We start from the raw sequence: 144,179 nt of genomic DNA, 5'->3' as shown, positions 1-144,179 counted from the left end.
TCGCAAATGAGGGTTAGAGTTCAGTTTTTTTCGGCCTGGACCCGGCTCGTTTCTCGTTTTTCGTTTCTGTTTCTGAGTTTCAGCGTTTCTGAGTTTTCTGAGCCCAGGAGACCTCGACTTCGACTTCGACATCCACTTCGACTCTTCGAGCGAAAAGCGAGACTAATGGCGTTCCGCGGGCCTTATTGTTAGCAAATATTTGTGTTATAATGGCGCAAGGTTTAGCAGCTCCCAAGCGAAGGGGCTAATGATATGGGTGAACCCGTTTGTTCAGGGGGTTCAGTGGTAGGTTGTGGGATAAAACTGAAAATACGGAGTATATGCAGAAGAATTCGGGCCTTAGAAAAGCTTAAATATGTATTCCCTGGCATAAAAACCAATAACAAATAACCAATTTTAAACATTACAATTTAAAACACCATTTGTTTTTAGAAATTAATTTTAAATATAAAAAAGATGCAACGAATAATATCCTGTATAAAAATGGTAATTGTGAACAGAGTTAATTTATTTTAATTTAATATAATGAAATTACACGTGAAATCAGAGTCAACTACATGTATGAGCAATAAATATTACTCATACGAAGAGTAGTCATTGTTGAAAATCCCAGTTCATTTCATAGTACGTTTTTTTTCATTCCATTTAAATATATATTTTGGCCGAATATTACATTCTTTATTCTTATCCTTGTTTAAAATTTAAGTAAAATAATCAATTACAGATATATTTGTAATATTTGAGTATCCCATCAGTATAATCAAAGTTTTAAGAAATATATTTGTGATAGTATGTTGTTCTAATTTTAAAAACAGCATTGTATGTTAAAAACACTTATCCTAATTTGTTTACTTATTTATTAAATGATGGCTATAAATATTCTGTGGAATAAAAATTCAAAGGTTTTTAAAAAATGTGTCTTTTTATAGGAGGCAATAAATATTGCAATGGTAGATGCAAATTTAGCAATACTTTCCATCAATGAACACGGCTTAGTTTTGAGTTTTGGGTATCCTACTCAGTCATTCTCTTAACCCCATTTGACTCGAATGCGGTCGATGCTTATCGGCTGTTTGTGGCACGCATGCGTTAATTGTTGGCATGGGACAGCAGCAGAAACGCAACAGCAACGCAACAGCAACACAAAAAGCAAACACAAGCAAACCCAACCAGCAACTAGCAACATCAACAACCATTGGGGACAGCAACAACATCCTGCGCGTGCCCCCAAAACATACAATATATCAAAATCTAACACTGGCGCTGGATATCGCGTTCGCCTGATTGCGCCTGCCCATAAATCATTCCCGACTTGGGTCGCATTTGCTCTTTACTATATACTATGGTATACTATAGTATAGGTTGTGCTGGTATACCCGATTGTCGATTGCAATCATCCAAAAAGACAGCACGCACGCGCGTCTAAGGATAATAACCAGTGGGTTCAAAAAGTGGGTGCAAAGTGGGACGACCGGAAAATACAACTTCATTAGGGGTTTCGGGGAAAATCTGGCGGAAAATTCGCCAGCTAAAATGATTTACGCGAGGCGACAGGAGAACAAGTCTTTGCACTCATTTCAGCAATTTGACAATTAATCAATTGCCACAAAAGCAGCCACAATCGGGTATTAGTCAGCCATTGACTTTAGGGAAAAAGGGGAAAAACCGAAGCACCGACAAGGAAAATACCTCTAACTAAGGGTAAAATAAAATCAAAGGATGAAATATTTTTGTTTTCTTTATAAATATATTTTGTATATAAAAAGTCGAATAAAAATTTAAGTGAACTGAATAATGTCCGATTTCTCAATGTCTTGTTAAGTCTATTATGTTGTTTTTAACAGAAAGTTAACTTAAATTGTTAAGAAATAGAAATTTTAACTAAAAAATGTTCGCTAATTATGAGTTTTGAGTCAGATAAACTTTGACAAGATACCGAAAAAGTAAGTGTCTCCAAAAAAATAACTTAACTTAATGTAAAAATTTAACATTCCATTCAGAAATTGGCATTTTGTGGTTTTAATTATCACAAAAAGTGTCATAAAGTAGTCTGAAAACCGTAATACTCAACAATTCAAAGGGTAACCATTCGATCCGTCCAAAGTTGTCGCTTTTGAGGTCAAATGCTTGCCAAGATTTTTGCCTTTGCTATTTTTATGTTGGCTCCGTTGTTCCGCCGCCTCAGTTGTTCGGTTTTCCAGTTGTTCAATTGTTCAGTGGCTAAAGGCCTGGGTTTTTTTTCTTTAGTTTTACTTCGAGTTCAGGTTCAGAACGTGCGGGTGCTTTGGCCACATAAAAAATCGGCCGATCTATCTGGCCATCGATCGACTCAAATTGCCATGGGTTTATGTGTGTGTCGGCTAAGTGACATGTGACATATTGTCAACGCATTGCCTGACGATCATTTGCATAAATTCCGATTCCCATTCCGATTCCAGCTCGAAGCTCGAATTGCAGTTGAAACTGCAACAATTGTGTTGACAAACATTGTTGCTACACATGCAACGCGTCTCGAGCGGAGTGACAAAAATGTTGCCGGCTACAAAATGGCTAATTGTGTAAGCATGGTAAATGTTATTTTCGGTTTGCATATGTCGCCGACTAATCAGCAATTGTTGTTGCTGTCAGTCGTGCGGTGTGACGGCTAAAAATTCAAACAAAAAGCGTACACAAAACGCAACCAGCTTTAAATGGGAAAAGTATTAAGGCTTAACAGCTTTTTTCATAAAGAACAAATGGAAAAAATAAAACGTTTTTAAGAATTATTTAACACCTTAGAGTTGTTTCGAATAGAACAAGGTTTCCTAAATTCATTTAAAGGTGTTTTTCGAAATAAACAATGTATAAAGATCATTTACTAAAATCTGCTTGTTTAAATTGCGTAAATCCTTTAAATAAAATTGCCTTAAAAAATTACTTTATTAATTGTTTCAAATGATTCAACATTTTTTAAATTCATTATACATTCGTATTTAAAATATTGTTGTATTCCATTTAAATCTGTTAAGTTTATTTCTTTTCTTTTACCCATAAACATTTAAAAAATAAATGCAGCTTACAAGTCAGATAATTCCATATGAATGTGGCAAGGTGCAGGCGGTCAAAATGTTTTATATTAAATTTCGGTAAGTTATTAAAGCAACTAACCTCTGGAGACCCCAAGCACCAACATCCACAACACATGTTGCAGTCGTCTCGACAAAACACGAAAAAAAAAACTGAAGAAGTAGTTGAAAATGTTTTTTATGTTTGCTGCCAAATAAATTGTGGCTATTTATGTTTTTCGTTGTGTGTGAATAATTTAATTCCAATGGCCAAAACGTGACCAATTTGGTTTATTTACACGTATTGTGCATAAGTTGCATTCGTCTTAAGTTTTTGGGGGGCGTAGAAAAAGTGAGTTAAAAGTGATTTTAAAGCTTTCTCTCCTATTTTTGCAATATCTGCCCACGAAAATAGTTAATAAAGCCATTAACATGCCGCAAAAGGAGCACACGCACTGCAGGCAATCACCTGGACTTTATGTCTTTATCCAGTCGGAGGAGCCACCAACAAGCCACCCACCGAACCACTGCACTACACTGAAAAAAAGGGAAGTAACTCCAAGAATTTTATACTAAAATTTATTTTCGGTTTTTGATATAAAATGTATGTAATATAAATGTTCAAATCAATAGCCATTTATTTATTTTAAGTCTTTCAATTTTTTTATCAGTGTAACGTCTCTTAAATTGCGTTAACGTATTGGCAACAAATTACGAGGAACAACACCTTCTATGGGCGGTTGTTGTTTGTCGCATGTTGCACGTGCAGCAGCAACATCAGCGACAGCAACTATTGGAACTTTGGCGGAGGAGCGATACTGAATTTGCATTTTAAGTGAATTCTCTTCATTTGTATTTGGGCCGTTTCTTATTCGCTGCCGTCGCTCTTTGAACACGTGCCAATTAGCCGAAGCAATTTGGCCAAATTGCAATATGTTGTTAGCTGTTGGCGTTGCCAGTTGCACTCTTTATGAAGTTGTCTCCGAACAACCGATCGAGTTCTCCTCGAAATTTATGGCGTAAATTGGAAAAATAGAAGGGAAATGAAAGGAAATTAATTTTAAATTGTTTAGTTTGAGTGGATTTTTTTAGATTTACTTATTTAAATTTTATTTATTTTAAAATTTTGTATATCAACTGTTTGCTTATATATGTTTTATTTCTTTATTTAAACTATTTATTTTTTTTTAATTTCAAAAATAATGTCAAATGAACCTAGGCAATTCTTAATTATTTTAAAGAGTACTTAAATTGTGTTTATTTGATTAAATAGGTATATTTTATTTTTTTTAGTGTTTAAAAAAATTAAATTAAATTAAATTAGATTACTTGAAAATCCTTTGTCCAATTATACCCAAATCCACCTGTTTCTGGTATTGACAAATCTCGTGATCAGCTGAATTTCGTGATCTGTGATCCCCACTCCGTAATAAATATATATTTAAATTGATATTATGCTGGAAATAATTGTGCAACTTTGGGGTTAATATCGCGCAAAATCAATAAACTTTAATGCACGATCATTTGAGCGTTTTCCATTTCGATATTTCAATATTTCGATACCGCTGAGTGCAATTTGCACCGCTGTTTTCGGTGGTTCGTTGTCGTTTTTCGTTGTGAGTGTAAGTGTGAGTGTGCCACCCATCACCCACCGGCTGTTTCGGTGGGTTCAGTGGGTCAGCAGCATCACGTTCGCGACTCCAGAAATCCACAGGAACCAGTTGCAAGTTGCAAGTTGGCCGATTCGATTTCGTTTCAGTTTCGTTGGCAATTTCGCTATCGTTTAGGCTTAAAAAATAAAGAAAAAGGAGAAAAATCTGGAAAAGTTTGTGCATATCTGAGGCAATCAATCATTAGACGCAATCATGGGCCACATTAACTCGCCACTCTTGGCCATTTTACAATTTTTTTCTTTTTGGTCTTGAGATATTGAAAACTAATGCGACGCCCACTGGACACTCGAGACTCTATTGGCGGTTCGTTTATTTGGTGGTTCGGTGGTTCAGTGGCTCAGTGGCTCAATGCCTCGTTAGCGGGATTAGCAATTACCCAAAATGGCAGGCGCAGGAGGCAAAACGCAGACAGTTGAATTGTCAGTCATTTTGTCAGCCGCTTAATTGCAGCTGGCGATTCGAATAAAAGTGCAATTCAGTTACAAAAAAACTGCCAGCCAAAGCCAAACAATGACACTGAAACGTTGGCATGAGTCACAGTTTGAGCCACCGATGCAGTTGGTGGCAAAATGTGGCTATGTGGCTATGTGGCTATCAGGAAGCCAACGAACCTATCAGTGGCAACAGCTACTCGACTGCTGTCAGAGATCCGGCTGAAAAGCCAGCACTGAGCGAAAAAAAGGAAGCAGAAAATTATTAATTATTATTATTTAAACCATTTCTTTTAAAGAATCTTTAGAACTTTAGTTTAATGTTTATTTGCCTACTTTTGTAAAGATGTTTAAGCCTTGAAATAAATATTTTTTGAAAATAAAAGTTTTTTTTTTTAATCATTAGGTGTATATGTGAAAATAAATTTGCTTAGTTTTAAAATTGTTTTAATTATGAATTCGCAGGATTAAACTTTATTTCATGACCATTTTTCGCAGAGTGATGGAATGGCCGCTGTTGAGAGCCCGGATCACAGCGAAATCCTTGACATAATGACCCCTTTTAGCGCTGGCCGCGATAACAATGGAGCCGGGACAGTTGGACAGCCCGGAAAATGGCAAACGAGCTCGATCCGCTGGCCAGACAATGACGTCTAATTAGTTGGACCAAGCTCAGCAACCAGCAACGAGCAACCGGCAACCGGGGACAAGCAACCAGCAACATGCAACACGTGCAAGGGGCAGGAGAGTTGCTACTGTTTGCTACATGTTGCTGTTGTGCTCCTCGGATGTTGCTGCTGTGTGCAAAATGTAATTCAATCATGTGGCTATAAGCCTGCAACATGCGGCATTTGCAGCATGTAAGTTGCTTGCACAATCTAGGCAAAAACGCACGTTGCTCACCCCTCAGGGAGGTCAACATGCAACCAGCAACTTGCAACCGGCAACTTGCAACAAGCAACTCCTAACCAGCAACAACTTGCAGACACTTTCAATCGGAATAAAATGAAGAGAAAAAGGAGGATAGACTAGCTCCTCTGGGAATTTTAAATGCTTAAATGCCTGCCGGATTAACTGCTCATCCAAGTTTAATTTACTAGATTTTTTAAGTGCAGGAAATTCAAATTATTTGCTGATTGCCTGACCTCCTTTTTTTGGAGTAGCAAACTCGTTGGCATCTATCTCATGTAAATGAGCTGCATTTTTAACCTCATTAGTTGAAGAATGCATCTACGAAATAGATAGATAAATGTGAAATACTGAGCATAATCGCAACTTGGTCTTATTCCGCTTATTAGAAGCGTTAATTTATGGCAGTCTGCGGCTACACTCTCCTATTTTTCCTATTTTTTCCCATTTTTTCCATTCAAGCCAATCCAAAAGTTAAGGCTGCAGTCCACCCACACAATGCAGGCCCGAAAATGAAAATGTTCATTAGATTTGCAACGGTTTTCAGTGCAACATGTAATAAGTTTTGTCTCAATTTAATGCTCTCAAAGTTAAAAAGGGTGCTTGCAGTTTTTCAACCAGTTACTAAAATGTAAATAAAGCGAAAGAAACTATTATAATGATAAAATACTCAGATTATTATGTGGTTTTGAGCAAACGGACTTATTCAATTAAATAAAGTTATATGAAATGTTTGTCCCTTAAAAACTCACAAATTTCAAGGTTAAGTTCAATTTAAACAACTAGAGCTTGAATTTATTTCATAGGGCAACCAATGAAATTAAATAAAAGTCTAAAAAAAAATCCTATTGAAAATGTAGTAATATATTTAAATAGTTAATTTTTATCCATCCTTAAAGAGTATCTCTCAATCGACAGATACTCCACGCCTATTGTTGCTTCTCACCGCTTTTTTGGCCAACAGGCTCTGGCAAAGACAATGATTATGTGTCAATATGCAAAAGGCGATTTACACGCAAGTTAAAGCAACTAAATTGTATAATAAAAAACATTTTATTATTGTGCCAGCCGAGGCGGCAACTTCGCCAGCCGTCGGCCAAACAAATTGAGTGCCATGAAGGCAATAAATGGCTTGGCTTCGAGCTGAAAACCGGGTTCTAAACAAAAACGCACCTTAGTTGCAAGTTGGCAACGCACAATGGTTTTGTTGCAGGGGCAGAATGGGGGTCAGTGAGTCACTCACACTTGCAAAAAAAAAACAATAAACAAGAAATAAAAACCAGAAAACTGAGAACAGTATCTTGTGGGCTCGCAACAATTGTCACAGTTCTTTTTGTACTGCACTTTATGGGTCAACGTGGCGTATAATTAATACACTTGGGCAACTTCCATTTGCCATTAGATGGGCACACTGCAATTGCAGTAATAATTAGCATGACTTTTTGCCAATCCGTTGATAATTGTCATAACCTTGCCATCATTTCCTGACATTGATCGATTTGGTCAAGTGACGCGTTGTTTTTTAAGTTTCTTCTGCATATAATTGATTTTTGTTTTCAACTTATAATTTTTTTGTATTTTTTTTTGGGGAAGTCATGCCGCAAGGAAGTAAAATTTCTGACCTGATTGATTGGTAATTGCAATCGATTCGTTCGATCGATTCGAGAGCAGAAACAATCGCTGATCTGGTTCAAGGCAAGGATCTTAAAGTCTCCGCCAAAGGTGATTCATTTGGAGATCGGATCGCGAAATCTGACGTCAGCCAATTGTTTGATTTAATGCCACACTGCATTTGGTTCTCAGCGCCATGTGCAGTGAGCGAAAATTATTTTCATAAAAAAATCTGTAGCCATTTTAGTTCTTTTAATTAAATCGAAGTATAATAAACTAAATTAGCCCATATACTAGAATTTTAAACTGTACAGTTTGCTTTTCTTTCTAAACAACTCATCTGTATATACGCTAACTTTGTTAATTGGGTTCGATAAATAAAAAATTAATTTAAATACAAAACACTTAAGGGCTTAAACTTAATAAGTGTTAAGTTAATATACTTATTTTCAAAGTATATAAACTTTCAGTTCTAAAATGTAGTTTTACTGACTACCTGATAGTCGTATACAACAAATAATATAAGTGTATACTATAAATAATATAAGTGTCTGAAGCTTAATGTGTTTTAAAATTCGTCAAAATGAACTTGTACAATTTTCTAAAACTAGTCTTATAACCATTTCTGATAAAGCCATTAACTTTTAGATAATGTGATTTGGCATTTGTCAAAATAAAAATGTGAATGTAAATCATTTTTTTAAGTATATAACTGGTAGTTGTTAAATAAATTTGCATACTTTTTATTGACTACCTGATATCGGTATGTTTTATAGTTTTTTGTTAAGTGTTAAAGTGCAGTTTCTGCATTTGTGCCTGGGCTAGTAGCATTTGTCATTTGACCCAGAGAACACACACCTTAGCCAGCGATTTTGGCACCCACTCGCTGGCCAGAGATTCCCATGGCTTTTCTGATTTCTGTTTGCTGCAAATGAATGAATGACACTTCTGCAGCTCGGCTTCCGCTTGGTGGTTTGCTTTTGGCCAAACCTGACCAAATTTGGCCACAGATAAAACTGCTTTTGATGGCAGCTGATGATGGCGCCCGCGCATGCGTGCAAATCTTGGTAAGAAACTCAAACTGCGACTGCCTCATCATCATTTATTTTATTTTAATTGTGTTTTTGTCTTGTTTTGTCTGCCTTTTGGCCAGTGGAGCGGTTTGCTCATGTCGCTGTGCAGATTACAACAATCAAATAAATAAAACGGCTGCTGCTTGTTCTGCCATTTTTTTTTTCGTTATTATTTATTTGCTATTTTTTGCTGGGCAAATCTTTAATGAATCTCTGCGCAGGTCGTAGTAGTTTTCGTTGTTTTCGTAGTTTTTGCAGTTGCGTGTGGGCCTCAAATCGTTTTTATTGTTATTGTGCTTGTCGTGTAATTTAATTTATGAATTTGAGCCTGGGCCGCTGTGATTTTTCGGTTTCTTGTTGTTTTTTTTTGTATTGTTTGTGCCTTGTACTTTTTGTTGGCTGCATAATTTTCTAATGCTGACAAATGGGATTTGGATTTATGGCTTTTGTCGCCGGTTGCACGTAGGTGTTGTATGTGGCTGCTTGTTTGATTGAAGATGTTGCAAGCGGCGACCTCGAAATGAACATGCTGAAATTTGCAGTGGCAGTTGCACAATTGCACAATTGTTTGGGCACCGGCGAAAAGTGGAGCATTTATGGGTGAATGTGAATGCAAGCTGAGATTTTGAGCCTGTTCGCAAGTCGGTCACGCGGAAATTTAAGCTTGTGCAGAGAGAAAAATCATTGCAGATTTACATCAACTTGTAAATTAAAGGTTTTAAATAGTTTAGAATATAAATACAAAATAATTATTTAGTGAAACCATTTTCGTTTACAATTATATAATTACATAAGCACATAGTATTACTAGTTTATTAATAGTATAAAATGAAAAACTTTAATGTGTTGAATCAAAATATGTAATAACGTTCTCGAAAAAACATGCCAATATTATTAAAAAAAAAATTTTAATGGAACAAGTGATTTAAAATCATAATGCAACAATTCAAGTAGCAAAAATGCACTTAATTTTTAATTCCCCCATTTTCAATAGTTTTATCCAACATTATACTAAAATTGTTTTTTACAAATACTGAGTAAATAATTGACTAAGGAAACTGTGCTAAATTTTTATATTTTATAGTTTTACAATATTAAAAAAAAAGGTTTAATAAAGTTTTTTAACAACTACCTAATGGATGACTATTTAAGTAAGCATTTTTCCTCAGTTTAGTCACCTTTTCTCGCCGAATTTGCAAACAAATTACCATATTGTCGATGGCTATCAGACCAGGTCACATACTCAACGGCTATAACCCTTGCCAAAAAGCAAAAAGAACCAAAAAACCAAAAACCCCCCAACTCCGATTTACTTTGTGCCATTTTGCCGACTCCCGTTTGAAACCGTTCTAATCTAAACTCATTATAATTAAATAAGTCACGAGTTTTGAATTTTAATTTGGCTTTCTGGCACTGGTTGGCATTGCCCTGACAGACAAAATCAGCTACCAGTCAATGGCATGTTTTGCAGTTCCCTCTTTCGTTCGGCTGGCTTTGTTTTGCCACTTTTTTTCTGTATTATTTTGTTGTATTTTTTGGGCCAATTTTATCAGAATCGCACAAGCCAAGGTCTAAGCCAGAAACTTAATTATATTGCACAGACACGGCCAGTCGGCGGAATCTTAAAATTTGCACTTTAGGCCAGTCAGCCGGCAAGGCTCACAAATTACTTAAAGACAAAATGAGCCAAATTAGCAGACTCACTGTTTTCCCTGCATTTTGCTACTGATTTTGGATTTAAACTCGGATTTGGATTTCGATTTCTTTGGTTTGGGGTTTTGGTTTTGTTTTCGGTTTTCAGTTTCAGTTTCTATAGTGCTGAAGTCAAGGTCCCAGCGAAGGTGTTGAAATGCTGTTTGATTTACGACTGATGCTCTGAGCTTGGAAATTGCTTTGAAATTGGCCACAGCAAAAAAAAAAAAGAAGGAATGAGGTATAGTTAAAGAATTGGGCTCAGGCCAGTAGATTTTGCTTCTACCATTTTTTCTCTTTACTATTAAGTGGCAACCAGAGGTTGCTAGTTGCTGGCTGGCTGGCTGACTGCATTGTTGTGTCGATTTTGTGCGGCATTATGCAACTCACGACAATGACAATTCACGGCAGGACCTTTGACGACCTACAAGCGTGTTCCGACTGCTCCTCACACTTATTTTCATTTTCATTTTCAGCCAGGGCTTCGTTTTTATTTACGTCTTTTATTTATTTTTATATGAAGAAGCCAGTGACTTTGTTTATACCATTAAGTTCATGAATTCTTGAATACATGAAATCAAAATCAAACGAATGCATGATATAAAAACAGCAGAGGTACCAGACGTAATTAATTTAAATGTCTGGCAGCTCTGCTAGTATTATTAATTAAGCTGATTATTATTTTTTTTACCATGGCCAAAGCTTACAGGAAATTTATAAACAACAAAGCCGTGTGAAGACAAAAATAATAAATGACCTTCAAAAAGCCAGAAGAATTTAATTACAATTATTATAGCGAGTTAAATGGTTGCTTTCGTGGGTTAGAGAATACATAAAATGGATGTCTATTTATATTTTATGTTGACACGAAATAGCCATCGCATAAACATAGTAGGAGTCTTCAGTTGACTCCAGTTCGTATGACAAATCGATTTACATAGTGTGGGGGCTTTTTCATTAGGTTTGGCTCTTCGGAATCTGAACCAATTAGGTTCACAAATGTCAGACCGAGTAGGCTGTGACCCAAAGTTCTCAGCCTGAGTTGTCATTTGGTTTGAGTTCTGCTTCTTTATTCTGTTTGCAGCACACAAACGTGTTAACCAAATCCCAATCCCTGAAGTTCTAGACTCAAGATGGCCCACAACGGTTTCTGTTCCGATGAGCAAATCATAAAGTCCGCTTTAAAGAAGTACCAGATCCATCCGCACTTTGGTTTTACCCCACGGATGATGTATCTGGAGGAGTTCATGTACTATCTGGATGAGCACGTTCTGGAATGTTCAGCGGACGAGGTAGTCTTTTGGTCACTGCATAATTACAAAAGGCTCAAGAGCAGCGAAAAGGAGCGGTATAAGGACCTAGCCAACGAGGCCAACTCCCACATCTTAAAATGAACAACTAAGTTGAGAGTCGAAATTTAAAATTTTTAACTTTGCACCTCATTTTAAACGTAATATAACTGTCATGGCATACTATTTTATGTCTGTTTTATTTCTGTGGGGGATTAATAGTAATTTGGTAAGGTAATTATTAAAAAAAAATTGACACTCATATTCCATTAATATTGATTCAAACTAATAACGATTTTACCTAATTTAATATAAATATATAACATAGTGTATGGTCTATATAAGTCTAATGATAAAATGTATGCTCTCTTTAAACCAACTAAAATGTACTTAATTAAAACAGATTGACAATTTTAATTACAGCCATTTCTAGATTATTTTTAATATAGATAATATTGTAATAAAGAAGTTAAAAGATAAAATTAATGACATGTAGGTGCAGTGAAAGTGGACTAAGAGTTGCGATCACGAGCTAAACGCTAGCTCTGGATGTGATTGACACCTCGCCGATAAGTACCGGATCAGCTTTATATATGTATATATACATATATTTGTTTTCCCAAAGAGAGGGAGCCAACTGAGTGCGAGACGTGTTGGCCATGTCCAAAGTGTCGAGGTGTCCGCGGCCCTATTAAGAGCTGGCATTTGAAATGATTTATATAATGCGGCATTGGTGTCTGGTGATGCCAGACACCCGATAGACCCCCTATATGCCACAACCAGAACCTATGGAAACAATATACCATATAGTATGTACAATCCATTGTCCAGAGTTGGCCTGTCAACAGCAATTTGACATTTTCGTTGTCACTTTTTGGTGTGCCTGACATTTTACACACAACATAAATTAAAAATTCGTTAGAAATGGAGTGACGCGCGACATGATTGCGAATAAAATAAAGAAATCAAGAAATAAATATAAATAATATACTTGTATTTGCAGTGGCCACAATTAGCTGGCGAACAAATTGAGTTAAATTAAATGGATTCCTGGCATTTGTGTAGTAGCCGCAATCATTTCAACAATTTCAATACGATGACTTTTCCTCACACACAACACAACGCCACAATTAAAAATCGGTTTTGGCTGCTCCACAGCCGTCGGCTCTCTGAAATGCCTTAATAAAATGTTAATAACTTAATCAATATGCCATAAATATAGCCAACACCAGCAAAACTCTGCAAAAACAAAGGCTTTCAATGAGAGGCTCCTGCAACGGCAGGGTACAAAATTATAAAAATAAATTCTTGAAACTCGTTTGCTGCATGCGATTACGTCTGCGATCGCGATCGCATGAATTTCAAAATCAAAATCGTCGACACAGCTGTGACGAATCTTGGATCTTAAAGTCTTGAGGTCTGTGGTAAAAAAAGAGGGCGGCATGTGGCGTGGGGGGCGGGGCTGCGAGCAGAGCTGCAATTACCACCGCGCTGCTCGCTTTTCACTTTTCAATAGCCATGCCACTAATTTGACAGCCGGCGAGCAATCGCCATCACTCCTCCATTTAAAGTCGTAGCTCCAGCGCTATAGTTTCACATCCAACATCCAAGATCCAGATTCAGCACCCAAGAGCCCCTGACAAAGTGCCGTGGATAGCCATATACACATATGTTGATATAGCCCCGAAGATACCAACAAGGAGACCAAGAAAAAGCGGCAAAAGGGGAGGCCACCGTGGAGGAAATCAACAACCCCTTTGTCTAAATTATTTGTAATATTATAATTTATTAACAACCCTATTTAAATGTTGTAATCAAGTTTTTAAAAAATATAATTGGAAAAATTTGTATAGTGTTTCCTGCATGCTTCATATTAACAGCCGATTTTAAAAAAGGGTTTAACTAAACAATTTTTTATCATTTCTTAAATCATCTCCATCAAAATTTAGGTTTAATTTTTTATAATTTGGTGCTAATTTTCATAACTTTTTGATAAAAGAGTAAACAAATAAATAGTATAACAAAAGACAATATATTTCAAATGAGCTAAGTTATGAAGACATAAAATATCAAAGGATCTTAAAAGAAAGTAAATATATTTAGATAAATTAGGAACATTTTGGTGACTCAAGTACTTAAAAATTAAGTAAAAAAAAATTGGATGCTTAGTAAATTATTATTTATTTAATTATTTTCAGAAAATTCGTAATTCATCCCACTGTGCCCATGATGAATTCCTGGGGCTCTGTGACAAAGACAACTTCAACTGCGATTGCAACTGGGACTCGACAGCGACTCCTTCCATAAGCAACTGGAGTTGCTCCGATATTTTTCGCTCTAAGAGCACTCGCACTCTGTTGTACTGAAGTCTCGAGATAGACAGCTATCGATCAGCTGCACAGTTGGCAGCTGAGGCAGCTCAGCGGGCTTAATAATAAAAGCCCGCCACTTAGTTGGCTTTAATTTATGCAGTGAGCTCGGGGGAATGGGCATCCCCTCCCCCCCTCTCATATGGCCCCCATCGAATTTTTGCGGCTTAAGCTTTTGCGTTTTGAGATGCGTGCCAGAGATAAAAGTAATTTGCTTGATTTAATTTTAGTCGGCAGCACACGAGACAACCTACACATAGCATCCTGTTTGTCAGCTTCGCGTTGAGATCTTTTTTGTTCAGTTTTTCAGTTTTTTAGTTTTTAATTAGGCAACTGCAACTGCAGCAAATTTTTCAGCCAAGTTTTATGTTGCAAAATGTTTTGCAGCTCATGTAAGTGGCAAATGGCCCACCACCACCCCTCAAAAAAAAATCCTAAAAAATTACAAAAAAAAAATTATAAAAGAAAGAGAGCCAGCAGTGTTCAGGCCACTTCTAAAGTGGCTAATTGTGTTAGAGCATAATTTACACGTTGTGTTTTCGGTTGCCCCCAACAAGGTTTCTGGACATGTGCCTGCCACAAGCAGCAGCAACTGCAGCAGCAATTGCAGCGGCAACAACTGCAGCAGGAGCAACAGCAACAGCAACCACTTGAAATACTTGGCTGCTACAAGGCTCTCAGGCTAAAAACAACTTTTTTTTTTTGTTATTCAGCGTACAACATTAAGAGCTTCTTACTAAACGAATTCTGCTGGAGCACATGTTAGAAGGAAAATGGTACTTATAGAAAACAACAGGAAATTCGAATGAATATTATTGTGTTAATAAAAGGAAACGCCAAAACAAAACCAGGGTAAACTGATTGTGATCTACATGGGTTAAACATTTTCAAATTAATTATGCTTTGGAAAAAAAAAATACGACAACTTTCAGCATACACAGTTTAATTCACAGTACACTTAAAGAAAGTGAGTTAATAAAGAACAAATAGTTTAAACTGTAATTTACAAATTTCAGTTCCCTTGAAAATTAGGTCTTTTTTAATCAATCAATGGAAATCACTATTTAGACACCTATAAATATTTATATATATTTAAAAGACGCCAATTGGACATCCATATTTTCAATTTAGTGTTTCTTTGCATGAAATACGTGCCATTTCTTTTAAGGCCCATTATTTATAACAGGCAATTAGTATAAACTAATTTTAACAAAGTGAATATTATTTAATCATAAGTTGTAATGCCCTTGAAAATGATTTTCATTAAATAAAATTAAGTAGATAAGTAGATAACTAATAATCCAAATTATGACTTTTATATCTCCGTTATTGAAAAACAAGTTCCCCCCTTTTAAATCCCATTATTTTTGGCAAACTATGGCAATAGTCCCAGCACCTCTGACTCAGATCTGTCCAATTTTATGCCCTGATGTCTTCATATCGGAGATTCGACTACCGTGAGTCGATTTTCACGCAACTCGGACTTCGGAGCGTGGGAATTGACGCGCTATCGAGTGTCGCACACACGCAGCTGGGCCATTTGATTAAACGCCTCGTTTTATTCAATATTTAATATGTGAAATTATTGACAGTCGATTGGGCAATGCAAACAGAGACTGACATTCTGGTCGACGATATCTGCGCGGTCCGGTCAATATCAAAATTCAAATATCAATATTTACGCAGCAATTATGCAAATTAAGTTCAGCTCGGATCGGGCCGCAGTTTGGATCGCAAATGACGAAACGGCGTTGGCATCTCTGGTTGAGTTTTCATACCACAAAAAAAGGTGTCTTAATGTCGGGGTTTCAGTTTCATTTTTAGTTTTAGTTTTCCAGTCTTATCTACAAATGAGATTGCATTTGCCATGACGTTCGACTTAATTGTTCTAATTACATGCATTTCAGACTGCGTTTTATTGGCTCGTGGGAACATTAAAACATAAATGCGTATGCAACAGTCTGATATTTCTTTTAGTCGGTTTTTCCTTATGTATTTTTGGCGGCACACGCACAGCTTGACACCTGCTATAGCGAAAATAAAAAAAAAAATCTGCGGGCTTAGTATCTCGGATTTTGTGGCGCCAAGTTGACTTTTTTTCCATCTGACTAAGTCGTGTAATATGGCTAAAGAGCCTCTCTATAATTCACTCCTGGTTTTGGCCTTTTGTCTGCGACTTCCCGCTGTTGTCAACTCCTTAAATGTCAACCCAAGTTGTCTTTGGTCCACGGAGTGTCATCATCTCGTGACTATTGCAATTAAGTTTGAAACTTTCAATTTGTCAGCTTGGTAAAGCCAAAAGGGGTTCCCTGCCAAGTGGAATTATGATTAAGTTTAGTTTATGAGTTTATGTTAGTTCTAGGATCATTTTACAAAAGAAATTTTATACCAAATCTTATTTGTTCATCATGTTGTTTAGTGTTTTTGTTTAAAGGGATTTAAGCTCATACTAAATTGAATTTTTGCAACAACTAATATATTTTTATCGTCTAAGTAAATAAATGTTTGTGGAACGCCTATAGTTAATAAATCATCATAAAGTTTGTTATATAACTTGTTTGTAACATTTTGGATCAGAACGCATGGAGACTTAAAACTAACTGTTAACCAATAATAATAAAATAACAATAAAAACGGACTTAAACTGTAATTTTCTTAAACAAATTCTATTTTAGTTTAAAAAACTAACAAGAAACAAATTTAATTTTATCTGGTTTGTTATCCCAAGCCTTAATAAATATTATACTAATATAAAAACAGGTTTATTGCCCCCTTACATAAAAGCAATATATTACATGATTCTCTGGCAGAAGTCCTAATGAGCATAAAATTCTTACGTCAGTTACCTGCTTACTTGGGGTCATTATAAACCTTCATCTGAACATGAGAACAGCCGCTTAAAGTGTTCCTGATCATCTTACCCCAACTGCGATCCTTTTTAAACCGATCTTTACCCATCCTCCAGCGCTTTCGTAAGTGACAAATTTATGGCGCGTGTGTTGCAAACCACATAATTTGTCTGACTTTGACCCCCCAGCCAAGGATATTATACCTGTACCCACTTGCGAATCGGCGCGGATCGGTCATCGGATATAGCCCGAAAATCACGAAATTTATGCGCAACGCCCTCGCGCCAAATTAATGGATGCTTATTAATTTATAGCTATTTAAATGATCGCGAGGATCGCGGCATTCCAAGGCTCTCTTCTCTTTGGTTCTAATGAAGTCGGATCTGTCGCGTGTTTGCCTGGAAAGTGTATTTAATTTACACCTGAAACGAAAAACGAAAAACGAAAACCGAAAACTGAAAACCGAGAATCGAAAACTGAAAGCCCCAAAAGCGAACTTGAACCTTTTGCGGGCTGTGGCAAATAAATTAGCATCAGGGGGTGAGGTCGCCTGGCAAAAATTAAAACATTTTTCGCTGCTTATTTCTGCGTAGTGTTTGAAAAATGAAAGTGTTTGCTTTGCTTTTATTTTGCTGCGATCGCAGCTTGGGCCTGGAGCTTGTGGCATTGACTGGTCATAAATAAAGCCCAGCCAGCACTCGGTATCCAGCTCATCGATTCCCTGATCTCGCTGTGTGGTCAGTTTTTCAGTTTCTTCAGCCTTTCTATGACTAAGCCCGCACAGCTGGCAAAAAAGCTGGCAGAAAGCTGGCTAAACTGGCAACCAAATGGCCAACTGACTGGGGCCAAAAACCCAGCGATTGCATCGCTCTTTCTCCGCCGTTTGGAAATTACTATTATAGTTTTATGTGCTATTATTTGGGCATCACACAGCACAGCACAACAAAAGCAAACGCCAGCCCCCGCAGCGAATAAAGCCGCAGATCCCGAGACACACATGAAGCTGACCGAAGATCGAGGGTCGATCCAGCCGACTTTTGCATAATCGAAGCAAAGACTGTGAAAAATAACATATTGAAAAGTTAGGGACAAATTAAAAATTAAACAAATTGTTCCTTCTAACAATTTATAATTGTTAAATGTGTATACTGCTACTAACCCTTTGAATCAACATTAAATATAATAAATGCAGGCCTTGTGTACTTAAAATATTTTTTTAAAATAAAATAGTTTTTGATATCCTATGTCTATATTTTTTAAAAACTGGTGTTTTAATTCTGCCTATTTCCAAAACAAAAAACTGGTAATTAATGATAAGCTATTATGAACCCTTCTAATTTCTTAGAGTTTTTTTGAGTGCTCAAACATTGGCCAGCCGACAGCGGCATCTTGATTAGCATTCGCAGTCCGAGTCGCAAGTCCAAGTCGAAGTTGGCATCGATTTTTGGCCCGTGGGGTGGCGAGATTCTTTGGCGCCAAACGCAGGCAGATTGTCAGATTGTCAGATTGGCGGGACGGCATTTCTCCGAGTGTAACTGTTTCATATCTGCCATCTGTGAATATTTTTGCGTTGCAACATTTTCCTAAGCGGGCATGCAACCCAACGATTTTCCGCAAAGTTCTCACAATTAAAATGCCTTCTTGTCACCGAGTCGATGAGAATTCCTCAGGCGGCGCCTCTTCGCCTTTGAGGAATGTCAATGCCAAATATCTGGCTACAATCTGGGGTTATATTTATATATATCTATCCACCGATTTCTGGCGTGGGCGTAGCGTAGCCCAGCAGCTCGGAGTTTTGTCGTCGATTGTCGCCTCGTGTAAATGTCAGATTGGCAAATGCCAAGTGAAAACCAGTAGCTGCACTGTGACCAAGTCGACTGGAAATGTAACGACTCGAGAGCCAAAGGCCAATCCGGGTGGACAAGTCATTGGGATCGAAGTGGGTCTTAAGTGGAGTGGAGTAGGTAGTGCATTTTGGTGGTGCGACAGTCTAAGGACAAGTTCACAGTGGACAGGCAACATGAACATGTCCACTGGGTTGCAATTTAGGTTAATTTCGATTAAGATCAATTATTTTTTATTTGGGTTAAATTTTATTTAAGCTAACTTTTACCAATTAAAAAATCCCACTATAATAAAGCTTGTTTAGGGTCTACATTTAGTGACCATTTATTTTAAATAGTATTTTTTATGGTCATTATATTATCTTTTATAGAGGATTTCATCAGAATCGATGTGTCCTTTAAAATATTTTTTAAAGATTTTGAACGCATATTTACTTTTAGTAAAAGCTACTTTTTAGACTTTCTAGAACTTTTGTGTACTTCTCACTACTTTTTAACTACTATGCATGTATACATTTTTTGCTCGTATTTCCTTTAGTCTGTGGTCAGCAAAGGTTCCCTGAACTGCAAGCGGAAATGAAATGATCACACATGTGGCAGACACTCGCACACTTGGCCAGCCTCCGGCCACGCCCCCATTCTTCCCCCTTGCACAAACAGTACGCCCACGCCACGACCAAAATGCCATATTGCTATATAGTAATATAGAAATCTGAAAAGCGAGACCAAAGAGCATGGCCAAGATCAAGAGACAGAGCAGCGCAAATTATTTCTCACCATTTATCTGTAAAAATTCGCATATTAAATAAGCGTGCAACCCGAAATTATCACGGACCTGGCATCGGGCCTGTCTTTAGCTTTGGCTATAGCTTTGCAGCCATAGCCATAGCCATAGCCTTAACTTGGCCAAGACTCCGCACTCGATCGTAATCTGTAAGTGTGCGATGGAGCCGCAGCAGCATTTATTTGTTTTTTGCCCATACGCAAAGGATATGCCGAGTAACGCCTACTGAAGCGATAGGGTTAAGGGGGGGCCTTCGAGGGTTAAGAGGGGGTGAAAACCGGCGAGATGATGATGTCGACAACGATTGCGATTGCGCGCCTGGATTACAATAATTTAACATCATCATAATAAAACAATCAACGTAAGGCACTCGCAGCCAGGGAATTCTGCTGGCCGAAAAGGGTTCTGCTGGGTTCTGGTGGGCTCTGGGGGGTTAAGGCGGCACAGAGAGGGTTAAGAGGGGGTGTGAGTGTGTGCTTAAGTCGATACAAATCGCATATGCCAAAAGGATAAAGGCTGCACAATAAATTGAGAGGTCATTCTGCGCCATTTGCTGGCGCTTCGATACTGCGATACGATGCCAAGATGCGAGACTTTTGGCTGCGTTTTCTCCTGGCCGCCAAAGAATCCCAAGAGAATCCGCCACACTGAGAGAAAACTGATCTCAAAATTGAGAAAATGAACACCAATTTTAGTCCAAAGTTTGCCATACAACTTATCTTTGATAATTCCATCTTTGATAAGTCTATTTAAAGAAATAAACATTTTAAGCTTACAAACTATTTGTGTTTTATATTTTAACAGAATTACTCAATAATAATTAGATCAGAGATTGAAAAAAAATTTAAAAATTGTATTCGATTTTTTTTCAATCTCTGATCTCTAATATGTAATATATAGTTTTCTGAGATTTTCACCCGCTTGATATTAACCTTAGTAAAGTTATATATTTAAATGCTTAATTTAAAATAAATTCTTCATTGCTTATGCAAGGATTTGTATATGTATCTAAATATACGGTTTGACAAAAGGTTCTTGTTCAATTAAAAATAAATATATATTTGTATTGGTCACATAGTTTTTTCTTAATAAAAAAAGTAAAATAAAAATTCTTAAAAATGTTTTGGATTAAATCTTTCTATATGATATTAAAAACGTATTTTATTAACTTTCCTGCTCTCAAATGAGCAACCATTTTAATACGTTGCACTTTTAAAAATTATAAGTTCTCAAAAAACATTATTTTAATGTTCTTAAATACAAAACTTATCCTTTTTCCAGCCAAAAACATATCTTAGAACCCATGGTTATATTTTCCCCAGTGCCGAGTTTTCTTGGACTTGTGCCAAAGTAATTGATGTGCTCGCCTGACCTGTGGGAGTTTCCGAATCACAGATTATCTCCACCAGACAATGGTGAGCCTCACGTCGTCGCTTGGCTTTTTGTTTCTTCGGCTCGGCTCTTCCTTAAGCCCGCCAAAGTATTTGTGGTTGTTGTTGTTGTTGTTTTATATCTGAAGTCTACGCCCACCAGACATGCCAAAAAAAAATAAAATAAAAAAACAACAGATAGCAACAGAGACAGCAGAGTTTCCTTTGAAGCTCTTACGCTTTTAAGTTCTACTCGAAACCCCATTGATTAAATTAAAGCCATTTTGATATGCAAAGTATGCCACTTTTTTACAAGTCAACTACAAGTGGATTATTGGCGACATCGGCTGGGAAAAAGTCAGGGAAAACGGTTGAAGGAAAAACTAAGCTGAGCAAAAAGCCTAAGCCGACAAAAAAACTAAATCTAAATCGCCATATGCAAATCGGGTTTCGGTTGTGCAATCTCATCTGTCCCGCTCCCATGCTCCATTGCTTGACCTCGCCTCTGGGGTCTCTCCTTGTTGCATGTTGCAAGTTGCATATTGCAAGTTTCACAGTGCAAGTCGCAAGTTGCTGCTGGACGAAACCAAAAAAAAAGAAAATAAAACAAAATATATATATATATGTGTGAAAGGCTCTGGCCAAAAGTCTGACTTCGGCTAATTTGTCTGCGTTTTCCGTTGTCAGTTGTGGTTTTTTGCCATTTTTTTTTTTGCCTTCAGGTGCGTGGGTGCTAAATAAGTGCAGCAAATTATATGGAGACAAGTGCCAGAAGATTGGACGGCGGGGCTACGGGTTCCTCAGATGGCCGGAAATCGAGAAGAGGATGATATCCTGCGTGGGCGGAAGATCAATGTGTGTGGGGATTCTTAGAGGGCCTTAAATCGGTGCTTAATCTGCGACTATCAAGTCAACAATGCCAAAAAAGGAAGGAGGCTATAATTTTGCTCTGATGTAAGTTCTGGCAACGTTTGCTCTTTAACTTTTCAGGGTTACAGAATGGTTAGCTTTAAAATGTGTTCTTTTTAGATATTAGGATGATAAGCATTAATAAGAATATTAGTTAAACGATTGTTCTTAACTTTCTGATATGGTATTGATAAAATGTTAAAAACTACTGTTAGTCAATAAAAATTATAAAAAAAAGGAAGAAAGCTTACAAACATTTTTAGGATAACTTCCTTATACCGAACAATTTTGCACCTCCCCCCATGTAATTTATAACAAACCACTCTTATTCGCAGATGATCAGTGACTATAACGAAAACACTTCCCCCACGATATATCACCGGCGTAACCCTACTGACTCCATCTGAACATTCTCATCTCAGATCGCAGATTGCATCATTCCGCCCAATATAAATGTGAGGCTTGTCTTGCCTTTTAATACTGGAATTAACCTGGGGTCCGAAGTCATATTTCTAACCCGTTAATACGCCTATGACTTATATGGCCAACGAGCATATATCCGCCTGACAAAAACTGCTGGAAAAGACTGCAGGCGAAAAGCTCTGAACTCTGAAAAAGAAACCAACCTGCCAAGATGGCGAGTTGTGCCATTTGTGAATCGCTTCTGTGACTGCGAATGTGACTATGCCACCCACAAATATTTGACTTCTCACCTACAATAAATAAAACAATAAGCCGCCAACTTATTGTTGGTGTATGTGGTGTTCATACTGTTCACCTGGCCAGAAACAACAACAACAAAAACAAAAAAAGGCAAACATTACATATTCAATAAATTTCTTGTTTGTTTTAACAATATTTGAGATCTTTATCGCATATCGAAAAGCAATCCACACACAAACACAACCATTGTTGGTGTCTCGTTGCATTTGCATGCCAGTGGGTGAAACTAACAGCCACCAAACTAGCAACAACATGGCCAAGAAACGCTTGTCACGCTTGGCTAAAAATGGTAAAAATGACAAATGTTTCACAGCGACCAAAAAAGTGCAGCCGCAAACGGCAAAAAAGTTCAATTTCTTAGCCGCAGAACATGACAAGCATGAAACTATCGTAGCATTAAATAAAATATGTAAAATAATAACAAAGACACACAAGCACACACACACACACAGACACACACACAAGGAGGACAAAACAAAAGACTTAGGCAACGAACCTGCAGCCGAGAAAGACTTTTGGGGTACGAGTGGGTTAACAGTGCGGCCTGGAGTGGGTGAAGGGGGCCCGGGCCCGTTGAGGGGTTAAGCCAATGCGGGACATCGATTCAGCATCATTATTAGCAGCAATTTGCGTCTTTTATTGCCCGAAATTGTCCAGCGACCAATAATAATGCTAATACTTCTCATAATAATACACCGTTCGACCGACAAAAATTCGCGAACAGTGCTTTTTTCTGCGGTTTGTTTGCTTATTCCAGCCGCCAGCATTCAAAGTCCATTATTGAAAAGTCCCGGAAAAACTCCGAAAAATATTGATGTTAAAACAAACAAAGGGATGGTCCACGAAGTTTATGATACCCCTTATCTAATGAATGAGTTACTGTGGTATTTAAAAGGTATTTATTCAAATAAATACATTTTTTATTGGTTGTTTGTTTATGATTAAACTACTGTGGTATTTAAAAGGTATTTATGTAAATAGGTAAATTTGTTATTTGTTTTAGAAAAGATTAAAAATTAATAGGGAAGTTAATAAAAATTAATATGAAGCAGTTTTTTTTTAATACTTAAGAAAATTTAAAATTTTAAGAAAAAACATCGAAATAACTTAAATTAAATAAAGTATACTTTAAGTTATAAAAATTTTTACTTCTTATTTAGAACTTTTAAAAGAAGTAAGAAAATTAAATATAATATGTTCCAAGATGTTATTTTAACATTTATATGTTTTGGATTTAAGGACTAGACAAACTTCACTATCATGTTCAAAAGCACTTATTTGTATTTAAAGTAAAAGTTTTATTGCTCAACTTTATAATGTATACTTTTTACATTTCTCTTCGAGTTTTATTGGATACATATTATATTGATTTCTTTCGAGACCGCCTTTGTTTTGTAATTTTCAAATTCCGAAGCATACCCTTTGCCATAAAGGGTATTCCGGCATCAGCGCAGACGACGCCTGATAATTTAGCATACTTACGGCTCTGCGATTGCCTGCAATTTGTTTCGGGCACCACCTACTACTCGGTTCCTGCTCCAAAACCCCTTGCTTGGATGCTTGGATTCTCCATTCCGCCGGTGAGAGGTCGTATCTCCCCCGTCAGCCCCCCTGCAAAAAAAGGAACATCCCACCCCCTTTGGAGTCCCCGCTTCATGTGTGTGTGTTTTCTGGCCATAAAAATCAAAGTGGGCTGGCTGGCGATTTACTCATTTTTTTGTGCCCGTTGTTGATGTCTTCATTATAATTTCTATATGTTGATATGTGTACAAGGTTTCCACAACTTTTTTATTTAGATTTTTTTCTTTTTGTTTCTTTTTTGAAACAATTTCACTGGCCAAAGAGCGTGGGCCGCCCGAGTGGAAAATTGGTTAAGCCCAAATGCGAAGGGACCGCATCTCGGGGCGGTTTCTGGTTTTTAGATTGCCCAGCTAGCTCGGCATTTGTCTTCGCCAGCCGGGATTAAGACATTTTATTTTGGCAATTGGCCACAGTTTGCTCGGGTCAGGGATAGGTCGCCATATAATCACTCAACACTGGGAAAAAGTTTTTTAGGAACTTCAATGTAAGTAATAATATTAAGCTTAGAAGCAAATCATTTAAAGACTAATAAACTACAATTAGTAAACCTTTCATCAAGCTTATTAGTTTTCAATGAAACAATCTCGAGTGACTAAATTTATTCCTAGTTATAAACTATCCCCACCGATTATCCCCTTGGTTTTGTATGTCAACTTGGTTTCCGGTGTCCCCTTGTTTTTTTATTCAGCTTCTAAATCGACTGACCCATTATCCCATGTGTGAACCAGTATTCCCCAACCCCAAAAATCCGCCGTCTAATTATCAGCATTTGCTTAACAAGCTGCTCGTCTGCGGCGATAATGCAGAATGCTCTTGTTTTTGCCCCTGTTCTTCGGGGAGATGGCGCCTTCTTGAGATGGAAATTAAAGGCCGAAGAGTTGGCAGCAGGATGGAAAGATGGAGAGGGGTTTGGTTTAAAGAAGAAATAAACCGGCTGGGTAGAGTTTAAAAAGCAATCAACACGTGATTATAATGATGCGGCATGCCGGGGATCGTTTATGTGTGTGCTTAACCAGCTGGTTTCGGCTGCCCGTCTTACACATAATTGACAGTGGAAAAAAAGAAGCCAGGAGAGAGACGGGGCGGGGCAAGAAGGGGTTAAGGAGCACCAGTCGATTAGGGGACGCATTCATTGCATTTTAGTTGAGGCGACTTGTCGCTGACAGTAATTTGCCCAAGTGGAAAACTTGTTTTTGCTTCGGTTGCTCCCCAACCAAGTTGATAATTTAATTTGCATAGTGCCAATTTATGCTGCACTCGTGATGGACATGGGGCAGCCATGGGTTAAGCATGCCCCTCTCTCGTTGTCTCGTTGTCTCGTCTTAACCCCCCTCTACCGTCCTCGTTATCATATCATTTGCATCTACACTCGTGTTTATTTCTGCACCATTTGTGTTCGACGATCGTTATCTGCATCCGTTTAAAATGCTGCCATTTTTTAACCAGAGCGCGCTGCTCTTGTTCGACAATTTGTAGCAAGTGGTTACCATGTTCATGGGAATATGGTTTTGCATACCTGGATGTGGTACTATATGTATGGATAGTATGGATGGCATAGAGTCCCCAATAGACCAACGTACATGTGTTTGTTTATATTGCGGCTGCCGTTTGCTGTTTGCCCACCCAGTGTTCATTGATACTTTTACTATGTTTATGCTATGAATTTCATGAATTATTGAATACATGAATTCGAATTGCACGAAATAATATTAGCAGAGTTACCAGACGTATTAAATGAAGTAACAATTTAAATTACATGTCTGGCAGCTCTCCTAATGCTAGAAAAACTTATCAATAAAGCCGAGCGATGACAAAAATAATTAATGTTCTTTACTTTCACATCCGGCGTTGCCACCATATTTTTAGCAAGTTAAAGTGGTCAGATTTTATAGACAACTTTCGTGTGTAAGCGAATGCATGGTATGGTTTTTATACACACATGTATTTTCCAATCGTATGCACTCAGTATTTTACTCCTTTACATTTTTCCCCAGATCGGAAGGCCGAAAGCTGCCCCGTAAAATCTGGTGACACGCAACGGTTTTCTTCGCGGTGGCCACCACACTTTGATGACACTTTTTTAATTAGTCCCCGTCTTCTTCGGGGACTCCTGCCAAACAAACTGTCGTTTCTATAGCCTTTTCGAGACAGCCTGCAAGTGGCGAACATCGCGTGAGCGCTTTTCCCCATTTTTTTTCAGGTGTTGTCCGTGGGGCAATTAGTCATTTTCACGGAGGTTCTGCCACAGCGAATGATGATGAATGCAGCTGGAGGCGGATTTAGTAGTCCATCACTGGGTTTTATAGCTCTTTTTTAAAGAGTGCTTTCAAATCCGCAGCAAGATGAGTGAAAAAGGCTTTAAGGCTTTACTACTTTAATATCACACATTACAGTCTTAGTAAAAATAATTTTTATATTGCTTAAAAACAAACAAAAAGTAAATAATAACACAATAAAATTATAGAACAAAAAATAAACAAAATGTATTAAAATTAAATATTTAACAAGTCCGCCTAGTTTTAATATTTTGTTTGAAGTCTAATCAGTTGACAAATTCTTAAGTTTTAAAATTAATTAATTAAATTTATCCTAATTTTTCTCAATTCTTATTTTTAAAAAAGTTATTTTTTTAATGTGTTTCAATATTTTATCTGGTTTTCTAGCATTTTATACATATATGTAAAGGTTATTTATTCCAACTCCTTTAAATTCATCCATTGTGCTATAATTGATAATAATTTGTGCTAATCAAAGCAAAGTATATTCAAGCCTCATTTCATTTAATGTAGTAGGGGGCAAAGAAAAGATATTTCCCTCGACAAATTGTTTCGATGACATTCCCATCGCGTTCGCTGCCTAAGTCATTCGATTGGCCGCTGAAATTTATGAAATCTTGAATGGCAAGCGATTTATTTATTTAATGCATTTTTAATAAATTGCCAGCCAAAGCAAACAATTTAATTGCGCAGACAGAGTGGAGGGCCCTTCAGCTGCAAAACAAAGCACAGCAGACAAACGAGTTGGGGGGAATGCGTTTAATAAATCATAATAAATATTATGGCAATTGCAAATTATTCTGGACAATTCACGGTCACGGCATTTACAAAGGGGGGCCCAAAAGTAACATTTCAATGCGAATCGTGAACGGCTGCCCAAGAAACTGGCCGAGATTGCCAACTACTTGGAGCTGCTGGAAAAAATGGGCACAACAAACAATTGCTACTAAAACAATTGTTCTTTTCTTGTAGCTTTTAATGTCGAACAACATTTGCATGGCACTTGGCCGAGTGGTTCTGTTCTGGCCTCCTTGTTCTGGCCATTCTGTCCATTCTGTTCTGTTCTGGCCACTGCAATTGCCACTTTGATGGATTTATGAGCTATGATTGCCGATTTGAGTGCGCCTGCGCCTGCAACTCGTCAGAATTTTAGCCTTCGGCCTGCATTTAAATAATTAAAATGTCCAGTATTCTGTATTCTGTGTGCAAGTGGTAGAACCCACCTATATAGTGCAATCGAAAATCATTTGTCTGCGGTCAAAGCGCAGCGGGAAATTAATTAGTCGCTTTTGATAAATGAAAATTAAATTAGTCGCTTGTACTTTCCGTGCTCCCAGTGGGTGAGTGAGGAACTTGGTGAGTGGTGCGGATGGTGGTGCGAAAAGGTCAGACGAGCATGAGTGAGTGGTGCACAATAGTCGACTGAGTAGGAGATTAATGACGCCACCAGTGGATGTCATAATTTAAACTAATGAAAGGAGTGTGTGGCTTAAGCAATTAGTCAAATTTTAAGATGCCATTTGCCAAGAAACACATAGGTTTTAAATCTAGAGCTTATGTTAAAGACAGTTTATATAAAAGCCTTCATAATATTTAATTTTCTTGTGTTAAAAATATAATTATTTTATTTTAATTTATCATTTTGTTGACATATTAAATATTAAATTAATTATTCAAATTTATTATAATACGTTTTGCAATTTTTTATTTTCCCATAGAGGCTTTCTATAGGGTTTTATAGCCTTTACATTTAAATTTGTAATATAAATCTGCAAACATGATTTTTCATCACTGAAAATGTATTCCTTTTATATTGTATGTAGAAGTAAATTTGTTTTAAAAACACTGTTGTTAAAAAGCATGTGAAGTTTTATTTTTTAAAAGCCTCCTCTCAGGTAAAACTTTTCTTTTTAAGCCGAATATTTAGCCTGATATAAAAACAAATTTTTTACGCCATATACACCCAATGCGAAATCACTTTTCCTTTTCCCAGCTGGGTTACTCTGGCAGTTGGTCAGTCGCCCGTCCGGCTTTTTAATCAGATAAAAATGTTGTCTGCATTTCATTTTAGTAACCGCCGCCTTGTCAGCTTTTGCACTTGTCATTTGGCAGAGTCACAACCACTGGCACTGGCACATTGAGGCGGACCTGGTTGGAGCTGGCCAGCCACCTACAGGTCCACTCTAGACCAACTCCGATGGAGAGTCTGGCCCGTTTAAGGCATATCAAATGCATTCGAGTGTGTCTAACGAAGTCCGCAAATATTAGCGCTGAGTTTGTCAGATTTATGAGCAAATCTCCATGCTGACCGAGTCCGAGTTTGAGTTTGAGTCTCAAGTCCGAGTTGGCTTGCTTTTGGGCTGAGTTGAGGCCACAAGTTGGCCATAAGTGGAACACACTGCAGTTTGTCGCCCCCGCCATCGCTTTTCATGCGCTTTTCAAGCCAAACATTTGTAAAAAGGCGTGAAAATAATTCAGCGTCAAGTGACAGAAATGCCACACACATTGGCCCCGGGGGTTGGCTTTTCGGTGGGGGGCAGAAGGGTGGGGCTATATTTCTAAAGAGTTGCGGGTAATTGCTAGAGATGGGTGCCAAAGTGGTTAGACTATAAGGATGTTTCTTTAGAAACTATCTATTAAAAGGAAAATTTAATTATATTCCCCTGAAATGGGTTTTGAAATCAGCATCTTGCTTCCTTAATGTTTAAAAGTTTTTCTTATCTATTTTATTGTCAATATTAAAGATAGCTAAAACGTAAAATTTTATAAATATGATACGTATCTTATGAGCTTTATTTTATATAATATATATTTTTTATTAACTATGAATCCCTGAAATATGTTAAAACACTTTTAATTTTAGTGATAACAAAAAGTAAGAAACCTTGTTTGTTATATTTAATTTAAAGGTACTTATATATTTTAGTTCTTAAATATAATACAATAAAATCACAGACATTCCCATCTAATTGGACAACTATCGCTTTACAAACTATCTATTAAACTGCCATCTTTGGCAGCCCCGCTGGCGATGAATCATTGAGCAAAGCCGCAAAATTGCGGTCAGTGCGTGTGCGCAGCGAAATCGATTTGTGGAATGCAACTTGGATGCACTTGGATGTGGTTGTGGCAGACCTCCCGCTCCTTTAAAAGTTGAGGGAGCCATGCTAATAGCTGGGATTACATGAAAAGACAGTCTTTGCAAACCGCCCACGCGACACTTTCGCGGAACAGGGCAACATGTTGCATATTGCATATTGCACATTGCTTGTTGCATGTTGCATGTTGCTGGCGTGCGTTGTCAACGTTGCCAGCCGATCCGCCGATGGTCGATTGTCCGATAGACGATGACAATCGACAAGAAACATGGCCAAATGTCAACTGCTTACCAAATTTGGCCCGCAAATTGTGTCATAATTTGTTAAAAGCGCCACCTAGCGCTGCGAAATGGTAAGAGGCACTGAGAAAAATATGTGGTATCTAATTATGGCTTAACCTTTTTTTAAGTACGTGAAAACTAATTTTGTATTTAAATTCTGGGAAAAGAAATGACAATACACTAACGGAATTTATAAAATTTGTAAAAAACGTATAAGGCTTAATTTAATAATGTATGTTATTAACCTTATTCTCTATTCGATCAAATCATTTTAAATTCTCATAAATTAAGTTGTGCTAAGTTTTTCATATCAAAAGTTGGCAAATATAAATCAACCAATTTACTTTTAAGTTTTTGAATAAAATTCCTAATATTTCGATGACATGTTTTGTTTTCCAGAACTTGCTGAGAAAGTCTACAATTCATTACAGAAATTTAATATATTTTTGTGACATCACTTGTCTATTGACCAAATACAAGATGTGCAAATTCAAGGAGGGCTTTTGATCCTAATTTTTTTCCAAGTGGCGCTATCAAAACCCATAGCTAGGCCAGGCCGTAACCGAATTTATGGCTGCCAGGGGCCAATCCGAATCCGCGGACATCGACTAGCCAAATGGACAGCTCTCCGACTTGTCCAGACTTAGGCTTTTACATTCTGTCGGACAGTTGTTGTGCTGTGCCCGCCTTGGGGTCTCTTTTTCGGGACAGGAGCCACGAGAGGGTTAAGAGGGGCTGCCAAATCGTGCAGCGGGTCGTGACAAATTTAACCTAATGATCCGAAATTATTGCACCTTAATTGCCCGGTTCGGCGATGCCTGTCTACTATTCAGCGGCTGGCTAAATGGAAAATCGACGCGCAAATATTTAGAGAATTTTATTTATACTTTAAATAATTTTGTTTCGCCTTTCGCGCCCCTTCGGCCATTTCGAGTGGACTTTTGGCAGCGGACTTGAAGCCAAGTTAGCATTAGCAGGCAGTAAAAGTGATTTGTAGTTGCTGAAATGGCGGAGCTCTGAGCTCTGAGTTATTTGGCGGCATTTAGCGGCTCTTGTCGTTTCGGTAGTAACTGTTGACAGTTGAATGCTCGTCGCAGTCAGCCCCCAAACTCAAAGTGAAACCAAAAGTTAAAGCCGAAAACTCTGAAGTTGCATGTCAGCCATGGCGGTGAACAATTGGCGGCGTAGTTTTTCGCTTTTTTTGCTATTCGGCGTGTAAAAATTTACACGACCGGGGCAACAACACATTTTATGACCTTTTGCAGATTTGCCGCTTTGCTTTACTGCTTTTTACTGATACTGATAGCCAAAAAAACAAAAAAAAAACGGGAGGAAAATCCAAAAATGAAAATCCAAGCAGAACGTTTTTAGCCCGGCTGTCATGTTATGAAAACGCAGCTAGCCAAAAACAAAAAACAAACCGCACAAAAAACCAATAATCTAAACTGCGGGCTTGCATTTTGCCAATTGTTTTCATTTATTTTCGACTATTTTCGGCTATTTCTGCCGTTTGCTAAAGTTCACAATGGGTTGGGTCAAGGCACTAGAATCGCTGACCAGGTGCTTAATGCTGTGTGAATCGATTGGATCTCACATGGGGGTAACCCTAGAGATCGAAAAACGCTGGCCAAAAATCATGTAATCAGATCAATTAAGACTAATTGTAAACTCACAACCTTTTTCTGCCTTCAATTTTAAATAAATACAATTTTAATACATTTTAGTATATACAATTTTGTTTACTTCAATTAAATTTTTTATGATCATTGCAACTGACCAAGTTTCAAGTTTCTAAATATTAAATTAAATTTATGTTATAAAAATTTTAATTAAAAAATAACTAAAATTATAGTTTTGACAATCTAAATTAAGTTAAGCAATCAAAAACTTGAAATCTAACCATATATTATATAAACTCTGAAACAAAACAAATTTTTTTAAGCCACATTTTATTCAACATAGTTCGGTTACAATTTGTAATAATGAGTATAAGTTCATATTTTAGAGCTAGCGTTTTTTATACATTACAATACAGAATAAAACTTTAAGCCAAAGACCACAATTTGTTGATAATTTTAACCGACCATAAATTCACTCTTGTCAACTATCAATGTGCTTAAGTATTTGTACCAATTTGTAAATATAACAACTAATATTATATACCAAATTTATGTGACTACAGCGAAACTAGTTCAAGTAGCTCCTCATGATCTCCATTAAGCCGACTTAAATAAAGCCACAAAAATTAGATAAATTATCGCGTGTATTTAAATATGAAGTCGGGACCAACTGAAAGTGAAATTTATTGGTCATAAATAGCTAGACAAAATCGATTAGTTGCTTTGTGGGTGTGGTTACTGGCAGCCAAAGAAACCTGGGGCAACATTTCCACGAATCAGCTGCAGGTGCATAAATTAAAGTGCGAAAAATGCAATAATAATAATGATATGGGGGCACAGCGCGCATTCGAGACTCCGGAGCAGCTCTCATTATGCGGCGAACAGGAAGCCGAGCGTTGTACCAACTAAATGCTAACTAACATGCAATGGCTGGCTCACACATATATATATCTATATTTGTATATATAGAAACCGACACGTAATTGAATCAATGTACCGTCGAGTGTGTGGGAAAGTTCATTTGCAACGCCCCCACATCGGAGTTGCCGCATTTCAATTCTATTGTTGTGCTCTGCAAATTAAGGGGTGCATTCACTGGTCTGAATGTACAACAAAAAGGTGGGAAATTTAAGGAGTTAAATATAAAATTAAACGAAGTTAGAAAAATATTTTGATTGGATTTTTAAGAAGATTATTTTATATGAAGTAATACAAAATGTTTCTAAAGCAAGTAACAAAAAATATTATAAAGTTTGTAGAGAATAATATTGCAGGTATGTTAAAGCATTGAAGTATAAAAAATTGAAAACTGTAACCTTTATTTTTGAAATAGTAAAACTTAACTAAATTTAGATCTTATTCAGTTTCCGTATTAAGTACAATTTAACTTTAAAGAAACACTTTTGTTCTAATATTTTACAGTTTTATTGCTAACTTTAGAAATTTTAATAATACTTTGTTTTTAGCTTTTTAGAAAGTGTTCCTGAAAGAACATTATTTAAACTCGTCAAAGACTAAAAATGGTTAGATAAGTGAATGTGAATCGTTTATTTGTTTAATGTTTCCCAAATAGAGTGTTTATGTTTTATTTTAGCAAAGTGATTTGTAATAATTTATTTAAACATCCCCTAAAGCTTATTATCCCGCAAATATGGCCCAAGGAGCTGTGTTTTGCCAACTATGTCAATTGCCCATTACCAGTTTTAGTAGAGTATTTAAACTTTTATTGCCCCTTTGGAGCCAAAGACCCAGCGCTTTCAACCTATGCACCATTGAACTAAAAGCCGAGCGCTAACGAGGCAGCAACAACAAGTAAGCAAGTCATAAGCAAACAACAACAATTTGGCCACGGTAGTCAGGCATTGATATTGCAATTAATATGCAGTATGTATATGTATATATATATTTATGCGGATATAGCGTATGTATATCCATTAGCCGGGCTATTACCACAGTAAAGCAACATGTGTGTGGCATTTTTTATTTTGGCTAGCTGGCTTGCAAGTTTGTTGCCTGAGTCTTTTGTTTGGCGAATCAAACAAAAAAATCGTTGAGCTTGATTATTTGATTTAATTTAGATTCCCTTTTGGGTTGAGGGCCCCACAGTTGACAGTTTATCAGTTGGAAAATATTCTCCCTCCGGATTTTCCCCCTGTTTTTCACCATTTTCCAACGATTTCCCCCCTTCTGCTGTCAGCAAATGCTTTTTTGACGTCGCCCGTTGTCGATGCTGTGCAGCGATAAAGTTGTCAAAGCAATTTTTGGCTGGCTGGGTAAAATTTCCAGCTTTATAAGTGCCATATAGCCATATAGCCACACAGCTCTCCAGCTGCCTGCTTTTGGGCCTGTTGAATGTCTAATGTCGTGACTCGATTAATGAAATGTTGCAGCGGTGGAAAAATGCAATGAGAATTTTAAAAAAAAAGTTATATTATAAAAGCATTGACAGTCGCCTAATGGCCGTTTGTTGGCGCTTTGGTGTCAACATGGCCTGGGCCACGTTAATGGATTGGCTAATTAGATGTTTTGTGGGGGATGGAAATGAGAGCCATCTGGAATGTGATCATCCCAAGGGGTTCAGTCAAAAGTTGACAGGTCATTAGCTTTCCCCAAACCAAAACGTTGACAACTCATTAAAGATTCGCGAGTGGAGTGCATTAGATTAGCTTAATAATACAGCCATAACTATGGAGCCCCCATCAACATCTTCATAATAAAACAATCAACGCACAATCAACGCCGAGATCAAGTGACTCTCCATAGACAACAAAGCTTGGTGGATGGATGAACACTCAGGAAAAAACACAGGCATTTCATCAAGTTAACGAGTGAGAGAGGCAAACTTAAATATAAACAATATAATACTTGTCAGTAAAGTTAAATTACTCATTAAACTAAAGTATTTGGTTTCTTTCTCTCCCATAACAGTATAATATTTATGAGTTTCTCATATGACTATTTTACATATACTTCTGTAGCTGCTGCAAAATTAAATACTTTAACAGTTAGTAAATAGAAAAAATGATCGCAAGGAACCCATAAAGAAACGTAATTAAATACGCTTAGAAAGCAACATTTTATTAACAGGAACATAGCTGTTTTTGTTGTTTAATAAATAAAAGCGAGTATTACTTAGCAATTGAATCTCTTGAGTTTATATATTTTTGTATTGACTATCTATTCATCTCTTTTTACAAATTCCTCACAGCTTAGTAAATACGTTAAATTACCTGAAATATTGTATTTTATTCAAAACACTTTAAAGAATATTGTCCCGCATTTTTATTATTTTTATTATTTAAATTGTGTCAATAAACAATATATTAATTTTTCAGTGCACTTGCAGTCTCTGCAGCCGCATGTTCATCCTCTTCTGTTTGGTGTCTTGCTTAAAGTTGGCATTTCCTGGCATTATAAGCGTTAAATTGAGAGGTCAACAAAGTGCTGGATGGTGTTTACCAGTGTGTGTGTGTATCTCTGTGTTGGTTACCTATGTGTACCTGTGCATCTGTGTGTGCGTTTCCTGTCTAGATTCCCGGGCCTAAAATCGAAAATCTTTTGGGCCTGTGCCAAAGTAATTGATGTGCACGCTTGACCTGTGGGAGGGAACTTATTGCAGATAATCTGCAACGCAGACAATTGCCTCAATGAATTTTGTTTACAAGCCACCGCACTCTGAATAATCCACAGGCCTTTTTTTTTCATCGGGCCCATCCAAATGTGAAATGTGGCCCATTGTCTTCGTCAAATATTTATTACAGCATTTATTAAACGCTTTTCACAAATCGAGAGAAGAGAGAAGACACTTTGACAATGAAAGAAAACCGAAAATTCCACGCACCGCAAATTAGTCTCGACTGAGACAAAACAAAAAGCATCTTTGGAAATCGAAGTCAGATAAACGTGGGCGTTCTACAGATTTATGTTGAAAAGATACAGCTCAAAAAAAGAAGTCGTACAAAGGTTGGGATGGCATCTTTGGTCTTTGATCATTTATAGCTGCTATAAGGATGGTAGCCTCTGCTTTTGAAGCGAACCAAACGCATTTCAAAGTCAAACTTTTTGTAGTTCCTAACCATGAATGATCTAACGAGCGCTCATAAATATTTGATATAAAAAAAATTCAAATAAAATTGATACGCATCATTTGAAAACTCATCACCAGCAGCAGACTTTTGGATGGGAAAACAACATCTCGCGATCGGACAGTCTTCAGTCAGTCAGTCAGTTTGTTATGTTATTTTATGTCGGACCTCAGGCTTATTTGTTTTGCCGGTGGTTATGTATTTTGGGATTTGTTAATTAATTAGTCGGGGTTAATGGGCTGCCATTAATAAAAACGCTTATTTATGGCGCTAAAAATACAAAATGCTTGAGATCCAGAGACCCCACAAAAACTTTCTCCCCAAAAGATACGCGCCGCGTTGTATAACGCGAACTGAACTAAAACCGAAATATGAGGAGGCTCAGATTTCCAGATATGAATTATGGCAGGTATAGTATACGAGCCTCTGACACCCAGAAAAAGTCTTAATTAGCGTGTTGGCCCACTCGTTTTGGCCAGAAATCGCCTCCTTGGAGCGGCGAGCATTCACATTCACTTCGCCCAAGTTTGGCTATCTCTCTGTGAGCCGACTTGATAATGATGAAGGCCGAAATAGAAATGAACCAAATGCTGGTTAGGTTGGGTTTCCCATGATAACTCCTTTGGCTGTGGGCAATTGTCTTGCCAACAACCTGTCCGAGAACGGGCCAAAATGGAACCCACAGATCGGCAAAAGATATCTGGATAGGCGCATATACAGTCCAGAATGGCACAAATTTCATTTTCATTGTTCGCCGCTCATTTCTGGTTTTAATAATTTTAATTAGCGATCGCTTATCAACGATTATGTCAGTCGCCCGCCGGAGAGAACAACCCACACAGAAAGTTTCCCGCAGTTTGCAGGCAAGTTGCGTGCCTGGAATTGGATCTCTGGCATTTTCACACCAGGAATGGCTTGAACAACTTTGACTTGGGCTTCGTTTGCAGCTTCACACGGCAAAAAATAGATCGAAAGCTGGTCAGTCATGGGCTCTTACTCTTTTTGTACATTTTTAAAATTTATTCTAAGCATATAAAAAGAGTATTTACCAAATGGCACTAACTAATAAAATAAACAGTGATAAATATAGGTTAAATATTTATTAAGCTTGATTAAAAAAGATTTAAAGTTTGTAAATTAAACATATATAAGGATATGTTACTACAATATAATAGAAAATCTTTCTTTAAAAATAAAAATTGTTAAAAGTAAAAAAAATAAACTATTCCTATTATTGTTTTATATTTATTTGTTTTTCAAAATATAAGCGTTTCTAAAATAAACTAAAAACATGGTATTGTAATTGTTTGCATATTTAATTGGTTTTGTCTAATATGAAAAGTATAGACTTCATTTTTTTATATATAAAAATAAAAATAAAAGTGTAAAACATTTTGATTTAAATAGAAATGTTATCACCAGCCAAGAATATAATAAACTATATTAATTGGTAATTAAAATTCCTAATTATTTCTAAGTAATTTTATTTTGCAAAAATCAGGTAAAAGTTAACTTCTAGATGTGTTTATTTTTTTCCTGTGCACCTTTAACTCCATCTGTCAACTATTTTCCACGACACCAACGCATGTGGGCAGCATTTGATGTCGCTGGCTACTGACTTTAACCTCTTTCCCCTCCTTTTGCCCCTTATCATCACTTTTTTTCTGACCATAATGGAGTGTGACTAATTAATAAATTAATTTCGTTGTTGTCTCATTTGTAATTTCAATTTGTCTAATAGGATTTCATGTTTTGACCATTTTTGGTTGGCCCGCCGCAACATCTCTTCCACCAAAAGCGAGGTTTTATGTCTTTAGTTTAAGACTATTTAAGCCCCTCGATAAAGCTATTTGTACAATGCGCCTAATTAAGCGTGAAGTGACGGCTTTACAGGGTGTCAGATGTGGGCGCGAAATAAAGTCTTAAACAATGTTTTAAAGTCCCCATTTTTAGTTGAAGTGCCAGAAATGAGCGTGTGAACACATATTCATTTAAATAATACCCTAAAGAAGGTTTAACATTATTTAAATACCTGATTAGAAAACTAGTTGTGGTCTTTTGATTGATAAGCTACAAAGAAAGTAACATTTTTGAATAGCAAATATTCAGAAAATGTATAAAATAGTTTAAAAAAAAAATTTTAAAGTAAGTTTTTGTTTTATTTACACTGTTTTTAGATAGTTTATATATGAAAAAAAAATATATATTTTTAAATATTCTTTATTCGACTATTTCGGAATTCATTATAATATACTCAAAAAAAATTTTCAAGGCAAGTTTTTCTTTTATTTACTACCTGAACCCCCAAGTATTATTCAAATAGTCGCCAAAAAATTCTTCCTATCCAACTTTGTCGCACTTTATGTCTCTCGGTGAATAAAATTTATAGGAAAACAAAACGGGGACAAGAAACAGACAACAAACAACGACAGGCAGCCACTGGTGCAGACTTTCGAAACCAGAAGAGACAATCCCCGGCAATCGGGTCCTATATCTACATATACGATATGTCAAGTCGGAGGAGAACCGACGGCGACAGGCTGGGATATCGGGGATATATCATATCTGGCAATTTAAGCGTTTAATCACGCGTAGACATTTGGGCGAGATAAATCCAGAACAGAGAATAAAAGACAAGCAAGTACGAAAACTTTAAGAAATAAATAAAAAATACCCGCCATAAAAAGTAATTACAGGCACACGATGTAGGCAAAAACAAAAAAGAACCGAAAAACCAGAATATCAGGTCGGCAAAAGCTTAAAAAAAAAGAAAACAAAACAATTGCTGTGACAAATCTGCAATTTTTATTACCGTTGTGTTGCCTTTTGTTGGCCTGTTGTTCCTGTTGCCTGTCAGCCTGCAAAATGATCGAAGAGTCCCATATGAGAACGCGAAGCAATTGAGATTGATGGTTGCCTATATCTCGTGGCAAGGGGGCGGCAAACCCAGAGGGGGCGTGCCTGCCCGTCAGTCAGTCAACGCTCTTGTAGTTACTGTTGTTGTTGCCCCGTTTTCGCAGGGCCATTTTGCATTTGGCGCGACTTTTACATGAAAATTACAAACTACTGGCAACAGGCACGAGATTTTATTTCTTGCGTAGGTTGAACTGCGCTTTTTATTCATTTTTTTTTTTTGGGCAAAGGTGGAGGGGGAGGGGGGTGGCACATGCCAAAGCCAGCAAAATTTGTGTCGCCAATTGATGGTGGCACATGCATTGGATGCACTAGATGGAAAATAATACTTTTTTTGTCATTAATCATTTTAATTCCTCTATTTACATCATTAGTTTTTAGGAGTTTATAAAAAACTTAATTTAACAAATAATTTAATTTTATATTATATTTAAAAAGCCTAGAACAAGAAAGTTATAAGCAAAATAATTTTTTTTTAATTTAAACGTATGTAAAGAATTTTATATTTTTAAATTGATTAATTAAAAGCTACATTTTAAAAGTATTAACAAGACAAGGTTTTTCAGATTGTTTCTTTTCTTAAAACAGTCGATATCATCTTTAATTAAAATAGTTATTTCAGCGTTTAAAACCGAAGTCGTTATTAATCTGGAAAGCAGTATGGAATATCATTTTTGCAGTGTAAATAGCAGGCTTTGAATGACGCATGCAGCTCATGCCGAGCTCATGGAATTCATGATCAATGACTAGACACAGACACAAAACACCACACACAAAATGGAGCAAGTAAAAGACAGGGATAGAAAAACACAAATTAATGAACACTTTGGCTGACATTTTAAGGACAAGTTCGTCGTCGAATGAGGTTTTCTGCTTGGGGGAAAATGCGAGGGAAAAACGGAAAAATAGCGGGGCTACCTGAGGTTGATGCCTTATGCAATGGGACAGTGAGTGATTGGAAACGCGGCAATGCTAATGGTAATATAGTATCTGCTGTCCATTCGCATTGGAAGCGGCTTAAAGGATTGTGTGTATGGCAAACGGTTGCCGAAAGTTATCTTAAAGACAGGATTATGTGCTTGAAATGTATATAAAACCAGAGATAAAGATACAATCTGTGGCTTGGCAACTATACCACATAAACATCCTTGAGTTAGCTTTGATTGGATTTTCTTGCTTGTTTTCTCGGCGGGTTTTCCTGGCTATTTGCTGATCCCACTTCAGGGGCAACCCACTCACATTTGGCACAAGGACAGCCCGTTGAACTAGCTGCTAATTAACTGGCTAACCGGCCTGACTTTTTGCCTTTTGCGTTGGTGGCTTAAGGTCTCCAAGGGAGAGCTTGTATGTAATTCAATCAATGGCAAGACAACGGCAACAGCAACAGCAACAGCAACATTCAACATGCCACCGGCAACCAGCTAAAGTCATTGACAATTGGGGCCAAGACACAAGACAAGCGAGCGAAAACAGAGGACCACTACAAGGGTCACCTAATCAATGGGTCTACGCGATGTTGCAGCAACATGTTGCCGCTGTAACAGCAACTGCAATGGCTGTTGCAGTTGTCAATAGAAGCGATTTGGAATGGTTGCACATGTCCCCCTGGTGTATGTGTGTGTGTGTCACTGAGAAACGAGTGGGTGTTGCTGTTGAGTTGCTGCTATTGCGTGTTGCTGCTGCTAGTTGCTAGTTGCTGCACCACAGCAACAGCAAGTGTCAGCTGCATCGACAAAGGCAACAGCAACATTTTACCGGCAGTTAATGAGCTTATTTATTGATAGCACAGACAGCACAGCAGGTACAATAACTTATGACATATTTATGAAAGGAAATTGGAGTCAAAAGTTTTAAAGATAATTGGAATATTAATAACAAAGCTAAGCTAGACTTATATATTAATGTAAAACGCAAAAGAAATTGTTGCATTACTTAGAAATGTATCTACAAAGTTACAGAATTTTATATTAATGATTTTGGAAAGAAGTTGGTATATTATAATTAATTGTTGTTGCTAAGCATCCCCTACAGTAATTTAATTTAGATTGAATTGGAAAGCATTGTTTACAAAACAAGGTGAATGCGTACACACACGATAAGTTTTATTTATTACCTGAAGATAATAAATGCTGTTTTGATTAATTGCAAAAACAGTCTTTATTCAAAAAAGTTAATGCCAATAAAAAGACAAGAACAAACAGACAAAAGCTTACAACAGAATTTTCTTCAGTTACTATGATTTTCCATTACCCAATTTAACGATTTTTTAATTAAACAAAAACAAGGAAATAAAATGTAAAAGTCATATAAAATAAGAGAAAGACCAGAAAGACCTGAAAGGCCCATCACCAAAAGGCTAATTCTGAATCTTCCATTTACGATCAATTGCTGCCTGACTTAAATTGACAAGCTTTTGTGGCTTTGTGACTTCACTCACGATTCGATTTGGCCAATTCCTGCCATTTAACAATTTGGACGTTTATTTCTATGGGCCATAAATCAAAGCCGGACAAACGAAAGTAAAGTGTGCAATGTAATTACAAATTAAAAGCATTGGCAGCCAAATGGCTGGAACACATAAAAAAAAGGAAACAACTTTGTTGCAGCGGGGCAAAAACGGGCAAAAACTATTGGCGACATTGCGAGGCGATTTAATGAAAAGCGCGGCCATTGGGAAATGAATTTTGAAATTATATAAAATGGCTACAACAAAAATTAGAAAAAAAGCGAGGGGGAAAACAAATCAAAAACTGAAACGTTGAGAGGGAGTAAAAAGAAAATTAAAGTCACGGTTTCCAGCGTGTAAAGTGTGCGGCGGCTTGTTGATGTTGCTGCTGATGTTGCTGCTGTTGTTGTTGCTGTTGCATGTGCCAAAGCGACACTTGCAGTGGCAACAGCAACTGCAATAACAACAATCAGCCAAAAACAGTAGAATGTAAATGTCTTTCTGGTCAGGACTCGTTGTTATTTTGCGGCCGCTACAGTTGGTGCCACAAAATCCAAATTGCTTGGCAGCCATCGACAAACAACAAACAAAAGCAACGGGCCAGCAACCTGCAACCTGCGAGTTGCTAGTTGCAACTTGCTAGTTGCAACTGCCTCATCAATTGATTAAATTTGCAGCAGCACACAGATCGTCGTCGATGCCTTTCACTTAACAGTGCACGATTTTTATTTATTTAGATTTAGATTCAGCTCAGCTCAGCCCGTTGCAATCTCTCTTTCTATACGGTAATTTGTTTACCGCGAAAAATATCATTAAAATTGGACGTCATATGAAAATTTGTCTTGAAAACTGTATTATAAAATTATATGTTATATTTTTAGTTCAACAAAGATTTACTTAATCCAAATAGCTAGAGAATGTGCAAACAATAATATTCTGTAAATAATAAATCATTCTTTAAATAATTTAAACAGTTTTTAAAGTATTTCTAAGTATTTTGAAGGCGTTGAAATGGTTAAGTTTACATCATATATTTCAAAAACATCTATAAAACATATGGTTTTAATATTTTCTATCAATTATCACATTTGCAAACAAAACCAAATATAAGTATCTAAATTATATGTAAAACTGCCCAGCGTTAAACCAAATCATTTTTGTTTATATTATTAAAGCTAATCAAATTTCTGTGATTTTCGTACGCGAATCAGACCGATATAGTTTTCTATTTTTTTCCCATGCAATAAAACTTTTCCTACTATTTGCATGCCATTCAGATTTAAACAGAAAACGCATCGCAACGCAATTGAAATGTTTGGGTTAACGCTGCGGAAAATCTACAAACAATAAGCATGTTTTGTTTCTGGCCAAAAATGGCCAGAGCTTGGAGAGCAGGAGCATAGAGCATAGAGCCGAGATAAAATCTAGCCGGCATTTGTTAACCGCCTGGCCACCAACAAAGTCGTCGCCATTGTTGGCAAACGGCAGTCAGGTGTTGCTTTTATTGTTTTACAATCACCACCAAAACCGAGCCAGCAACAAAGGCGACGGAGAAGCCTCCTCATCGATATTGGCCAACTTTCACAAACAAATCTCGGCGCAAAGTCGAGCCATAAAAGCCACAAACACAACACAACACACAACACAATTCAAATAAAATGAAAATAGAATCAAATAAACATTTCTCTGCGAGCATGGCCAAAAGGAACAAAAGGCCACAGTGAAAAATGTATACAAATAAATAAGCAAAGAAAAAAAGTTGAGAAGAAAAACTGCAAACTGCAAACTGCAAGTCGGGTCATAAAGAAAGCCCAGGGATAAAACAGGAGACTTCCATGGAGTCGCGAACCTGGCCAGCAGGCAAAATGCAAATTTTTGTTCGCCTCCCGAAACAAAATAAAGCCCAAAAAGCAGGCAGGCTGACCCAAAACAATGGACATGACTGTGAGGCACATCGATGCTGAAGTGTTAACCGATTGGCTCGCGATACGCGAGGATTGATAGTGCTCGAAAATGTTGCTCGAGGACAACAGATACTGATATTTTCGAAAGAAAATGGATATCTTCATTACCCTTTGATCTCTGATTGTTTACAGTGGATTTTCGTAAACGTTTTTTGGGACTTTTCCTGGTTTTCCCACACAAAAACAAATGTGAACCTGGCTAATTGGCCGCTGGAGAGCTGGCTAAAATCTTTCCGCCGTTTGCCCCATTTCGAGAACCTGCAACGTGCTCCCCCAAAACAGCAGGATCATCATCTCCAGCTCTCCCATCAAATAAATCAGCAGCAAGACGCACATGTAAACACGTCGGCCTGTACACTGACAAATAATTTTTGATCTTAAAACGAGCAACAAGCAAACTGTATTAAAATAAAAAAAAACAAAGCAAGTTCATCCTAATGACTTAGTAAATAAATTATTATTACTTTCATTGTAAAACTCGAGAAATTTATAGCCATAGATTAACTATTTTATTTTTATAAATAAATTTCAAAATTAATGAAATCACTTACCCCTTTTTTCTTAATAAAGTGTCTTGATCTAAAATGTTATGTTTGTTAAGCCATGCAAGCTATAAGTATTTAAATGCACTTTTTCTTGTATTTTTGACACTTCGAAAAATAAAGCATACAAAACAAAACTGTAAAAGAGCGTTGTTATCTTATTAGGTCTTTTATTTCTTTCTTTGCAAGCAACAACAACTTGGTACATACATGCTTTACATCACATGCATATTTGTATGTATGTATTTACGAGAGTGCGTAAATCACACAAGCACACAAATATGTATGTTTGCCTTTTGGAGCACCCTTTGTAAAAATTGCAAAATCTATCCGTTTAAACGCTTAATTACGCACGGAATTTGTTGCGCAGCTCTTTATTCACATATTATTTCAATGAATATCACTTTTTTAACACTTTTCGTTGCCAAAATTAACAGAATTTTAGGTTATTCTTTAATTTAAATGCGAGTGCCACGTATGCTGTACTTTTCTTCAAAGTGCCAAAAGTAAACAATTAAAGCTCATTAAGCGGAGCTTTCGATCTAGGATTGCGGGAATGAAAGCTCTCTCTCAGGTTCTCGGCGTTCTCTTCTCTTTCTTGATCTTCTTCTTTTGATCGGGAAATTTAGACACAAACAAAACAATGATTTTATAAAATTCTTACTTCTTGGTAATTATTTAAATTATAAAATAAAACTTACTTAAGTTTTTTATTTTAAAATAATAAGTCTCACATAATAATAAAAATTTAATATTTTAATTTATATATTACATAAATTAGTAATTAGATCATTAATCAGTAAGGAATGTTTAGTTTATTACCATAACCATTAGTGACTGCGTTGAAATTTAAAAGGTTTCTATTAATTCTTCATTTCAAATTTTTGCTTTGGGAAAAGTTTTTTGGCTTAAATTTATAAAAATCAGCCTAAAAAAGTTTGTTCATGATCAAGTTCAAGTTTTAACAATCTACCCCTTTTTAATCTTTTTCAAGATTTTTCGAACCGTTGGCCGAATATATTAATTAGTTTTTTTTATGCAAATATTCAAAAACAAATACAAATATTTTCCTCCGTGTAGCCATATTCCATCGCAGCAGTCGGCCGGCACCAGTTGACGGTGTCCAATTTGCTTTTTTGGCCATCTCAGTTATCAGAGTGCGCGTTTTAATGAGTTCGAGTACGTTTTATGAGCGAAAAACTCTTGAGAAATCGGAGGAACCACACAACGCACCAAAGAGGAATGCACACAAAAATGTTAGAATCTCGCCGCGGCGATAAAACTTTCGCGAGTAATGTCGAGAAAAAGGCACAGGCACTCGAATCTCGACTCTCGAGTCTCGAGTCGACTCAAAAAAGATCTCCAGAGCTCATCATAATCAACTGGAATGGCGATGGTATGATGGTCTTATGATGATTGTGATTGGTGTCGCCTCACCTGAAGCATTTCACCATTTTTACTTGCTTTTTTTCCGTCTGGCACGTACGCAACAGCCTCGAGATGCAAAGATACAAAGGCACACACAAAAACCCCCAGAAATACGTGGCATGTGAAATATGTGCAGAATGGCTAAAAGGAAAACGGCGTGGAATTCATGAATGAATGTCATGTGTTCTGGCCAAAACGGAATTTGAATGAAATGGGTAAATGAAAGAAGGGAAATTCGCACAAGAGCTTAAGCGGATTTGACGGAAAATCTTTGGGAATAGGGGGAATAAACCGCCACTTCTCAAAAGTAGACAAAGGGGTTTTCCTATGGCTTCTAGAAGTTCGCAAAGCATATTTTTGGGCTGACATCTGCCAAACAGAAATTTAAATTCACTTTAACTTTTATTCCCCCCTTTAAAATGTGGGAGTTAAAGAATTTTCTTTTAGTTTATGGATATATTGATAGATTCAATAAAATACGTTTTGAAAAACTTTCTTGTAATCATTATTACACCAAAAAATTATAGAAATATATAAAAGCAACGATGGTTCATATTTTTTGTACTTGAATAAAAAATGCGAACACAATGAACACTAACACTGAAAGAAGTATGAAAAGTAAAAATAAATATCTGATTATTGAATTCAAATTTTTATATATAATATTTTAATTAATAAAATGCCATTAAATTGCATGATTTAATATTAAAGAGTTTAAATAAAAGTGGTAAATATTAGGTTTAAAAAGTTTCCATTTGAATTAAAGGCATTGAAAAAATTTTTAATATTTTGGATGAAAACGATAGCGAAAAATATTTAAATTTATTTTTTTTTTGAAACAGTGATTATGTTTCCTAAAATTGTTGTTCTTCTTTTTTACTTCCTAAAATGTTTGCCATTCCTTAAAAGTATAGCACTTGAGTGTTCACTCATAAAGTTATACTTATAAAATACCTTTTAAAGTCTTCATAGATAGCAAGCTTAGAACATTGTACATCAAACTCAATCTGTATCGTAAATACATAGCAATTCCAAAAATTCCAAAGTACAAGATGTCGAAAAGCGGTTCAGCATTAGAAGTCCCGATATTTGTAAAACTACAGAGTAGCGATGGCGTGCTTCATACAGTGGACATTCGATTGGCGCTACAATTTGCAGCCATTCGGGACATTGCAAAAGTAGAGAACGGGACGTATTCAAATGATGTTATTCCTCTGGCCAGAGTCGATTCCAAAACAATGGAATTTATAATAAAGTGGTATACATTTGTGCAGGATATCGGAGGTTGTGAACAGACTACGGGAATGCAGGTTCTCAAAGGACTCCTTAAGAATCAAAATGCCGAACCTCTGTTCCTTGTGCAACTCCTTTTGGCCTCAGATTATCTTGGGCTGGATATCTTTCTGGAGGCTGGAACCAAACTCCTTGCAAATGTCATCAATTCTTGTCAAAGTACCGAAGAAATCCGCAGACGTTTCAACGTAGAAACGGATCACTAAAATTAAAAAATATATAAAAAATCATAATCATAAAATACTTAAAATTTACCATATTGACAAATATTTTCCATAAGTAGAGACAGTCGATCCTAATATATCCTTTTTTTGTATTTCGTTTCAACTTAAAAAGCAATTATTCAAAATAAAAAAAATAATAATAATAATTATAATATCTTGTAAGTTCTGTTTTACCTTAATGATCCATTTTAATATTGTTTATCTCAGGAGATCCATTGCTGTTTAAATTTAAAATAACCTTTTTCCCCCACTTCTTTAAAAATCGATGGTTAACCCATGTTGTTTTGCATAGATAATACGTGATACCTTTTGTAAGTAATTAAATCTTTATTAAATCTCAATTTGTCGGTGATTATTATTCAATATTTTTCTGGTTTTTCTGTTGTTTGTGATCTCGGTTTTTTTTCCGTTTTTGCCAAAACTCTCGCTACGCTTATTCCGCTACTTTACTTAACTTGCATTACTCATACTCTTAACCCATTTCGCATTTGCAAATTTTCACAACTTTATCTGTGGTTTTTTTTCATACTTCGGCCTTGGCCCAAAAACTCATTTCTTCAATCGCTTTATGGTGTTCTTAGTTATTGCTATAGATCTTTTTTGTTTTTACTCGTTTTTATTTTCATTTTTTGGTTTCTGCAACTGCAGAAGTTGGCAAAGATGTGTCGAAAAATAGGGAGTATAGGGAAGAACCAATGGCAGAAGAACAAAACTGGTGGGGATCGAGGAGGAAAGGCCCTGCTGTATAATACGAAAGTCGGTTCTAGATAGCTGTAGCCTATCGACTATCGCCTATCGGACATCGCCTATCGAAAATCGCCTATCGCATATCGCATATATCGCGAGTGCTATCGGGGGAGATTCGAATGGGGTCGAAACCGACGATCTTCTGCTCTAATTCTCGTGTATCGTACACTATAAATCGCTCCATAGAAAAAGTGTAAACTATGCTATATCCCATATTGATAGAGTTGTATAGCTTCGGCTGCTTCATCTCATATAAATAGGTGTATACATAAATGAATATATACATATATATTCTGCCTTTTTGTATAGTCATTAAATATGTATAATTTATTTATTCCTTTTTTCATATATATTTGTTGTTTATATGTATATATGCAATTTATATTGCTTAACTTTGACAATGCAACGCTTTGAAGCAAGAGGCAGACATAGAGAGAGATTCAGATTCAGATTCGGATTGAAACGAAGAAGGACTGCTATATAGTTTCGATTTCGTGTCTTATTCAAAACCGAAAATATTACAATTCCCCCCTTTTTTCGATTAGAAGAATGAAACTTGCAAAGGAAGCACCACTGTACCATTTAACTAATGACCATGGGTTTTATGCCCCTTAATCGGGGGCTTTCGAAATAAGTGGCTTCGTTTAATTTATATGCTGTGTCTGTATCTGTATCTGTATCTTACTAAGTGTCCTTTGAAACGGAGTTCATTACGTTACGTTTTAGTTTTAGTTTAAGTTTTAGTTTAACTTTAGTTTTAGTTTTATATTTACTTTACGTCTTTTATGTTTAAATATTCACGAGCACGCGCGAGCATTTCAATTTGCATTTGCCTCAAAATTTACAATTTTCTGTTTTCTGTTTTGGTTTTTGTTTTTGGAATTTCTCCATATTTTCCTCTTGGTTAAGTTTACTATGTGGAATGCTTGAGTAAAAGTTTCAGTTTCCGCTTTTCCCTGCTTTTACAAAATAAATATTCATTATGATGTTGTTCCATCTGGTTCCGAACTCTGTACTCTCTGTCTAAAAAGTTGTAGGTTACGTGACTTACGTCTTAAGTTGTAATTTTTTCTTTTACTTTTTCTCCTCGCTAAAAAACTTCATTCTGGGTCCAACTTGCTTCAGTTTATTTTTCCTGATATTTTGTTGCCATTTATTATTAGAGTGTTTTATACTTTTGGGCTTTTTTTTTTGCCAGCTTGAGCATTCTTTTGTCAGCTTTTTTTTTGCGGGTTTTTGGGTTTCCTTCTATATCTCCACGATAAGTTTTAGAGTTCCATGCAAATATTCTTTGGCGATATGTATGTACATGTTAGAAGATACTCGAGAATTGAACAAAACAAACACAGACTGAAAATAAAAACGAAAACAACTAAATTATTTTTCGTAAACATGTCTTTCGAAAAATTAGAGTTTATTTTTCGGTATTATCGTAAATGTATCGTAGTTCTAAGTTTAATGTGTTGTGTTTTGTTTTTTTTTACGTTTAAGCTTTTTACAATAATGTTGTGTAAATGTAAAACATAATTTTTCGTATAGAATTTTGTTTGTATATTTCTGTGTTGTTTTTTTTAGTTGGCTTAATTCAAAAATTAAAAATGTATGGAAAGCAACAGTAAGTGTAAATTAATGCCTAAGCTTTAATGAATTTTTTTCAGCCATTTAGTTTTCATTAATGTAAATGTTTAATCGAATATCATTTAGTGTTTCTCCTTGTTGTTGTTTAATTGTTTATTTTTATATAATATAATACATAATTGCCTTAACTCAAAAAGCGACTTAACATTTCTACAAAAGACGAATTGATATTTTGATTTGCGTTGTGAAATTGGCTTGAATATCGAAAATAATTTTATTTACACACAATTAACAAATGGAGAAGGTGAAACATAAAGAACTTAAAATTAGAAAACCGAGCGGCATTTCTCGCTATGATCAACAGAAAACTATCAATTATGATGTATTGAATGTGGCTTTTTTTCCTATATTTTCCTCAATTTCTCACGTTTCATTCCTCTTTTTTTTTGTGTATTTTTTTTCGTTTTATTTTATTTTTCTTTTTATGCCTGGTTTGAAAGTTTTCTTATTTTTTGTTACTCTTAGTTTGTTGGCTTAATTTTTTGCTTTTAAATATTTGTTGACAATTTGATGCTGCATAAAATACAATTGTTGCTTGGGTTGCTGTTGCAATTTGCTGGAAAGTTGCTGCCATTGCAATCGTCATGGCCTATGGAATCTGCAAGAGAAAGTTTTGATTAGTTTTTTTTGTTTTTGTTTTTCAGTTTCGTGGCCAGCAAATAGAATTAAATGCGAGCAAGTTTAAATGGCGTGTGGCAGCCAGATCGCTTAACTCTTTAAGGATAAAGTGCAGTCGACCGAAATCCAAAAGCCATTACACTTGCTTCCCCCAGAAATAAAAAAAAACACTGCCAAAAACTGCAAGGGAAATGGAAATGAAAAAAAAAAACACCGAATCCTTTGTGACTGCATATCGCCAAAATACATTTGTAAGGGACTGCCCGACTGCCTCACTGCCTGACTAGCTGACTGCTGGCCAAAACTGCACGTGACACTTCACTGGCCATTGGCATTGGCAATTTTTTGCTTGGCTCACTTTTTGGCCATTCGATTTGGCCGCAAGGACACGCCCGCTACATAATTCAGGCCCCCGTACACTGGAATGTCTCAATTGCGAGATTGCTTTGGCCCCACAACGAACTACAGCCTCGCACTTTAACACACACCCACCCACCCACTGACGACCTCCAGCAACCACCCACGGGAGCAATTTGCAAAACCAGTTAGACTCGGTGGTTATCCATGCCCATCGAAGTGCGAAATACCCTGGCAACGTCAATTAGCTTATAGTTTAATTAATGCGATTGTCAGTCTTAAACTGCTAAACAGTATGAACAAGTTAAAATACTCAAAATAATCAAGACTTGACAGTCTTTTTAAAAGAACTCTAAGATTACCTTTCCTTGAGATGTTCCCTTAAAATGTAGGTTTTAACACAAGTAACATGACGTTTGAGAAACTGTTTAGCCTTTTGGCCAGACATCATACATATTATTAAAAATACTTTAAAACTTTCTTCCTTTAAAGCAGTTATGCCTGAATTTTGGATTAAATAGTTGGGTAAGATAGTCCTTAAACTTGTGAAATATGGAACTATTCACAACTATGTTCCCGTTAGCCTTATTAAAACAAAAACATAAGTGAATTTTGGCTGAGCAAGTTAAACAATTGTTGAGATAGCCCCAGACCTCAAATGAAATGAAATGAACAAAATTTCAGTGGTTCCAAATTAAAGTTATTTAAGTAAACCTAATTAAATGGAAAACTATTCTGATCTTTTTCACCTGACATTTTATTGAAGTAACTTATATATTCAAGTTCTATAAAGGGGTTCTGCCTTAACTTTGACTGAGAAATAAGGTTAAACAAGGGATTAGATATTTTAATACCTCTTAAATAGAATCAAAACTATTTCCACTGATACCTTAACACTAGATAGCCCCTTTGAAATGTAAAACTATTCTCTGACACCTTATAAAACAAACTTTCAGTGTTTCCTCCTGAATTTCTTTTGAGATATTAATCCAAACAAGGCCCTAGATAGCCGCATACCTCGTCAAATGCCGACTGCCCTCGTGGACGGCCATTTCGGAGGACTTGAACTCGTTCAGCTCCTTTCGAATTGCGGCCTTGTCCTTCGGCGTCAGTCTTGTCCACGGCTTGTCCGCCCTTCGATCGTAGTCGTGGGCCTGCGTGACCTCGATGTAGTCGTTGAACCGGATGATCTTCTTTTCCTTCAGCTCCTCGACGGTGGGCCGAAAGCTGAGTTTGCGCAACAGATACGACTTCTTCTCCTCCTTTTGCTTTTTCTCCTCGGCGGGTGATTGAGCTGCACAAAATCAAGTGAATAGCATTTAATAAAATTCCATTTTAAAGGTAATAGTAATGGAAAAGAAAATTATCAACCAAAATCCATAATTATTTAAGTTCAAGTTGCTTTGTTTTTAAAAGGTTTTAGCTTAACTTAAATCTGATTCTTTAATCTTTTTTACATTCCCATCAAACGAATTTTTAAAGAATTGATAAAGTTTATTTATTAAATTCATTAAAAGAGAATCAGATTCTTTGAAAATGATTCAATTTAATATGTTCCCAAACTCAAATTGGTTGGGAAACACCATTATATAAATCTGAACAACTTTAACATAAGCTGATTGTTCTTATTCATTTAAAAATATATATATTTATTTTCATTTCTACAAAATTTAAAGAATTTTAAGATCGTTTAGATTCCTTTAACAAATTCTAGATAAAACCTAATTTTATAAAACTAAATATTATTTTAAATTTCTACAAAATCCAGACGATTTTAAATGTTAAAACTTGGCATATGAGCTGATAGTACTAAGATTTTTCTGTTTCTCATAATAAATTCTAGATTTTAGTTGGATTTTCCCAACCTTGATTTCAACTCACTTTTCAAAATGTTGCGCTCGACCAGCTCCTCGGCCGTGGGTCTCATCGACAGGCGGCGGATGAGACGGGCTCCGATCGCCTCCTTGGACTCCTTGAGCTCGTTGTCGTTGACCTGGTGCAGGATGTTGCGGTTGATCAGGTCCTGCTTGTCCGGCCGCAGTTGCAGTTTGAGGGACAGCGACTCCTTGCGGGCCAACTTGGCCAGACGCGTATTGTCGTTGTCCTCGTCCCTGTAGACAATATGGCCATCGCTCTCGTCGCTGTCGCTGCTACTTTCGCGTATCACAAACGGTCGGGCGTTCTCCTTGTTTTCCACAGTGCACGGCAATTGGATGTTGAACATTTGCTGCCTGCTGTGGGTTAAGCATCAAAGGCGGTACACATATTAAGGCGTGTTAACCATTAAGTCATTAGCAGGCGCATTAAACACTACAAACAGACACATTAGCACAACAACCAAACCACAATAGTTACTACTGGCAACTATACAGGCATTGCCCATGCATTTCAGTCGTCCTTCCACCTCTGAGTCCTACACTGGTAAAAAAAAAATAGTATTTCCTATTTAATTTAAATGTATTTCGTTTTGCTTTTTATTTTTATTGCGGTTTTTAGTTATTTTAAATACGGATAATATTATTTTTAATTACTTTGACTATTTTCGGAATTTTAATTTAAACAAAAACCATAATAAACTTAAATAAAATGTATTAAAAACAAATAATCTTATATTTTGCACAATAGTTTAAATATTTTAATTTTAAATTATGCAGCTTACATTGTATTTAAATATAAAATATTTTAAATTCGGAAAAAAATAATATTTTATTAGACTATTCTCAGAATTGATTAATATATCTCAGTATTTTAGGTAAACCCATTCCTAATCTTATATTCAATTCAAATGTTTTCATATTAAATTATGCATTTCGTGTTTGTATTTATGAAATGTAAAATTCTATATCCAGATTTATATTATGTTGCAATTTATTTATTTGTGTTATTTCTCATTTATCGTGTCCCTCCTCTGAGTCCTAGTCTTAGTCCTTTCGTTTCTGCAATCTTGGCCAGGCAATCTGCCAGATTTTAGCCTGCTTCTAGTATTCACATGTGCATAAATATCCCCGCTGCATGTGTTAAATTTATTCATCCACGTGCACACACAGTTCTGGGTCTTTCTTTATCTCTTGCTACAGTTGCAGTTGAAATATTAGCGAGGATATAAGCACATTTAAGTACCTGATTTACATATTTAAACGCATTTAGATTGGATGGTTTTTCAGACTATTCATAACAAAGATAATGGCGCAACGAATTATTCTGTTTTTAAATTTATGACCAGTTGCAAAAATAATTGCATTATTTTTTTATGACTAGACCTACTAAATTACAATTTTAGAGAAACATTTTAAAAAACGCTTATTTCAATGTATCAAGTTAATCCTAATTTAATTCTTCAGAGTTTAATTTTCCAAGGTTATATAATATTTTAATGGATATGCAGTATTTTTATATTTCGTTAACCTTCAAAAATTTAAATAAATTGGTTGTATATTTAAGTCACATTTTCTATTATTCCATACACAACTGTATCTTGTCTATCTTTTTCCTGTTCTGTCCTTAAGTTTTGTCACCAACCCGAAAAAAAGAAGGAAAATGCTTTTTTCCACCTCTTTATTTTCCTTTGCTGCTGCGGCAGTTTGGTTTTCTCCCCCATTTTCTTTTCTTTTGGAAACGGCACGTGGAGTGCACATCTGGCAGCCCACACAGCCGTGCAAAATAATATGCAAAACACATGCATATATGTATGTACGTACACCCATGTGTTTGACTTTGTACTTAAAGCTGTCGGGGGTTTTACTATAGAAAAAGATTTAAAAAAAGCCCGCCTCGAATGCCATATCCTGTTTGGCTGCTTCCGTCGTACTTTCGGGGCGTTAATGCCAAACACGATTGGATAAAAACTGAACAAAGCCTGGGAGTTTGTTGTGGGGGCCGCGCGGCGGATGAGTGACGCAATACGCATTCTATATAGTTTTCCACCAACTGTCTCCGAGGAAAATAGAGTGAAAATGCCACACAGGAAGTCACTTTCTCTTCAGAAGATTTAAAGCATTTTACGGACTTTTAGGTGAGCCAATATTCTTTGGGTACATATTTTAGTAGGATTAAAAAAGGTTTTTTTAACTCTTAATTAGATTAAATAGTTTATAAATAAATTAGTATAAATTTGTACTTTTCCAGAAAATTTTCTTTTCTGTTTCTAAAAAGGTTTTATTAAACTCTTTATTATATTAAATAATTTATATAGGTTTAAGTTTACTTTTTAATTATCTTTCCTTTTAAATAATATTTATAGAGTCAATAGATAAAAAGCGTTTGAAAGTTTTATAAATATTTTTAAATTTGTTATTCTAAAACATTTTCGTTGTGCCATAACCTTTATGCCTTCCCATATCTTTCTTTCCTGACATATCTCCATCACATTGCAAGCGATTTAACCTCCATCAAAATGGCTTCAAAGTGCGACATACCCATAAATTGTGCCCACTCTTACGTTTTCCGATAGAAAGATAGATGTACAGATGGTTAGATATTGGAGGGCGCACAACAAGAAATCGCTTTTTAGCAGGCACGTTTCGCAGAGCTTCGGTTTCGCTTACGCTGTGCACTGCACCCCAGCTATTTTACATATTTTTCCTTTTTATTTGATTTTTGTGCGTTATAAAGTGCATAAATTGTTGGCCATATCAGTCATGTGAAAAACGAGAAGAGCGAAACACTCGAAAGCATTTGAGTGAGGCCTGTCTTTGTCCTCCACTCAATTTGAATTTCAATTTCAATTTCGATGCACTGGCGGCACAGGCACACTTCAAGTTTTCATTTCGCCTCTGGACAACTTAAAGGCAAAGTTTGCCTAATGAAAAAACTTGACCTACACCGCCGGAAATACCATTTTCTTTTAACTTTTTTTTTTTTGCATATTTCGAATGTGGGAAATATCAAATTAAAACTGGGAAGGCAAATTGTAATTTGAAACAAATTCTTGCTTGAAATGAAACATGCAGGACTCAGAGGGAAATACTACACAGACAGCAGTGGCAAAGAAAAGACAAAGAAAGTTTTTACGGAAAAAAAATCTACACTCAGTCGCACAGATATACACACATACAGACGTAATGGGGGTAATGAAGAAGACTCGAGTGTTGTGTTGTGAAAAAACAAAAAAGGAAAAACTCATAAGAGGCAAACAACGAAAATCGCTGCAAAAAAGTTAGTAATTTAATAAGAATACGGGTGTGTGGGTGATTGTTCGTGTTTGCGTGTGTACTCCAGTGTTGTAAAGTTGTAAAACTTTCAGTTTTTATTTACCCAAAAATAAAACAAAAACTTGTACAAAAATACAGACAGCCGAGTGTTTGAGTGCAGCACAAAGTGCAAGTATACATGAGCGCGTTTTTTGTTTCGTTTTGTGGGGGGATTATTTTTAAAAAGGACTGCGGGGAGTGTTATACAACAGAGTAGAAGTGTAGTGTTATATAACAACATTTAAAACATTTAAAAAGGGAGAGAGAGAGAGAAAGAGAGAGCAGTATGTGGGGGTGCACTAGAAGCATTTATTGTTTTGGGTTTTCATGATTTCACATTACAAATAAATTAGCTAAAAATTGTTTACCATAGTCTAATCCGTGGTCGAAGTATTGGCCTGATATTCGTTACATATTTTGTTGTTTTGGTTGAAATAGTAGTAGTAGTAGTAGTAGATATAGAAGTGGATGGGTTTTGTTGTTGTTCGACACGCACACACAAACGAATCGAATCGAAATTGTATATGAAATAGAACAAACACAGGTTTTCGGGGGCAGTCGGGGAAAAACGGAGAAGAGAACAAATTTTTTGTTATAGAAAACAGTTCGAGTAACAATAAAAACGGAACAAATAGTAGGTTTTTTTTGGGGGTATTAAATCTTTTGGTGAGCTTTTCTTCAGTAGTATAATAGGTAAAAAGTTGTGTTTATACACTAGAGAGACAAACGAAACTTATTCTGGGCAGATTAACAAACTTTAATTGGGTGTTTTAATAAAGAACTACCAAAAAACGTGGGGAAGTTTAGGGCGATTAAGGGTCGTGTTAAACAGAGTCAACAGGGAGTTAAGTAAAACGATACAAAATTATACTACTTTAAAATGGTATTTATGCTGTTTATGATTAATCATGGAAATTGGTCTTTTGACTATTTAACGGCAAAGGATTGATATTGATAAAAACATTTCTAGACAAAATAATGGTTTTTGTTTATTTTCTAGTGTTAAACAATTTCGTGATAATATTAAATGTTGACAACTGACAGTTGTTTGTTCGTGATAGTGGTAAGTGTTAACAACTGACAGCTTTGGGTTGCTTTTTATTAAATGTTGAACATTTTCTAGCGAAAAAACCAAATTTGAAGAATAATTGAAAGTGTTTTGAATTAAAAGCTGATACTTATATCGTAAAAGCCAATCTATAGCATTTTGAATTAAGCTTTATTTAAAGGTCTTTTAAAATTATTTAAAATTTTCCATGTTCAATCAAATAAACATCACTTAATACCTGTTATATTTGGTAATTCCTACTGGTACTCACTTGAGCGAATAGTTGTTGCCCGCTGCATCCTGCCGAATAACCAATGGACGCTGACTGGCGGACTGTTGGGCCGCTGCTGCAGCAGCTGCCGCCATCGAACCTATACCGCCGTTGCTATTTGCCATGGCCGCTGCCGATGCCGCGCTTCCCGCCCCATGATCCTGGGTGGGCGTGACTGGCGTGGAGGCGGAGGTGGGCATGGCCCCGCCCTTCTTCTTCAGCGCCGACTTGAGAGGAACTGCATTTGGTTTGGGCTCTTTGGCTGGAATTTCCTCGACGCGCTGCGTGTCCATCATGCGCACTTGATTGCCACCATACGGGGCATACTCGTCATCCGAGTCAAGCTCATCCTGATCCGGATCGTGATCTAATTAAGACACAAAAGATTTCAAATTAGTGAGCGTTGCAAAATAAAACCACGTAAAATGTATTTGGGTCGGGTTTGAGGGAATAGGGAGGGGACTAGCTATTGCGGTGTTGATTTTAAATTAATTTTTGTCAATAGATTATTTAAATATTTAAACATATATAAATATATATGTATATATATCGGTTATATATATATATAAATTTCTTCTATATCTAAATGCATGTAAAACTTTAAAAAAAAAAGTTTGGTTCATACAACTTTAATTGTCTAACTGGAGTTTCGACAGAAATATTTTTTACCTTTATGAATTTTAATCCATTGGGTAGACAAGATTTTCAATAAGATGAGTATTAAATTAATACCACAAAAGTATAAAAATAAAACTTAAGTGTTTTAAAAATAAGTTTGAAAATTTTCCCATATTATTTAGTATCGAATTAAAACTTATACTTTACAGTCAGTAGTTTATTTTCAAGACACACGTATTAAGACTAAACTTGCCAATTTCTGTTTTTTTTTTGTTGTACTAGTAATGAATTAATTCATTGTTATATCAACTTAATATCAACATCCCCAACTAGCATACATTATGAAGTGCGCGTTTTTGTTAATGAGCTGAGGGTTGGCTAATCTAGAAGGGAATTTGGTTGGTTTTCTCTATAGGAGGGGCTGGGTACGATTCGGGTGTGGGTGTGGGTCTGGGCTGGGAAATTACCATCGTAGTCGTAGTCCTGCTGGTAATCCTGATCGTTGACGGCACCGGGCCCATGAGGTCGTCCCGCGATGAGCGTGGGACTGGGAGTGGAGAACATCGGGGGCGGTGGGATCGGTCCGATCTCCGACAGCGGAATCGGCGGCTCTGGCAGTTCGCTGAGCATTACGCCCGGCGGCAATTTGCCACCCGGATAGGGGGGCGGAGTGCTGCCCGGCGGACCACCCACCATTTTTCCATCTTCGCCATCTGATTGAGATTATAGAAATTTTGTTCGCATTCGTTTTTCGAATTTCGTATTTTTGTAATTGTTTTGTTTCAGCGGAAAGAGAGAGGAGAGGTAGTAGAAAGATACAGATATAAAGAAAGATAGTCAGAAAAGAAAGTAAGTGAAAGCAGCTCTTCCTCGAGTCTAGCCAAATGTGTGTGTGAGAGAGTGTGTGCGTGGGTGAGTGACTGTTTGGGTGTGTGCGTGGTGGTTAAGTGTGGGTGGATATAGTTGGCGATAGAGAAAAGGAAACTGATAGATCGATCGTAAGGCTTACAGATCCAAAGTCATAAAAAAATAAAAGAGTCAAGATACCTATTTTATAGAATTACTCCTTAAAGTGTTGCTCAACACCATGATATTTTCGAAACTGTGTTTGCAGATTTAAAGGTAAATTTACTTATTTTATTAGTCAATTTTATTTTATTAAGAGTGTAAATAAGAGTAATTTTTTACTTTAAAAAAGTTTTTTTTTTGTATTTAAATGATTTGTTACCAAAATAATTTGTTACCAAAATAAATGAAACATTTTATGCTAAATTCAATGTCTTCTTTAAATTTAACTTTATTTAAACGTCTTTATTTTAAGTTAATTCAATATAATGCCAATATTTCATTTTATATACGTTTTTTATACCCTTGAAATTTTTTTTTTGCATTTAAACGATTTGTGAACAAAATTAAATTCAATACCATCTTTAAACTATATTTTATTTTATTTTATTTTATTTTTAATTAATGCTGTATTTTATTAAATTTGTTAATGGATAGTTGGTAATGTATTTCTCTTTTTCTTTCGTCTTTACTCTAGTTTAAAAATATATTGTTGTCTTTAATTTGAATTTTTGTTGACCAAGAGGCAAGTTAGAACAAATACTTAACTTAAACCAACTCAAGGTATTTCCTTTCTCAGTTTCCTTTGCCCCACCAGCCAACATCTTAGTTACTAATAATGTAAAAAAGCGTTTTCCAAGGACACTCCCATATATGGTACACTTACACATGTGCTCGTTGTGGTAGCAGATGTTGACCCCGCGACGGGTCAGCTTATTGGCGCCGGCGAGCGTGTTCGGTCGCTCCATCTTGCCACTCCCACTGCCGTCCGCCTGGTGAAGGCCACCACCGCCCCCGGGGGCGGGAGCATCGAGCCCTGGCAGGTGGGCTGCTCGATGTTGGGCGTGGATATTGTGCCATTGCCTCCGTGTTGTTGTTGTGCATCAGTCTTGTCTTTTCTTGGTTCTGCAAAATAAAACAAAGGATCAAATGAGTCAGGAGAAAACTAATTTATGTTTTAAAAGTATCCAAGAGAATCCACTTGGCAGCTTATATATACTGTAGGCATGTATATGTTTGTGCACTTGACAAGCTTTTACTTTAATTGTCGTGTGTGTGGTCGTCAGAGGCTTTTGGTCTTTGGGTTTTCCACCGCTTGGCGGCGAGTCCTTTGGCCAGTCGCAAAATTGGCTGGCGGGCAGCTGGTCATGCATCCACTTCACTGGCCACAAAGCTCTTCAATACACCGAGGGAAAATTAAACATTTGATTTCCTACAATATTCTTAATATTTTATTGTAATGTTTATAAAAGAGGTATTTAAATTATTAGGCAACTTTAGCAAAGAATTTTTTTTTTCATTTTTAAAATTCATTTTATGTTTACTTTAAAGAAAATAAAAATGTAAAAGGGAAGTTGTGAGCATAAATTTATTGTATACAGTATTTTTTGTAAAACATTACAATTATTTACTTTAAATTCTCACTCTTGAACTTAATTAATATTTATTTATAATTATTTATTCATAGAATTGTATAGTATTTCAAAGTTTTGAAGTCTAAATTACAATAATATTATCTAATTAACTTGTAAAACATATTACATTTTCAAAAGTATTTATTTCCTAAATAATGTATAAATAGAAAAACTCTCTTTTCTTTAAGTGCACTCATGTGCCTGCATTCTTTTTTCGCTTCTGTTCATTTTCTCCGTGCTCGAGTGTAATATATTTAATTGTTGTTAAAGGCTTAAGCGCTGCCAACTCGGCGGGGCCAAATTGCGGCAAGGACTTTGCTTTCCCCTCGGGTTGACATGGCGTATGCGCATTATTTCCTTGTTAAATTTAAGTGAAAGGTAGAAAGAAAAGAGAAAGATGTGGTGGGAGCAAAACAACAATCCCCAAAACGACCGGAAATTGCCCAAAGTCCCAAGTTTCTAGTACCACTTTATTTTTAGACATTATCCCAACGCCACCACAGAAACTGAACTGAAGAAAATATCTTTTTTTCGTACTATTAGCGAAAAGATCACGCAATTAAAATTCCAACCTTAATAGACAGGGACCCAGGGAAAATAAAGATCGCTTACAAAAGCAATTAAAGCGAAATTCCAAATACATTTCGCACTCGTTGATCGGTTGACAGACAGCCAAAAGAAGAGCCGTCGAAAATCCTGCGCAATTCCCACGCGAAAATATTATATTTATGGCCTAAACACAGAAATGAAAATATCGCTCACACGATTAATTGGCAGTTCGGCCAGCGAATTAATTTCAATTTTTCAACAAGTTGCGTGGCATAAACAAAAACCGCAGCAGTGAATAATTCATTGAATATTAAATGCAAATGTGCAAAGAAATATGCGGATTGCATACCAGTTGGGTTAATCGCACGTAAATATAAATATCAAAGCGGCTCTAAATACGCAGCACAAATTTCCCGGGGGCGTTCTATACTATATATGTATATACACAAAAGGCGTGGCAATCGTCAAACTATTCGAAACAGATACGAATTCCGCTGGCATTTTGCCAGCCTCCCAAAAAATTTGACGTGTTTGCCTAAATATGTTTTTAAACAAAGTATTTTTCTCGTTTCGTTTTTTGTTTGACGCGCTGAAGTAATGAAATTATTTTTTGCATCAAGTTCAAAACAGCAAAAGCAAAAATCTGATGCCTGTCAAGATAAAAAACCGCAAAGAAGAAAATGCCTTGACTTTGACATAGGTGAAAAAGTGGCTAAATATTTAACAGATTTATAACTATTGTATGGCAAATGCATTTTAAAACTTTCGATTTACATATTTATTGTATGACTTGATTTATGTCTAACAGAAAAGACCTTGACTTTGACATAGGTGAAAAACGTTTGTTTATTGCATACTAAATACCACGGTAATGTATACAAAATTAAAACTAATGTAAGCAAAATAAAACCAATTAAAATTCAATATCAATTATGCAAATGGAGATAAAATGTTCTGCCTCTTGGTCATTTATCAATTAGAGCTGACAGCCTGAAAACTTAATGCACAAAAAGAGGGCCTTTAAATAGGTGTATATCTTTGGGGCCTAATATCTGATGAAAGCCCACCCACACACACATTACTTTCTGATCTTTTTGGGTGTTCTGTGCACAGAACAAAAGCGCCAAATCAAGAGTCCTGTATAAATTATATTTAAAACATTTAACTAATGTGGGGTCATTTTTCTATTATAAGATATACAATACTATGTTCGAAGAAACAGGTTTTTTTTTACATTATGGAGCATCTTGATTTTAATGATAAAAGAAAAGCATTCTTTTAATGTTATTTTTGTATTACTTGTATGTCCAACAGCTATTATAAGACTGTTTTATAAATATTCTTCATATTACAAATTTATTTTTCTGTGCAGAAACCTTCAAATCCCCATCTGCGCCTTGTAATCATTCGGGGAAAGTCATCAAGTAAAGTTTTTCTCTCTGCTTTTCTGTCGTTCTCTAGTTCCCATTTCCATTCGAATATTTTCTCCTTATCAGAGATCTCTCGTTCTCTCTTGTCTGAGGAACAATGTGCACACTAATGACATTAATTAGGCAGAAAGTTTGGCCTCTAATTAGCAAACACACACAAAGGTACGGAACACGATGGGACCAAAACACAAACATGGCCAAAATCATTATCGCCTTCGTCCCGCGTCTTTCACCTAACACTTAAAACAAAACTCTAATCAATTATCCCAAGTCTGCAATTACAAATGAGCGAAATTTTAGGGGGGGATGTAGAGTAGAATGTCTCCTTTCGGTAGGTATTTAATGCATAAAGTGTTGGCTTAATTTCAGACAAGTTAAACATTTCGTTTACATTACTCTCTTACAGAATTAATTATTAAAAACTCATGTCAAATGTGATTCCGAAAACATTTCAAAGAGCTCTCCACACCAAGGTAAACTAAAGTTTACCTGCCCGATATGATTTCCTCGCACGCAACAACAAAGTTAAATTTTGGTGTGTGTGGGCGACAACAGTGACGTCACGCTGGATTTGGATTCATGTTAAACGTAATGCCACGATTTATTTATAATTCAGCCCTCACTTCGTGAAAATCGAATCAAATGCGAGGGGAAAATGCTAAGAGTGAACAATTCGTTATGCAGCCGCCAACTAATTGCGCGGCCACCCACACACAATCGCATAAAAGCAGGTACACTGGGAAAAAATAGTAGCTATTTTGAATATATTTGGAATACATTATAATTTTTGTATATAAAAGTAAAACTTCCAATATGTAAAAATATATTTAAGTATTTTTTAAGGTGTCTATAGCTTAATAAAATATTTGGAATGTATTATAACTTTTTTTTTTAAAGTTAAGCTTCCAGTATTGTAAAAAATATTTAAATAAATTTTAAGGTATCTGATAGTGTTAGGTAGTGTAAGAATAACATTACCTACTATTTCACTCAAAATTTTAAATAACATTACTATTTTACTATGTTTTAGTTACACATGTTGTCTAGGCATCTGACCAAGTTTAATAATGTCTGTTTTATGTATGCTTACTTTTCCCATTTGATAAGAAAATAATAAAAGTGCCTTTTTTTGCTGTCCTCCCTCTTTCAACAAATCAACGAGTTGGGAACGGGAGTCGAGAGCCCACTGTAACTGCAGGCAATGTGTGGATATTTGATAAATAAGCAATGAGCATTGTGTATTTGCGGTGGTCAAAAGGGGGGAGAAAAGCGAGGAAGAGTAGCCCTGGGAAAATGCTGCAAATTTCCATAGCTCATTTTCAGTTTTTGCATGAGGACATTTGGGGAATAAGCGAGAACATGTGAGGCGGGAAAACTCGGATATGCGGTCTTTCCTTAGAGATTGACAGGCCCAGAGAAAGCTTGACGTCACAAGGAAATCACATTACTCATACGCCAAGTGCACCAGTTGGGGAGGGTTAAGAATGGGGCTAAAGCGAATATCAGGCAACAACACGTGCATTTGACTTTAACCCTGGGTGAAATTTATACGCCACCCCCAAAAAAAACTGCATCTTGGCCTCCAAAAATCAGCTAGAAATTACAAAACTACATCACGTATACGACACGCTGCACGACAAACGACTTGGCAATTACAAGAATCTCACACCCCGCGCCACGTTTGCAGCGGCTGTGCAGGCATTAAATCAACACTCTGTCACAATACATTAAATTTAATTAATGCACCCACCTCGCTCTCGTTAGATCAATGGCAAGGCAAGTTAAATTAAAAGTGATTTAAATATTAAAGGGGATATTTTGAATACCAAAAATATAAATATATAAATTCGTCCTTATTAAAGAATTTTTAAGTTCGTTATTTTTTAAATTCTGAATACTTTCCATAATAGCAATACTTTTAAAACTTTTAAATCTTGATACATAAATGTATTTAATTAAAAAAAAGGGAATATCCACAAATGAAACCTTTAATATACACAAATAAAATCTAGAATATCGGAAACATTTAAAATATTAGAGAGGCTTATAAAACCAGTCTTAAATATTTGGTTTTATGTTGGTCTAGAAGTTAATGCTTATTCGTTTGTAATTTCGTATCAAATTCGTCTAAGCTTGTTACCTAGTTCTCGAGAAATTCCCCCACGAAATTGGACTTTTTGACATGTAAAGCTCTTTTGCAAGTACTCTTGTGTCTCTTAACTCGTCGCATTTCACCAGTTTCTATTTGCCATTCGTCTTTTCACAGTTTTTTGTGTTTGTCGGCGCGAAAAACATTTTCCACTCGAACAAGTGCACTTGACAATGTCAAATTTTATTGAATGTAAAGCACCAGACTGCGAAAAAGGGTTTGCATTGGCTTTGGCACATCTCTACGGAAGAACGAATTGTGAAGTTGAGCAAATAAACTATATGAAACTGGGGTTTTATGCCCTTTCACCTTAGCTTAGCGGTTGCTCCTTCTCTGAGTTCTATATAATGTATGTTTTCACACAGACTTCCATTAGCTAGCGTATAAATTTGAGGCACTTAGCCAAACCAGACACCCCGAAAAAGTATCTACGACCTTTGGCCTTTTCTTCGCTGCGTTGTTTACTTTCAATATTCAACTCACGAATAAAAAATAACGAAATACCGAGCATACCGCAGGCAGCATTAGCACCCTGCGGTCATTGACGACACATTGGCCCACAATTCGCTGGCCGAGATTGAAATGCGTTTGGCATTTAACAGGTTAATGCAAAAATAAACACATCAAACAGCAGGCTGAAAAAGGCTGAAAGGCAGAATCAAAATACCTGGGCGCAAACAATTAAAAGTTTTACGATCCAAAGTGAACAAAACAATGCAGCAGGCAGCGCCAAATTAAAAGGCGATTAAAAATAAATTAAGTTTACCCCTGCAAATTGTTAAAAGCCAAATGGCAAACGCAGCGGGACGAGATGTAACATTTAAGTTAAATAATGTTTAAGTTTTTCACTCTGCACCATCGCCCACATTCAATTTTCGAATGCCTCCCATTGAAATGTATACAAAGGTGAAGGTCGAATGCCAGAAAAACATAAGCATCAGTCAGTCCTCTTGAAATGTTCTTTATTTTTTTATTTGCTTCCCCATTAACGAAATTTCTTAGCCAAAGATTTGTCATCGCAGTGAGAAAATTCTTTGAGTGGCGAGAAAAATCAAATTCGGGGTGACGATTGATGGTCAATTCAAGTGGATGGAATCCGACAATATGCTATCGGTTTTAGAGGATGCTTAGAAACAGAAAAATCTATTTATTTTCATTAGACTTATTTGTATAAATATAGATTTTAAATTTTGTGTAAATTAAATTTGTTGAAATTTAAATTTATAATTATTAGCTAGAAATGGTAAATAAAGAATTTCCTAGTTAAAGATAAATTTGATAAATTTTGTATTTATGTTTTTTTTTAAAGGTAAGCATCGACAAAAAATTTGTATCGATACTTTATAGGAAAAATTCATAGTAATATACAATGATTAACAATTTTCAGAATTTGCTTGCATAAAAAACTTTAAAAAAACATTAAATCCACCAATTCAAAAATGTAATAAAGAACTAGGTTTGTAAGCTTGTTTTTTTCCAAATTATTATAAATTTGATTTATTTTTCTTAATTTATTATTTATTTTAGGAATGACTAACCAAAGACATAATTATTATCAATTTTCACAATTTCCTCGCATTAAGTATGCCAAACTCTAAAATTTTCAATTAAAAGTTGAATTTTGTGCAAATGGCGACCAAAGTCAGTTTGTATACTATATATTCCAATTAAATGGAATGGCCGTTTTTCGGTGAGGACTTTTGCAATGCCCAGCCCATGCTTCTAATTGGAATTCTGTGTTTTTTTCACCCACAATTTCTCCGCTTTCTCCGGCGTTTTATGCCATTTGGCGTTGCCTACTTTTCTGGGCGCAGCTATAACATTTACACCGCAATGGCGCGTGTTTGGTGTTCGTGTGTATGTATGTGTGTGGGTGTGGGAGGTTGGAAAAGTGGGCGTGGCAAAAGGGGGAGCCTGTTCATGTGTCGAGTGTGCGGCTCGTAAAGTTGCCAGTTTTTCCGCCCCGCACTTGTTGTAGTCTTTGATTATGTTGGAAAACCGCAGTTCAAGTTGCCACCGACCTTTTCACATTTGCAGTTTCGAACTTGGTTCGCCAACTTTGGCATAACTTTTTTTTTCACCCCGACTTCGAACTGGCACGTTGTTGATTTTTATTTTTATGGCATTATTTTGTTCTCTCGACCAATTCTTTATGCGGGCTGTGCTGTCGAAACTGTTTTTCATCAACTTTCGGGAGGCTTTTCCTTGCTTTTCCCTTTACTTTCTCTCTTTGTAGGTCGTTTCCGAGTTCAAGAAAAATTAAATGTTATTTATGCTTTTCTCGTTTTGTATGCTGCCAGAGCCTCGTTTTTTACGATATGCAACAATTTCTTCTTCGGGTTCCCCATAAATCAGGCAAAAAAAAAGAGAGATTTACGCACCTACCATTGTCCGACCTTTTAAATGAGTTTATTTAATACTCTCTAGGCTGTTTGGCTCTCCATTGCTCATTTGTTTTCATTTTTATACACAATATTTATATTTATTTGCTATCCCTGCATAACTGAGTGCTGATTTCATCTATCGAATTAAGAAAGTAGAAGCTAAATTTGTTGCTGCCGCCCCATAAATCTGTTGCGTTATATAGCCTAAAAATATATGTATATAACAAATAGCAGATTGAAAAATACAAATTCGCCCCACAAAATATATAGGAATTTAAGAGAGAGACAATGCGACATTAATTTTTGCGGCACCACATAAAACAAAATACCAGAGACAAGTTCTATGGGGCAAATCAAAGAAAATGGTATATATGATATGGAAATGAAAATGAACTGCAGCGAGCGTCAACTGTCATTAAGTCTTAATGTATAACGATCATCACCATTTGCGTCTTAGCTGAAGAATATTTGACACTTGGTTGTCAAGTGTGGGCCAAAACTCAATTAAGTGATTTTCTTTGATAAATAATTCCGTTTTCCATTCCAAGACCAAAAAATAAGGTTTTTATTTGTTGTTACTATGGTGAAATTAAGTGCTTTACCTTGAATCTATTTTAAGATTAAATTCTTTGATTTCTAGTTTGATTTTGCCTCTATATTGCTTTTTGAGATTTTACAAATTTACTTGATAAAAAAATATATATTTTGTTGGTTAAATTGTAATCGATATTTTATTAAGATAGCACAGCAATTTATGGCTCACATTAAACATTTTTAATTAAGAAATAACGTTAATTAGCTTTTTGAAGGCAGGTAAATTTATTAGACATAAAAACATCTATTAAACTATCTACCAAGTAAATGGTTTTTTTCCAAACCATTTATTACCCCACTCCTTAGCGATTTTCCATTTTTTTCTTACCACACAACTAGTAAATCAACTTGTCGCTTGTCAACAAGTGACAACATTTAAATTTAACTCATTTATCAAGCACATCTGCGACCGAACCCTAAGAGGTTTTCCCAGATTTATCTAGTAAATAGCCGGGATTACACACTCAACTCGGCACAATCACCTGTCATGGGTCGAACACCTCCACTTCAGAAAAGAAAACTTCCATCAAAGAAAACTTCTAGACTTAACAAGCTCGGCAAAAGAAAAGTGAATGAAAATATGGCAGAGTTAAGAGATGGAAACTCATCAAATTGGATTTGTTGTCTGGGGCAACCAATCCAAAATCCACAGCCACTCGTTCAAGCCGATTTTCTGGGACTCAATAGTCTTGGGTTTAAATTTAATGAAAGCCCCTAAACGGCTCAGGCGTTGTAAAGGGGAAAAAAGACAAGGCACATTAACGAGCTGGCAGAGGCAAAGGCAGCCCTAGGGCTTAAATGCCTGGCCTAGGTCTTTTTTACCATTTTTGGCAAGAATTCTTGAGAGGCTCTGGTTGCACTGATAAAAAATGGAGTAGCTAAACTAATTATCTGGCTATTGAACGTAAAAGTGTATATTTCATATTTAAATTAAATTCGAAAACATACAATTATATAAAATGCACTTAATATTTTGTTTGTACTATTCATTAATGTTTTAAATAATATTAGCAGAGAGGTGTGCAATTAGGTCTCACCTTAATTTACATCTCTGGCAGCTTTGATGGTATTATCATATTAGCTGAATAATATATTTACCATCGCCAAAGCGGAATTTAAAACTCATTAATTAGAAAACAGTGTGAAAACAAAAATAATAAATGACCTTTAAAGAGCGAGAGGAATTTAATTTAAATTGTTAAAATTTACGCCCGGCGTTGCCACCTTGTTTATAGCGAGTTAAGTTGGATGCGACTCACCATAACATTATATTTAAATTTAGAATGGTTTAAATTCGGAGAAAATAATATATTAAGAAGAAACAAATGATCCATATTAAAAAAAATTTTAAATTTAATGTTAGTATGAAATAATTGGATTTACTAAGCTTTGTTTACCAGTGTTGTTTGGGAGAGGAGTTTTTGGGGGTTGCTTTTTGGAGGTTACAGAACACGTGGTGCGATTTGAGTAACAGTAAACGTCACTTTAACACTGCCAAACGAGTTTCCCTGGCCGTGGGCCATATTTGCGGACTAAAACACAAACCCACACCCACACTTCAAGGCAAACAGCCCCCAAAAGCTTTTCACACCCAATTGCTGGAACAACAAAATAACACACAGCCTCAGCTGCCGCTGCTGCTGCTGCAGGGGAAAACGCTTAGAAAATGGCCAGGAAAAGCGTCCTACAATGTATATGTGTCTCCATTTCGCCTCGTTTTCCCTTTCGCAAAACTCACAGATATGAGTTTTCGCAGTGTGTTTGTGTTTCGTACGTGCTTTGAGCTATTTTTTGTTATGCTTAACACATACTCCGAGTTATGATTACATTCTTCGCTCGGAAAGACAAACTCGTGTGTTAAAAGCTATTTTCTACAGTCAAGATTCGGTGCATAGTACATAATAGTAATAAAATTAAATTGGCTTTGTTTTATTTGTGGTTCTTGTAATTATCTTAATTTTTTAAATTTGTTTTTTTATAGTATTGTTATTTATTTTGTTTAAGCTATGAAAAGGTTTATAAATCAAAAACAGTTCTTGTATTTATTTAAAAAAGAAAAAAAATTTATTCAATAGGGTTATAAATCTTGAGAACATAATAATAACAATTATTTTAGATATGCTTTAAAATTTAATCTCTCATAAGAACCTAAAAACTTTAGACTTATTGTGGTGCGCCTGTATCTTTTTTACCCCAGACTTTATCGAAACTGAGCAGACAAATTGCTTGGATAAAAATGTTTTAGACAAGCTTCTTCTAGCCAATAAGCTTTGTTTCTACGTATTTAGGTTATTTCATTATGTTTCACAGTTTTCCGTTTTCCGGTAACAAGTTTTTCGAGGAATTTCGCTTGTGGCAAGATTTCCTGTCGTTTAGTTTTCCCCCTTCCCATTATGCTAAGAACATGGTTCAATGGGCGTCGCCTTCAATCAATAGCTGAAGGTCACACAAGGAGCTGTGTTTCCCTTTTATTTATATTAGAAAAAAGACGAGAAGGAAAATGATAAGTGTCCTGTTGGGCACATTAATCATACGCCATGTGTTGCGCCTGTCGCAGAGCAATTAGTTTCAGCATTTACGGCTTGAATTATGCATAGGATGGCCTGCCATGCCCTGCAGACTATATCGCGGCAGCTTGGGCAGTAAATTGCTTTAATTGACAGCGGAAGTGCCCCAAAATAAAACGTAACGTTAGAGTCTTGCAATAAATTAGCCATCACTTTTGGCCAAAAACAGCAGCAGCAGCAGCGGATGCCTGCAAGGTCATCATAATGATGATGATTTCGTGTTTGTTTTGCTTCGCTTGGACGTGGCGAAAAAGAAATCTGTTGACAAGAACTTGGGTGGAATTTTCGACCAAAACGACATAATTAAAAAGAAATAATTTAATGCCATTTCTTTGGGGCGCGGCGCTTCCAGAGAAGTGAAAGTAATAAACATAAATTTAAGCCCCGGGGCAGCCCAAGGATTTCAAAATTCTCTAGGGCAAGCTGCTGACTGCCATGATTGATGGCAGAAAGTGGAAATATACAAAGGCTTTGTCTTATGTAACTCAAGGAGTATTTGGCATCCGAATTGTCATCAGCTGATACCATCGAGAAATTAATGAAGCCCCACGAAATATGATTGATTGTTATGGGTTTAGAAAGGGACTATTGTTGATCAACAGTGCTCATTAAGAAAATTATATTATTATAATGTATATTATAAAAACAAAGCTTTAAATTGTCCAAATTCTAGAATGGTTTTAAGGAATTCCTTTATGGGAACGCAATAATTCTTTATGTTTACAAAGAATATTATAAAAAGAATTGAGATCAAAGTTCTGGTCATAAATTATGTGTTTTTCTTAATCCTCAACATCCAAAATAAACTTTTTAAGACTGCATAAAATCTATTTTTTATTGTTTTTTATATAATATATCAACGCCTTTAAATGATGGTTTGAAGGAATTACATATTGTCTTTTTTATGGGAATGCTATACTTATACTTAATTCCTAAACTTGAAATAGAAAATTATAAAAAGAATTAAGAAGAAAATTCTGGACTTAATTTATGTATTTTTCTAAGTCCTCAACATCTAAAAAAACGTTTTAAGGCTGAAAGAAATCTATTTATTATATTATATAACACATCAACGCACTTTAGGAATATATATACAATATTAAAATATATATTTTTATATTTTACCGACATTTACTTGTATTTTTTTATACCCCCACTGTTGCTTATTTATTTAGAGTCGTTTGGCGTAGGAAAATCGCAACAACATATTTATTCTAGCTGTTCGGAATTCAAGCTAGCGAAATAAAACATATGAATTATGTCCGCACATTAAAGAGACAACATCGAAAAAATATATATGAAAAGAAAATCAGCCGCGAAGAGAGACAACATTTTTCAATGGTGTCAAAGAATTCTGATTTCTGGCGAGGATTTTCACCGAAATGAATCACTAAAATACGACAATCGCAAATAAATTCCCGCTCAATGAGTCAATGTGTCACATGCACATCCCCGCAATTATAATATATTCATTAAGTTCGCAACACAAAATTAACATTTTATAAATATAAATAAGAGAGTGCTGCAGTCCCGAAATAGAACACATATAGATATATATTAAGAGAGAAAAATCGTATACAGTTCATTAACATGTAAAGACTGCAACAAATTGCCAACACATTTCGCCTTGCCGAAGGTGAAGTTCATTAAAATTCCGCGTCACTCAAAAAGTATAAAACAAAAAATGCCGAAAAACTCAGCGCCAGCGATTGGGTGAAGCTCGGAAAAATAGTGTTTCCCACTTTGTTTTTTCGGACATTTCTGTGGCTAGGGAGCATCCTCATCATTATCTTTATTTTTATCTTCATCAGAAGAACCAACATCATCATCATTGGCTTAGGCATTAGCTTTACCATTAGCTTTACTATGTGCACTGATAATGATAAAATGAAATAGTAAAAATGGATATCTGACTATTAAATTCAAAATGTTATGTTTAAATAAAATATCAAATCTTGATTTAATGTTAAAATATTTTAATGCATAATTGATTTAAATGCATTTTATTTCAGTTAAATATGGCTTATATTTAAATTAAATTTTCAGAAATTGAAATACAACTTGAAAGAAGTCGAAATAATATCATTTTTAATTTTTTTTTTTTATATATTTAAAAAACTAAAAATCGGAATAGATGAAAATCAGAGAGAAAACTATATAAATTGAGTACAAAATATTTGGATTTACTATGCTTTTTTTTACCAGTGTGCGGACAACGGCTGGAAATTTGTTTGTCCCGCTCTTGGATTGTTTGTTTTCCTTAGCTGACTGATGGTGGGGCGTCATCTCGCTTGATGACGTCCACCACAGTTTCCACCATTTCCCCGCTCTTTCCACCCACAATTTTCCGCCCGCTTTCGACCTAATCTGTATTTTGTTAGCCTGACGCTGCAAATGTGCGGAAATGCTGCGTCCCACAGACATCATTTGGGATTGGAGATTTATCTTCTGTGAGCCAAAGTAAATTTTGATTGGTAAATAAATAGGGGGAAAATGAATTTGATTGGAATTTCGACAGCGATTGCGAGATAAATAAATTTTGTAAAAGTGGCTATTGGGAAACTACACAAAGTTGTGACTACATTTTAGATGGTTTCAGAAAATGGACATAGGCATTTTAAATATAAATATATAGAAGAACAAATTCAAATCAAATGAAAATTTAAAAAAATCTGAGTTGAACTTAAACTATTTTTATCTGACAAGCTAATTAATGAACTAAAAATGAATTTTTGCATACAAATTGTATACCATTTAAAAATGCTAACAATTTACACAGAATAAATTTCAAGAGATGGCAAATTGCGAATTTTGTAAAAGTGGCTACTGTGAATTAATAATATCTGAATCACATCAACATTGTGAACTTAATTGCGCAAAAGTATTTTTTGTACAAAATTTAATACCATTAAAAAAGCTTTTCATTTTTTTCTGCATAATTTCTTGCACAAAATTAATTTCCAAAGCAACCAAATGTACTTTTGTATGTTAAATAAAATCCCACGCACGCATTTCCCATTCATTCAAGAAATAAAGCAATTTTCCCTGCCCATATGCCAAATACACCAACCACCTTGATCACGCAATCACAACATAATCTGGCAGGCTAATGTGTTCTTATCGCCACTCGGAGTAAATTACAATGATGTGATGGAAGGAAAACCTTTCCACAGTTAAGCAAAGTGTAATCAAGGCACAATCAATCAAATGGGAAAAGAAATAATACCTGAGTAGGATTTTACTCCCTCTTTCTTTCCTTTGAACTAATTGAATTCCGAGAATTTGCTGCGGACCAAGTTTGATAACAGCTTAATTACTTGATAACCTCAGGACACCGACATGCTGGCTCTTCTGTGGATTTATGTAATTAGTTTGTTCGAGATACTTTCCACTGATGCCAGCACATGCATAACACAAATTACCATAAATCAAAGGAAAGTGGGAGCGGAGGGGAGGGGGGGAAGATGATGATGAGCGGTTAGTTAACCACCGATGAGAAGCAACTTTCTGGCCAAAAGTCAGTGCTTGACAGTCATTAGTCATATAAAGGCAAGTGTGTGGCTCTGGTTCTGCCTTGATACTGATGTGGGTCCGGATGATAATGATGACAGCCAACAGCCAACAGCGGGAGCAGAAAAAATTTAAAAAGCCAGATAGTCAGGGTCCTCGTTTTGGCCCGTGACCCCCCACATCAAGATCAAGGACAGCCCAAAATCAAAGCCGCAAAAAGCGAAAAACCGAGGCAACTGCATTTTATTGCGGCTTTATCTTTGGCCTTGACAGGATTCGTCCTAGACGACGGCAAAAAAAATCCTATGAAAATTAAACGCTTCAGTTCTATATTTTTAACAAATGTAATTCATAAAAAAATTCAATGCAAAATGTACTTTTTAAATATATCTTGTTTCAAGACAGAACAATGATGATTTCATAAATTTAAAAATAAAAACTAAGCATTATTTTAATTAAATTACTTTTTAACACGAAGTATTATTAAACATATTAAACACATTTTAAACGATTTCTGATGATAGATACACACATTAATAACTGATAATAGTAAGTGACTTATATTGATGGTGTTATAAAAGAATTACTTCCAGATAAAAGGCAATATAAAAATTTTATTTTCAGCCTTTTTAATTTGTTTTCCCCCAGTGCAAAAACGCACAAAGAAAGTGAATATTATGCAACAAGAGAGTGAAGCCGCAGAACCACGACTGAAATAAAACCCACTGAAAGCGAACAAAATAATAAAATAAACGAAATCTGTAAAAGGCCTTCCTGCGCTATGCTTTATTTATTTTTTTTTTTTATTATCTAAAGGCCTATCCTTGGGCTTCCCTTTGTATTTTAGCTTTTTGGTTGGAATGGGTAGAGCAAAAGGGTTAATTAAAGTTGAGCTACGCCCACGTGTCCAAGGTGAGCAATAAATTTTATGGTCCCTCCTTCCACGCTTTTCATCTTTTTCCGGCCGCCATGATTTCGGCCGGGTTTTCCGACTTTGTCAAAGTCCAAAGCTGAAAACCAGCTTCAGTTAGTTTCTCTCGAACTTTTCGTTCTACGAAATAAGTATGTATTGCGCAACATATTCTCTTTGTTATTTACCAATATTTATTTCACTTGTTGTTCTTCCTTAAGCGGCTTTTACACACAAAATCCTTTTGGACAACTTTGAAGTGGCTCTGAACAAGCAAAGGAAAAAAAGGACAATAGTAAAGTGGGTCCCAACTTGAAATTGTTGGGCCATACAATAACAAGGCTATGAAAACCTAGAGTAAGTCCAAAGGAAGTCGGAATTGAGTGGCAGGAAATTACAATTTTGACTAGTGGTGGGAGAAAGCAAGCAAACCTAAGTCTAAGTCTACTATTCAAACTTTTAAAAAGCTCAATATCAAAAAACTAGATCAAAAACAAAGATTGGTCAATTAAAGTTCACATTCCGATGTCTAATAGTTAATAAATGAAATATTTATAGACAACACGATTTAAAATCACGCATCTCTAATGGCCAACCAAACAGAGTCTAGTAAGGGCGTTTGCATTAAAATAAATTACAGAAAGCAGGACGAGAAAGAGGATATTCTGTGTAGTGCCAAGTCATCAGGAGCGGAGGAAATTCTTCAGCAAGGAAGTCCTTAATTTGTTTGCTTCCACCCACTTCAACGGAGGGGGGTCCCTTTCCGCCTTTCCTCCTTTCCGTTTTCCACTTTTCCTTTCCGCATTTTTTTTGCCCCTCCACAGCAAATTTTCATTTGAATTTTTAATTTTCGCCACGCCCACATTCTGGGACACTTCAGGCATTAGTGTTTGACACGGGGTATGGGTATCCATGGGTATCCTGCACATTACTCGCAGCCAGGATATGATTCTCTGGCATATATTTAAGTGAGTGTGCAAACTTTGCCCAGCCAGCATTACATAACACACAGGGCGGGCAAACATTTTGCAAATTTTCAACGCAAATTGTTGAAGGCATGTGCCTGTGCTCGTGGCTCTAAAAAAATCAAGGAAAAGCGGTGCGGCGCGGCCCAAAACAACCACGCCTCATGAATTTTCCTCCCGCATTTGGTTTTTCGTGGAGCCACTGAAAATTTTATGCAAGAGCGAAAAAACACAGACAACAAACACCAACAACAAAATTGCAGTGAAGCGTGGAAAACCTTCACTCAACGTTAGTTAATAAAATTTTCCGAGGCATGTGCAGCAACAAAAGGAACAACAGCGCCGAAGCTATTAGCTGACTTTTATTTCATTTTATTTATATAGTAGGCAAGTGCAAACACATTTCAGCTCGTCTGTTCGTAATGGTAGGGAGTTGATTTTAATTTAAAGATTAGCATTGAATTATTTAACAAGCCTGACAGCAACAGGAGCAAAAAATTTGAATTATGTGGCATAGAAAATTATGTGGCAGATGGGTAAAAATAGGGGGCCAAAAAAAACATTGATAAATGCGAAGAAAATTAGCGGATGGTAAATGGTAAGGTCGTGAGTTCGGTTCGTTTGCTTGATTGTTTGCACACACTTGTTGCAGCCTTTGTTTTTTTTGTTTCCATTTCTTAATAGAAGAAAATATGTAAAGTTAGGTTCCAGAAATGTGCGAGGAGTTCTAGATAAACAGCAAATTGGCAAATGGTTTAGAAGTTGTTTAAGTTGAGGAATAATTTGCTGGGTTTTATAAAAAGGCGAGCAGTGAGAATGGAATTTAAGGGAAATTATTAGATATTATTAAATAGTTTTCAACAACATTCGCGCCAAGCATTATTTATTAGCTTGTAGGAGTTTTTCTAAAAACCATTTCCCTATTTTTGTACTTAATCAAGTGATTACAAACTTATCAATTTGTTTTACATTTGAAGGATTTCTTTGGTTTTCACCTCTAAAACCTACCAGTTCTACCCAAAAAAGACCTTCAATATTTATGTTTAATTTACCAACAATTGCAAATCAAAATCTCCTTGGATTGGCCAACAGAAATAAAGCGCTAAAAACCCGCAAATCGTTAAACGAAACGAACTGAAATGAAACGTCACAGCCAAGAGAATAGTAAACACACAGTCGCATGCCAAACACACTCACACACAAACACACAATTTCTCCACACACGCACACACACTTTCTTCATAGCCATACACAGCCTAACATACCAATGTGTGCACATATGGAAAGGCAAACAACAATACAAGCAGCGAAGTACGGCAAATTCACGAAACCAGAACGCGACAATTGCGCTTTGTGTTTGCGGAAAAGCGGGCAGGGGGCGGAAAAAAGAGATGTGGAATAAGGGGTGGTAGGTGGCTGAAAAGGGGGCGTGGACTGCTGATGATGGCAGGCGGTTGTCCTTCAACAAAGTTGACCTTGCACTTGCCACTTGCTGCCGGCTCAGTTCTCCTGCGCCGGATGTTGATTCTCGCATCTCTTTTTCCCCGCTTTCATTTCCCCCCATTTTCCACTTTCTCCCCGTTTATCTCTGCCGCCATTTCCCCATTTTTTGTGGTGTGCAAGGACGCGGCAGGAGCTGATAAACACACACACACACACACACACACACACATACCAACACACGCTTCACTGCGCCCACGTGCCGCATTGGAAAGTGCGTGAAAGTTGCCCCTCCGCTGTCACCACCCACTTTCACCGGACCCCAAAATGATTTTTAATTACATATTTTGCGGAATGCAGCAAACAAACCAATTTGGCGTGCATTTTTTGTTTGGGTTTGCTATTGGCCAAAAGCCAAACACAAATTGTTATGTAAAACAGTAAAGTTTACACAAAAAAATGTACAAAACAATGCAAATATAAAACCCTTTTATATATAATATAATAAAATATTTTTTTAAAATATTATAATTTAAATTTTTTTTTCATTTTCGTTTTTATAATGCTTTTAGTTTGGCAGTTTAAATATATTTATTTTGAAAATTGGGGTTTTTGGGAAATAATTAATAAAATTAGCAATAAATATTTCAAGTAAATTTTTAGCTTTTCTTTGTTTTAATAATATTAATAAAAAAGAGAAATTTAAAATTAAATTATGATTTTATTTTTAAAGTTTTTCTCTGTGTATCATGGCAAACAAAAAGCGAGAGCCTAAAAATGGCAATTTAAATGCTGAGCCAAATAAGTATGCAACATTTTGCATTTGTTTGTTTTCATTTTTGCGCCGGCCAGAATGTAATTTCCATTGAAATTGTTTAGCAAATAGTTGCAGTAGTAGTGTTTGCTGCAGATATTCCACATGAAATAGCTTCGCCCACTGCGAATGGCAGCAAATCATAAATAAGCTCACTTTACTTCGCTGCTGCTGCTGCTGCTGATGCCAGAGCAGCAAACAATTTTATTAGATTACTTGCGCTTGACATTTTCTGCATTTTCTTGTTTATCTCAGTTGTGACTGAGAAACGCTGGCAGTTTTTCATTTTCTCGTTAAGGGGAAAACTTCTTTCGATAGTTGTCCGCACTTTGTCGTGACAGATAATTGATTACGCTGCCGCATTTCAAATTGATAGCAGTTTGCGACACTTTTTGATTGATTATAAGGATTATACGAGTAGTGTATTGAAACAAAGAGAAAGATTTGTTCAAGTTTACCCACAGATTTGTATTCGCTTTACCACCTCGAAACTCACCTGCAAATAAATAGAAAAAATTAAACAGTTAGTTAAGAGAATTTAAGTTTAATAAAGCCTTAAAACTACCCTGGTTTGTAATTATACAATTAAATTTTAATCGAGACCATTTAAGCAATTAATTTAATCGCTGCAAGCTCCACAATATCGGCTTATTTTTATTAAAAGCTCTCCAGTTGGCCACAAAGCAAACTTGATGCCTCACTTAATCGGGTTTGTATAATATGGAAGCCAGACGACAGACATCCAGTCAAATCAGGCCAAAAACTGTCAACCAAGCAGCTTAGCTGCTTAGCTGTTTAGCTGCCTGCCACCCACAAATCGTCACCTCGTTTTAGGGCCAAATCACAAAAAGTTTCAACAAGTCACGCATTCAATTAAAAGCTTCTGCTTGCCAGTATTATTCACACATAATGCCACACTGGTAAATAAAACGAAATAACTCCAAATATTTTGTACAACAATTATAAATATATTTTCAGATATTTGCCTTCATTTTCATTTTTAGTTTTAGATAATAGTTTTAAATAATCAGAAAAAGGCTTCTTAATATTTATTTTAAGTATTCCCTTTTTTTCATCAGTGCACACATTTTACCCAACCCAAACCAACTCAACTCAACCCACATCTCTTGATAACTCTGCATTAATGTTTGCGGATTATAACACGCCAAGGCCTAAGAAAAAAGAGTTAAAATAAGTGAAAATAAAAAGCAGCTCTCGCATTTATGCATTTAATTATTAACTTGCTCCCTTTCACGTAATGCTCTCGCAGGATAATGCAAAAGTTTTCCCCACTTGGGCCGAAAGTTGCAGGCCACATTAGCAATCGCCTCGAGCACTTTTCCAGGCTGCAATTTCTTCGGAAACCTTGAGATGTTCTCTCGGTTTCACTTTCTTTGGCTGAACTATAGTACAACATGTGGGATGAAATTTCGCCTCTTGTAAGTGCCCAAAAGTTGGACAACTTTCAATTAATTGCCAATTAATTTCGACTTGAAAACTTGGTCTGGTCACTGTTCAATTCTAAAGAGAAACTTTACCCCTATTAATGGTGTGAAAATTCATTAAATAGAATGTTTCGAGGGTCGATACTTGAAGTAAGTTGAAATTGTAGGTGTTTTAAATACAACCTAAATGTTAAAATTGCTTTAACCGTTTGACCAATTTAAAAATTAACAGCAGTCATTATATTCAGTTTATTTTGCTTAAGTTTGCTTTAGTATATATGCAAGGAAAAGGATTTATTTGCTTATTTTACTTTTTTACCTATTTCTCTTTTTTTTGAGTTGCTTTAAATATTCCTTTTTATAGTTTAAATTACTTTGTGTAAAAGAATTCTAGGGAAGTTTATGCAAGAGGATAACTTGAAATTGGATTTCATTAACATTTAAGTTTAAATGCAAAGAAAAAGTCTTTTTTAACTTTTGCCTGGTTTCTTTGTATTTAAGTTATAGTTATAACACAAATAACTTTGTGTAAAAAGGGTTTCTAGTGAAATTTATGTAAAAGGATAACATTAAGATGAAATTATTTTTGTAATATGCCAGAAAATCGTCTCTTAATTATCAGAAAAAGCTTACTTTGAATTCTTGTAAGCTAGCAGTTTGAGAAGCATACAAAATATGGAATTGTGAGCTGAATTTTCTTTGAGCTCGTGAATTTTCCCAGTAACGTACTCCCTTTACATGCCGCCCACCTTTGCCTTCGTTCCATTTAAATCAAGCTCCATCATTTATATGCTAGAAAATTACAAAAGTTTTCGCCCATGCCAACAAACTTGCTTTCCCAGACTTTTCTGACCTCCTGTCGTCATTGCAAAAAGCATCTAGATTTTCACTGGCCATGGCGCAAATAGTTTGTTAGTTTAAATGCAAAATCGAAATATTTTAATAATGTAATGAATACCTCGAATATGGACTAACTGAATCGAATGACTGACTGAATGGGAGCAAGCAAAGCAGCAGGCAAGGCAAAACTACTATAGAACCTTGACTGCAAGTCCGATTTATTGCTTGAAAATTGTTTATTTTGATTGAATATTTCATAACATGCAGGTGAAGAGATGGAGAAAGCAGCTTTGCCGCTTTGCCAAATGGCAAAGCATTTTCCATTTTCCACCCCATCCATTATGAAAGCACTGCTTTGCGGAATTAGATTTTGTGGCAGCATCTTACGGGCAAACTCGAGAATCGAGAGTCGAGAGCACGAAAATTTGGCAAACTCATGCCAAAGTGTGGTAATTGCCAACACACACGTGTTGGCACAAGACTTGCGAAGCAAAATTTCCAAATGACCTTATGCAACTCATTGGGCAAACAGAAATGATCTAACTCATGTCTGGAATTTGCACAGTAAAGTTATGAGAGCACTGAGAAAAAAGGCTTTAAATTAAAAAGTTGTCTAGAATTATCTGCTTATTAATTCATTTTAAAAACACATTTCTAAAGTCAAAAACTAGTTTCCCAGTGCACAGAAAATTATTTTCTGGAACGTACACGAAACGTACAATTTTTATTATGAGCAAATTGTGCACACAAATCGATCAAACTCGAAGCGACAATTCTCGCCAAAGCGGGAGATGGAATGGAACCTCCTACACCAATATACAATTCTCGTTTTTCATCTTCCTTCAGGGCAACTTTTGCCCCTCTCAATATGCAATTCCTGGGCTGCCAGCGAATGCAATCAAATTCGAAGAAGGACGAAAGAGGGGAATTTCGTTCCCGCGGGCGGCAATTGCATTGAAACTTATTTTTATTGACACTTTCTTGGGCCGCCGCTCCCGCAAAAGCAGAAGTTCAACATTTGCATATCGACCTCAATGGCCCTATTGAGTATCATTCGAAAAAGGGAGCCACAGACCCACAAACACACACTCGGATAAATCAGTCTGGGAATAATGGGGTTCGTTACTCGCAGAATCAGGCAAATATATGCGTGGAGGGACAAGTGGGTGTTAATGTTTGCCTCGGAGAAACGTTGATTGGTAATAAGTTTAAGGTCAGAAGATTTCTGTGTGTGTAAGGAATTAATGAGGTTCAGCGAAAACGTTTTTATTTTGTCAGACATGTAAGTAATTTATTTGTAATTATCGTATTTAAATGTGCCAGACTTGCTATTTAATAATATGTACATATTAAATTTATGAATAATAATAAATATTTAAATTATATATAAATATTTTTGTAAGCCTATTTAACATGGTTTAAATGAAAGCCCTTATAAATGTATTTAATTTACATGCTTTTTACGTAATCATGTTAAAATTGATTAAATGATTATGGCTTAGTATTGTTTATTAACTCAGTAATATGAATTATTAAAGCACTCTGTTACTAGTTGTTAAATCAAAAATAATTAAAAGTCATGTTAACACCCATTTAAAATTTAAAACTTTTTTTTACAAATAAATTCTTAAAGCCACTATTAAGGGCCCTCCATAAACTATAGAATGCAGCTCTTCCTGATCGACACTTTAAGCTTATTGTCTCCCCGACAAAATTGACACAAAAAGCGCACAGCTTCTCGTTGGCCATAAAAACTTTTCAATAAAGTTGCAGGCTTAAACCTAATCGCTCCACCGCCCAGAAAACCACCCACTTTCGGACCCTGGAATTTATTCCGTCCGATGGACGAACGCAGCTGCAATTCGGTGGTGCCTCTTTATTGCTGACCACGCCCATCATTCTCAAACACACTCACACTTGTCCAAGCCACCGCCCACTTTCACATATAGCACACTTTATTACCGCCACCATAAAACGATGCCAATGTCCAAGGAAATATTTCATCGCAGACGTTGAGTGGGTTTGGGAATTGAAGACGATCCTTATTTGTGACCACCGACAGCAGAGAGAGAAAATGCAGTAGGAACAATTTTTACGAGGGAGTCGCAAGAGTAAGTTCTAAGTTTTTGAGTTTCATATACGTGTTCCCCAAAAAAAAAAACTTTAAATAAAAAAAACCATAAAAAGTACCAAGACATTTTTGCTTGTTTTAATGAACCGTATTTTCGCAAAATAATACATCTTACTTTATTTAATTATATGATAAACTTTAACTTTTAAATAGAAAATAAATAATAGAGGTGGGGATATAAACATAAAATTGTTTATGAGCATACCCATTTTGGTACTTTTTTTTTTTTGTGGATGAGCAGTTAGAATACTTTATTATCTAAAACCAACATTTATTGTATAAAAATGCAAGCTTCAAACAAAAATATATTTTCAAAAGTAACACTTGGACTTACTATTTGGTAAATATACTAGATTTTAATTTGGTATTGTTTATAGGTTTCCTAATAAAATTCCTATTTTTGCGAGTGTTGTGTGGCTCACCTAAACTTCTCTTGACCGTGGCACGTGGCTTGTTGGAGCCGCTGTTCAACGTGACCGCAATGGTGGCCGTTGTTCTCGGTTTCTGCGGACCCAGGGGCTTGGCAACTACTACGGGAAATGGCTTCTGCTGGCGCATCAGGTTCGGTTTCAGGCTCTGCTGCAGATGGTTCTGGCTCTGGTTTCGCAGCTGACTATGGCTGTGGCTGTGGGTGTGGGTCTGCGTCTGAGTTTGGGTCTCCTGGCTACTTGTGGCACTCGTAGGCAATGCCGATGTGGAGACCGAAGTGCTGGACCTTCTGTAGCCCTCGGTGAGGAAAGCAGGCGGTGGTGTGATGGGCGGTGCCGGAATGCACATGTGCTCATCCACCGGCGAACTGGCCGCCGTACTGGGTGCCGTGATGCATTCCCGAATCCTCAGACCACCGGGCTTCAGTTGATTGCTGCTGGAACTACAACTGGGGACATTTGTTGTGGGTGGCGTTGTGGTCTCATTGCAGTAGAGCTCCAAGTGGTGCTTATCGCACCGCCGCCGTCGGCGGATATTCGGTGCTATGGTCTTCATTTTGGCGCCATTTGGAGATCCATTGGGATAGCCATTGACCTGTTGGTTGATGGACGGTACACCGTCCTTCGAATTCAACCGGATGTAGTGGACTCGGAATATCCGCAAAGGTTGCTGCTGTTGCTGTTGTTGCAGCTGCTGTTGCTTTTGCTGCTGATGCTGCTGCAAGTACTCCTTGTAGGTTTGCCGTCGCTGCTGCGGCAGCTGTTGCTGCAGCAGTTGCTGATGATGTTGCTGCTGCTGTTGCAGTGGTTGGTGTTGCTCCTGTTGCAGTATCTGTTGCTGCTGCTGTTGTTGCTGTTGCGGTTGCTGGTATTGCAGCATTTGTCTGAGCAAATGAGGATGATTTATTTTTAATTTTCTCCTCTTTTGTGTGATTTTGATTTTAATTGATTTTTCTTTTTATAATTTTTTTACTATTTTAAATAGTAGTATTTGTGGCCTATTTCAGCTTAATTATAATCAAAGTAAGGAAGTTCTTCCTTTCTTGTAGTTTTCATTTAATTTGATTATTTTTTAAAATATTGTTTTTTCCTTTGCTCTTTATGGGACTTTGATTTTAATTATTGTATTATATAATTTTAATTTCAGCTTCTATTTGCTCAAAGTTTGTTACTTTTATTCAAACTTCCTCTTGAATTGTTATCAATTGATTTGATTTGTTATTTGATAAATGTTTTTATCTCTGATCTTTGTGGGATTTTGATTTTTCAATGCAGTATTTGGTTTATTTCCATGTAGTTACTATTTTTAAACTAGTATTTCTGTTTATTCTGCTCAATGTTTGCTACTTCCTCTGTTATTGTTCTCAATTGATTTTATTTATTAAAATATTGTTGTCTCCAACACGCATATATATGTCATATATATATATTCATAGAAAATAGTAACTTTTTTATATATATTTTATAAGTTCATATATATATGTTGCATAAATTCATATATTTAAATATTTAATGTGTCACATACATATATATATATTTCTCTGTTTTAAAATGGAAGCTTTCAATTGCGGCGTTTTGTAACTTTGTTTGCTTTAATTTGTATAGTGTTGCTGTCTTTGTTGGTTTTGGTTTTTGGCTTTTGTAATTAACAAATATTTACTTAGTTGACATTGGTTGAGCAGTTGGTTAAATGTTTAATTCTTTTGTCACATTCGATTCAATTTGAAGCCTTTATATATATATATACGTTGCTTATAGGTTTATGGGTTTAAAATACGTTCACATTAAATGTTAGTTTTGAAAGCCTCTTTAACGCTTGTCTTTTTTTCTGTCTGTATATTGATTTAAATATATTTTTGTGTGTAGATATAGTTTAGTTTATGGTTTATTCTTTTGTAAACAACAACCGACCCGTGTAGTTGATTTTTATTTGATGCTTTTGTTAACCGTTTAATTATATGGATTTTTGAAATCGTAGTATGTTTGAGTTTGAGTTTGATTCAGGAAACACAATATTTTGGTTTTAGTAACTGCCGTTTAAGTTTCTGTTTCTGCTTTTCTGAAAAATTCACATAGATTATGAGCTATTCTTTTTCTGTTTCCTCGACTTCTGAGTGTTTCTGTCACGCCCATCGGAATTGCTAATCAAACAAATGACTCGGGAGGTTTATCCACCCATCTTCTATACACACTTTGTGGTATTATGTAAATGTTGGTTTGAAAAAAAAGGAAAGCCAAAAATTAATGGCATGGCTGCTGGATGAATGGGTGGCAAAAAAAAAAGTTGCCACTGATGCCGAATATTGAGGCATTGACGTGGCATATTGATAGCACTCGAACGTGACTGAAATATCGGAAATGTTTCGCAATTAAGAGCCGGGACACAAAAACAAAAATAAAAGGAGATGGAAACGAAACGGCAAGAGCAAATAATGTAATTTTGATGTTATTTGCGGTTTGATGGGAATTCAATTATGAGAAACCGTCCATATGTTTTTCCCCCGTGGGGAAAATGCAGAAAACAGTCAAACAGCAAAACAGCGAGACAAATGAGGCTTGCAAGCCAAAAGAAATGTCCTGTCATCGCAGCACTTGTCCTGCTGGAGCCAAAAAAATCGCTCTTGTCTGCGAAACGACAGCGAATGAGTGAAAGTGAAAGTGAAATTCAACTCAAGTTGCCAGCGTAATAAGCCAATCAATTCAGTGTCGGATGAACTGCTTCATTAATTTCACTTGCACCCAGAGATCCAAGATCCAAAAAGAGAAAATGGAAGAATTATGGTAGGACCACTCGCACATGGCACAAAAGTCACGTAAGCCCGAAGGTTGGGGAAAAGAGGAAAATTCGGAGGGGCAGCAGCAGCAGCAGCTCAGCAAATAAGCCTGCTTAGCTTCTTTTCCCCCACTTTTTTCCCTCAAGGATACTTCAGCAAATGGCATCCATATCGATGGCCATTTGCTTCAGTTAACCCAGCTGGTCCGCCTTCGCCATCCGAGGGTATTATTATTTATGTATCGTGCAGATACACGGGTCAAATTTCGCTCTCAGGTGCGTATTTTCTTGTTATGAAAAAATACACAAAATGTACACTGTTAAAAAAAGCCTTTATAAAATATGGAAATCGAAAAACCCTAAGAGCCCATTAAGAACAGTTTGAAGTCGTCTTAATGATTCAATGGCATTTTCAAAACATTTAAACGATTACATTTTTAAATCAGCTTTCGTACCTAAAATAACTTTTCTGTTCTAAAAACTATTTATTTGTAAACGACATTTCTTCCACAAATTTTTAAAATGTATAAAACGCGTTTTAAAGGCTAGCAAAATATTCTAACAGTTTGTAAATTTACAAATTTATTTGTCTTGTGTACGAAGAAAAGCCCGAAAAAACAGCGAACAGCCAAGTTGAGTTTAAGGCCAGTAAATTATAATTTGAGTGGCCGGCCACTGGATAATGATAAAGTTGGTTTACAACCATTTTCCACTCCAATTTGCTTTTAGCCTCCTGTCATCTTATCCCTCGATCTGATTATCTACCCGACTCACTCTAATTGCTAAACTTTTCCCATCTATGGAAATTCTCATGTGAATTGAGTGGTTTCTGCTGCCGCCTTTTGTTTTGTTTATTTTGGCCTCAATCGAATTGAAATTTTCGGTAATTTACTTTTCCTAGTTGCAAATAAAACTTATAATAGCTATTTCCAATGGGCGTGGCTGGTTGAGTGTGTGTGTGTTTGTGTGGAGGTTGATTCTCAAACATTTGTTCAAGTTTCGGTTCTATGTTGGATTAAATATTAGCTTTCTTTATGGCAATTTATTTGTGTTTTAGGTATTTTTGCTGATGCGATTAGAATTGAAAGTGGAGAAGCAATAAAAGCTTCAATTTGTAGTAATTTATACAATTAATTTGGATAGCAGTCGGATAGTAATTGGCAAAATTTTGATTTCTAAATGGATAGGAATTTAATTTATTTAATTTTATCCTTATGAGTTAAGAAAAATACAATTTATTAAATTTGCAATAACTTAGCTATTCTTTATCATTTAGACAAACGATCTTTTTTTTAGACCCTAAAAACATTTTAATTCACTGTATTTTTATTTTACCAAAATGAAAGAAAATAAAAAAATTCACATTTTATTTATTTACTTGTAAAAATTCATTACAATATTAATATGTGAACGAATGCCAACTTTTACATTACAAATAATAAAAATGCACTTTATTTGCACACACAATTGCCAAACAAAATACTAAAATCACCAGCTTGTTTTCATATTACATTTACAATCATTTTTATGTTTTCCCTCAATTTATTCTTACAATATTACGATTTTTTCAAGCACACACAAAAATTGCAATATTCGAATATGTTTCTGTTGATTATTTTGTAGCCGCTAGCGCTTTTATATTGCGAATAAATTCGTTAAATAAAATGCATTTCGCACACGCACATTTGAATGCACATAAACATTTAGTGCCAACAATAACAAGAGTTAACAATATAACACCTTGACTTTGTATTTTGTATTTGGCATTGGGAATTTGCCTCCGTGCCAAAGTCAATGCACTTTTTGTTTAATTATCAAAATTAATGGTTCCACTTAGTGCTCAAATCGCTATATGTATGTATTCTTGTGTATGTCCACAATATTTTCAATTTCATTCACGGCCAAAAATATTTATTTATGATTTTGTTGTTTTCGATTTTTATACTCTTAGCACATATAAACGGCGCGCATAAATTGCCAAAAAGCATAACCGAAAATTTGAAATTAACTTCGCGCGCACACACAGAACCAAAACACTTTAACAGCTCATAAAAGAAGAATTTCCAAAATGGCAGAACATAAAGATTACCCAAAAATAACCGAAAAGGTTCAAGGAAAATAGGGAAAAACTCAAAAGACGCGTTAATTATCCGCCTCGTATCACATCACAATTTGTTTGGCTTTTGTATTGATAAGCATTTATTATTTGTGTGTCTTTTGTTGTTTTGGCGCTTTGTGAGAGATTTTTTGAGATTTGGGGATTGCTAATTTTGGAATATTATTTTGTGTTCCGACGGGCTCGAGAATTGCCAACAAACTGATGGCCCACGGAAGCCGTTCAAATGTTTTTCATGACATCTCGCAGCGCCGCGCGAAAAGCGACGAGCGACGAGCAGCGACACCAGAACCACACAAAAGTCGTCGTCGTCGCAACACAACCACCCAAGAATTTCGAGAATCGAGCATCGAGCACCGAGCGTGGAGCGTGAAGCCACCGGAGGAGCAGCATCACATCACCCAACTGATAAGCGGCGCAGAGAGAGCTTTTCTTGGTGGTTGAACCTTCCAAACCCACCATCTAGAACTCTCTTAGCTGGCCAAAAGAGTTCTAGCCACGTTGCCCTGCCAGTAAGCCACATTATGCCACATTATTGCAATACTGGGAAAAAAAATTAGTGTTATAGCCAAACATTTTGTTATTTTAAATATGATATCGATATTTATTTTAATATCTGAACATGTAATTCCAACCAAACCCACATTTAACTTAAACAAAATGCTTTTCAAACAAATAGAAACTATTTTAAATCTTATATTTTTTACCTTTATCAAAATATTTTAAAATTAAATCATACAATTTAATATGCATTGTACTTAATTTTGCGATTTAATATTTAATTTAAATATAATATAAAAGATTTTGAATTCAGATATTTAGTTTTAATATTCCAATTTTTGTATCAGTGCACATACCTTTTAACTGCAAACCTTTTTTCACTACATAATTTAACCGCTGCGACAAAGTTTGGTTGTAAAAACTGTCGTCTTATCTCATTGTTTTCAAGGCTTTAATTCAAAATGAAATGGTTATGGAATTAAGAAGTTCGGTAACTATTCTGATCATATATGTAATTTTAGAGACCACTTAAACAATTTTTAAAGCACTTTCAAAATGGGTTAAGCAAATCATGCTAAGAATGCTAAACTTTTGTCCAACTTTGTAACTACATTTGGCTAAGACAAATTAGAGGTTAAGGAAATGTTGTACAATTTTCATAGAATTTAAGAGAAAGCATAAAACTAGTGAAATGTATTTTTATAAAAAAAAACAATGCTAAAAAAAACATTGTTCATAAACATTTTTTTCAAAAGGTTAAAGAAGTCATGAAACTGGTCAAAAACATATAAAAAAAATGAAATAATAAATAAATAAATAAATAATTAAATAAACAAATAAATTAATAAATAAATAAACAAATAAATAAAAAAATAAATAAATAAATACATGAATAAAGAAATATATAAAGAAATAAATAAATAAACAAATTTTATTGCTTGTCTGATTAGCTAGAATTCATTTCCTAAGCAAAAATGAGCATCACTGAGCATCGAAAGAGCAGGAAAAGCTATGGGATTTTCTCTTGGTCAGGAAAAGCTTTTGCCAACTCTTGCTGCGTTTTCTCTTTACCGCTCTCATTGGCCATTATTTTTCGGAAGAGTGTGCGTGTGTGTTTTGTTTATGCCATGTTTGTTGGCCCGGCTCGCCAAAGCCTATTGTCCTGTCCACTCCCCAAATTTCCCCAGCCTTTGCTCGATTTACCCCCTGCCTTGCCTCTTCACCGATTTGCCCCTTCATTAATGCACGCCCACAGTCTGATTGAAATCATCAGCCAGGAGTTTTGCGGCTAGCCAGCGAGAGGAATATGGAAAATGGAAAATGCAGAAGGTGAGGGGTTGGATTTTCGTGTGCGTCAATGCAATGGCCATGGTCAGGGCCATATATATTATATTTATGCTGGTGTTTGCCTGTTGCACATGCAACCGAAAGGAGAAACCATAAACCATAAACCGTAAACCAAATAATATAACCCATTTTCCATATTAAGTTTCCGGGATCTCCATCCAAACTCAATGAAAGAGGCAAACAATGGGAACATGAATTTAATCAACATGGAGCGTGGTTGGATTTCTATAGAACGAAAACAAGTTGATGAATTATTGTAATTAAGCGGGAGAAAGGCAAAATAGAGTGGGAAAAGAGGCTGTAGCTAAATTAATGCCGAATGGCATGTGGCAGACAAGCAGCAAATTAAAAGAGTCCAAGTCATTAGCAGGCAACGGGATATAGACTAAGCTATAGGGTATCTAAATGAAACATAGTCACTATCGTTAGTCAAACGCCTATAAAATCCTAAATTAACTGAGATTGAAATATATGTAGTTCCTACCTTCAACTAAAAGACATTATTATCAAAAATTAAAGAAAAATGTTTATGGCACAAGAAAAATTGAATAAACTGAAATAATATTGTATAAATACTAAATCTTCTATAACAAGATTTAAATTAAATTGAAATATAAATACTACTATCTATCAAAACTGGATTATGCTAAGATTGAAATATAGTTACTATCTTCAATTTAAAACAACTATCCTTTAATTAAAAGACATTATTATCTAAACTCGATTAGGCTAAAATAATAAACTTTAGATAAAGATGAAAACTAAATTTAATAAAATGGAACTTAAGAAGAAAATAATATAACGTATACGTATTTATAAGCATACGCATTTGACTCCTTTAAATTTTTAAATAATTGCTACCAACAGGTGCATTTAATTCGATAGACTCCAGAGCAACTCAACAATGAAACTATGATAGTTGGGGGAGAAGTGTCGCCGAGCTACTATAACTTTTGCGTTGATGAGCAAACACTTCAAAGTCATAACTCGATGGCAATGTTTGTCGTCCCGCCCTTCTCGTTTCCGACCGCGTCCTTGGCCGTGTCCTTCTGCCCCGTGTCCCTGTCCTTTTGGTCCTTCGCTCAGAATCACCATCAATGCCAGGCAGCATAATTGTCATCTGGCTACGAGGAAACCCACAATAGTGACACGCCGAAAAGGAAGTGTGCGCCTTTGCGCACAAGGTTAAACATCGGGATCGCGTCTAAATATAAACCAGTGGCACACAGCGATTTGAATTGAAATTCCCACAATCTCCAGGGCAAGACCGAAAGCTAATCAAGGCCAGGAAAACATTGGAGCTGCCCTCAGGGAAAATCCGACTTCATTTCGAATGCGCAACAAGGGAAAATCTTCGTCTCTTACCAAAAATATATAGAGACATAAGCAAAAACCAATGCCAAGTAGTTGGTATAGAAAACACAAGTTTACACAATTTTATGGATGCTACAACGAATATATAGAAGCTATAGCAGCTGAGATATGTGAGACAAGCACGCAACGAATGCCAAAACACGCAGAAAGAGACGGGTGGAGATTGCAGAGAAAGAGACAGCCAGATGAAACAAAGAAAGGGACAGGGAAAAACTATGGCGGCGGTGGCGAACATCCTTCCGCTTTGTTCTTCTCGATTGACAAGGGAAATAAGGGGGAAAAACGGATAAAAGAAGGCCAAAAAGAAAACACACAACAAACAACAGATAGCTCTGGTGAAGAATCACAAAAAGGACGGCTGCCAGCATTGAGCGAAATGCCAAGGAAAATGAAAAATAAATACCCAAAAATGCAATTGAAATTTTTCGGACACAAACAAAAATAAAACAAAGACAACAAGGATAAACAAAAAAAAACAACAAGGATAAACAACAGTAGAGAAAATAACATACGCTTTTACACTTTTCTCAAGTGTTTAATACTCATTAAGAAAATGGTAGAAAGCTGCATATAAGGAGTTTTTAGAAAAATTAATTATTAATAATATTATATAAATATAAGAAATAAACATTAAAAAAAAAATTGCAACAATTTTGTATTTTTTTACATTAGTTTGTTGTTTTTAGTTATTATATTTTTATAATTGAATATCAGAATGTCTAATATTTTTATGTTTCTTCAATTTCATAATTCATGTGTAAATTAAAATTTTTTAATTTTTTCAATGGAAATTTTTTTTTAACATTGTTAAGAGATTTTCCTCTTAAATTAGTCAAGGCAGCTGTTTAATATTATTTTCTGCACCTCGATTGTGCTACAAATTTTTATATTTTGTACATTTTTTTATATGCCAATTGCCGAAATGATAGTAAATAATAAAGCAACAAAGGACAAATAGCTGGAGCAACACAGCAGAAACTGCTTACATAATCACAAAAATACATAGTCAGAGCCTCCGAAAGAGAGAGCATGACACGGTTGGAAAGAGAGAGAGAGCATGAGGGAGCCTTGGAGCCTGTGAACTTGGCTTTCAATGTTGTGTGCGACTTGAACTTGAATTCGCTGCTTTTCGCCGACAAAAACGGCACGTGCTGGGAAAATGGGAAAACCGGAAAGCTTTTGGCTCTCTTAAAATTTTCGCACGGCTCTCTTACGCAAAAGGAAAACTTTTCCTTTTGCATTAAATATGCCAGTGACGCAAGTTATCAAAAATTTATCAGCTAAAAGAGAAGAGCAACAGGAATAACAATGATGTGCCATGTCCTCTAAAAAGAAAAACTATTTCGGCTTATATTTTAGATTTTTTTTTTGAGGATGCAAACAGGTTGTTTGCTTGGCAGACAAAGGACCTCTATATTAGAGTAGTTTCCAGTTTGATTTTTTTGGGTTGAAAGAAAGGACGAGAAAATTGGCCAAATTAAATTTTAATAATTAAATGCACACAAAGACGAGGGCACGTGCAAAATTTGCATGCGAAATTCGGTTAAGAACTCAGCTCAGCGAGCGCACATGCCGTTGCATAAATAAAATCGCTTTAATGCGACGCCCACACACAACACAACTCAACACACACACACACACACCAAACACACACTGAAAATGACAATGACAGGGATGAATCTCGAGTCCTGGATGTTCCCGCCAGGCAGTGTCAACTTTGATTGAACGGACAGGACGACGAGAAAGGAATCCCGCCTCGATTGAGAGGACTTTCGCCCCTGAAAAGCATTTGCATAAGACTCCGCTCCGGGAGGACTTACACAATGGTCAAGGGCAGCGGGGGAAAGGCTGAAAAGCGGATTGGAAAGTCGTCGGCAAAGGAAAATCATGTAAATCGCAAAGGACTAAATTGATGCAGGCAAAATAGTCGTTAGGGGGGGGACAAAACGAGGAGAGCTCTTCACCAAAATCGATACAAATTATTTTGAAATATTTTTTTTTGTAATTGGACGAAACGATTCAATTTGTTTGACAAAGGAGAAATTACTTTGGCATATGTAATTTGAAGAATTGAATACTAAATCTACACCAAAATAAAAGTGAGTTAATTTTTATTTAGCTTTTAAGGACTTCAGTATAGAAACGTAAGTAAATTTGCCGAAAATAATTCTGACGGACATAACCTAAATAATTTTTTTTTTTAATGTCATTATAAGAAACTCTAAGGAGATGATATTTAAGATTCAAATTTAAAGGAACAGGAACTAATGTTTCTTTAATTGTACCATGATTTTTTAAATATTTAAACATATTAACATTCATATATTTTGATCTATATTTTATTAATAAACAATAACTTCCGTATGATAATAAATTGACAAGCAAAATATGGAAATACATTTATTACAACTCCTATCTTGTATGGCTTTGAAATCAAGCGCATATTTTACGAATTTCGCTATACATAATTTTACACAAGCAAATTCAATTTGCATTCCTTTAAACCACAACAAATTGTCCCATATCATGGGCGAGTGAACATGTTCGTTCCTTATTGCCGGAATTCCCCACGAAACAAACTTATCCCTGGAGATCTGGGAAAAATTTTGGCAAAAGGGGGAAAGAAGGAAGAGCTTAGATAAACTACAGAATCCTTGGGACTACTTCGCTCCGTCGCACGTAATTCATTTTTATGAGATGCCACAACTTGTTGGCTCTGGACAGTTTGGTTTTAGCCAACTTAACGAAAACAAATGATAATCATTTTCATTCTCATTTTCCACCCGCAAAATGCAGATAGCCCAAAAACAAGTCGGCAACTTGGCTTCGGCTTCGGCCAAATAGATAAATAGAAAGTCCTTCTCATGGCCAAGGTTGTCTACCTTTTTTTTTTTTTGTTTTTATTTTTTTGGCTGAGAGCCAAATTGCTGCGACTTGGTTGCAGGAAAACCAAACCGCGAACAAAGGACGGACAAAAGCAAAAAATCACAGAGGAAGTCCTGCAGACGGGACAGCAACAATAAATATTGTCGACTGCAGACAAGTCCAAGGAAAAGCTCATAATTAACTTGGCCAACATGTCGAAGTTGAGTGAGCAGCTTAAATTGAAATCGTTTCTCCACAAATAAAAAAAATACATAAATCAAGCAGAGAAAAAACAAGAGCCTACACTGAAAACAAATTTCATTCACTGTGAAATTAAAAAAAATAAAATGGGAAAATTTGAGAATGTATAAACACCATAGCTTAAACAAATGGTGTGGCACAACCAACTTAACTTGCTACAAACATGGTGGCAAGGCCGGCCGTAAAACTAACTAGATGAGTATTACATGAACACTACGAAAGCATCATTATAAAACTTAACTCACCGGTAATTAAACAAAAAAGTTAAGTATTAATTTTAAAACTTATACTTTAATACTGTGTGTAGTTTATTTTCAAGACAAACTTATTAAAGTTAAAATGTATTTTTTTTTTTTTTGGGTACAATAAAAAACGGAAAATTGTTGCACAAAAATGCGTTGTAATTGCCGAAATCAAATGGCCGTAATTTACGTTGACAAGGACACAGCTACGCTTTTATATATGCAAATCTCCTGGCCCAGGACGAAAACCGAGTACATGTGTGTGTGTTTGGGTGCGTTTGTGTGTAGGTGGACAGTTGAGGAAGCTGCTGCTGCTGCTTCTGTTGCTGGCCAAAAATGTTCCATATTAGAATTATGCAAATGAGACAGTCAACATCGATGCAGGCTTCTGGTAAAGTGAAGGAAATGGAAATGGAATGGGTTCGCCTTAATGTCCTTGGAGCATTTCTACCACATCCGAACGGAGTTTGTCGAGCAACAAAATACAATGGCAGGCAATTTGAGACACAAGCTTAAACTGTTCGAAATGTTTAATTTGAAGCAATTTCATTTCAAGTTTGCAACAAAAACTTCTCCTCGACCACTGTCCACACATGCAGACGTGATGGGCTTTGGAAAAACGTTTTTCGCATGTTGCTAATGGTAATAACATGCGCCTTAAAAAGTGTTAATTTACTTTAAACTTGTTCTCACAACTTTTTTGTAAAACTAAACGGAGAAAGCATTGAATATTGATTTTTTTGTAGAAGAAGTAAAGAAGTTAAAGTTTCCAAGCCAGAAGAAATTAAGGAAAAATGTTAACCGTAGCTCAAATTGTATAAGTTAAACTAGAAAAATCCATTTTTTTCATTTAACAATTGGCAATTGATGATATTGTTGTATTATTTTAAATTAACATTGTCCTAAAGTTGTTTCTATAAAATTTTATATAAAATTGTTTGAACCAGAAACATTGTTGTACTATGTTTAATAAACATTAACATAAACATCTATAGAAGTTTTTATTATACAGTTTTTTGTTATATTTGTAGAATCATGAAATCCTCTTTATATGAAGTAGAAAATAAAATGTATTTAAAAATATAAATAAAACCGAAAAGCAATCATTAAATTCCTTTGGTCCCCTGAAAAACTAAGAGCTATTTTCAGAGCCTCCCCACGCAAACTGTGGAGCTCTCAAATTCCCCAAATTAGTTGCCGCTAAATCGAACTACTCAAATTGAGAGTAATGTGACACATTAAGCGAATCCAATTGAATTTTCCTCGAAACTGTTGCCCGGAAAAGCCATTCTGGAATGTCTTTGATCAGCGGCTCATCAACCGGCAAAAAAAAATTAAGGGAAATAAAAAATAATAATGCCAGGACAAGCCGCCGCCGCATACGGAATACTTTAAAAGGAACGCTGAAGGTTCCTCCGCTCAGAGATATTTATGTATAAATTTTTTTCTCATTTTTTTTGGGAAGGTGAAGGACACGGCATCGCATGTCCTTGCGTTCAGTGGCTCTTTGTGTAAAATATATAGAGCAGATATCCGCTTTTCCACCGCTTTTTCTCCGTAAATCAACAGAGCTGGAGGAAAATCACTTAGGACCATGACGCGCTGCCCTGATAAGATGGCGGTTTTAAAATTAATGGAGACGTTTGCCTTGCTCAATGTTTTTCTTGTCCCCAGATGGCTATTAAAATGTGTGCGCTGCTACTAGATTTTACTCTACGCTTAGATTGCAGTTTTTATCGCCAGATTTTTGATAATGGATGGCTTAAGTTCGATTTTATGAGCTTCTCTGTCTTCCATTTCAATTGATTGAACATGATTTGTGATAACTGAGAGAAGACCATAAAAATTACACTTTATTCAACACAATGTATGCCTCTTAAGCAAAAGCTTTTTGTACAAGCTTTTCTAGAGGAAGTGCTTCATAGCTGATTTCCTCACTTTTAAAAGCTTTCGTTGAGCTTTTCCCTGTTAGTTAGCAGTCTAACAACAGATTCTGTTAGCTAAGTTTTTGAATTTTTAAATTTAAACGTTTACAAACTTACGCTATAGAATGTAGGGACACCATTTTCTTGGGAAAACTCACCTGCAACGAAAGAAAGAAGAATTTTATTATTCAAAAGTTGACAAGTGGTTTGAGAAAAATCAATACAGAAAAGCGTACGTTAAGGTGCACTTAAGAAAAGTTCTCACACTCACACAAATTCACTGAAAGAAAATAATACTAAGCCAGATAATAAAATTAAATGGATCGTCTTGAGGTTGTTTCTAATTAGTTAAATTTATCTTTCTAAGATTTTAAAATGTTTTCTTATGTAAAAAGTGCGTTGTTAAAAATATTAATATTTCTTAATATTACAATTTTATTACAAGTCTTGAACATTCAAAATTTACTAATTTTTTACTATGGTCACTATTTAATTATTCAAATGGTCTTATACAAAGTTTCTATTCTTAACGAGATATATATTATGGTATATTTTATTTAAAACTATGATTTTTATAAATAACAAAGTGATTTAAAAACTTTTCTTTGCTTTAAATTGTATTTCTTCAGATCTAAAAAACAATTTTAATATATGTATAAACATATTTTGTACAGTTTACATACAAGGAAAGACATTTTTCTGTATCTTTTTGTTGCCGTTCAGTAGTCATCAAGTGGCACCCCAGGCGATGAATTGCGAACAAGCCGGGAGACGATGAAAAAGGGACTCAGCAGACCACTTAACCTTGATGATCGGCACACTCCAGCTAAGCCCCACCCATCGCCCATTAGCCACCCACTCTTTTCCCTTTTTTTCACTCATTTATTTCGACTCAGTTACAATTCAAGTCATCAAGATTAATGCGGCCCTGTCGCTCGCACGTTGTCACCGAGATGAATCACAACAAATTTGCCCACACGGCGTATGGGTAACATTTAACTTAATTAAATCTCTGGCTACCGAAGATAGTTGGACCATAGGCGAAAGACCATAAAATAGATCAGCTCCAAGAAACTGATGAGAGAGCAGCCAATGCAAATGCCCAGAACACCACCAATGTTTGCTAGTGTGGTTTAAATAAATATTAATTTAATTTAATTGCATAGAATGTTTTTAAATGTTAAATAAACTCACAAAGCACTTGATACCAATGATAGAGTATATTAGTTTTGTACAGCTGGCGATGTGGTGTTTTTAATTTAACATTCAATTCACTTCTCCAAGGATGCAAATTGTCTATGACTTGTTTCTTAAGTCTATAAAACAATTGGTTGCACATCGGCAAACATTGCGGACACTGAGCTGGTGACCAGTTTTCTGTATGTTTATTAAAATTAAATAATTTTAAAGAGTTATGAAATGAACAACTCACTCTCCACCAACTGCAAACAATTTATATTCTCCAGAGTACAATGCAGTTTAAAGTTTTCCTCGCTCAACCCAAACGGATATGGCACACACTGGCAATTAATTAAGGTGGCTTTTATTCTACACTCGTTAAGGCACTTTTCCCTACTTTCGCCCTCTTGAGAAAAATAACAACCTCGCTTTTCTATAGCATACGCTCTTAATTGAGGATTTCCCTGAAGTTCCATAACTTCTACTTGTACAGCTGCCATTTCACCAGGGTTAATGCTTATTCTACCCAGCCAACTTGGTATATGTAAACTAAAGCCAGGGAAATTATCGTTTAAGGGATATGCATCTTCTTGTGAGGAATCTAGAAAAAGGGAAAGTTCTCCCGTGATATTTGCCTTATTTAAAACACAACAATTGCCTTGATTAGTAGCTTTTAATATAAATAACTCTGAACAATTGGCAGAGATTTTTTGAAGTTTACATTTTATTATTAACGTTTCGCAGGCGGGTGATAAATTTATCAAAAGAGAGGTAATATTTTTTATATCCAGTAAATTATATTGAGAAACCTCCTCTGAGTCAACAGACAAAGAATCAAAATAACCAGAAAGCAATGACAATTCCTTTAACAAATATTCCTTGGATTTATTATTGCCATTATCTATATTCTGTACATAGTTTGCAATTTTTCTGCCACTAAACCTATAGCCACTGCATATTCTTAACTCGGGCAAATACATTTCATCTTCCGCTACTTTTAATTCCGAGAGATCTGTAACAGTTGAGTAGCTGAGAAATTCCAGAATCATTTCGAACACGGCATAACCAGCCAAAACTATGCCAAAACTAATAAACAAAAACCAGAAGATTCTCTGAACTCGGCGTTTTCTGATAAAGTAAAGCAGACCGAAACCGTTGAGACTTGTTTTTCGAAAATATTCCACAGCGGTTCTTTTGAAAGCAGTCACAATTCGAGACATTTTGGAGGCACTAAAGTGTACTTCGTTGTCTGCAGGATATTTTATAGCCCCTTCAGCTGGGTAATTATGGTATTGAAATACCCGATTAACCAGTGAAGATAGAACTTCAGTCAAATAAATAATGTCAAATTATATTTTATTCAACAAGTTGGGGGCGTGGCGAAGTAGACATTAATGGAAATGGTACATGTCGAGTATTGTAAGTCGAAACATGCAACGACTGTCAACTTTAATTTACCACGAAAGTGCTGCAAGATACACAAAACACACACACAGTTACATGCAAACACAGACACACACCCATACATGCAAATCGAAAATATCACGCTAATGCGAGGGGTTGCATATTAATGGGTTTTTGGTAGGAAAATACCCTTCTCTAAACAAAAGTATGAATAGAAAACGTAATTCTCAGTAAAGCTCTTTAAATGTTTACTTGATGATTTGCAGTACGTTTCATTTAAATTATTTTCGATGCGGAGTGTAAGTCGTTTGAATTAAGTTATTGAAATATTTTAAAACCTATAATTATCTCTATAGGAATGACCCACAATTAAAAAAACAATAATATTAGATTATATTATTAAATAATTAAGAAAGTCGTATCATGTAACCGAAAATAAATTTAAAAACAATCTTAACAAAATGAAAAACTCGAAATATAACACACATTTAAGCAATAACATAAAAAATAATATAAGTTCTAACAAGCCAGCAGTAAGAATGATAGTTCACCCAATTAAACCGAAAATAAAACTTTGGATAAGCTTTTGTTGCACGAAAAACCCCCTTAAAGTGCAGCAATAAATGTTCCAAAATCTTTACTACATAATCCTATTCCAGCTTAAATCTCTGGCACTTGTTGGCAAAACCGAGAATAAAACTAATCAAGAACGTGTATATACTTTTGCTGCCCCAAAGCGAGAAACTAGCTTCTAATCTTCCCTGCTTTCTCTTTCCCCCTTCAGTACATCTATCTCTTTCATAACCCCCGTAAACCCCTCTCTTTCATTACCTCAAATATAAACTCCTCTCTTTCCAACCACAATAAACCAACTGGGCAAACAAGTTGAAGAGCTAAAACGCAATCCGAACAAACAACATCTGTGGGATAAAACTAAATAAAAGTGAACAACAAATTCCAATAAGAAGCACACAGACTGTCACACACACACACACACACACACACACATGAGAGATGCAAAACAAGAAGAAGAAGCATACACACAACCCACACACAATAATTTCCGGTTCAATTAAACGCTTGTTTATTTATTTATTTATACGTAGCTTCTACGGGTGTTTTCACTTCCAGATGAGAGGGACGAACAACTGAAGGGGAGGTGGTAGTACGTTGTGTTTTCGATTTAATTGTGGGGGCATAGACTTGGAAGAGGAAGAAGAGAAATTCCACTAATTTGCTTATGAATGAACTTGGCCCACAGAATCCAGCAAAGCAAAATAAAAATGTGGCACAAATGTCAAAGATGAAAAGATTGGCATTTAAAAAGTTATTGATGTTTATCCTTAAAAATGATATGCAAAACGAATAAGTTTTTAAAAATCAACTAAACTCAAATCAAATTTTAATTAAATGTAGTGTATCATTGCTAATCTTAAATCAAAACTGTATTCGAATATTTGTAAAATACTCGTAACACTGAATGCTTAAAATGTTTTTAAAAATGTAAGCTAAATACTAAATACTGAAAATACTTTACTTTAAGCTAGACACTCTTAAAGGTAGTTAATAAATTTGTGCACCTGTTATAGCTAAGAAAACACCTTGAGAATTGATAATTTTGTCAAGAAACTTGCTACCTTAGAATGGAGTAGCAAAGTGGTTAAAGGCGAATGCCAGTGGCGGAATTTATGTAGCCGTTAAAACGGGGAAATTGCTAAAGGGAAGGGGGAGTGGAAACTGAAGAAGAAAGGTGGTGGTGATTTCGAAGGAATGAAGACAAGGGCAACTAACCGCAAAATGATTGCATACTTTAATGGGCCAAGCACTTAGGCAGCCTCCTTTCACCGCTTTCCCCGCTTTCTCCGCTCTCACTCCGTTTACCCAGTTTCTCTACGGTTGTCTCGATTTCCTTGCTTCCGCTGTGAAATTGCATCAGTAAAAATAGCGCAAAAATTGAATAAAACTAACTAGGAAGAGAAAAAGTGGGCGGCAAATGGGCGTGTGCAACGCATAAATGTGAAAGGTTAGGACTTGCAATGCGTGTCAGGAATGCAAGAGAGCCAGAAGAGAGTGGAGAAAGGAGAAGAAAGGGTAAGAGAAAGCGGTCAAAGAAAGGGTTAAGTGCTTACTCATACTTTGTGGCTTATGGAATGCAAAAGCAAGGAAAATGGGGCTTAGAACCAGCAAAAGGAGGCTGCTAAGTGCCCAAAGGCATTCTCTGGACTCGCAAGTCGCAGAAAATGTCTCAAACGAGATGGTTGAAGAACGCTAACCATTCACAAGGAATTTCAAATTCAAGGTGTTAAAAATAAAGTATAAATACACCCAAAAAAAAAAAAAATTTATTAACACAAAAATTTTAAAAGAGAAAAACTTATTGACAACACCTTTTAAATTATAATAACTATAATTTTTTTTATGTTTTCTTTCAAACCCGATGCAATTTAAATTAATAAGAGGGCAATTTTTTATTTAGTAAAATTATAGTATCTTGAAATACTTTCTATTATACCGGTATATTTGGTTCAAAGGTTAACATTCAATTAAGTTTAACCTCAAAGCAGCAAACGATAAACCGATAAAATAAAGTGCAGTCAAGGCTGAGCTTGACTGACAATCAGGACAAACTGAAAAAACCACAAGGTAAGCAAAGAATGCACTTCACCTTTAAACAAATCAAGCCACCACTTCGTACACATTATATATGTACCTTACATATTCCAATCTAAACAGATAAACAAACTCAAGGATCCAGCCGAAAAAAATTCCACAAACATTCAGCCAAAAGCGAAAACAACAAGGAAAGTGCAAAAGGCAACATAAAAATCACATTGCACTCAAAAAGGCTATCGAGTAATTTACACACACAGAGACACGAACAAAGGCAGGACGAAAATATAAAAATAAATATACTGTAGCCCATAAAAACCATGAAAAGTCGCGAAAAGCCCAAAAACACAGTAGAAAATCATCATGTCATGAGTTGCACACCAAAAAAAAAAAAAAAACAATGTTCAATTTGCTATAAAAAATGTTACAAACTGCTGTTAAATTAATGTTAAGAAGGAAAACATAACAGAGAGAGAGATGTTAAGATGGAAAAGTTAACAGTGAGAGAGAAAATAAGGATAAAAGAGCGCGCAGGATGCAGAGCGCAGGCTCTCATTTCCGTTTTAGTGACGTCGTCTAGGTGACGTTGCATAGAAAAATGCGAAAATGCGTGTGCAGTAGGATGCGAGAAAAACCGAAAAGAGCGTTACAAAATAGAAAAAGCCCTAAGCTGTAAATCTTTTTTTCTTCTCAGGTTTTCTCGCCTAATGAGCGGAAGGAAAAACCGAACGAGTGAGGTGGGAAAGTAGTGGCTTATAAAAGATAGACGATTGACAATTGAAAATCATTCAGTGGAATGGGGATCGACTGGAGGAAAAAATAGTGCTGTCAACTTTCATCCATCTTATAAAATTTTTTTTAAAAATATATAAAATATATTTTACATTTTAGCTTAAAAGATTCTCAAACAATTGTTATTGCAAAAATTAATTTCCTGAGTATGTATTCAACCTTCCATGCCTTATGTACTCCATTCGAATTCTCAGCGATTTATTTTTTAGTAGTTGTGATATTAAATATTAATATTATTAATAATAATATTATTTGTTTCTCTAGCTTATTTTGAATATAATGACCTTTATAGTCAGGTTATTAGAAAGGGTATCTATAAACCTGGCTATATCATAACTTCAATAAAAATATCTTTTGAAATTAATTTAAATAAATTTATTTTCTGTGTATTCACACGCGTTTTCAACACTTGTTTTTTTCCTACCTTTGAAACAAGCACAACCCATGATGTAGCCCATCATCAGCGTGGCTTTGATGTCGCCCTTCAAGCTGATTCGCTTGTCTCTCAATTAAATCCTTATCCTTCACACTTTTTTTGAAGTTGTTGAAGTTGTTGTTATTGGTGATTTTGTTGGTGTTTTGGTTGTTGATGTTGAGGTTGAGGTTCGAGTCTTAGAAAATTGAACGACATCGGGAAATGTGAAGTTGAAAATGGCAGTTATGGGAATATAAACTTAATCTTTCGCTGCTCCGCTGCTCACTGTCTTTTCGGCCATGTATTATTTAACACGCAATCTGGGTTTATGGGACCTTAGCGTCCGGACCTTATCACTCTTAACGGTTAGCGGGAATTTATGCAATAAGCCCCATGAAACTTTTATTTATTATTAAACACCGTTCATCACACACACACTTCAACTTTGATTTACACTTGACTTTATCACATATGTTTTGGGTTCTTGATTGGTGTTGTTGTTGTTGTTGTTGTTGTTGTTGTTGTTGTTGTTGTTGTTGTCTATTACTAATAAAGCCTTTCAATTTGATTTCGCTTTTTTTTTCTTTTATTGATTATCACTTAAAATTGGTTTTTGTTTCTTATGTTGCGTTGTGCTCTTTTTTTAGTCGTCTTGCCTCTCTGATTGCTTTTCCCTTTTTGGCTTTCGATTTTGCGGAATTATCTTTGTGCGATGATTGTGGAAAATTTGCTCATTCTCGATGATTTCACTCGTTGGCTGTTTTATATCTCCTCTTTCATTCAATTGTGCGCTTGCATTTTGTAATTTATTTTACTTGATTGTGCAGTTGGTGTAATTTGTGTTTGTTGAATTTTAATTTATAATATCACAAAAGAGAATCTCTGACACGCCAGCAGGAACCAATTAAAATGGTTATTAATAATTATGTGAAATTAATTATAAACATTTAAGGAAGCTGTAGACGCTTTTTGTGCTTGAATTTCGGTTGGGTGACTATATATTTTTGGGGTTGATAAATTGGTTGATGACTTTATGATAAAACCGACGGATAGACAAGGGCATTTACTCGTAGAGTGTATTTATAGCAGGGAGGATCAGAATGCGTCAAAGTTCTCGAGTTTAAATTGGTTATTAAGCCCCCAATAAATTAAATGTCATTGATTTCTAAAGATTAATTAAAATCTTATTTGTCGAGCATTGTTAAAAATAATTTGTATTAAAGACAAAATTTGTATTTGGTTAAACTATTCGCTTTATTGAATAATTTCTCTAAACTAAGGCAATATAAAATCTTCAAATTTGGTTGTCCTATCAACCGTGAACAAAAGCACTTCCTAATCTTTTTACAAAATACAAAAATCATTTTACGCAATCAACGTTGGGACGTCAAAAACACTCATGACCACTTTACACATGGTTTAAATTTCAGTGGCAACTTTAAAATGGCAAATGCTGCCCACTTGAAAGCCACTGGCCTGAATTGTAGCCATATTTGCTTAAACAAGCAGCCCATTGTCCATAAATAAGCGGCAGACACAAACAAAAACACTACCAGCGAAACTGTCAGTGGCCCAAATTGATAAAGATTATCCGAAAGCGAATGCGACAGGCACGGGCCGATATACAATATATAAAATATATATATATATAAAAAAAAGACAGAGGGAGGGGAAAAATTGTGACTGCATTGATCAAAAATCCACCCACAAAAATTCCAATTTAAACTGGAGGCTTTATTCAATGGAACGATGATTCTGGGAATAAATAAGAACCGCGAGAAAAGGCAGCCTCAAAAAAGAGAAATGAAATGAAATACCGGAAGTTGCAGTGAGACAAATTTCTCGCCAGCCAATTGTTCATAATTAAACACAAGCACACATAGCGAAACAAACATGGGAAATCAACGAACGAACGACCACATCAAGTATACGCCACCATAAAAGTGAATTTTTGCGCGCGAGAATTATAATTGATGGCGCCCACATTCTGTACCAATATCTCTTCCATATCTCTCCCCCTCCCCCGCCTTCCCCCCATTACCTCCCATTCCTTGTTTTTTTTTCGCACAGTGTGGATTTTATGGCCCCGGCTGGAGGTCAGTAGCACATGCTTTCGTATCCAGAGGTGAAACGATTCGGGGATTGAGGGGCAAGACATTGACATTGTCATCATTCGACTTTTATGGCGCCTTTAAAAATGTATCTCGAAATTGTTGCCTTCGCTGGAGCGAAGATGGCAAAATGCGAGTTGAGTATCAAGTGGAGGATGTGAAATTTTAAGATGGAAAACGAATTTTAAACACCCTGAACTTAGGTCGAATTTGTTTATGTTCAACTTTATAAGCAGCTACCAATCAATTACAAAAATAAGTGCAAGTTCAAAAGAACAGTGTAAAGTATTTGACAATAACATTTAAAATATGATATTAAAGTTTAATTTAATTAATAAAATCTACGTTAATAATAGATTTTAAGCAGCTTTTAAGGAGTACTTAAATAAATACTTTAAAAATGTATTAAGACTGATAATGTAGTGGCAAGTCGAGAAAGTGGAACACAAAGTTTTAAGCACATCTAACTAGAGTCAAACTTTTGTATTCGGCATCTGCCAATCAATCAATAAAATATTAGCAATTTTAAAAGAGCAGATAAAAGGTATTCCAGAATATCATATGACCTTTTCGTTTAATTTAGTTGAGCAAATCCAAGTTAATAATAGACAAATGTATTTAACGCAGCCTTTAAAGGATTAAAAACTAAATAAATAAACTGGACCTACATCACGAACTTCTTAAAGCAAAAAATATATACATGAATGAGAGAACCAACCACAAACACATTCATTAATAACCCCTATCTTTGCTTATCAAATTTTCCACCATTTTTCAAATTAACCTCCACATTCAGAAATGTTAAGCACTCCCCAGACCAACAATAGGGTATGAATGTGAAATGAAAAATGAAAAAATGAAAGATTGTTGTGAGCTGTTCAGTTTGTTTTTCGCCCATTTGCTCTTTGGCTCTGGCTTTTGGCAATATGTTTACACTGGGGGGAATGCGAAAACAATAAATCGGAAAAACGGCGAAAAGAATTTCCTAATTAATGGGCTGAGGGTCGAAATACTTGTATACATATATATCCAGAGAAATATAAATTTGAACAACAAATTAGTAAGTAGATCGACACACCACCCACAAAAGCCCTAAAATAATGGAGAAGCTAACCCTGTTGAGCCATTTGCATGTGTGTCGGCTCGCGAACAGGAACCGGATATCCAAATGTCGGAATTACGAGCGTCGGACATGCAACCAAAAAAAAAAAAATTATATATATATAGGTATGAAAATGGGAGTGGTCTCACGTCTCTATTTGGTCACCCCGATTGGACTATTGACTTGCCCACCCCACCAAACTCTGTGTTTTCCTTTTTTCTGGATTTTAATTATCTAAATTAAATTCGCTTACAAACAAAACAGGGCTGTGAATGAAAATCGATTTAGCGCGGGCGACTTTGCACATTAATTTCCATTATAATAGATAGATATTTGTCCGTCCGCTGGGAGGGTAAACAAATTGGAACGAATTCATTCATCAGGTGACCTCAACTAATGAGCCGGTTAGCCAAAACAAATAAAACAAGAAATACATAGCAGGTGTAGAGCCAAAAAAATGGAATAAAACCGCGGGGGAAATTATATTAACATTGTTCGCTTTAAATTATTAAATACAAATTGTAATACAAAAAACATTTGGCCTACTTTTATATTTTCTTGATTGATTTATTTCAACAATTTTATTCAATTAGTGGTTTTATTTAAAAATAGACTTAATTTATAATGGTCTGATTCATATAACTATTTGATTCAAATAATGAATTGATTCATAAACTGATTGAATGCAAATAATGATTTGATTGAGTTAATGATTTGATTCAAGCTGCTGGTTTGATTCTAAGAATGATTTAATTCAAAAAATATAATATCATGTAAATAGTGTTTTAAATCAAAGAATGACTGAAATAAAGCAGTTGTTTGATAAAAATAAAATGATTTAATTAAAATAACGTATTTTTAAATTTTTGATTAATTACTACTTTCAAATAATTTTTAATTTGTATTCATTTACTGAATATTAATGCTAATATTTTTTATTGTTTATAGATTTGATGGTTTTTGAATAAACTGTAAGTTCTCCAAGTACCTGGAAGTCTCGTTTAAGCAATCTATAACTTATCAATTATAAACACCCTTGATGACTAAGTACACCCAACCTTCGAGAAAAAGAAGCGAGAATAACATTCCTATAAAATGCTAAGATTACGAGAGTTGTCGAGACAGTAGAAATCTCCACACACTCCCATTGGCTCCAACTAGTTGCATTATCAGGCTGACTCAATTAGGTGTTGTGTACTCTATATATATAGAAGATATATTATATACACACATGTATTTCTTATCTCCAGCAATGCGGTTTTAATAAGATTTCATTTTGGGGAAGAGCCGAAACAAGAGGAGAATCTTTTTTAGATTAGAATGCGGAGATTGGTGGGAAATACGATATGGGAATGGCAAAAGTAAATATTGTATAATAAATTATATATGGCTGGAAAAATAAATATTTTATCATAAATTATTTATCTGTTTTTAGCCAACATTGTATCATAAATTGTAAATATTTTTCATCCTCAAGTGGTATCACTTCCTTTTGTTTGCATTAAGCAAATATTTAATTTGATGTACGACAGATTTATTTTGGATATTTGTGAAACATTTTTATGCTCTAGAAAGTAATTAGAAGAATTTAAATGTAAACTCCAGTTGCTAAATTAATTATTATAATATTATAGATGTGAAGTCTAGTTGTTAAATTTATAATAATAAAGCAGTTGAAGTTTGAAAAGTTTTTACTTTACAAAGAATTCAAAACACATTTGTTATAATAATTGAAAATAAGATAAGGCAAATATACATGTACATATCTTCCTTTGTTGGTTCGATATCTCTTTTGCTGGCAGTTCAATATACTCTTATCTATTTAAGCAAACTTTCGTTTTTCTTTCAGTGGTCATTTACTCTAAGCACTTGGCCATAAAAACGAAACTAATGGCCATAACTCACTTAGGCATAAGCTCCCAGCGGGAATGGAAAACGAGAGCAACAGGATGGGTGTTCACTGTACGGCGCACTCTCATTACAAAGTGCGTGACCTATCCCAACAATGACTGCAAAGTGCTTTCCTCAGCGGGAAAGGCTATCAATTTGATGACAGAAACAAAGTCGAAGAACTTGAACTCAAGAGATGATTCATCAGTGCATAATTATGTGTATAGAAACAGGAGAAATAAATAAAAATAATAATCGAAAACGGCTATCTATCAGTCAAATGATTTTAAAATAGCAATACTCACACACTTGCAGAACTTTTTACACAGACAAACACACACACATATGCACAGCAGGAATGCAATGGGAAAATAAACAGGAAAAAGGTGGTCGACCTCGGAAGGGGAAAAAAAAAAACGTTGCAACATTTATCAGAGCAGGAAATTCGCATACAAAATGGATTATAAAAATATAACAAAATACAGATATATATAAAAGGTATGCTCATTAAATATTTTCAAGTATAATTGCAATAAATTTTGAAATGAAAGTTTATAAAAACAATGCAAAACAATGAGCAGGGAGAGAAAAAAAAAGGATATACCCAGAGAGCGGTTAGAAAGCAAAACAAAGGGAGAGAAGGCGAAAAGAGAGCAAAGAGAATGCAGAGTGAAGGCAGAGAAAAGGCACAGAAAAGGATAAAGCGAGAAGTGCAGAGAAATAGAGAAGGAGAGAGGGAGAGAGCCGCCCAATGGCAGGCAATACTTTTCGCAGCCGTCAACGCTGCGTATGCGTAATGTGAGCGAACAGTCAACCGAAAGTGGAATGGCGGAAAATTAAAGTTTGCTGCACGCCCCTGTCTGCCGCCCCTATATTTTTACACCCCCCTTTTTTTGGGCGGCGCTGCGAGGGTTTCCCAACCCCCTTTGTCCCCCTTTTTTCGACAGCTCCAACGACTTCCTGACGTGCAGGCGAGCGCAATTTATGGCGTGGCAATGCGTATGGCTGAGGCAAAAGGGGGCTTAAAATGAAAAGGGGGTCCCATAAGGAAACACCCTGTTAATAAAACAGGGGTGCCCATTCAGAGGGTTTCACAGGGTGTTGCCTGTAATATGAACATAAATATTCATCATTAAATGACTTCTTTTTGTGTGGAGTCCCCAAAAAATATATACATTTTGTATATTATTTTAAAAAAAGACAAATTTACCATTTCTATTTAGTTTCTTAAAAAAAAGGGATACATTTTTCATAAAAAAAAAAACTTTTCGAGCTATCATGATTCTAAAACCTTATAAACAGGGGGTTTATTAAATTTATAAATTTAAATCTTATCCTTTGAGTATCTTTTATTAAAAAGTAAATAAGGCATATGTAGGGATCACCATGTTTTCACAGACATACCTAAATTGAAATGTAAATGTATGTTTTGGTATGTAGAAAACGGGGAAAAAGTGGGCGGCAGAAGTTCAACCGTGTTTAATTTGCCTTCTTCACTTTTCCTCTCTTTTTAGCCCTAATGCACTCGCATGTTGCATTTACACAAAAATTTCCTTTTTGTATTTTTTCCTTTTTGGAACAAAAATATTTTTGTTTCGCTTTTGTGGGTTCTGTTCGTCGGCGAAACGAAGGAAAATACAAGAGCCGAAATGTTTTCCTTTTGTTTTTTTTTTGCCGCTGCTAGTTCATTTGGTTTGTTATTTGTTTTCTGATTTTGCGGGTGACGCTGACGAAGCGTTTTCCCCCTCTAGCCGAATTTTCTTTTATTTTTGTTGCTTTTGCTCAGTCAATTTAAATTGCATTTATTCAAATTTCTATGATGACAAGGCTTGCGGTTTGAAAAGAATGCAATGACTTTGAAGGGGAACTCTAAGCGGTGGTTTTTATGGGTAAATTGAAAAGGAATTTTGGCAGATCTGGAAATCGCTTTTGAAACTATTATAAATGTAAGACTGTCATTTTAAAACATTAAAAGTAGTTTTTAGATGAAATAACAGCTTAGCTTCAAGTGTTTGCCACTTCATCGTTTTATGAAACCTCGATTATAACTTTGGAGATAAGAAAAATGCTGTAGAAACTGGTTTACGTCTATAAAAATGTGACTTATTGGGGCTTTTAGTATTTGTAGCGATTAAAAAACATATTTTTACCAGCTCAAACAAACATTAAATACTTTTAAGCTGACTTTCCATAACCAGATCTCCTCGAATTTAACTGTGGAAATATGGAAATTCTATTATGAACCGGTTTGGGTCTATCAAAATATGACTAATTGTGTAATAAATATTTGGAACGCCTAAAAAACATACTAATGACTAAGAAACTTTCGATTATTTTTAGTTTTGATAAACAGCTGAAAATATTTAAAAGCTAAATAATTTAGAGACTAACTTTGGAGGTACGAAATTTATTTTAAAAGACTATCAAGATTGAAGATTAGCTTTTAATATTACAATTTTATGGGAACCTTTGTAAAATTAAAAGTGTAAACTTTTCTAATAACATATGTCGTTCAAAAATTAACAATTATTTAGTTTAGAAGATAACACTTTTTTAATAATAAAAATACAATTTTAAACACTTTTGCAACTAGTAAAGTTACTTTTTCAAAATGAAGATAACACTTTAAACCCTTTTGCCGTATTTTTTACTCCCATTTTCCAAAACTTTGTAGCTAATGGCATTCATAAGCAATTTCTATTTCAATGGACACTTGATTTTCAGATCTAGACATTCCAATATGCGACTGATTAATAACTGCAGTGTTTTATGGGCGGTAGTAGTTTACGATTACTTCCTCGTCGGCGTTTGTTTACCCTCGATTGGGGGATTTGTGAATTGTGGTATTGGGGAACCCAGAAACCTGAGAGAACCGGCGTATCACCCATGTGACTCCCAAAATAAAAGCACAAAAAGCGAAAGGGAGCGAAGAGGGGAGTCGAAATATTTAACTGCAATTACTTTTGCGTACTGTTATTAACCACTAACACTATTATTATGCATTATGTTATGTACACGGGGGTAAATTACGTATTATTTATAAAGCACTTAATTCGCATAGTGCTGCAGTAATATCTAATAATTTCCTATACCGATTAGCTTGAGTTTTCGGCACGTTTTTTGGTGTTATTGTTTTATTGTTTTATTATTTTATAATTTAATTTTTTTACGGACGCGACGAGAACGCGTTATAATGTTAACTGGATGAGAACTGAATTTCCAATCAGAAATGCTAACACACAATCGTTGTATCTTAACAGGTTTGAGAGAGAGAAAGAGAGAGCAAAAGCGTACAGAGCAAGAGAGCGGATTGGAATCGGGTTTCCTATAAAAATGCCCCACAAAAAAAAGAGAGAGCAACGAAGAGAGGAGATGAAAAACGGGGGAGCTTGCTCTTAGCACCGAAATATAAAATAAACAAAAGCGCAAAACGTGCGCAGACTGTGCGAAAGAGAGGGCAGGAGAGATATAACCGTATGCCGGTTGCAGCTTCTCAATGGGTGCGAATGAAAGGGGTGGATCCGGCCAGAAAGAGAGGACCCCATCCAAATGCAAACGGCAATAAAAAGCTCCAAAGTTAAATCAACTAGGCAGTACCATGAAAATTTAATAGTCATCAAAAAAATAAAGCAAACTGGACGATAAGTGTACGTAGCTGTGCTAATTATCAGAAGAATATAAAGATGGAGATGAAAACGCAATGCCGAAAACTCTGAAGATTCTGTGGTATGTTAAATGTTATGGCAAGATGCCTGGCATCCCCAAATTTTTCAGCCACAGTCTTACATTCCTAAAACAAACCAACTGCTTTAAAAATATATATACTTAAAAATAAACTATGTTTTAAAATGCTATTCTCTGTTTCTTAAGAATTAAGACTTTTAAACCTTTTAAACTTATAAAGAAATCGAATAATATATTTTCAATCATAAAAATATAGTTTACAAACAAAATTTGTTTCACGGAATTTTATTTATGAAGTTATTTTTGCAACATTTTATGAAAATTGGAAGAATTACACTTTTTTTTTAAATCAAAGAAGTTTCACAGTTGAAGTTATACTGTTTCTTGTCTGAGAAACGCATTTAGTTACTTTAACATGCGATAGACTTTTAGCAAACTGCCGCAAGTGCTCGAAAAAGATTTGAAAACTGAAAAAGCAAACATGTACCCAGACGTAGGAGTATTTGCATAAATTTAAGTGTAAACGTGTGTGCGTGGGTGACCCTTAACTAGGCGTTAACTGAGCTTAAATGGACTTTAAGTGTCTCTAATTTATGGCTTACGTTGATGACGAAAATAAGAGGAGGAAACACTTGAAAAAATATGGTTAATATTTTTGACCCAGCTATAATTTAAGACTGAATATTAAAATGTTTTGCAGTTATTTTAAAGATTATTTACTCCTGAATAATTGTGAGATTAAATTTGTATAAATACAACATTATATTGCATACTTTTTGTTTGCATTTTATGTAAACAACATGTAGAACGCATGTCAAACAAAAATAAATATTTATTTATTCACAAAAACTAGGGTGTACAGTTTTAAAGTTTAATATATTAAAATAATAATGTTGTGTATTTATAGTTTTATTAATTTCAATATCAACCAGATCACTCTAAAATATATTAATTACTCTCTATCATTTGAAATATTATTAGAATTATTTTTCTAATATTTTATTAATATTTCTCTTTTTTTAAATATCATGAGAAAATATATATTCCTGGGGGCATCTCTTGAGACTTTTGTAAGACCACTTCAAATATATTTTATGTATTTATGTGGGTTCTTTTGAGAAATATCACATGAGAAACTAAAGATTTCTGGGACGTCTCTTCAGATCTCTTGAGATATTTACCTCATAAAATCACCCGAAATTACTCCAAGAAATAACTTTTTTCATTTATTTAATATTAAGAATCTTTTTAATAATTTTACTAATTTTTGTAGAAACTCACCGTTATTGTTGCTGATGGCGAATCGCTGCTGCAGCTGCTGGGCCAACGCCTGGTGGTGCTGGGCGAGTGGTGTTAGTGGCGGCGGTGGCTGACCCACGCCCAGTTGTTGTGGCGCCGACTGGGAGTGGGGGACTCCACCGCTTAGCGACGAGGTGTCCGAGGAGCCATCGCCGCCGCCACCCACTACGCCGACGCCGACGCCAACCACAAGGCCATTGGCCATGGAATTCTGCGGATTTTGTCCGTTATTGAACTGCTGCACCGAGATCGAGTTGGGAAGTCCCTGGTTCTGGTTCTGATTCTGATTCTGATTCGCGGCGGAGATGAGCGGATTGCCGGCGGTGCCGTAGGTGGTGGCATTTATGGAATTGTTGGCCTGGCTCATGGAATTGTTGTGGACGGCTGAGTTGAGCAGGGATCCATTGGCGGTGGCTCCACTGTTGCTGCTGTTGTAATACGACTCCTCGCCTGCAAATCAATGACCAGTTTTAATTGAGTCTTTAGAAATGGCTGCTAGACTATTCTTTATTTAGTTTGTAAAAAAAAAGTTACTAGGTATTATTAGAATGGAATGTTTCAAACTCACAACAGACTTCAGTTGTGTTTGCTTTTATTTATTCTCAGTGACAAAAAGTAGTTGCATTTTTAAAAAAAAGGTTTGATTTGATTTCTTTGCATTTATTTTTCGAATTCTAAAAACAACCATGTAAAATACCTTAATAGTATTAATAATTAAAATAAAAAATCTTGAAAAGTAAAATAGTAAAACATTTAATGATTGAATATAAATATCACATAAATAATAATAAATGCAAACATGCAATAACGGAGATCTTTAAAACTAAAAAACCAGTTTTAACATTTTAATTAAAGAATGGCCAAAAATGATTGTTTCAAGAACTATCTCAGCTTTAGGTTAATAACCCTGCAAAAAAATTTAATAAAATTCTAGGAAATCGGCAAATAAAAAATTCCAGGAAATACTTTACAGAACGCCGGTCAAAATAACAATCCATTCATAAAAGCTTTCTTTTAGTTGCGTTCACAAACAGCTTTCATTCGGGGAATGACTTTCTCTGGGTGGCGCCATCTGTGGTGGAGTGGCTTCGTAAAACTGCTTGCTTTGCCTGCCGCAAGCAGTTCAAAGTTGAGGTAGGTTCGGAATTCTCGCTATAAAAAGATACCCCCTCCCTTCTTTATTAAAACCCCCTTTTCACAATCTCATTTGAATGCATTTCGCGTTTTTAGTGAGGAAAGGCTTCTACTTTTCTTGTTTCCCCTTGGATTCCATGGGCATGGACAATTAGTCGCCACTGATTAATTGGCATTTAGCGGAAAAGTCGCGACTCGGCGACGATGGACACTCGTAAAGTCTGTTGACAAGGCGCCTCCTTGAGATGCCACACCTCCAATGTCCACTTTTGTCTCTGCTTCGCCTTTTACACTGAGAAAAATAACACTCTTTATGGGAATCAAAAATTCTTTAAGGCTTGATAAATTAACTAAGGCACGAGTTATTATCTATTGTGCATAAAATATTTGCGCTATTTTTGAATATATTTCATATTTTAAATAAAATTGATAGTTTATGTTTCTTAAGGATTGATACATCAAAGTCAAAACGCGAGTTCTTCAGCACAAAGCATGAAACCTTTGATATATTTTTGAATGTATGGTATATTTCAAACTTGATAGATTCTTATTCCTTGAGGATTGATAAACCAACATTAAAACGCGAGTTCTTAAGCATATTATAAGAATTCGGTTCTATATTTTCTTCTTCTATTTTTCTGATTTTTGCCTCTGTAGCCCCCATTAGCTTTTCTGTTTCACCACAACCCGGCCAATTGACGAGATGTCTTTCTGCCTGTCACCACTACGCAACTACGCAACTCAAGCGGAAGGAAGGAAGACGCTTCTTCTTTGGCTGGCAAACAATTTAGCAGAGTGCTAACCTGTCTAGTTAGGCAGATTGAGGAGCCGAGAGGGGTTTCGAAGGGGCATATCACACCATAAGCCATGGCTATTTCGTGCGTGGCTTATGGCCAATTTCCGTTATGCTTGCGCTGGCTTTTGTTGCTCTTCTTCTGGTTGAGCCGTAAGCAAAACTTGCCAACAATTGGCAGCCAACAAAAAGTTTTGTTGCACATGGCGAATTAAACGAAGAAGAAATATCAACAAAATACATATAGTTGTGGGAATAATCAGCAAGTTAATTTGTGCGCTTGGCACGCATTAAGAAATTCAACAAATGTATATGTTGATATTTAAGCGGGAGTTTGCTTTGTAATTGGCGGATTTACATTTATTTTCTTTTATAAAATTAATGTTATTTTCCTGATTTTGCTTAAAACTAAGGAAAGCTATAATAATCTAATACTTTAGCTGTATTTCCTGTTTTTTTTTTAAATTAAAGGCATACGTAGAAATGTTAATATTACTCACCTGGTTCTGGAATATTGCCCAGGGGACTCTCTGGCATTAGAATCCCCTTTTGCACTAGCTCATCACGATTGGCACGCACAGATATCTTACGCTCCAGCGCTGTTATTCAATTGAAATAAACATTTTAGAACATTTAAAATTAATAAGTATTTCACAAACTTACATTTGGAGGCCGCCTCGAACTTCTCGCTCTTCTTTTTCCGCCTCCACTTCCAGGGCTTAAAGAATCTGCCCAGCGCACTAAGTTTGCTTTTCCTTTCCAAGGGCGGTGTTCTAGTGCCCGATCCCAAACTATTTGTGCGTATGGCAGCTCCATTCTGTTTCTTAGCTGCAAAATAAGAGTTAAACGTAAAATTAAATTAAACCCGAATAATAAAATTGCAAAATATTTTTTTATTTCAAAGTTTATTTAAAAGTAAGAATTTTCTTTCAATTTATTTTTTCCGATTACAATAAAATTTTAAATTCTTGGGTATTTTATGATGAAATCTTTGAATTTTCCAGACTTTTAATGTGATTTTCAAGTATGAAACATATTCTTTTCAAAGACAAATGTAATTGAGAACAGTATGCTATCTCAGCTGCAATCAAAAATCAAAACGAAGAGGGCTAAGCTAGGCTACAATTAGCAATTAGCATACATCGCATACATTTCAATGAAAATGGAAATGCTCTGCGGAAACGGAAGCAGGCGTTCCCCCATTTTGGGCCACCGGTTATTAAATGGCCGCATTTCACGCCCACTTTTACCGCTATTGTGGCGGAATGTGGTTGTTCATTTATGTTTTTTTTTCGTAAACTGCAAACTGCTAGGTAAACTATTAATGCTTTTGTTGCATTTTTTACAGTAAAGCAATATTTTACGAAGTGCTTTGAACATTAGGAATTTAAAAATGGTTTTTTTTACCCGCAACAACCAGAAACAAAATGCTATTTTAATGATGCGTAAAATGCTATTAGTAAGGTTATTAAAAATAAGTATTTTAAGCGAGTGGGGAAGACCAAAATATTATGAATTTATTTAAGCCAATAAAAAAAAATGAATACCTAATTAAAAAAAGATAACTTTAGTTTTCCTTTTTTACCAATTTTTGTTTACATATTGAATATAAAAGGTTTATCAATTTATTCTTAGCCATTTTCGTCACTCAAGCGAAAAAAGTTTCCCAGGGGAACCTATTTATTTGTCTCCAACTGGACAAATATTTAAATTTATTTTCTGCCATCTGAAGCTCCGTGTCAGTTTGCTTTGGGAAATCTCTTGGCCAAACAATTGATGATGCGGGGAAAGTGGGAGAAATACTCAGAGAATTTCAAGCAAAAGGATTGTAGATAAGGTTAAAGAAGAGTCAACAAAAACAGCTCGAGATATGTCGTCTCATTCCAAGTTGGACCGACCGACCTACACTGACAAAAAATAAAGGGAATAGTAAAAATACATAAGTACACAAATACATGACTATTGAATTTAAAATTTTATATTAACTATAATTATTAAATAATAAATCATAATATTAAATGCATTGCATATTAAATTGTATGATTAAATATTTAAATATTTTAATTAATGTGAACAATATTTTATTTAAAATAGTTCATATTTAATATATATAAAAATCAATTCCGAAAATTGTCTTATTAAAACTTGAAAATAATAGTGAAAAATATTTTAATAGAGTAAAATTTATTTGTAATTACTGCGTTTTTTTACAAGTGCACTTTTCCCCCTTTTCCTGTTGATGATGCTTTTCAGATAAGCTTTTGGCATACATATTGGACCATAAAGAACTACACCCACATACTGAAAAACTTTGAAGTGCTGCCTGCATTGAAGCGTTGAAATTAGGCTACCTGAGAATAGGAGAAAAAATAAGAGGGGCCACAACTGTGAAGTAAACCTACTGCAAATGGGCTAACAACTATTTGGCTTCGTGATCTTCTTACCATAACTGGGCTTCCCACTGGCACAAGCAGAAACTGCTCCAATTGTGGTCAATTGTTGGTCAACAGCAGCAGCTAAGTTACATAATAAAAGTGAGCATCTTTAAGTTTACTTCTGGTTTTTATGTATCTCGTGGAAGTGTGTCACATTGAGGGAGTTACTTTTGCCAACAACAGACGACCCACAAAGAATAACAGCGAGGAAAATCTTTGACTCATTTCGAATGGCGCCAACAAAAGAAAATCGTTGGGAAGCAGGGGGGAAAATGCGGAAAATGCCCGGGAAATTGGGTGACAAATTTTTGGGTAAACATATTTATTTACAAAGCAATTGTACCAGTCATTTTTAATTTGTTGAATGCTCTTCTTATACAAAGAAAGTATTTAAAAAATTTGATTGTCAGCTACTTATATTTATATGTTTTTTTAAGTTTAATTGTTGCTTCTTAGCCATAAATCCGTAAAATCCAAATATATCCATAAAACTTTAAATGGTTTAATTCACATCCAAAGCAAACAAATAAATTTATTCAAGTGATTTTCATTTAGTTTTTTGTTTGTTTTCGACTCAATTATTCAAATGGGTGAGAAAAAATAGCCACAAGCATCTTCCCACACAGCAGTTAATTAGTTTCAAAATAATATCATTCCCATCCAAAGGCCCATAAAACCAGTATACCCACAGTCTGCGCAAACAAATTACACGTCATCAGAATCTCAGCACGAGACCAGAAAATGTTAACGCGAAATGGCAATTTCGAATGCGTCTTCCCCAATTTCCGCGGCTGTTTCCCATTTTTTTAATGGCCCGAAGGGAAAACCAAAAGCAAAATCAAACAAATAAAACATACTATATGCACAGGCAAAAAATAAAGCGTTGTCGTCGTCATTATAATAATTTTATTTCAACGTTTTTCTGTGGCATAAAACCGGTTTTTTGGAAGCTTCAAAAGTCGAAGTTTGAATGAAATGCAGCTTCCAAGATTTTGGCTTCTAAAAAAGCGTCAACAAATACAACAACATCAAGCGAGTGAAGGGCGCGGCAAACCAACTACAATAACAACAAAGAAAAAAAAAACATGTAACAAAAAAAAATCGAGAATAGTAATGCTATGCGAACGCGTGGAAAACGGGTTTTCGCGAAAGTTGTTGTCATTGTTCGTTTCGTTGTTGCTATTATTGTTTTTTGCTGCTATTCTCGCTTTTGCGCCACAGTAAAAATATCTTAAATTAGCTTTTATGTAATACATTTTTTAAACAAAGTCCGTCTTTTTTAAATTTGTATTTTTTAATACATTTTTGGTTTGGGTTTTATATGAATTAACTAAAATACCCAGATATATGTTTGTTGTATAATTTGAATTAATTATTTTATTAAACAATACATTTCTTTCATCAATCATTCCATTTCCAATTTATATAACTTCCTTTCGGTTAATACCAATTAAACATTTTTACTTCCATATTAAAGCTTTTTTATATGAAAACGAACTAAACAATAAAGATAATTTTTTTTAATATTTTTCCGTTTATACATTTTTTATTTTATAGTTATTTCATTTAAAGAATTAAATATTTTAAAATATTTTCTTTTTAATGTTTTAATACATTTTTATTTTAGTTGAACAAAAACGTTACTCAAAGAGGTTCTACTGTATTTGGTTTCCAATTTTTCGGGGCGCCCGCCAGATTCGCTTGAGGCCAAAACCGAGACGAAGAGAAAACCAAAGAAATATGGCTGACTCTTGCTGGAAAAATGTTTTCTTCTCATTGTTGTAGGTATGTTTACAAGCTGTGAGGAACCTAAAAGGGGGTACTAAGCGAAAAAAAAAACATGGTACTTGGAAAAAACATGCCATAAACTGGCAGCCGGATGAGGAGTAAAAGTATGAAAACATCCATTTGATAAATTATTACTAGCAAGAATTATGAATGTCCAAAACGGATTTATGAAAAAGAGTTCAAAAGATATGGATTTCCGCTTGAATTTGCATTTACAAGCGGGGAAAAATATTTTGGTTTTTTACATTTTTAGGCCAAAAGTGTGGAAACAACTTACTTTTGGTTTTATTTGAACGAACATATGTCTATTTTAAAAATGTTATTTATTAAACTTCTTAAGGACTTTATTTATAATTTCATTGCATTTCAGGTATGTTTATCAATTTAAATTCCATGAATTCATTTATACAAACACTCAGCTGACTTTGCCAACAAAAGACTCGTTTTATTTTCAAGATTTTTCCTATCTATAAGATTTCTAAGGCAGTTATACAAATACAGTTCTATGAAAAATGCCAATTGGCGTGTTCCACTTTAAAGCGCACTACTCGCTTATAAATAAACAAAATTCGTCGCTGATAACTACACCGCAAACACGAAGAATAACTATAACAACAAAACCGGACAGCTAACAATAACATGGGCGAATTTATTTGCGCAACGTGATGTGCTCAACAATTTGTTAAAATAACACAAAAAAAAAGAGCTGAGAAAAAAACTTAAAACCAGGGGATTTGCACCTAACAAAGTCAAAGCATATAAATTATTTCTACGGCTTATCGCATGCAACAAAATGTGTTTTTTGTTTTGGCGAATAAATTAAGCAAAAGCAAAAGTAAAGTGATAAAAAAAAGAAGACAGAGGTTGACACAACACGTCAAAGATGAAATCCCACAAAAACAAACCAAAAGTTAATTACAACGAAAAAAAATGCGATGTACTGGAGATGGAAGCATGAGAAAATTTTATATTCATCGCTTACACATTCCTGAATTTAAATTTTAGGCCAAAAACTACGCCTTAAACCTTAGCTTTCATGAAATTATATATATTAAGTGCAACTATAAATTGTTCACATTTATTTTAAGATTAATTTTTTGAATGCCAGTTATTGTTATATTTAATTTAAAAAAAAAATATCGTTAAGACTTAAATCAAAGCCCCTGCACATCTCTAGGCTTAAGCTTAATCCGCCGACAGTGAGAAAAAGCATAGTCAAATGTCAGATGGGTTGAAGCCTTTGGCGAAAAGCGAAACACTTGCGAAAGAAAAGAAAAAGTGTAACAAATTGTTTGAAAAATAAATTGAAATTTTCTCTAATCTGCACTGCATGCTAATTTTTATGAAATAGATTTTTTGTGTGGCATTTTTGTTATGAAGGTTATTCCGCGCGCTAATTGAAGCCAGGCAAAAAGGCAATTACAAATGAATTGAACGCAAAAATTGTGGGCCAGGTCCAATGTCGATTTGATGGCAATATGGAGCTTGAAATTAAATGTAATCGTGTGCAATCGAAAATGGCAAGTGAAAGGGGTTGAAAAAGAGGGGATAGGTCACACCTCGAGGCACGTAGTTGGTTGAGCAAGGTATCGAAAAAGCATCGCAGCGCCAGCAGCGTCAAATGCACATGCACAAAATTTTAAAATCGCATTACGTATACGCCACGTTGCGCAGCAAAGGGTGAAACAGGGCGGGGGATTTGTTTATTTTATTTTCTGTGTGTGTGTGTGTGTGTGTGTGTACGTATTCGTGAATGAAACAAAAAGCATTGAAGCATAACGTAGTCATAGCCAATGACAAAATCCGATTCACTTTACATCACCCATCGATAGTGGTTGACATTGAGCAGAGTGACAGCAATGACTATGAACATTTATTATTTACTGATTATAAGGAGATAAAAATAATAGACACTTGGCGATTTAAACTGATATATAAACTGTATTTGTTAGACTCTCCAAAAATTATATAAAGTATGTGGCAGAATAAGAATATGAATTAAATAAAAAGATTTTCTCTTAATATGTGATGATTAATAGTAATATTAATTTTTCAGTTGATTTTGACACATGACATTTGGTTTTTAATATTTGATGATCAAATATATATTTTGTAGCTTTCAATAGTTTGATATTATACTTTCATTTATTTACCTAACAGTGGAATTTTTTCAGTTGATCATCATCTCCAACTTGTGACTATTTATTTATGTGCATTGACATAAAAACATTTGAATATTGATGTATATCTTAACCATTCATATTAAATTTTATCTTTCACCTGTCACTGTCATTTGAGATTTATTGTCATCAAATTCCAATCCGCTGTACCCATAAATAGCAATCATTTCAAGCCAACTCATTCACCTGCTCCCAGCCAATCAAAGTTCTACCCAAACACATTCCTCTCGGTTGCAACTAATTGTACCCTATTGCAGGCGCAATTCCCATTATTTCCCGGCAAAAGCAAATTGCCGGCGTCTGTGTCAAAGTCAATTATGAAACCAATTTCAGAAATGATTCCCGGCTTCTCTACTTCTCTCTTAGTGTGTTTATACGATGGCCATTTCGTGCAATCATTTCATGAAATGGGGAAATACGTGTGTGTATAAACACCATATCATGTAATTGCTTACACAAAAGCTTCAAAAGCTAACAATAAGGTGGCAACGCCGGACGTAACAGTAAACAAATTAAATTCAAATCTTCTAGATGTTTAATGTTTTTGTTTTTTCTCGGTTTTATTGATAATTAGTTTTACTGCTTTTTTGGCGATTTTAAAAGTAAAAGTATTAACAATCAGCTTAATTAATAATATCAGCAAAGCTGCCAGACAAATAGAATAAGTTGATACTTAATTATTTATGTCTGGTATCTCTGCTACTATTAATTCATATTTTTTGGTTTCAAGTATTTGGGAATTCATGGAATTCAAAGCATAAACATTGTATTTGTTTCTCCCTGTACGAAAGCACGTAATTGGTCGAAATTCGTGTGGCTAACAATTGCTGAAATTAAGCGGAGAAAGAGACTTTATAAATAATGGAATGGCAATGAATCATGCGACGATCGAACAAATGAACAATAACAAATTGCATATTAAAAGCTTGGCCATAAATCGTTGAGGACTTTGAAACTGCTTCTTTTTCCCGCCCATCTGTGATCAAGTTCCTCGTACTCCAAGTTGGACATTTATAAAATGCACGCGGCTAATTGCATTGACATTTGACATCTTCCGAAGGGTTTAAAAATAGAAATGAACATCGTCATCGACTTAATTGACTTGTGCGGCAGAATAAAATCCCAAGTGTACAGGCTCAAATTTCCACATTTTCATTCTGATTAAATTGTAGTTTGTTGTTCTTCTGTTTATATTCACCCAAAGGTTCAATGGCCTTTTGTCTACCAAACCGAATCAGATTTAAGGCAAATATTTGCATACAACTTACAAGCGGAGTTGAAAATGTAAATAAAGCCCCCGAGCAAGAAAAACAAAAGTTGTTTTTCTGTATTTACATAATATTTTGTGTGATGACCAATTTCATTAGAAAAAAAATGAACTTCAATTTGGTCTCACAACCATTTTTTTCATAAACAATTTTTTATGCAGCTCGCAAAAAAATTTGCATAAATGTATGTCAGGGTTATTAAATATTTTTTTAATTTACATGTTGGGTTTTTGCTGGCCAACAACAAAGAATTTTTGCAAAACTGGAATTGCTTTTTATTGGGTTCTTAACATACATTACGAGCTAGTAAGTGCTCTTAACTTTTTTAATTTGCCATTAAAATTTTATTGGACATTATTTATAAAAATTTTAAAACTGAAGCATATTTTAGTTTTTTTGGCTGATATTAATAGATAAAAAAAAGTACATTGTGGTTGCATGTTATTATTTTCAACCTGAGAATATATTAAAAATATTTGTTAACAAATCTGCGTCACAAAGATTAGTCTTTAAAAATTACCTAGCAATTTCCATTCAAATTTTAAACATGAATAACAAATTAGCAATCAGAATAAATTACTTTACATACTCAAGATCAAAATATTCCTTTGTCTAAAAAGTCGTAGTAGAACCAATTAAATTGTGTACTGCTCATCTTTAATAAGTTTCAAAACTTTGAGCCAACTAAATGGAACTTAAATATCAATATCTGTTGAATGAATCTTGTTGAATGTAAATCCATAACTTTTAAAGCAAACTTTAACTACAGTTAATTGATATATTCTGCAATTGCTGCAAACAGTTGTTAGCATTGGGAAAGGAAAACTTTGTCCTCTTGTGAGTGGCAAACTTTCCAACTGTCAAATTGGCCAACAGCCAGACAGATAAGGGAAAATCTCGGGGAAAATCTGGGGAAAGCGTGGAAAAGTGGAAGGAGAGAAATGGGAGGGGAAACTCAAATAGAATCCGACACCTGGACAATGTCTGGTCGGATGTCTGCACAGGAAGATAATAACGACGACGTTGAGGATGACGATGACGATGATGACAGTCGACGGAAATGAGCAGCAAACTTTGACACATTTTGCACAGACTGTACTGTAAACCAGCAAATATGTATTTTCTCCATTTAGAAGGAGATGGACAGGGTAAATATGTAAGAGACATCGAATTGATATCAATTTTGAAATGCTTTTCTGGACTCCAAAACTCTTGACCTGCAAAGCATCTTCCTCTGTCTGGCCTTCACTTGCAGTTCTTACTCATTAATTAAGCGCAGGCAGCCGAATGAAAATTGACAGATACAAATCCGAATACATAAATGCACTGAAAAGAAATTTTTAGAACTTACAAATACATGTCGAAATACATAAATGCACTGAGAAAGATGTTCAGAAAGCATTTTATGAATTTTACTCATTAATTCATTAAATGCATATATTGTTCTTCAAATATAATTCATTAAATGCATATATTGTTCTTCAAATATAAAACACACTTTATATTTGTTAACCAATATATCGTCTTCCATATTCCCGGAACGCTTTTTCAATACATTAGTAAAATTAAGATATAAATCTGAATACATAAATGCACTGACAAGACATTATATACAACATTTGGAAAGCAATTTATATACATAGTTGCTTAAATGGCCAGTCTACTAAAATCTTAAATTTTGTAAGTTAAACGTTATTTAACTCAAATTAAAAGTTGGAAATTCTCAAAAAATTTAAAAATATTTCTCACAAATATTTTTACTACTTTTCGCACTTGCATTTGCTTATGTATTTATTATTTTTATTTTTATAGCTTTTTTATTACTGTACACCCATACATATTCACACACTTTTATTTACATTGTCTCATACATATTCAGTCATTAACAACAAGTAAATTGCAACCTTTGTTGAATGAAATTGAGTTCTTTTGACTGCAGAACTTTTTACGTTCAACTCTGTCGATTGACCGATTAACATAAACATTTTTCTGATTAATGGCCATCGTGTTGGCTTTATGTTTTATTTTGGTCTTGGGTGCGGTCCATCACTTTGATCGATCATTATTGTTTGATGGAACTATGGGACATAAACATACATATATATAGTATAGTCACATACTCATAGAATTCATCGGGCTCTGGGCCAAGTTAGTGCGACTAAGCGAGTTGGTTTGAGGGTCATTACAGACGTTAGTCCATTAATCATATTCCTCGGATCATCAATGGGTCATGGCTTCGATTTGTTGCCGGGTTTCTAACTTTATCGTCCAGGCTTTTTGTTCGAGAAGCTGTCAGGTTAATGTGTTAAAACGCTTTCAAAACTTGTTAATTGAAGTTTAAGCTGGGACTAACTTGAACTTTGAAATAATAACTTTGAAATTAATTGAGTTGGAAGATAGTGTCAGGTTATGGCAGTAAATGGAATAAATCATAAAACCTATAGTTTTTTAACTGGGAGTGTTAAAAAAAATTTATGTTAAAAGGTTTTAATTTTTAGTGCCACTTTAGTTAGTCATAAACTTGAGTGGTTTTGAGACTCAACAAATATTATTTTGTATAAACTAAGCCAAAAAATTTGCAAACATAAAACATTTTTTAAAGAGCTTTAATTAAATAAAATTAGAATTTTATTTTTAAGGTTTCCTAGACTTTGGTTTTCATTAAATCTCCACCAAATAAATTTTACCAAAATTCCAGGCAACTAACAAAGTAAAATAAAAAAACCAATGAGCAATCTTTCAATTCCCCAATCAACCGGCAAATAAATACTTATCAATCATGGGTAAACTCACGTTTTATGCAAACAATTCTTATCATGCCATAGCTAAAACCACATTTCCAAAACAAAAGTCAAGTCAAAGTAAAGCAAAGAACTTCGTTGGATGACTAAGAATGCCGAATAAATTAAAGAATACGATATTTTATCGCACATGGAAACCAAAGACGACAACCACAAAAAAAAAAAAATAAATAAAAGTGCAAAATAATTCTCACCTTCCTGATGAAGTTGATAATCATCTACAGTAATCATTCAATAATCACTTCTACCCTAGACCAATTAGCACCTTCGATTGGAACCCCACACACAGAAGACAGCAAAATAATTGTAAACACGAAAACGAGGCTTACGTAAGAATCTACAAATTGTATAATTTACGCCCACTTCCCTTCGCGCAGACAGACCAAAAATAGCAGAATTTTAATCAACCAAAACATTTTGACGCCAACATATTGATTATTGCCGTTCGATTAGGGCCTCGTAAATTCATAAACGGAAAAGAGACAGAACCATGACCAAATTTTTGGCCCAATGGCTCTGTCAATCGAAGCGTCATCGAAAAAACTAATTTTGGAAGCCAAAAATGAGAGGGTAAAAGAAGATACGCAGATTCCAGCAGGCTCTATTGTGTACACAAATTTACCTGTCTTTTATGGTGTGTAAATAACAAAACAGAGGACACACCTCCCTTCAAAAATAATGATGCACTGACAAAAGCATTGAGAGTTCTTTTCATCCCACTTTTTGCCCACTTCATGTGTCAAGTTTTGAGTTCAGCATATTAACCCTTTGTTTTTTGCCAATTCATTTATATTTATGTCATTCTTTACACAAAATAAAGAATAAAAGTATAAATAATGATCATATTTCATACCCAAAAACTTTTTTTGCATAAGAAATGTACCTTAACAAAGATTTAATTTATTTGTTCATAAAATTTTTTTTCCTATACCTTTATTTTTGTACTGATCATATTTTATACCCCAAACATTCACAAAATTTAAATATATAGATTTTTATTTGAACATAAATACTCAATTAGTTTTTCCCAACCATAGTTCATGACCTTTATACCTTATTTTTACCCCTTTGGAACATTAACTTATATAGCTTTTAAACCATTTTTAAACCGTCACCCAATGGGTTAAAAGCGATTATTCTTCGCACATGTGCTCGCCTGACTTTGTTGTTATTATTTCTGCCACCGATTTGACTACTTTGTGTGTCTGTCGGCTCTCAACTCGGCTTGCCTCCTCATTTCAGCACTCCACTTTTATAGCTACTGTATTTTTTACGGCTAATGGGCAGTAACTGTAGAACTGACAGCGAAATTGGCGTGCAAATTGAAAATAGAAAAGCGTTAAAAGAAAAAAAAAACAGAATTGGACTGACTTCAATGAAATTTTAGGAGAAGCGTTGTATAAAGTTTATATGGCCAGATTACAGATAGGCGTAAAAAGAAAAATGGAAAACAAAACCTACTAGAACAACAAATTATTGATTAGCACAGCTGGGCGAAGAAAAAGGTGTTAAGAAAAGGGGAAATGGAAGTTTATACATTTTTCAGAACAATTCTTAGCCGCCAGAGGGAAATGAAATCAACATTTTGATGAATTGAAACGAAATTGAAAAACGGTTTCAGGTGGCAAAAGTGCAAGGGGATAGTTCGATTAGTTCGATTTATGCTTTATTGAAGGCAATTTGTTGTTCGCCTTTTTTTTTGCGAGCCAGTAATTGAACATCGTAAATTGCCTTCGCCATTTTTCCCAACGTTTTTTTTTTTTCGTTATTGATTTTACAATTTTGATCAAAAAGTCATGGGAATGATACACGAGTCATTTGGAGAATGACCAGACTATATAAGCTATTATTATATAAATGCTTTGACAACTTAACACATCCCTCTGCCAGCAATGAAAGTAACAAGTAACAAACAGGCCGATTTAATCGACATCAATTTGAAATAAAATAATTGCAAAAATATTCAAGGAATGCGGCTAAACCAAAAGCAGTCAAACAACATTAAGAAAAGAAAACAAAAACAAAGCCGTTGACTTCGACACATGAACAGAGAAAAACTTTATACCACTTTGTGGTTAACCACAGTATTTGTACATTATTGTTTATTGAAAGGCAATCTTCTAATAAATTAAAAATTATATTATTAATTCAAAAATAAACTGTTTAATCATAAAATTATATGAATGAAACCAGACATATTATTTCATAAAATTTAGTTGGACACTTCTGATTTAACTGTCAAATAAATCATATTCATATATCATATCAATCAAGATTAAAATCATCAAGTGTCTAAGAAAATGATCATTAAAAAAACCCGAACCTGTCCATTATAAATAAAGGTTTGAATTTTTCGCGGTGTATTGGCTGACGAACACCTGTTTATACGTACAAGCTACTCACATAACTAAAGTGAATCATCGACTCTCGTTTGACACACTGAATTAGCCCACACTCCATCTCCTATCTGGTTTTATTTAATTTTATTTTTTCCAGACACGTGCCCTCAAAGGCAGACGCATTAAAAAGACAATTTCAATTCTCCACTTGAACTTGAAATAGCCAGAGAAAAACTAAAAGCAGAGACAAAGGTAAATGCAAATGCAAAGCATTTTAATTGCATCTTTAAATGCCAATAATGTGAGAATCTCCCTCGAATCTTTGTTAATTTCGCTAAAAATAGACAATAAGCTCACTCAACTGTTGTTTCTATACCCCTGTTTTTTTTTTTGCTTTCATCGGCATTTCTCTCGAATTAAGTTTGCTTTGATTGATGATGCCCGATTATGAGTCACTCAACTCGAAATATATTATGGAGAAATAGAGAAAAAACGGTGAGATTTGCGCAGTGGGTAAGTGGGTTAAGTTATTTAGATATTTGTATTGACATGTCACGGTGTAATCGGATATAGGGCAGAAATTATTGCGACGATGACTTGTTGAACGCCATAAAATAAGACTAATAAAATGTGGCAAATAAAAGAGGCTAATAAAAATACGCACAATAAATAAAGACCATTAATCAAACTGTCCTCATTGTTAAAAAAAATAAAAATACATATTCATCATTATTCATTTCAAAGGGAAATAAATAACTATTTATACAAAACATGTTGTAAAGTCATGAAAGTTACACAACTTATCTGGTTTTTAAATTTTAATAATAAAAATAATCTGGGTTCACAAACATTATTTCAAAAAATATATAAAAATCGAAATACCCTGCATTATAGAGTTTGATACACTTTAGATATATATGCTTAAAATATCTTCAAATAAATCTTATTTGCCTCCAGAAAATATTCTTATTTTTAAATAAAACCTTATTTTCTGTTAATAAGTTTTAAGCTTTACTAAATGCAGTAAAGTCCGCTCTGTTTTTTTAAAAATTTGTTTTTTACACTCCAATGCAGAACGGAAATGTGATTTTTTCCATCGTTTTTCGTTTTTTGTTTTCCATTTCTGTTTGCCCGACGACGGGCCCCAAAATGGTTCACTGCACTTGACTCTGCGCTTGTGGGCGGATGGGGAAAAAAGGGAGGGGCTGCGAATGGTCGGGGACTGGGTTTGTCAACGCTTTTATCTGATGCCTAAAGCGAAACAATATGCCGAACGACAGGGGAAATGTATGGCAGAGGGTACAGCTTTAATTCTTCTTTTGTGGGGCCTACACACACACACACATACACACATCAGGTGTGAAATATAGATACATACATATGTATGCGAGGGTGCGGTTCAAAGGGTGTAGCTCCAATGGAATGTCGTTCAACTTTTGAATTGCAGAACTTTAAAGATTTGGTAAGAGTTTAAGGGGGAATTGTAATATTTATAAATACAAATACAAAAAAAAAAAATAATAATAAAAGTATATACATATGTCGTTAATACGTTTCCAAAAATGTATCTTTTAAGTTTGAATGCTAAATAACAATAATTGAAGAAGATGTGTATGGAATATGTGTTTTATTTTACAAATTGCAATGCTAATTTACAAAAATAAATATTTAATCATTTGGTATGTACCCAGGAAACTGTATAAAAAATTATTTATTAATTTCAAAACCAATTTTCAGTAAATACCTATGCACCAAAAAGGCACTTCAGTTTTGTTATCACCTAATTAAAGCTCGGAATAATACAGGTGGGTACAATAACTACTCAAAATATATATATATCTTTATATACACCTCTGATCTTCAACTTACCGCACTGCCCGCCATTGAGAGCCAGTCCATCCTTGACCGCTTGCTGTTGCTGTTGGGCATTGCTGCTGTGCAATATGTCCGACAGAGACAAAGACGAGGCAATGAGCTGTCGCTTCTCCTCAAAGTTGAGGAAATCCATGGAATTGCTGCGTTGCGGTGTGACTGTGATGGTCACCGATTTCTGCATTTTGGCCACGACACAGAGTTGTTGCTCCAGTTCCGATTGACCGGCAGATTGGGCGTTTGGTGAATCCGGGGGCGTGGCAGCCTGGGCGGAGGGATGATCAATGCCATCGGTGAGATCGGGCGGTGGAAGTTGCTGTTGCTGCTGCTGCTGCTGTTGCTGTTGCAACTGCAATTGTTGCTGCTGCTGTTGCTGGTAATTGTGGTTTAATTGCAACTGATGATGTTGCTGCTGCTGCTGCTGATGCTGTCCGTAGTATGTAAATGCGGACTGGGCAGTGGCCGCCGAATACGAGGGTGGACCCAATGGCGAATGGGGTGGGGCATGGGCCACCCTAGAAGCCGCGGCCGGTGACAATTGATAGCCAGCACTGCTGACGGGCGAGTTTTGACCATCATGTCCATTGATGGCGGCCACCAAAGTGGCCAGATTATTTCGACTGGTGTTGCCCCTCTGTTGCGCCTGGAATTTGTGCTGCTGCTGCAACTGTTGCAGCAATTGTTGCTGCTGTTGCTGATACGCCATCGGCGGAAGTTGCTGCTGTGCGTTGCTGCTTCCGTTGCTGTTGTTGCTGGCCGTCGACTGTTGGCTCTGCAACTTGTTGCTTCGCAGCGACATGATTGTCGAGTAAAAAGACTCTTACTCCATTGTCACGTGACTTTGGCGGTTCAGCTAATTGGTGGCAAACACGCTTCTCCTGGTTTTGTTTTGTTTTTTTTTCTTCACCCGCACTTCACTTTTCTTGTGTCACTTTTTCAAGGGTTTCACTTTCGTTTTGGCGCCTTAATAGCTGCAATTAAAATGAGGTTGCTGGTTGTAGGTGGCATGGTTGTATGTTGCATGTTGCTGGTGAGTGTTGTTCTGGGGTAGCAGGCAACAAAAACCACTTTACACTTGATTTTAATGGCAGATATTCGAGTTACTGCTGTGTTAATGTGCTGTACTTATATGGCTTTAATTGCTTTGATAATATTTTTTATTATTTAAAGGCAAAAGGCAACAAAAACCACAGTTTCACACTTCATTTTGCACTCCATTATTTATTTTTGTTATTATAATTATTTAGCACTCTAGTTTGTTAAGAACTTATGCTATAAATCTTATAAAAGGTAACTTAATTTTTTTTTATAATTTTCCAAGTCGACGTGAGAATCTTATAATGTTCAGATCATTTAATTTTAATTAATTAAGAAGTGACTAAATTAGTGAAAAACAAAAACAATATAAGATAAGTTTTCCTTTTTAAAATTGTAAAATGAAATACAACAAATTTACATCCTTGTTATGCATTCACTGGTCCATTTTCAGAATCACTTTGCCATCCAAGATTCAGAAACACAATCAACAACAACATTCCCCACATGGTTTTTCCCTTCGAGAAAATTAACTGAAAATGCAGCTTCTATTTCCACAAATGCCACAAAAGCCACAGTAAAAACACACAAAACCCAACCACTTGTCGTTGTCATCATCAAAAACGCTGCAATTGCCGACAGCTGGTGAAGATTTTCCATCCACAAAAGATGGGAAAGACGGGGGCAGAAAATAGAGTGAGAAACACACACTGATGGAGTATATGGAAAATCCATCCAAGGAAATGGAGCATCATCATGTGCACTGCACCACTGCAACACTTGAGCAGAAACAAAAGAAGCCAAAACGAAAAGGATTTCTGGAGGATGGCCAAAGGCAACAAAGGAAATGGAAAAGGACGAAGGGATCCAAAGGGAGAGTAGCTCTCCAAATTGAAGTGTCCGTGGGGAAATCGAGTATAACCAAACCGAGAGGGTTAAGGAAAAGGGGTTAAACGCACGAGAGGAGCTATTTGCGGAGGCAATTTCCAGCTCTTTAAGATAAGCAAAGCGGTTGTTGCGATTATCCAAAAGTTAAAGGAAAATCTCTAAAATATTTAAAATCATTTTAAAGCAAAACAAAATATAATTATTTGTTCACAAAATTCTATACATTTATAGTAAAGCGTTCATGAAATCTATCAAAATCTATAAAACTACAATTTTTAATTTTTTAATGTATTTATATTAAATTTCTTTTTGTTTTAATCATTTAAAATGGTCTGTAACACAACATAACATTAATATGAAAAAAACATAATCCCATTGAAATTTGACTGTTGATCATTGTTATCCACAGAAAATGGCTCAACGCATTGTGAAAAAGTTGAAAAATAAATCCTTAAAAGAACAAAAACTACTCCGCAAAACAAAGTGTGAAAACGCATTTAAGTCCCGCTGGTAAAACAAATTCTTTTTGCAGCTCAGACAAACTGAAACCCAAACTCAAATGGAAAGCCAAAAAGTTTCCCCACAGAATTTAAAATCTGTCCACCTTTCTTTTTTCCCATTTAAACACTCTAGGGAAGGTCAAAGGGCAACCAGTTGTGGCAGCTCAAGTTGGAGAAAATCCTATTAGAATGCATATTGGAACCGGAACGCAGGTAGAAAACTTCGGTTCAGACAAAAGATATGGTAGAGAAAAAGGGAGAAAAAGAGAAAAGGAGAACTGGAGACACGCAAAGTGCACAGGTAAGCGGAATTACGGATGAAGATGATGATGATGACAGGATACACAAAAAAGGGAACCGTCGAGAAATCGAAGAAAAAATAATAAACCTTGCGCGACAGCTGGAACAGAAAAGTTATAAAGGGATTCCAGAGGAATACGAAAAATAAGAGGCAGCTCACAAGCGGAGATTATAGCTGCGGCAAATTTAAATTCAACGTGCGTTCTTGACTCGTTCTGCTTTTGGTTTTAACTTGTTTTCGCTTTTTCTTGATCTTTGAATGTCAACATTTGCTTCCAAACATTGAAGGAAAAATTAAGAAATGGTTTAATTAAATTTTAAAATTTTAAGGCAAGAATTAGTGTTTTTTATCGTCCGCAAATAACAGGTTCCTCATTACCAATTAAGCATTACATATTTTAAATATAGCAGTTGCATTTGAAAATAATTTCATATATTGAAGAGTATTAAAATTAGTTCAACTTGTGTTCGCTTTTTCTTTATCTTTGAGTGTCAAAACATTAAAAAAAAATTAAGAAATGGTTGAATTACATTTTAAAATCTTTAAACATGAATTAGTTACAAATTATCCATTAAATAAAAATATTAAACTATACACATTAAAAATATGACAGTTGCATTTGTGATAATATTTGCATTTGAAAATAATTGTAGAACTCATTTATTAAGAACTACTTAAATAAATAAATGTTTATTAAAAATATATAACAATAAAAAGTACTTATAAGCTACCCTAAAGTAATGCCAGTGACCTAATAATTAAAAAATTGAGATACATAGTAGCTGAACAATTTCTAAGACCATTTCTTTAACCTAAGACCCTTTTAAACCTACTTTTAATGACCGCCCATAGTAAAAGTTTGTCTATATATATGAACATAAATATATATATATATTTCTTTTTTATTTCTTGCTTGGTTTGCTGTTCTACAAAGTCGATAAAAAAAAAGAATTGGTAACCAGAACAGCGTTGGGCGAAATCTTGGCTAAGAGTAACTGTAACTAAGCTTTTGTGGTCTGCTGTCCGATGTTTTGTGGTTGTTTGCTTTTAGTTGTTCCAGTGCACTGACTTTTGGCTCGTTAGCTTCGATTCTGTTTTGAGTCGGCAGTTAGTTAACTATTTTTTTTTACTTTTTTTTTGTGGATTTGGCGCGCGACTCACATTAAAAAGGCGGCCAGGCGAGAATTTGAAGAGAACTCAGGAAGTGAAGGAAAACGGGGGAGGAGCTTGAAATGTGGATCATTGGTTGCTTAAAGGCAATACAAAAAGTACACAAACAAAAAAATTTAGGATTATCGGGTCTCTTGAACTATTTTTTTTTAACTTTTTTCTTTTTTATATCTTATACTGTCCACTTAAATCTTATAATCATTAAATTTGGGTTATATCTCTGCTTATGGAATTTAACTAATTTGTAAGTAAATGTCTTAAGAAAAGTAAACAGTATTATTAATATGACAGCATTAGTGGCGTAATAAAGTATATTTACTATGTTTTGAAATATTAATAAATAATAGTTTACAATTTTTTCACATATATATATATATATATCTAATTTTTTGTCACAGTTGCAATTACAAAACGAAACTTTTTTTTTATGTCGACAACATTTGTTTTAATGAACGTCTATTGAAACGCGGTGCGAAAGAGACGGCGCCGAAAGAAAGAGAGGCGATTAAATTAGCAAATGCGTTGAGCGCAGGGGGTTGGGGAAAAAGGGGCTTCAGAGGGTTAAGGGGGGATGGTGGATAGGGTGCAACATATTGCATATTGCACATTGCACATGTGGAACGACGCGAGCAACTTGCAACGTCAGCAGGCGCATATTAAAAAAAATAGATATATATGAGGAAAAAAAAGCTTCAACAAAGAGTGGCTATTGCCCTCTCGCTCGCTCGTAGTCTTCCGTCTCTTTCGCACTCGCCTTGTGGCAAGTTCATTGAACCTCATTTACAGTTCAGTAGTTTAGCGATTTTATTCTCATGGGAAAGAGACGGAAAAGCGGGCGGGCGCGAGACAAAGACGGACTGAGAGGGAGGCCCGACTTTTATTTTTTGGGGCAACTCTGGCTTTGCAAAAACATAAATTAAATACAGTCCAACTTCTATAAAATTAATCTTTAAATAGTATGACTATCAATTAATTTTTACATTTCCCTGCAAAACAATTCAAAATATCAACAATATTTTCTATTAACACAACTAAAACAACTTTCATATATAATTTTTTACATTTAAAATAAGTTAATTTTTTTTTTTAATTATAACAAACTATTGTTTTTAAAAAACTGAAGTTTATTTTGAGAAAGTTAAGATGTTGCTTTTTGGTTAAGATACAAATTAAACTCAAGTACTAAATATAGTTCATCCTATGAGAATTTCCATTTCGGGGAGTTTCGCCTGTAAAAACCAAACAATGGTTTGCAAAAAAAAAACCAAATAAATGTGAGACAAGAAAGGAAAGCGTTGGGAACTAAACAGTAACAAAAACTAATGCGATTTGCGGCAGCAACATCAGCAAAAAGAAAAAAACCTCGGAGATTCATGGATTTTTCGTTTTTCGTTTGAGAGGCGGCGCCGCCAGCCAAAAGCAATCAAATCCAATTAAGAGCAAGAAAAAAATACAGAAAAAAAAACAGATAAAACGGTGGAAGCAGAATTTTTTGGTTTTCAATAAAAAAAATATTGTTTATGTAAAAGGAGCAACGAAAATAACAAAAGTAAAATAATAACAACTTCCAGCACACGCGACTTTTATACAACAAATTGTCCGAACTCCATAAGAAATATATGGAAAAAGAGGGGCAGAGACAGAGGTGGAGGTGGAGAAAAAACGGAGGCAGCAACAAACAGAAAAGCCAACAAAAACGATAAACGAAACAGCAGCAAAGTAGCAAAACCAACAACAATCAACTCTTTTGACCAGCTGTCGCACAGTGGGCTGCACAGTGGGCCAAGTTGTAAGAAAACTGGTAAAAGGAAACTTCTGTTCAAATCCAAGATGGGGAAATGCTTTTTCTTTACATATTCCGTAGTGTTTTTCAGATAATGTACCTACTACAGAACAAAAAACTTTTCTAATGAGCCTCAAAATGAGCTGATAAAGAAAAGAACCTATTCTTAAGTTACAATTTTAACGGTTTTGTTTGTTTGTATCACTATTTATGCGTTGTTTCTAAATTTGAGTTAACGTATTTCCTTCAAAAACATAAAGTTATAAGCCCAATTGAATATTATATGCCATCCCACAGTGCCCATGCTGTACAATCCATAAGTACAAGTGTTCGGGGTTGCTGCTAATGGAACACAATTCACAATTCACTGGGAATTCGCTGTCTCTATCTCTCACCCCTCTTTTTTCCTCTCCAGCCAACATCCCCCATCTCTTTCTTTCGTTGCAACGACAATGGCAACAAAAGCATAACAGCGGCAGACAGCAAAAACCAAGGGACAAAAACAACAACAACAAAACGGTGGACCAAGAGTCGTCATCCTCAGTCGTTTTTGTTGTTTTGGTAAAAACTTCTACTCCCCGGAGAAGGGAAAGAGATGGGTATATATGGGGTGGTGAAAAGGGGGGGGTGTAGAGGCAAAGTTGCCGGCAGTTAGTGCGTTCCACAGAAAGTTCGCATAAATTTAAATTTGCGCGCAAACGGCGCCCACAAATCCCCAGAATAAATATACAAACAACTACAGTGAACATTCCATTATGGCTATTTTCTGTAATAAACTAAATTTTTAAAATATGTTAATTGATATTTAAATCAACTATCCTAATTGGTATTTTTACAAAATTTAATAAACTCCTAATATCTCACTAAAAAAAAATTGTTTCATAATTTACTACACATTTTTAAGAAACTAGTTTCCTTTACTTTTAATAAGAAAATTTAATTTATAAAACATAAATATCTTTTACGAAAACGTAAGTCAGTTTTATCATATTAAATTTCAATTAATGAAGTTCCACTGTTCAACAAGGAAAGGCAATAAAAGGGAGCAAGAGAATGCGTTTTTTTGGGGGTTGCTGGATGCTGCAAAGGGGGCTTTTCCGAAAAGGGGGTGGGATTTTGTGGGTGTGGGGGGGTCGAAAGTCGGACGCAAAGTGGAGTAAACTGAAGTCTGGAGCACAACAAAAAGTAGTAAAGGAGGCAGAAGAAGAAAATGCCTAGGAGAGGGTGCGAAAATCCTGCAGTATACACACCACTACCAGACTTTTCCTATATATATATATATCTTTGTGGTGGAGAAAAAGAAGAAAAGCAAAGGAATCTGTCTAGACAACATTGTAAGTAGATAAAAATATTTGGTTGGAAAAGTCACCCAAGGAAATAATGAAATATGTATGTAATTTCCTACCCACTCTACCCTTCTCTTTTTCCTCTTCTATCACTATCTCTTTCTTGCAGGTAATACTATTTTTGATAAGGAAGCAATTGTAGCACATTTCTCTGTTATTTTTTCAATTGCACCATCATCAAAATCGTGTTTACGGATAAGATAACACACAATAGCGCTATATTTTTTCACATTTTTCGTGTGGAAATTCAATTTAGCGAACAAGCGTGTGCTGGTGGAAATTAATTTATTTATGCATACTTAACATATTTCTGCATATAAACAAAAAACAGCTGCCTGAAATAACTGTAAAGTATTTTTTGTTTACCCAAATGGTGAAAAGAAAAAAGAGAGAGTGAGAGAGCTTACTGTTTATTTTTGCCTAGTTTATTGTTATTTTCTGTTTATGCTACTTCTATGGCCCCCTCTTTTTGCCGTTTTAACATTCTTTTGTGTTATTGATTTCACTTTTTACGAGAGATTTCTGGATGGTTTTTCAAATAGCAGAGATACAGTCAAGAAGCTAAATAAATAACAAAATTATGGGTTGGTTAGCCCATATATGTTTATACACAACATAGCAGTTTAAATGATCTGAACATTTGAAATTGGTTTTAATTTATGTAAAGAAATACAATTATTTTAAAATAAATTTATATGTTATTATAGTTTTTAATTTGGTGTGCTTTTGCTTGAACACAAGTGTTTTTTTTTTTGTTTTATTTAAGTTGCTTTAAAAACATATTATTACATTTTTGTATGCAATTTTTTTAATGATCTTAAGTTTGAACGATTGGACAAAAGACAATATACATTTTTTATGATATAGTTTTTATAATGGAAAATTTAACTCGAATATCTTAATTATTTATTATTTAGGCATGTTATATATCTGAGAGTTCACTGTGATTAAATTCACATTAAAATATGTTTTTCATTGGCCTTTGTGTTAATTTTTTTGTAGCACCTGTCGCAGCTGATTTTCATTCACAATATTTATTTTTCTTTGTTATTTTTTTAGCTGGGAGACATTCATGGGTGAAATTCCTATAGAAAAACCATTTATTATAAGCAATGGAATTTTAGTTTGTTTCTCAGAGAGAATTTGGTCGTTTGTGTGTATTGTGTGTGTTGAGAGAGAAGTTGTAAAACCGGATTTTCCTTTTGGGCGCTTTCGTAGTTTTGTTGCCTTTTGCACTTTGTGTCGATCGTCGATTTTAAAACTATATTTTGATATTGGTATGATTAAATGTTAAAACAGTTTTCTTCCATTTTCTCTTTCTTTAGCATTTTCGTTTTGTTTACTTTTCTTTTTGATTTTTTTTTTTTAATTTACACTTACACTTGTTGATTATTTAATTTATTTTATTTTTCACAGTTTACTTGCGTTTTCTTTTACTTTTGCTTGCTGAACTTATAATTTATTTAAATCAAACTCACAGACACACAAATGCACGTACCTACATTTACACGCACGCACACACATAAAACGTCAAGCGACGCGCCGCAAAAATAACGAAAAACAACAAAAAACTACGAAAAAAGCGGCGAAAAAACAAAAGCAAAGTTTTGTTATATTTTGCTTTTCACTGCGAAATAAAACTAAATTGGAACTAATATCGTTGTTGATCCGAGTGTTTGTTTTTGTTTACTGTTTTTTTTTTTTGCTTTTTGCGGAGGGACCGCGACTTTGTTTTCGTCTCGACGCTGAAATTTAAATTATTGCCAGAAAACAAGCCTGGTTCTATGTTTATTTAATGGCTAACGCTCGTTGTTTCTTTCTTTTTGCACGGCGTTATTTGTATTTTTTAATGTTTGGGGATCCAGCGATTTGTCCGCGCGCAATGCTCACCAGTCGAAAGAAAAAAAAACACTAGAGGTGGGCAAACATCGATGACAACATCAATTCCATCAATGTTCTTAAACATCGATTATATTGATGTTGCTATCGATATTTCCCATCTCTAGCTTGTGGTGGGTTTGTGTTTTGCAGTAAAATGTTAGCCAAACGTCGTACGAACAGAAAAATGTTAGCCAAACAGCGAACTAACAGAAAGAGAGAGAGATCTTCTGAGTTCTCTCAATCTCAGAGAGCATATTTATTATTATTATTTAACATTTTTTGTCTTTTAGATAAGCTTGTCTTTCAATGATTTTTAGAGTTTGCAGTCTCTCATTTGATATTCGTGAGAGATAACATAGAGTAATAATGCACTTTCAATGTTTCTAAAAAAACCAAATAAAAAAAAAATCCGTTTTATAATTTATTATGGTGGAATTAAGTTTGTTGCAAAGATATATTGTTATTTTTTTATTTTATTATATTTGTTTTTTTATTTTACATTTTTTAAATATTTGACATTTTCAAGTAGAAGCTAGTATTTTTTGGTTTAATACTGAATTTTTTCACTACCTTAAACTCAAAAAAGCAAATCAAACCAATAACATAATTACTCTATGCCAATAAAATATCTCAAATCAGCATTACAGCTCAAAGCCATACGAAACACGACCTTTTAAGAGCCTGTTGTATGAATAACAGAGAATATTTTATCGATACTGAGTAGGAATCGGAAATATTTTTGAGTTCACACAGTTAAAAATAGGTGTGAGGGATGATTGTATTGGTGGACGTCGAGCATTGAGAAGATGCTTCAGGTTCGACATGACGTCACGTCAAACAGCAAAAGCAATTTGAATTTGCTGGGAATCTGCTTGGATGTTCGAAGTGTGGTGAAATGATAAAAAGTAAATAAACTGGTATTTTGCAGCGAAATCAATAAAAGAATGGAGACATCGAATTACCATCGGCTTAGAGGCAATACCTCTGGACGTTTTGTTTAAAAACCTGAAATTTTTGTGTTTTAAGTCATAAAACATCGCTATTTTTGACTTTTATTGACATATCAACGGTGTTTAGTCGTATGTAGTTCTTGTAAAGGCAAAAAAAAGCAAAAGAGAAGTCATTGTTTTTACAAAATAGCGCAAAAACTCTTTCAATGTTTTGAATTTAGCGCTTACTAGCTGAACTCTTCTTTCGCATGCAGGTCTTACGGCAGTTGCATCCTGTTGCTGGTCGCTTGCACATGTTCGAACAGCTGATATCTTCACCACACTGTTCAAACACCGGCGTCACGCAAGCGTCCATAAATTTGCGGGCAGAGCAAATGCCGACTCTATATAGTTTCCTACTCTATGTCTATGGTGAGAGATAAACACAGCAAGCGTTGGTTGGAAGAGTGCAGCTACTGGGGACGGAAATTTAAATTTTATGTTGGCGCCAAACATATTTAAGATTCAATGCTATTTGAAATTTCAGATTTATAAGTGATTTTTTTAAGATAAAGAACATTTCTTATTCACCAACAAAATATGTACTTAAGGAATTTAATTTTGTATTTATTTATTTATTAAAGTTTAGCTCAAAATTCAAATGGGATTGACTTGACTAATTTTTTAACATTTTTTATTTAAATTTTATTTTAGTAGCTTTATAATAAACCAACATTTTTTCTATTACTGTTCAAATAACAAAAAAATCTGCAGGCTTAGATTCCCAACATGTAAATTACTCATTAATAAATATATAACTACATATAAGAAGTAATTACACTGAAATTAACCGGATTGGACTCACATACTTCGCTGTTAATTATGAGAACTTTAATTGAATAAGATTGCCCATTGATTTGCAATTCACACCCACAAAAAAACCCAGCACCCAATGATAATTGCCAATTTGAATGGAAAACAGTAACAGGCGGACAATAAGGGCCTGAAAAAAGGCGGGAAAATATTGAAAATCAATTTGCATTCCACGTCGGAAATATCCAAATGGTAATTCCCCTCTCGACAAACCTAAATCCCTGAAAGCCCTCAAATGAGGCAATCCGCAAATGAAAATCTTTTCGGGGGAAGCGAAAGAAAAACAAAAACCGCACTTCAAAAGCAATTTCACCTTGTTTTCCCAAACACACACACTAACAAACAAAAATAGTGGATAAACAATGGGCGCGAGGCAAATCTCTTATTTTGGTCGTATATAACTTTTCGGTAAGGAATTTCCCAAACTGCTCTTCAAGAATTTTCACGAGTGGTGGCGTCTCCTATTTTTAGGCCCACTACAAAAACACCAAACAGTGCGCATTCGAACAAGTGAACACTCGTTTTTATTTTATTATAAGAAAAAATATTGGCTGCTACAAAAAAGCTAATATTTTGAATACTATTTATACAATTTTTTGGCACATATTTTTTTTACTTACATTGTTATTTAATTTTTTTTTTTCAAAAAAATGTCAACATATTTTTGCACCTAAATTGTAATACTTTGTTTTCTCAGTGTAATTTTATGTTAGTTTCCTTACGGTTTTAAATGTCAACTTGAAAACCATTAATAAAACTTTTCTGAAAATTACATTTCTTTTTATATATTTTATTATATTTTTAATAAGCAACCAATTTTCATAGACTCTAAAATGTGTAACAACGACAACGCCAACCACTAAACAGAACTCATTTATTTTGGTTTTAATTTGAAACGAACAACAAAGCCTCACAAGTAAATATATATACACATACAGACTTTATATATAGTAATCACTATGTACCTAGTATATATAACAGGAAACGGAAGCATCATTTGCTCTAGTTGGATATTTGTTATGAGAGATAGCGAGGTATGAGAAGGGGGAAAATGCAGGGGAAGGGAGGAAAATGGAGGAAAACTCAGCGCAGGAATTTTGTTGCACCAAAAATGCCGGCAAATGAAAAGCGCATGTCCACAAATTAAAAATAGAGAGAGAAATCCAGAGAGAAATACTTTTTCATTGAGAGAGCAAAACAAAAATAGTTTGAAAGCAGCTGGAGGAGGTTTTTGAAGCACTGTTTCAAGCAGTGCATAATTTATAGCAGGCGAGACATTTTGGGGACTGCAAAACTTTGAGAAAATAAAATCATTTAAAACTGATGTTATCAAAAACAAAACAAAAACAAAATTGTATGTTAATAAAAAAATAAAACAAAAACTCATGGTATAATTTCACAACAATTTGACCATTCACTTAATTTTTTTTTCGGTAACAGAACTGTTGAGGTAAACCGCTAAAACCGTCATATAGAATTTTCAAATAGATAATGATTTTAAATTTGGAAATTATGGAAATTTAAAACAAATACGTATAAACATCACATTACATTCTTAAGGTAAAACAAATTTACTTCTAGTTAAATAAAGTGTATAAAATATACGTAAATTTTTATTTTTGTCTTTTTGTGCTGAACACTTACAGTTAACCAAACTTTTTAAAAGATAGCCAGGTTTGACATTAAATGATGTTTTGAATACAAAATAGTAGTACACTGATTAAATCGACAAATAGTTCAGTGTCAAACGTCAAGGCAAGTTTACCCACCCCACCCCCAGAAAATTCCACTTCATTCCGAGCGAACAATTCGTCTTCAATGCCAGAGTTTTCCCGACTTCTTCGCCCCAATTTCCCAGCCCTTCCGCATTTTCACACAACCTTCTTATCCTTCAGTAAAATGAACTTGAGAAGCTTGATAAAAGGGCTGCCATTCATTCATTCAGCTGCTTTGCCGAAAACTGTTCTCAATGCCAAAAGCTGCCAACTTAATTTATATTGTATTTAAAATGCAAAATGCACAACATTCAACAATAGGAGAAAAGCAAAGAAAAGTGGGCGAATGTGGAAAAGTGGGCGGGGGGCACAGCTGAAAAGCTGCTTTAATTTTACAACTTGACAAATTGAATGTTTGCGGAGTGGGAAAAGCGTTACGATAAGGGAGAGCCATTTAAACTGAAAAAAATACAGTAGCAGTTTGAATAGAAACATTTTAAAAGTGTATTTATATAGTCAAATGATATTTATATTTTTCGTCACAAAGGTTTGAAGGTGCGAAAGTCACGGTTAAAATGTTTTCTAAATCCCGAATTAATAGTTTTCAAAAAACTAATGATTTCTCGCAGTGCTCAATCAGTTGCATTTAAACAATGGGAATGCAAAAGGGTTAAAAAAAATGGTTCTGACAAAGGGAAACCAAGACAACCCGTTTGCAAGGTCTTCTCTTTGGAATACTCTTGGTATTTCCTTGCCCTTTCTGAATCGAGGAATCTTTGGCAGTCATAACGATAGTTAACAATCTGGCCAAGACAAATTAACATTGCCAAAGGTCAAATTGCATTTGCTCGGGGAATTTCTGATTGCTTCCGTTTTTTTTTGTGGCCCATTGCTAATGTATATCTCCGAAAACCCCTGCCCCAAAAATAGGTAAACAAAACCATTATTAGAAATGCAGTGCACGCAACGCAAAGCGGCCATAAAGACGTTTGGGCCAAAAGCAGCAGCCAAATTAAAACGAACCAGAAAGCAAAAAAAAAACAACAACAGAAAATGAGCAGACGTGCCACGGTCAAAAGTGACCTCTAACACACCGCCCACCTCCCCTTTTCGTGGGCCACCCACTCCGCTAGTAAAGCCAAAAGTCAACTAAAGTTTTACTATAAAAGACAGGGCATTTGCAATTGTTTAATCATATCAGTTTCTGTTCAATCAGCGGATATACAACCAAACAACAATCAATCCAAGATGTTCAAGTTTGTGAGTATCTCCGGTGTCCTAAGAAAATATTTTTAAAGGATTTTACAAGATAAACTATATACGTAAAGTAAATTTGCAACAACAAATTAAAACGTACTATATAACGTACTTTATTTATTCTAAAGATATTAGGCAATTACCATACAAATTTTTTAGATAATATTAAATATAAAAAAACCAACCAAGAAAATCATAATACCTTTGTGCAAACTTTTCACTTTATCTCTAAAGTCTTAAGACTTTATTTATTTTCCTTGGCTAATCAAATCCTTGTTTTCCCCCAACTTTTCAAATAGTTCGCTCTGTGTGTGTTCGCTCTTTTGGCCGTCGCCTTTGGAAAGCCGCAGTTCCTGACCGCCTACAGTGCGGCCTCGCCTGTGGTGGCTGCCACACCCTACGCCTACTCCGGCGGAATCTATGCTTCGCCGTACAGTGCAGCCTACACCAGCGGCGTCTATGCCTCGCCCTATACCTACGGAGCTTATCCCTACAGCTCACTGTACCTGAGACGTTAGGATAGTCCCGTGCAACGAATGATCACTGTACTACGATAATTGCTGATGACGACGACCTAATGAACAAATAAACCTGATAAAACAGATAAAGATTCGCAATCCAAAGGCCAGCTATTTGCTGTCATTTGCTTTGAGCAACTGCAGCTTAAAAGGGCTGCAAAATGGGCGGTTCACGGGCTCACACTTAAAAAAAAAAACACTACAAAAAAATAATATGGCACCTTTGAAAGATCTTAAAAAATATATACAAAAAAAAGGGAAAAATTAAAACTAAGCTTGCTCAACTCTTAACGTTTTATTGTTCTATTCTATTTGTTTATGTTAATAAAATTGTTGAAATATTGAATACAAATTCACCTATCTTTTTTATTTCAAATTTCAGTTGAATCAGGTCTTTAAAAAAAAAATTAAATATTTATCTGTTCAAAATTGCGTTTTTTTCTCGCTGTGCACAGTGGTTGTGTGAGTGAAAAAAGCGTATTTTAAAATATTTACGAATTTGTTGCTATCGTTGTTGCTGGTTTTGCTTGGCAATTTCCGTTAGCTATCAAAAACATTCGCATTCGCTCGTATATCATGTTTCATGTGGCAATGGGAGGGCTAAAGGGGTGTGTGGCCCAAAGGGGTTAAGGGGCGGCAAAAAGGGGCGTGGCGCTGAAACTGTCGCTAGCATGCGTCGGCGTGAATTTGCATCGCTGCTGAAATGTGCAAATTATGGCAACTAACTTGCTTCATGTTGTCCCAAACACACAATGGGATAAGTGGAATACACTCAAAAAAAGCTATTAAAGTCCCTATACAAGACAGACTATTATGACCATTATTATAAATAAATTCAATATTTAGAAAACAACCTTTTTTTGTCTCTACAAAACAATGAACTTTTTTTTTTACCAGCTGTTTAAATTTGTATGCTAAATTCCAAAGAAAGTAGTTTTTATAATCATAGGCATTATTGCAATTAAAGCAATGTAAGTCAATAACATATTTATAATTAAGCAGATTACAAACATTCTAATAAAATATTATAGAATGAAAATAAAAATAAATTTACTAAAAATATAAGAAAATACATAAATGTGAAGGGATTGCAAAGAACTTTCTTTGAGATTCTGCTTCACTTTCCCCCGCTGCCGCTTTCACCCACACTACACCCATTTCCTGTCCACACTTTCCCTTCCTTTTCCTTTCCCTTTCTCCCTTTTATTCCTATTTCTCACTTTCAGACGTCAGCTTCAGTGTCGCCATTTGCATAATGCATGTGTGCTATAATGTAGTGTGTTTGCAGTGTTTGCAGCATCCTTTCAGGCGCAATTGTGCACCGTGGTCCTGTGAAAAAAAGAGCATCAAAATGCATATGGAAATTGGCCCGAAATGAAAAATATGTCCAACATCCTGAATAAATGCATTTAGATAGGGCAAATGTGGTTAAATGTTGAATAATGTTTATGCAAATGCTGTTTTCTAGTTGATTGGCCCAAGGCAAAGGAATTTTAGAGTCGAATAATGTAGGTTGAACGAAAATATGAAGGAAAACAAAAGGCATTTGTTTATAAGCATTAAAAGTCGAAACAAATAAAGTTGTATACTAAATAAAGGAAAGGGAGTTTAATACAACACAAATGTTGATAAAAAAAACAATTTTATTAACGCTTAAGGACTTTTATTAAATATATATATAAAAATGTTTCAAAGTCAAATAGTTATTTAAAAATATCTAAAACTCAAATTGGATCACTTTGGGTTTTTTTAAGGAGGTACATGAAAAATAAACATGAAAGTAAAGCTTTGCATTTGAAGCATACAAATTTAAAACCAATAAGAGCTAAGAAAAAACAAATGTTAATGACCAATTTAAAATAAAATTCCAATGCTGAGTACGATGTGTTCAAATTATAAACAAAGTTAAATTTTTGCCCCTGATGTTAAGGCCTTAATTTGCCGCCTTTAATGTCCACAAAGTAGAAATAAAAATGGCAATCAACTTTCCACTTAACTTGCCATTAATTTTTGATTGTTTTCTTAGGACTTTGCCGCCCCA

At 35.2% G+C, this 144,179-nt stretch overlaps 4 protein-coding genes across 4 annotated transcripts; 2 read left to right on the top strand and 2 right to left on the bottom strand.

Moving 5' to 3' along the window:
* Nucleotides 1–45,621: 45,621 nt before the first annotated feature.
* On the top strand, nucleotides 45,622–46,350 carry LOC108145806. Its single transcript, XM_017271395.2, has one exon. The coding sequence runs from the start codon at nucleotides 45,856–45,858 to the stop codon at nucleotides 46,300–46,302; it is 447 nt and encodes a 148-aa protein (XP_017126884.1). The 5' UTR covers nucleotides 45,622–45,855; the 3' UTR covers nucleotides 46,303–46,350.
* Nucleotides 46,351–48,444: 2,094 nt separating this feature from the next.
* LOC108145804 (phosphatase and actin regulator 4) lies at nucleotides 48,445–136,870 on the bottom strand. Its single transcript, XM_017271378.2, is given in 13 exon segments — nucleotides 48,445–49,303; nucleotides 50,698–50,974; nucleotides 51,562–51,914; nucleotides 55,238–55,267; nucleotides 56,189–56,555; nucleotides 57,274–57,519; nucleotides 58,539–58,665; nucleotides 58,668–58,777; nucleotides 111,315–111,782; nucleotides 113,760–113,858; nucleotides 113,923–114,087; nucleotides 127,940–128,913; nucleotides 136,346–136,870. Coding segments are annotated over 12 exon segments (3,060 nt in total). The 5' UTR covers nucleotides 128,742–128,913; nucleotides 136,346–136,870; the 3' UTR covers nucleotides 48,445–49,287.
* LOC108145596 (sodium channel protein Nach) lies at nucleotides 95,851–97,245 on the bottom strand. The gene is given in 3 exon segments (XM_017271131.1): nucleotides 95,851–95,969; nucleotides 96,041–96,223; nucleotides 96,279–97,245. Coding segments are annotated over 3 exon segments (1,269 nt in total).
* Nucleotides 136,871–141,527: 4,657 nt separating the features above from the next.
* LOC108145807 lies at nucleotides 141,528–142,490 on the top strand. Its single transcript, XM_017271396.2, has 2 exons — nucleotides 141,528–141,623; nucleotides 141,920–142,490. The coding sequence occupies exons 1-2, from the start codon at nucleotides 141,612–141,614 to the stop codon at nucleotides 142,136–142,138; spliced, it is 231 nt and encodes a 76-aa protein (XP_017126885.1). The 5' UTR covers nucleotides 141,528–141,611; the 3' UTR covers nucleotides 142,139–142,490.
* The last annotated feature ends 1,689 nt before the right edge of the window (nucleotides 142,491–144,179 follow it).

This window comes from Drosophila elegans, unplaced genomic scaffold, assembly GCF_018152505.1.
Source record: "Drosophila elegans isolate 14027-0461.03 unplaced genomic scaffold, ASM1815250v1 contig_208, whole genome shotgun sequence".
In the NCBI taxonomy this organism is placed as follows: domain Eukaryota; kingdom Metazoa; phylum Arthropoda; class Insecta; order Diptera; family Drosophilidae; genus Drosophila; species Drosophila elegans.
The sequence above is the reverse complement of the archived record's forward strand: the minus strand, read 5'-3'. Positions and strand labels throughout refer to the sequence as shown.

Excerpts from the sequence above, each read along its gene's own strand:
- LOC108145806 (XM_017271395.2), top strand. The coding sequence starts at position 45,856 with ATGTCGAAAAGCGGTTCAGCATTAGAAGTCCCGATATTTGTAAAACTA.